Source organism: Phyllobates terribilis, unplaced genomic scaffold, assembly GCF_046119375.1.
Source record: "Phyllobates terribilis strain yellow unplaced genomic scaffold, ASM4611937v1 Scaffold_70__1_contigs__length_7381418, whole genome shotgun sequence".
NCBI classification, from domain to species: domain Eukaryota; kingdom Metazoa; phylum Chordata; class Amphibia; order Anura; family Dendrobatidae; genus Phyllobates; species Phyllobates terribilis.
Genome location: NW_027362830.1, coordinates 5,835,808 through 5,979,986, shown reverse-complemented (window position 1 = coordinate 5,979,986; position 144,179 = coordinate 5,835,808). Strand labels below are relative to the sequence as shown.

The window sequence follows — 144,179 nt, the reverse complement described above, 5'->3', positions numbered from 1 at the left end:
CACCCAATAATCAGCCGTGTTGAGAATGTGGGCGATGCGGCGGTCGTTTCTCAGGCACTGCAGCATGAAATCAACCATGTGCTGCAGACTGCCAACTGGCCAAGAAACGCTGTCCCCTGCTTGAGGCTTGATCTCTGCCTGCTCTGCATCACCCCACCCTCGCTCTAGATACTGACTACTAGAGCATAGTGTACCTCCCTCCTCTGGACAGATGTCTTCCTCATCCATTGACTCCTCCTCATCCTCCTCACAAAGTGTCCCCTGCCTAGGCCTTTGTGAGGAACCACGTTGTGCAGACTGTAGAGAAGCAGATGGCATTTGTGACTCCTCATCCTCCACCTCTTCCAAAACCTTGTCCCTTAGTGCTTGCAGTGTTTTTTCAAGCAGGCAGATAAGGGGGATAGTTATGCTGACTAGTGCATCATCTGCACTCGCCATCCACGTGGAATAATTGAAGGCACGCAAAACGTGGCAAATGTCCTTCATAGAGGCCCACTCAGTGGTGGTGAAGTGATAACGGCGCGCACTGCGACTTGTTTGCTCCTGCTGCAGCTGGTACTCCATTACTGCTGCCTGCTGCGCACACAACCTCTCCAACATATGTAACGTTGAATTCCACCTGGTGGGTAGGTCACATATGATGCGATGTTCCGGAAGACGTAATCGGCGCTGCAGAGCTGCAATGCGTGATCTTGCGTTGCTGGAACACCGCAAGTGAGCGCACTCTATGCGGACCTTGTGAAGCAGTGCATCAAGATCCGGATAGTCCCTCAAAATACTCTGCACGACCAAGTTGAGCACATGTGCCAGACATGGGATGTGAGTGAGGTTGCCTAGGCCCAGAGCTGCCACCAGATTTCGGCCATTGTCACACACTACCATGCCTGGCTGGAGATTCGCTGGCACAAACCACACGTCGCTCTGCTGCTTGATGGCATTCCAGAGCTCCTGCGCTGTGTGGCTTCGATTCCCCAAAGAAATAAATTTTAATACGGCCTGTTTAAGTTTGGCCACGGCTGTGCTCATATTGGTCATCATAACAGGGAACCGTTCACGGGTCGATGTGGAGGTAGACCGTGACGGCTCCTGCAGCGCTGATTCAGAGGAACTGGAGTATGAGGAGGAGTCAATGTGTACAGACTGGATTCCTGCAATCCTTGGAGTTGGCAGAACACGTACAGCACCACTCTCAAGATCTGTACCCGGCTCCACAACATTTACCCAATGGGCAGTGAGGGAAAGGTATCGTCCCTGTCCATGCTTACTGGTCCACGCATCGGTGGTCAGGTGGACCTTGCTACTGACGGCGTTTTGTAGCGCATGTTTAATTTTTCCCTCCACATGATGTTGCAGGGCAGGGACGGCTTGCCTGCTGAAATAAAAGCGGCTGGGCACGTTGTATTGTGGGACTGCCAATGCATAAAGTTACGGAAGGTGTCAGTCTCCACCAGCCTGAATGATAGCATTTCAAGGGCCAGTAGTTTAGCAATGCCAGCATTCAGAGCCTGTACTCGGGGGTGGTTTGCCGAGTATGGGCGCCTTTTCTCCCATGCCTGTGCTAACGATGGCTGTAGACTGGCCTGGGAGTGTGAGGATGACTGGGAAAGTGGTGCTGTGGGTGGAATTACACTGTGTCTCTGTACAACAGTGCCAGAGATTCTTCCATGGCGATCCTGTGAGGAAGCCGAACCAGCTGTGTGTGAGCTGGAGGAAGAGGCTACAACACGAGCTGAAGAGGTGGTAGGTGGCGCTGTAGGTTGGCCTAGGTCTTCAGTGTGTTTTTGTAACTCCACCACGTGCTTGGTCCGCACATGTTTCCACATATTTGTGGTATTGAGGTTGCTGACACTTTTCCCTCTTTTCACCTTCTGATTACACAGCTTGCATTTGACAAAGCAAATGTCATCTGCAACGGTGTCAAAAAAGGACCAGGCACTGCAAGTCTTGGGAGCGCCCGCTTTGGATTTTGGAAGAGCCATGCTCCTAATGGGTGCCGAAGTGGAGGCTACAGGCAACCAAGTCTGCCCCCTCCCTCTCCCTCCTTTTTGGGCTGTTCGGGGCATCTCTTCCTCAGAGCTGCTCCCACCACCTTCCTGTCCCTCACGCCATGATGGGTCAAGGACCTCATCATCTACACCACCCTCTTCAAACAACTGCTTCTCCTGGGTAGTCTCGACAGCACAGTACGCACCAGAAAGTGGCACCTGAGTCTCATCATCAGATGCGTACTGAGGTGTGCTGCTGAGCATAGGCACTGGCCCACCCGCCTCTTCAGATTCAGAGAGACAAAACGGTTGCGCATCACTGCATACTACCTCTTCTTCAAATTCTCAAATTCTGCTTGGCTGGCCCCCTCTTTCCAAGCCAAGAGATTCAGAGAACAGAAGTAGAGATGGCTCCTGTCCAGGGCTCTCTGACTGCCTGGGCAATTTGGCAGGTGGTGAAGAGACAGATGGGTGCTCTTCAGTGCTCAGGACCTGAGAGGATCTTAAACTAATTGAAGTCGATGCGTTAGCTGCCATCCATCCGACAACGGCTTCAATTTGGTCCTCCCGCAGCAGTGGGGTATGGCTAGCTCCTACAAAGCTGCACATAAAGGACTGTTCCCTGGTAAAACTGGGGGATGCTGAGTCACTGGTGCCCGCAGCAGGCACAGAATCCCCACGTCCTCTCCCTGCAGGCACAGAATCCTCACGTCCTCTCCCTGCAGAAACTCCACGCCCACGACCACATGCCTTACTCCCTGCCTTCTTCATCTTGGTAGACTGATAAAGATAGGCAGAAAAGTACTAAGGGCTTAGTGTGCTTATTCCTGAACAGCTGCTAACAGGTATAAGAAACACTAATTTTATAAAGTGTGGACTAGACTTTAATATGAGCTAATGTGGCCTACACAACTGTAAAGTTGAGTGTTTGGTGAACTTTATTTAGGTTTTTTTTGTCACAAAAAGACACTGGATGTGCCCAAAGATGTAATACCGATAGTATCACAAACTTTTTGTAGCTATTACAATGTTGGAAGGTAACCTACAATGCAATAGATGAGGCTACAAAAAATAGGCTAATACTAATCTGGCTGGGGCTGCAGGGCACAATGCTGCAGAAAGGCTCCTTTAACTACTCCTATATAGTGTGTTTGGAACCACCACACTAATAGGAAAAATCAGGAAAAATTATGAATTGGCAAAAAAGGACAATGTATGAGGCAGTGACACACACTGAGTGCACTACAACCAGACGTGGCTGAAGCACACACTACAGGGTGAGCTGCACTCACACACAGAGACCTTGCAGACAGCGGTGAACAGTGCAGATGCAGAGCACTGTGCAGTAGCGCTGCAAGACAAAAAAAAATTCTCTTTCTACTCCTATATAGTGTGTTTGGAACCAATTTAGCTGAATACGGATGGAACCACCACACTAATAGGAGATATCAGGAAAAATTATGAATTGGCAAAAAAGGACAATGTATGAGGCAGTGACACACACTGAGTGCACTACAACCAGACGTGGCTGAAACACACACTACAGGGTGAGCTGCACTCACACACACAGACCTTGCAGACACCTGTGAACAGCACAGAGAACTGTGCACTAGCGCTGCAAGGCACAGCGATTTATAAAGTAGCTTGGGTAAAGCAGAATAGACCAAATAGGTAGCTAAAACTGTCCCTCAGAACAACAGCGTCCTATCCCTAACTGAATTCACAGCAGAGTGAGCTCAAAATGGCGGCGGCGGTATTTTATAGTGCATCATGACATCATTTCAGCAGCCAATCACAGCCATGCCATTAGTTAAGATGCCTACATGCCTAACAGGATGTGCCCACACTTCTTAGGATCCTCATTGGCTGAATAAAATGAAACTGGCTCATTGCATTATGGGAACTTCCGATTCCGGTATACAATATTGCAAAAGTATCGGAATTAAGTATCGGAATTCCGATACTGCGAATATCGGCCGATACCCGATATTTCAGTATCGGAATGCTCAACACTAATTATTATACAGGATTTTTATGATGTTACATCGGCTCATCTTCTTCTCATTCAGGTCTCTACAATACCGGATCCTCTCAGTGAAGATCGTCTATATAAGAAAATTTTCCTGATTTACCTATCAAAGATGGATATGGACAGGGACAAGATGGCGGAGAGGATATTACACCTCACCCTAGAGATCCTCTTCCGGCTTACTGGAGAGGTGAGAGATTCTGATGACGTCACATTACATCATTCTTATCTATGGGAATAACAAATGAACAGAACTGGAGAGGTGAGGACTCTGGAAATGTCTGTAGTGAGATTTATTAATGTGTCTCTCCATAACCAGAGATTAATCACGGAGCCTCCACCTCACCCCCTGATACATGAGGACATCAATGACCAGATCCTAGAACTCGCCTACAAGATAATTGAGCTGCTGACTGGAGAGGTGACACTGCTGGGACATTATACTGTAACGCTATAAAGGGATCGGGGAGATGACGGTATCATTGTATGTGTCAGGTTCCTTTAAGGTGTCAGGATGTCGCCATCTATTTCTCCATGGAGGAGTGGGAGTATTTAGAAGGACACAAAGATCTGTACAAGGACGTCATGGTGGAGGTTCCCCAGCCCCTCACATCACCAGGTAATAGACAGGACTAAATACACACGGCCTATAATTATCTGTATGTAAAGAATGAATTCAGTCCCTGTATGTGTTTCCTCCAGATCTATCCAGTAAGAGGACAACACCAGAGAGATGTCCCCGTCCTCTTCTTCCTCAGGACTGTAAACAAGAAGATCCCAATGTTCCTCAGGATCATCAGGTAGATGGAGAGAAGGTGTCATGAGATCTCCCCTATGATGTGTAGACGGCTATAAAAGTCATGTCTTCAGTCTTGTTTTATCCACCATTATTGTGTTTTATACTTGTGTAATGAGAACGGTGGAGATGGCAGGATTAGAGCCGATCATACATGTGACTTCTCCATCTGTCTTTGACTTTTATAATATTTGTTTCAGGGTGAAGATCTGACCCATATTAATACTACAGAGACATATGTGAGGGGTGATGAGCGGTGTAAAGAGGAGATTCCTACATATGACTACCCAGGTGAGTAGTAACCATGAAATGTTGAGAAGTCTCAGATTTTTCTCAGTAATAGTGCTGGAGAACGCAGCACTACTGGACCAGGGTGCACAAGTAGGGTCCAAACCACATATAATATAAGAGGAACGTCGGCACTCAGGTAATGAATTTTAGCAAAAGCAATTTTAAGTGCAGTCCACAGCAGAAAAAAAACAAAAACACGTTTCGGTCTATACGACCTTCATCAGTGTACCACTTGTTGGGAATGACAATAGGAAAGGAGGGTGAGGACGCAGTGTCTCAGGCACGTAATCCCTTAGGACCAGAAGATAGGGAGAATGGGCTAAGGGATCACGTGCCTGAGACACTGCATCCTCTAACCTGGTGAGTAGTGACCACTAAATTCTGAGAAGTCACAGATTCTTCTCAGTCACCGGCTGTGGCGGCTTTATCAGTCGTGTAGTCCGGCCGTATCACAATCTTGTGATCACCATTTTCCCTCTAGACCACAACATTCTCCTCCGTCCGAAAATATTCAATTTTCTTTGTGTAATTGTGAAATTCTATAGATCTTACAACCTGGAGGATCCACCTACCCCCTGGGATTAGTAGACGCTGACCGTTACCTGCCCAGATCTGTAAACTACAAAGCCAAATGACAGCTTACGTAGAAAGTGCTGGCAAGTGAGAAAATCACTTGAAGAAACATATTCTAATGGGCCTGTAAGAGAAAGCGGAGGGTAATGATGCTGTTGGCTTCCTCGATCTCTGATATCTTATTGGATGAATCTACCTTCTTTCCCTTCTGTGCTTCTGAATGTGCTCGTTTGGTGCCTACAAGACCAGGTCCAGTCTTTCGGGCCAAAGTTTGCTTTTTTGATCGATAACCTTCATTGTGCAGTGAGGGACAAGTGTGAATTTCTGTACAATAACAACAGAGTTTCCCTTTATACTTTTCAATTTCTTTTAAAACCAACGAACTTCAAACAGGATCTTGATAAACTACATAAAAACATTACACCTGTGCCATGATATGTCTCTAAGCTGTGCGTGGCTGATGGCTGTAATATACATCTATTCACGCCTGCAGGAGATGTGGTAGCATGGCTCGAGCCCTGGTTTCATGGATTCACTCCACGTCATAAATTCCATTATGTTTTCAATCCTAAAGAATTCAGATTCCTGCACAATCTCTCCTGAAATGGGGGCACTAATACTTTCTCTACTCTTCTGGTCAGGACTCATCATACCTCCAATGGTCCACCATAAATGAGTGCAACTCCGGTTTAGTGTTGGATTTCTCCCTTCATACATGCGTTGTTGTTGGGGATGTTACATGTTTATATATTCTTTCTTTTTTTTACAAGTTCATTCTGTATGATAGTCTGATTGTGGTGGGATCGGCCGGCCTCACTTATGTGAGTCTGCAACTCCCTGGTAGTCTTTCTAAAAGATCTCCATTGCCTCTTCCAAATGCCAGAGATCTAAATTTAAGACCCCTCAGCTCTGCAGTATTGTAAAAAACTTCACTTTAAATGTCTAATATTTCTTCTTGACACTCATCTGACAGAAAATATTGTCCCTTACGATAGTTTAGATGATGAAGAGCCCCCGAGCCCCAGACTCTAATTACTCCAGAGAGGTTTCACCACTAGTTAATCATTTTTCTCTGATGAAGACTGTTGAGTTTGATCATTTCAGTAGATGTTTTATTGTCTATAGTCACAGTTTTTTACTTCAGTAATCCTCTGATTTACCCCCTTCCCGCAGACAGTTTTTTGTTCCTAATCAGGCCCCATTTTTCATATTTGGAAACAAATGGACCTTACAAATTATTTTCCAATTTCTTTTGAATCTGACAATCCCCTTTATACGGTTGTACACTACTGTCTGGGCACATGGCAGGGTAAGAAGGGAAGGAGCGCCATTTAGCTATTAGGAATGCAGATTTTCCTGGAATAGTTCGCAGACACAATGTATTGGGGGCACTGTTCATGGTCACCTGGCAGCTCAAAAGATGGCCACCACAAACAGGCTAGTCACTATCTACCCTGTTTACAGATTTCACAAATTACTTTGCTCATCACCCTTTAACCCCTCTACATGGATCTGGACTTACACAGAGACCCCTAGACTTGGGCCACGGTGTTACCTGCTGTTCTGTGGAGTGAGATGGGAAGAAGAATAGTCAGGTAGCCGGGTCAGAACCAGGAGGGCAGAGAAAGTACAAAATCAGAAGAAACGAGTACTCAGTAAACGGGCCGGGGTCACAACAAGAACCAAATACACAAGCCGGGAGCTGAGCACAGAGGACTGAACCAGAGGAGAACAAGGCTGGATCTGGCAGCTTCCGGCAATATGCTTCCAGCTTTAGTAGGGTGCGGTGCTTTCCAAATGGCTGAAGCAGGGAGCAGATTACTGCAGCTGGACAGCACACACACCCATACTGCCAGACTGGATGGTACTACAGGTCCCAGGCTACCTAATCTTAGTGGCTGGACAGAGCCTGCGCCTTTTACTCCATATTTGGGAGGCAGAATGAACAAACAGTTGGACACCACGCTCCACTGGTTCATCCTATGAGGTTTTCTATTAGATGGTCATTGTCCTGGTGAATAAGTGAATTTTTTTATATCACTTGCCTTTATTTACAGACAGTTTAAGTAGAAATGTTCAAAAATATAAAATTCAAGGATTTTTTATTAAAAAATAATAACTGGTTTTATTCTTGGCAGATAACTGTACCCGGAGTTCAGAGGGACAGATGACATCTTCAATTTTCAAATCAGACGTTTTTCAGATCCCACAGGATACAATTGAAGTGAATGACATTACTCCAGATATACCATCATCCCTTCACAGCAAAGATCTGTCATCTGATCCTATGAAACAGGTCCTGTCTTCTGATTCATTACCGACTACTAAGGAAAATCATAGTCACAAAATAAGCATTAAAAAACGAACTGATACTAATGCAAAGAAGCCATTTTCACATTCAGAATATAGAAATAGTTTTCCTCTCAAAAAGTCTTTTCTTAAACATCAAAAAATTCACACAGCGAAGAATAGATTTTCTTGCTCCAAGTGTGGGAGATGTTTTAATCGGAAATCAAATCTTGTTAAGCATGAGATAACTCACACAGGAGAGAAGTCATTTTCCTGTTCAGAATGTGGGAAATGTTTTGTACAGAAATCACATCTTATCTCACATCAGAAAACCCACACAGTGGAGAAGCCATTTTCCTGTTCAGAATGTGGGAAATGTTTTGTACATAAATCAAACCTTATCGTACATCAGAGAACCCACACAGTGGAGAAGCCTTTTTCATGTTCAGATTGTGGGAAATGTTTTGTGCAGAAATCATATCTTATCAAACATCAGAGAACTCACACAGGGGAGAAGCCTTTTCCATGTTCAGAATGTGGGAAATGTTTTACAGAGAAATCAACTCTTATCAACCATCAGAGAACTCACACAGGGGAGAAGCCATTTTCATGTTCAGAATGTGGGAAATATTTTACACAGAACTCAACTCTTATCACACATCAGAGAACTCACACAGGGGAGAAGCCTTTTCCATGTTCAGAATGTGGGAAATGTTTTGTACAGAAATCAAATGTTATCGCACATCAGAGAACCCACACAGATGAGAAGCCTTTTTCATGTTCAGAATATGGAAAATGTTTTAACCAGAAATCTGATTTTGATAAGCACCAGAGAACCCACACAGGGGCGAAGCCTTTTTCATGTTCAGATTGTGGGAAATGTTTTAACCAGAAAGCGCGTCTTGATAACCACCGGAGAACCCACACAGGGGAGAATGCTGCAACTACACAAAACTAGTCTCTGTACAGACAAGAAAGGCCCTAGCTGCACAACTAAAAACGCCACCACAGACCTAACTCCCTAATAAGCCGTTGAGGAGTTTCTCATACCTCCTGAGGAACCAGAGGGGAGGCTGCAACACACTGTCAACAAGGGGAAAGTAAAGTATGAAGACCCATGACCTAGGACGCAAACCCAGCTTTCTGACACTAGGCACTAAATTGTGACCCAAAATCCTTTGCTAATCTTCAGATTTCATGATGTCTTGCACACAGTCACGGCACCTAGTGCCAGAGGCAGCAAAACAACCCCAAAACACCTTTGAACCTCCACCATATTTGACTGTATGGGTTGTAAATTTATTGATTATGCTGCGCACCTTGGACAAAGGAACATGCGGATCCCTAAAGATGGACTTAAAACCTTGAAATTGTTGATATTTTTCAACAATTTTGGTTCTCTAGTCCTCAGGCAGTTCTCTTCTCCTCTTTCTGTCTTCTCCATGCTTAGTGTGGCACACATATGCACACAAAGCAAAGATTGAATCAACTTCTCCCTTTTTTATCTAGTTTTAGTTGTGATTTTCATATTGCCCACACCTGTTACTTGCCACAATTGCGTTTGAACAAGCTTCACATGCTTGAAACAAAGTTGTTTACCCACAATTTTGGCAAGGTGCCAACAAATTTTTCCGGCCTATTTTGTGTGAAATTATGTTTAATTTGCCTTTTTTCCTCTGTTTTCTTGTGTTGTTCCAATACACGCAAAGGAAATAAATGTGTATAACAAAACATGTAATTGCAATAATTTTCTGGGAGAATTACTTCATTTTCTGGAACAATTTCAAGGGATCCAACACTTTTCACCAGGACTTGTTTTTGTTGCCTTTTTAACTTGTTGCAGCATTTCATCCTCTACGTGTTCAGCTATATTAGGAGGCTTGTAGCAAACTCCAGTTAGTAGCTTTCCATTATTGCCATGTCCATGTACATTTACCCAGACTGATTCTACATCAGGAATGTAAAACTCAAAACATGAAAACTTTGACAAAGTCGTGGGCCAACCAGTATACAGTATAATGGGCCCCACATCCTCCTCCATACATAAGAAACAAGAGGAAAAAACTTCAAGTCAGAGTCCCATATAATAGTGAAAAAATTACAAAATGTTATTAATTATAATTTATGCAGGAAAAAAATATGAATCGCAGAAACAGAGACAGTTAATAGTAAAACAATGGAGGAGCACTAATGAGGAGCATGAGACCAATTAACATGATTCTTTTCTGATGTAAGTACATAATTGGGCTGCCAAAAAATAAGAATATATTGTTAAAATGCAGTGAAGCATTCAATAAAAGTGCAGGTGCTTATGAGGTAGGTCAGAAGTAGTTGCTATATAAGAGGTTAGTCACACCGCTGTCTATATATAGGTACTAATATAGATAGCTCATACCGGGGACAGCAGATCATTATAAGTGGTATCAGTGCCCTGACCTCTTAGGCTACAGGGTAAAAGTATATCCTAATACATATTAAAGCCTAAGTAGGAAAAAAGATTAAAGAATGGCAGCAAAAAGAGTGTAGCATGAACCCTATAGAATACTTACAGCCACAGTGGATGTGAACACGCCCCTCAATTGTGCTCACCCTGATGCGCGTTTCGGCACGGTTGCCTTCATCAAGAGGTGGCGTCAATGAAGGTGGGTAGGGTTTAAAAAGGACTCTTGAGCCAATAGAAAAGGGGGTGTGTAGTCTCTCCGCCAATGGGTGTGGGGAGGGCGTGGCATGACACATGGCAATCACTGCTACACCACCGCATCCATGGCAAACGCGTCATATGATCCATCACGCCGTAAGCACGTGGGGAACCACGTGACCGCGCGTCATGGAGCATAGATTGATACGGCCAGCGAGGTCACCACAGAGAACAGTGAAGCATGAAGTATAACACGATTATATGAGATCATAGTATAAATGCATAATAAGATATAGGAAAATATCTCTCAAAATATCAATCTATAAATGCGAAATATATACAATAATAACTGGACGAAAAATGCGCGCACAGTAAAAAAGTTACAGATTTTGAGAGACAATACAGTGGCAGCAATTATGTCCATGTTATCCAATAACAGAATGGAAGTCCTCAACGTCATTGACAGAAATTATTAACTACTACCCAACCATACTACACTGCTCAAAAAAATAAAGGGAACACTTAACAGAATATAACTCCAAGTGAATCAAACTTCTGTGAAATCAAACTGTCCACTTAGGAAGCAACAATGATTGACAAAAAATTTCACATGCTGTTGTGCAAATGGAATAGACAATAGATGGAAGTTATTGGCAATTATCAAGACACACTCAATAAAGGAGTGGTTCTGCAGGTGGGGACCACAGACCACATCTCAGTACCAATGCTTTCTGGCTGATGTTTTGGTCACTTTTGAATGTTGGTTGTGCTTTCACACTCGTGGTAGCATGAGACGGACTCTACAACCCACAGAAGTTGCTCAGGTAGTGCAGCTCATCCAGGATGGCACATCAATGCAAGCTGTGGGAAGAAGGTTTTTTGTGTCTGTCAGCGTAGTGTCCAGAGGCTGGAGGCGCTACCAGGAGACAGGCCAGTGTGAAGGTTTCACCAATTTAAGATACACTAGGTAACTGCTCTCCTCCAAATTAAAGATGTCCGAGTGCATGCAGAGAAGCTAATTAACCAAATCTGCTAATCTGGTTGATTAAACTTCACTCAGAGACTGAACCACGCAAATGTCATCCTTTATTACATAGACATGGAGTTAAATAGCATTCTCCTTCTAGGTGAGATTAGTAAAATTTATTGCTCTTTTCTGATAACTCGGCATGCTGTAATTTGTTCATCTATGTATCTCTTGCACTCAGTAATGCCTTAGGTATTCCGATGAGAGGGGTGAGTTAGTCTCTCAGCTCCATCTTTGCCAACTCGACATGAATCTCTCTGTTATCAGCCGTGCACATGCATACATCATTCGCAGGAAATCATTTAGTTGTTTGTGTCTACAAATTAGAACAGAAGCTGTTAGTTATATATTCATTAACTATTAACAATTCCATGTGAAGATACACATTTGCATACATACATACACATAGATTATTCCATCATCTCTATATTGATTCACACTGATTAGGTAATCTATTAAAAGAAACAAATTGATTTTCTATAATATATATATTTTACTTTGACACCAGGAGATATGGGGGGGGGCGTAGGAGTGCAACAACCCAGCAGCAGGACCGCTACCTCCACCTTTGTGCAAGGAGGAACAGGAGCACTGCCAGAGCCCTACAAAATGACCTCCAGCAGGCCACAAATGTGCATTAGAAACCGACTCCATGAGGGTGGTATGAGGGAGCGACGTCCACAGATGGGGGTTGTGCTCACAGCCCAACACCCTGCAGGACGCTTGGCATTTGCCACAGAACACCAGGATTGTCAAAGTTGCCACTGGCGCCCTGTCCTCTTCACAGATGAAAGTAGGTTCACACTGAGCACATGTGACAGACGTGACAGAGTCTGGAGACGCCGTGGAGAGCGATCTGCGGCCTGCAACATCCTTCAGCATGACCGGTTTGGCAGTGGGTCAGTAATGGTGTGAGGTGGCATTTCTTTGGAGGGCCGCACAGCCCTCCATGTGCTCGCCAGAGGTAGCCTGACTGCCTTTAGATAACGAGATGAGATCCTCAGATCCCTTGTGAGACCATATGCTGGTGTGGTTGGCCCTGGGTTCCTCCTAATGCAGGACAATGCCAGACCTCATGTGGCTGGAGTGTGTCAGCAGTTCCTGCAAGATGAAGGCATTGAAGCTATGGACTGGCCCGCCCGTTCCCCAGACCTGAATCCCATTGAGCACATCTGGGACATCATGTCTCGCTCCATCCACCAATGTCACGTTGCAACACAGACTGTCCAGGAGTTGGCGGATGCTTTAGTCCAAGTCTGGGAGGAGATCCCACAGGAGACCATCCGCAACCTCATCAGGAGCATGCCCAGGCGTTGTAGGGAGGTCATACAGGCACGTGGAGGCCCCACACAATACTGAGACTCATTTTGACTTGTTTTAAGGACATTATATCAAAGTTGGATCAGCCTGTAGTGTGTTTTTCCACTTTAATTTTGGGGGTGGCTCAAAATCCAGGCCTCCATTGGTTAATAAATGTGATTTCCATTGATGATTTTGTGTGATTTTGTTGTCAGCACATTCAACTTTGTACAGAACAAAGTATTCAATGAGAAGATTTCATTCATTCAGATCTAGGATGTGTTATTTCAGTGTTCCCTTTGTTTTTCTGAGCAGTGTGTGTGTGTATATATATACAGTGAAGGAAATAAGTATTTGATCCCTTGCTGTTTTTGTAAGTTTTCCCACTGACAAAGACATGAACAGTCTATAATTTTAAGGGTAGATTAATTTTAACATTGAGAGAGAGAATATCCAAAAAAAATCAAGAAAATCACAGTGCCCCTGACGAAGCATCAGCAATACGGCGTTGGGGTGGTGTGAGGGGGCCGGGGTATGCTCTGAATACGTTTTCTCTTTTGATCCCTCTGGCTGTAGCCATTATGGGAAGGTGTCACAGCTTTTACTTGAGTTTTATATTTTTATATATGAAATTAATATTTGTTATCAATTTAACACATGTATATTTATATATATTTAAATAAATTATTTCCAAATCAGACAATCTGATTTTCAGGATTTGTTTTCTCATTTTGTCTCTGATAGTTGATCTCGACCTATGATGTCAATTACAGGCCTCGCTCATCTCTGTAAAGGGGAGAACTTGCACAATTGATGGCTGACTAAATACTTTTTTTCCCCACAGTATACATATAATATATATACATATATTATCCCACATGAATATTGCTCCACTCATGTAATTCCTCACGTGTTTGTGTATATGTGTGTGTGTATATATATATATATATATATATATATATATATATATATATATATATATATAATGTGTGCATATAAGACAGTGTGCTTTGCTGGAGGGGGAAGGACCCGTCTCTGAACAGAAGCTCAGTCTGGGCAAATCAGAAGCAGATTTACGATAGTTGTGTAAAGGTGGTGTATACAACTCGTAACACCAGTTCCCTTCTGTCTTATCAGCTGAGGTTACAAGGGTTCATCATAGCTCTAAGGCTGTGTTCACACATCGCGTATTTCCCTGCGTTATTTTACGCTGCGTATTTTCCTGCTTTTTTTACCTGCGTTTTTTTACGCAGGTAAAAAAAGCACCTCCATTCACACACTGCATAAAAAAGCGCAGCAAAAAACGCAGTGTGAAATGAAGGGTGACGTGTACTGTCTGTGTCTGTGTGTCGTGTGTGTACTGTCTGTGTCTGTGTGTCGTGTGTGTGTCCCTAGCAGTGTGTGTACAGACTATGGATACTCACCTACCTGATGGATGAGAGACGCGTCTGCTCCGTCCCGCGCTTGCAGCATCTGCCGTGAAGCGATCAGCAGACTGTCAGCTGACCGGCTTGTAATTAGCTGACCGGAAGCCGGTTACAAGCCGGTTAGCTAACAGCTGATCGGCTCACCGGCAGATGCTGGAAGCGCGGGATTGGAGCGGACCGGACCGGACGCCTCTCCCCTGACATCGGGTAGGTGAGTATCCATCCTGCGCCTCCGTAAAAAAGCGATGGAATTACGCAGTGTGTGAACACCGCTGCGTAATTCCATCGCTTATAATGGGCACAATAGAGAGAAAGCGCAGGACGCAGCTGCGTAAAGAATTGACATGCCAATTCTTTACGCAGCTGCTCTTTCCCGCTGCGTAAAATCACACAGTGTCTGAACGGCAAAGTGAATTTCCCATTCACTTTGCTGGCAGACACAAGGCACATTGCGTATTTTGAAAAAGCGCGCGCAAAAAAGCGCTCGAAAATACGCAATGTGTGAACGCAGCCAAAGTCAGTGATGGGAGATGAACTTTAGTCAGTGAGTGGGGGAAAATAGGGGAATACAATAGACTGGTGATATCAGTCCCCCACATCGGGGGCTGGAGATGCCCCTCTTGGACTGGATGTAAAATCACAAGACACATGTGCTGTCTCTCTCTTACTCCATGGACACAATGACTACCATATCTGGCTGAATATGTACTGATCCTCTGTGACCCCTTACTTACTAGGCCCTGCTTACCCAGTGCTCCTGCGTTAACCCCCTCTATTTATATATATACAGTACAAACCAAAAGTTTGGACACACCTCATTTAAAGATTTGTCTGTATTTTCTTAACTATGAAAATTGTACATTCACACTGAAGGCATCAAAACTATGAATTAACACATGTGGAATTATATACTTAACAAAAAAGTGTGAAACAACTGAAAATATGTCTTATCTTCTAGGTTCTTCAAAGTAGCCACCTTTTGCTTTGATGACTGCTTTGTACACTCTTGGCATTCTCTTGATGAGCTTAAAGAGGTAGTCACCGGAAATGGTCTTCCAACAATCTTGAAGGCGTTCCCAGAGATGCTTAGCACTTGTTGGCCCTTTTGCCTTTACTCTGCCGTCCAGCTCACCCCAAACCATCTCAATTGGGTTCAGGTCTGGTGACTGTGGAGGCCAGGTCATCTGGCATAGCAGACCCACTTCCTAATAATGGGAACATGTTTTCATGAGGCCCTCTACGTCTCTTCCAAGAGGCATTGGAGTTCCTCCAAATTTTTGGCAGCCGTTGCTCCACTGTATAGGCAAACAGTATGGAAGACCTTCTCTTTTCTAATGGGAATTTGTCGTTACTGTGGCCCTGCTCTATGTGTCTTTAAATTGTTAGTGGGGTTTTTACAAAATTTTGTCAGCTGCTGGACTTACTGCATACCCTATAACTGTATAGCAGACCCTCTCCTTTCTAATGGGAACATGCCGTACTCGTTACTGTGGCCCTCCTCTATGTGTCTTTAAATTGTTAGTGGGGTTTTTCCTAAATTTTATCAGCCGTTGGACTCACTGCATACCCTATAACTGTATAGCAGACCCTCTCCTTTCTAATGGGAACATGTCGTACCTTGTTACTGTGGCCCTGCTCTATGTGTCTTTAAATTGTTAGTGGGGTTTTTCCTAAATTTTGTGAGCCGTTGGACTCACTGCATACCCTATAACTGTATAGTAGACTCTCTCCTTTCTAATGGGAACATGTCGCACTCGTTACTGTGGCCCTGCTCTGTGTGTCTTTAAATTGTTAGTGGGGTTTTTCCCAAATTCTGGCAGCCCTTTCAGTCACAGCATGGGCATTACCACTATAGGAGACCCACTCCTTTATAATGAGAACATTTTTTTTACTGAGACCCTCCTCTATGTCTCTTCAAAGGGGTATTGGGTTTCGTCCGAATTTTTGGTAGCCCTTGCAGTCACTGCATACGCAACAACAATATAGGAGACTCACTCTTTAGTAATGGGAACAACAAAGCATAGCCGACTGATGGCTCTCTAACAATAGCGAGGGCCGACTGCTGGCCTTTTAAGAACAGTAAGGGCCGCCTGATGGCCCTATAAAAATAGGCTTTGTGACTTTCAGAGTCCCCCCTTCATAAATGAAACAGGATGTGTCTGATGATATGTCACACATCACATTGCCAGATAAGGTTGTAAAATGTTAAAATGACATTTCCCGGTGAATGCATTTGTCTTAAAAAATAACGTAAAAAAAACAGTAGGATCTTTCTTTAGTATAAAAAACAGAGTCGCCAATGTAACCTCAATGTAATCACATTGTTCAGCTCCTGCACCTCTTCTTCCATGAATATGCAGACACATAGGATATAGCCACATGTATTGGAGTTTCATCAGAGACCAGTTTGGTCAATATAAAACATCCAGATGATGAAGGAATGTGTGCTATATGGACAACGAATGGCAGACCATTCGGCTAAACATGCAACAACCAAGAGAAATTGCCGAATGTTATGTCCAAAGAAATATATCATATGACACCTAAGGTATAATAAAAAACCTTTATTCGACTATGGTTACAGTGGTAAGAAAAGCACAAGAATGTCCGCATTCATAAAAAAATATATATATATATATACATATAAGAAGCATCTCACCTACATAGGCATATATGCACACATCAGTCATATATAATAAATGGAAGCCTCAACAATTGATTTACATATATCTATAAGGCACTTAGGGTAGTATAAAATGTCCATGCATAATAATGGTTAAGAGCAAATATAGATCATTGCATAAATATAATATCTAAGGATAACTACCAAAATAAGCACCATCAATGTAATTCATGAACAAATACCCCGAAAAGGAGGGAAGGGAGAGGGAAAAGGGAAGAGGTAGTGAGAGCACAAGGATGTGACCACCTGTAATATAATAAATGTTGTAGCAGGGAAAGGTATGGAAATGCCGTATGTTACCTGATAAGGGTGATGAGGTAGAATGCGGAGCACACCCCGACGCGCGTTTCGGACGCTGAGGACCTTCGTCAGGGGGTACGGATACTTTGAACTGGAAGGTTTAAATAGGGGTGACTAGCCAGTCATAGTGAGCGGTATTAACCGTAAACACTGAGACACGGGAACCGGAAGTCCGGGATTGACGGGCCGGAAGGGGGTGGAGTCATTACTATGTGTAATTGCGTACCAATGCAGCGCGGTCAAAGAAAATACAGAGTCGCCAATGTAACCTCAATGTAATCACATTGTTCAGCTCCTGCACCTCTTCTTCCATCTTTGAAATGACCACATCAGTCACAAGCTGAAAGCACTGCAGCACTGCCTTGGCCAAGCGGCAACAGGCTGTGCTGAAGATAACATGCTTAATGCTTAGGTGACAAACCGCCCAGCGCTGTAGAGTTGTTGAAAGCTGTATCACAGCAGCCTTATCTGTGGCTCTCACTGCTGAACATACAGCCAAGCATGGTCGTGTGTGACAATGGGCGGAACCTGGTGACGGAGAAATGACAGCCGGAGTAGATACGGTTTCCCTCTATGCCAGTCCTTTCACCGAGCTAAAGAATATGGCTGTGGTGAAATACAACTCCAACTGCGAAGCTGTTTCAGATAGAAAAACATTGGGCCCACCAGAGGATTTGATTATGAGGGCTCACCTTTCTCCCCCGCTCAAGAGCCCCATAGCAGCTGCAAAGTTAGCGCTATCATGAACTCTCCTTATGTAGAAGCCAGGGCACACCAGAGGATTCTCCCTGCCGAGAAGTAGTCCTGGCTAAGAAAAGTGTGTGGGAAGGTTCCTGGACACTCTATGGCTGCTTTTTTACTGAGGTGGAAACCCATGCAAACACAGCGAAAACATACAAAATCCTTGCAGATGTTGTCCTTGATGGAATTTGAACCCAGGATCCCAGCGCGGCAAGGCTTCAGTGCTAACCACTGATCCAATGTGCTGCCATTCACCCTCTGATATCTAACAGGCTGGAGAAACTTGCACCTACTGCTACTCTATCTTCAGCTCCTTTGTGAGAAACTAATGTATTTGGGCAGCCACTCAGTCTACCAAATAAAATTCCTAAGAAGGAAACTGGGGATGGCTTGGCTACTGGTACTGGGGACAGTGCTAATACCATGGCGTCATTTCATAGTTTACTGGAAATATTCCAGGCTAGTAGGAGGCAAGCAGATTCCCACAGAAAAGTACCAGCAGTAATGTTCAGGGACCCGCCTTGTAGGAGGCGGAAACAATACCGGAAGAAATAGTGGCGGCTGGGGACCGAGTATGGACACCCGGCCTCCGCCATGAGGTTGTGGACAGCTTACACCTCCACGAGCCTAAAAGGCCATATTTCAAGTGCAAGCAGCTGCCCAGAAATCTGGCAGTTTAGTTTTGCGGCCTGTGGGTGGGTGGCTGGCTGCATACTTGCACTTGCATTCCAAGTAACAGAAAACTAAGCAGATGGTGGCTTCTATCATCATCATGGCCTCACCTCGGCACTATGAACTCTCCTGAAGGAGAAGCCAGGGCCCACCGGAGGAGTCTCCGGTTCTCTGGTGGGCCCGTCCAACCCTGCTGAGAAGCAGCCCTGGCTAAGAAAAGTGTGTGGGAAGGTTCCCGGACACTCTAAGGCTACATTTTTAATGTGGACTGGCTCTGTACCATCCCTGGCCACATTCACTTGTCCATGTGTTTGTGGTTAGGCGGTCCTTCCCAGTAAGTGCACTGGGGAGGGCACGGGTAATGTTGTGGGACCCGTGCTTGTGGAAAGCGGAGATGATACCGGGAGAAATAGTGGTGGCTGGGGACCAAGTATGGACACCCGGATGCCGCCGGCATGAGGTTGTGAAAAGCTTCTGCCTCCACAAGTCTAAAAGGCCACATTTCAAGTGAAAGCAGCTTTAGAGGACTTCCTGGGAGAAATGACAGCTGAAGTAGATATGGTTTACCAAGTCCTTTCACCAAGCTAAAGAATATGGCTGTGGTGAAATACTACTCTCAGCATAAAAAGCAGTGGACTGGCTCCATACTGTCCCTGGCCACATTCACTTTACGACGTGTTTCTGGTTAGGCGGTCCTTCCCAGTAAGTTCACTGGGGAGGGCACGGGTAATGTTGTAGGACCCGTGCTTGTGGAAGGTGGAGACGACACCGGGACAAATAGTGGCAGCTGGGGATCGTGTATGAATACCCGGTCGCCGCCGCCATAAGATTATGGACAGCTTCTGCCTCCACGAGTCTAAAAGGCCACATTTCAAGTGCACGCAGCTGTCAAAAATTTGGCAGTATAGTATTGCAGCCTGTTGGGTGGCTGGCTGCATACTTGCGCTTGCATTCCAAGGAATGGGGTAGGGACAACTGAACGCTGCACTGGGACAAGGACGTGGCTGGTGATTGTTGCAAGTCTACAACGACAGGTGCATGGCGGGAGGCATCTTCGCATGCGCCAAGGATCACTTATGATGGGCACACTTTTAGGCAGTGACCTGGGAGTCAGAGATGCTTCCAGAGGTCTTCCCCATACTGTTCCCATGTCTTTTCAGCACTGTATGCATGTGTCTGATGATGTGTCACACACCACATGGCCAGATAAGGTTGTAAAATGTTAAAATGACATTTCCCGGTGAATGCATTTGTCTTGGTTGAAAGCAATGCAAAAGTGCAAAAACGCATCAAAAACGCTACATGTGAACATAGCCCAAGGTGTGGAGGAGTCTTTTTGGTTTTGGTTATTTATTTTGCCTTATATACAAGTCATTACCCTGGAAAGGATGTTCCCTAACATGTTGCCCAGGAAAATCCATTTTGGTTTGGTTTTTGTATGTTTTATTGTGAGTCCGTAAAAGTGGCGTAATACTCTGACAGTATTGCTGACAGCAGTGACCTGGGGGTCAGAAATGCTTCCAGGGGTCTTCCCCATGCTGTTCTCATGTCATTTGAGCACTTTTCTCATTGATTTGGGTAATTTTTAGGCCCTCTGCAGACCACCGGGCGGAGCCGCCTGAAAAATGCTTGCATTTCCCATAGACTTACATTGGGCTCGTTGCTTAGGTCGAGCTCCCGAGTTTTCCAATGTGCTCGACCCAAGCATCGAGTACCCGAGCATTTTAGTGCTCACCTATCACTAGTGATGATCACTACTGAATAATCCAGAGACACATGCATTTCCCGTCTTGTCTCTATGTGTCTCCTAGTTGGGTTTTGGATGGTTTTTTATAGTCATTCCTATTTTTAAATTGCCTATTGTATATTTGTTTTTCACTTTTTGTATTTTTTGTATTTGCACTTTTTGTCTATGTGCCATTGTATAATTGTGTTGGCGTTTTCTTCTGGCAGCGATGTCGGTTCATACTTTGATAATATGAACTTATTATTTCACCGGTCTGCAATTTCTGAGAGTATTCAGGATGCGCCAACACACCATCACGAAATCCATGCTGATTATGGTCTGTGGACACGTGTGATTAAATCAGCACACCGGTCTGTAGTTATCAATGGAATTTAAGATGCACTGACACACTGTTCCAGAAGCTGTGACAAAGGACGACAGATCATTCGAAACGCGTAGCACTGTCCACCTACCCCCCCACCCTTTCTTCATGGATGTCATTTTTAACATGGACTAATTAAACGCATGTTTTTACTTGGAGCTGGATTACACGATTTCTTTGGCCATTCCTCATGTTTTGCTTAGAACGTTCTCCCGTTCTCCATTCATGAACCACACAGCTGATCGGCTTTACTTTTTTCTTAATTGTACATGTACGTCAGCACTACGTAATGACTTAATATTTGTACGGCCACACGCGCACTTTTCTGGTGTATTTTGTACATTAAAGGTTGTATTTATATTTATGGAGGCTTCTTGTGTTCTCCTTATTGGAATGTCAAGATATTGGCTAATAATGGTAAAGGTATCATTTGTGTTCATTTCTGGTTCCTCTTATAACAGTGAATGATATCACCCGACGCTGGCACAGCTGTCACGATACGTATACAAGGGAGTGTGGCAAAAATGGGTCTGCGGTGTCCAGAAAGCTCAATGTTCTGGCCCCCATTATAGACCTATGTCCATACGTTATGGCTTGTTTTATCATTGTTAATGATTAGAAACATATTAAGTTATCTAATTTTACCCAACATCACATCCTTTTTGTCACTTGCAGAACTGAATCCAACTTACAGGACAGGGAGATGGCCTCGGAGTCAGATGACGCCCTGTTAGATCCAGTGGCCGATTCTGCCGAAGTGCAGGACCAGCAGTAGGACAGTCATCGGATTCCGCAGCAACATCTGCGTCAGCACCATCAACAGCACAAGCACCAGCCTTGGAGGAAGTGGAAGGACGCCGGAGCAGCAGCCCAACCCCTCGACTTGACAACTCCCCTGTTGCTGCTCCCATCCCACGAAGACTTAGACGTAGGAGGGAGCTCCCCACCATCACCACTAGGCACAAGGTAGATAGTGGGGTATTAGATTATCTTGCCCGCACGGCAAATGATGATGGGGAGGAGGCATTTACGTGGAGCCTAGGCATGGTATCTGAGCGATATCGACACGCCTGTGCAGCTGACTGCCAGGAACGCCTTCCATATTATTTTGGATGCTTGCATGTGACCTAATAATCTTCATGAGGTGTTTGACTGTCTGTAAAACTGCCATCGGTCAGACAGAAACCGTCTGCACTCGGCAGATGAGGACTATGCGGGTTCATCACAAAACCCATCACGCCTCAGCTCCCTACGTCCCAACCAACATCCCCTGTGGATCGACAACCACCCATTCAGTCAGACCACATGAGTGGGCAAAGGAAAGAGGAGTGGGCTGGTCCAGGAGCTCCAATGGCTGGATCCTTTATTAGCGATAGGCCACTACAATGGTCCAGGCATGGGCCTACTGGAGGAGAATATTATTATGCTCATGGAGGGCAATACCTTCACCCCCAAGAGCCACACACACAGACGTCCTTTCCCTTCAGGGTCATATAGCCCTCAATTCATGGCCCAAACGATTTCCACAGCACCAGCATTTTGGTCTGGAAACGTTTCTGCCTCCCAACAGAAGGCCTTCACCTATCATAATTTGTAATGTTAGGATTACGATGTTAAAATTCTGAATGTTTTATTTCTTTATGGCAGACTGTTTACATTCTAAAAATAAAAAGGTGTACATATGACAAAATATGTATGCCCTTATTTGTATATATATTTTTTATTAAAGTTTTTGTTAACAAAAAAGCCATGTTTTTCATTTTTAGAAAATAAAAAATACATGTTGCTAGTAAAGGGAGCAAAAATCACATATGTTGGATGTTTGACACATTATTGCACAAGGAAAGTAAAAAACAAAAAAACATAAACACATTAATTCAAGGAACAATAACTGGGGGATTCTGCCATGGCGTCTCATCCTATGGAGTTAAGAAACAGGAGGCAAAAAGATCCCGAACCTTAATGACAGAAGACTGTCGTCATGTAGTTGGCACAAATGGATAAAGGAAGGGATTGGGCACATCCTGGACATCTTCAGGACCTGGACCATAACGACACTCATGCATGCGGGTAAAGTTGTGCAACAGCACACATGCCTTGATCCCGCCATTCACATTCTGTTCGCTAAGTTAGAGGACAGACTGGAGCACGCGCCATTCAGCACACAGGATGACAAAGGCACACTCAACCATTCTGCAAGCACAAGACAGCAAATAATTGACAACTTACCTCTGGTGACTGAGGCCTCGATGTGTGAACGACTGCATCACATCTCTTGTTAATTGGAAAGCCTCATCCGCAACGAAGACATATGGTGCTGCTTCAGACCTTGAACCTGGAAGAACACATGGAGGTGGGAGAGCAAGGTCATTATTTAGAAGCCATAGACCCATTACCGATGTTTTAAAGATGCGGGAATCACCTGTACTCCCATAGGCCCCAATATCAACAATTCTAAACATGTAATTACTGTCAACTACCGCCAATAGTACAACAGAAAATTACTGCTTAGAATTGAAATATTGGGACTGCTTATAATTGAGAGTTGGACGGCTTCTTGACCCTGATGTGTTTCCTATCCAAAGCCCGAGGCAGTTTGGAAATTGAGTTTTCAGCAAAAAGCCTCGTGATATCCGCTCCCAGGCAAGTTGTGCCGGCTCCGGCACCACCACAGAATGGAGTCTGTCCCATATCTGGGCACAATTGTTCCAGACAATTCCTGAAATTGTTGAGTTGCCCAGGAGGAATTCCAAATGAAGGGCCACAAATGATACACCAGTAGATAGAAACCTATTGGATAAATGTAACAATGCATAATGAGATGGTGTAGGAGGATATTTTAACATAATACCTAATAATAATGCTTAAAATATATCCATAATTAATAAATAGATAAAAAAACAACCTCTTATTAATACTATATTAGACATTCTTAAACATTGACAATAGTAAGGCAAACATTATATTTTTACAAAATAACACAAGCATACAATTAAGCTATAGTCGCTACACTTGGTAACACACACACAGACTTTTCCATCCACTATTGAAAAGCAAGGCCACATAGTGTCACGGGTGTATCAGATGCGACAGACAGTCGTCCTGCAGGTGGTTGCAGGAGATCCCTTCGTTTAGCATTAGAGACACCTTCTTAACTGTTTCACTCTAGGACCCAGCGGCCACCTCCTTCCTGCTAATTGACACCCTGGTCTGGGTGTTTAAATAGTTTCACTTTCAGCAGAAAGTTGCCTGTGATACTCACATGACTCCTTGTGAATGCTTGGAGCTCTCAGACTGCTATCGTGTTCTGTGGTGCTAGGAGGATGCTTGGAGTTATCTCTCTGAAGTCGACTAACGCTAACCTACTTTCCCCCGTGTTTGTCTACCTTGTTGTCTTTAGTCGCTAGTGGCGATTGACTAGTGCTCACCTCCACCCTTCCCTTTACAGGGTCAAGTGCTAGGGAAATACAGGGTTTAGGTTCGCGTGTGGCAATTGGTGAGGAAGGAGGTCTCCACTCCCTCTTTCCCTAGTGTCAGGGCTCCCTTTCCCTATCCCTTTATGTTACACTAGTCTTTCCCACACCTTGCGTGACACATAGATATTCAGACCTGTAATAATGTTAATAGTGAAACCAACGGACTAATTCGTTTTTAAACCTTAAAAAATTGGCAGTGAACATGTAATAGGCCTGGAGATCAAATTCTTATTTAAAAAAATTACAACAAAAATACCTTAGTGTCATAAGAATAAATACTTCTCCGCATGGAGGTATTCTGGTATGTTATTCCTGACCTCAGCACCTCCAAAAGATGGTCAAATGTAGATACGCTCATCCGACAATAGTCATAAAACTTTTGAGGATGCAAAGCGTAGCTCATAATACAGTCTACTAAACTTACCTTTTGCGGCCCTTTTTGTCAGAAGTGGATGGATCCAGTATGGACGCCGCCTCCTCGGATCAGATACTGTTGGGTAGGGCTCGCCATAGCGCCAAGATAAGACCCAGTGGAAAAGGATACGCTCTGTATCAGGTTGAATTATTATTATTATTTATTATTATAGCGCCATTTATTCCATGGCGCTTTACATGTGATAGGGATATACATAGCAAAAATATTTACATAATCTTAACAAAACGAGTCAGCGACTGGTACAGGAGGAGCGAGGACCCTGCCCGCGAGGGCTCACAGTCTACAAGGGATGGGTGAGGATACAGTAGGTGAGGGTAGAGCTGGTCGTGCAGCGGCATGGTGGAGCGGTGGTTACTGCAGGTTGTAGGCTTGTCGGAAGAGGTAGGTCTTCAGGTTTCTTTTGAAGGCTTCCATGGTAGGCGAGAGTCTGATGTGTTGGGGTAGAGAGTTCCAGAGTAGGGGGGAAGCACGGGAGAAATCTTGTATGCGATTGTGGGAAGAGGAGATAAGAGGGGAGTAGAGAAGGAGATCTTATGAGGATCGGAGGTTGCGTGCAGGTAAGTACCGGGAGACTAGATCACAGATGTATGGAGGAGACAGGTTGTGGATGGCTTTGTATGCCATGGTTAGGGTTTTGAACTGGAGTCTCTGGGCAATGGGGAGCCAGTGAAGGGATTGACAGAGGGGAGAGGCCGGGAAATAGCTGGGGGATGTTGTTGCCAAAAAATACTTCAAAACCAGGCTACAGCGTTATTATGGGGGAATATCCCAACATGATATATGTACTCACAGTGTGAGACATGGAAACGAGGCTTTTTATAGGGTTCTACACAAGGATTTCTTAGGCATCTTAGTGAAAATACATGATGAAAATTACAAGGCAGACGGATGCCATTCGCATCACATACGCTCATATGTGAAAAAGACCGCACAATCACACCACACTCGCAGAGCAATAGAAAGAAAAATAGCGTGACACTCATCCGACTCCTGCATTAAAATAAGACGCGAGTGTGACTGCGGCCTAAGAAGGGTTATGATAGGAATCGTTGGAGTCAGAGTCCTGGAAAGTATTGTCAGAGGAATCAATTCAGAGGAGCTGAAACATGGGATTTGGAGGCAGATTTGTGGTATGAATGGGGTATTAATATTGATTTGGGGGTGTGTAGTGTTCCACTCCATCTACCCCATTCATACACCTGGTTAAGTGTATAGTCATTTTTATCACGTTGGAATTTATTTTTCTTCATAGACATAATGCTGTCTTCCAATTTGGTGATCGTTTGTTGCGTTTTACTTATAAATGCTCCATGTTCTGTGTTAGATTTATATGGCTCCAATGTTAGTTTAATATCATTCATTTATGATTGAACAGCAATTCATTTTACTCCTCATTCTTAACAATAAGACACATGAGATTTAGAGAACATGTAGTAAGTAAATGGTTCCATTGCTCCACAAATTGCTGAGAATAAATGGTTGTCGGAAGTTTTTTGATCCGTAGTCCTCTAGGGACCATATCTTTATCAATATAATTCTGTAATGCTGTTTTTTCCCACCATGTTTTCATTTCATAAATCATGATTTTTTTTAAGTTTCCTTAAGTTGTCAAACATGGAATTAGGAGTCTGATCCGATTGTCTGCCATTATCAGCCATAACCGCCACACCATCCGCCCTTATGAACCATGGCCTACACCATGGCTGTCTCCTCTCTAGTTTTCCCTATGACCTAAATAATCCTCCTATACTATAAGGCCTCCACACTGTCCGCCTTAATGAGCTATACCCACCACATTGTCTGCCATTATCAGCTATAACCGCCACACCATCCACCCTTATCAACCATGGCCTATACCATGGCTGTCTCCTCTCTAGTTTTCCCTTACACTCTCTATATCTCCACACTGCCTCCCACCATGCTAACCTCTCTCCATATTGTGCCATTTCACACTGCCCTCTCTCAATATCCATTCTGTGTCTCTTTTCACACTATGCCCTCATACTGCTCTCTCCAAATTGTATCCCACAGTACACGTATCCTCGTACACGCGCGGCTCCGCTCCGTACACCTCGTACACGCTCGGCTCCGCTCCGTACACCTCGTACTCACAGGGCTCCGCTCCGTACACCTCGTACACACAGGGCTCTGCTCCGTACACCTCGTACACGCGCGGCTCCGCTCCGTACACCTCGTACATGCGCGGCTCCGCTCCGTACGCCTCGTACACGCGCGGCTCCGCTCCGTACACCTCGTACACACGCGGCTCCGCTCCGTACACCTCGTACACACGCGGCTCCGCTCCGTACACCTCGTACACACGCGGCTCCGCTCCGTACACCTCGTACACATGCGGCTTCGCACCGTACACACGCGGCTCCGCTCCGTACACCTCATACACGCGCGGCTCCGCTCCGTACACCTCGTACACATGCGGCTCCGCTCCATACGCCTCGTACACGCGCGGCTCCGCTCCGTACGCCTCGTACACGCGCGGCTCTGCTCCGTACGCCTCGTACACGTGCGGCTCCGCTCCGTTCGTCTCGTACACGCTCGGCTCCGCTCCGTTCGTCTCGTACACGCTCGCCTCTGCTCCGTACGCCTCGTACACGCGCGGCTCCGCTCCGTACGCCTCGTACACGCGCGGCTCCGCTCCTTACGCCTCGTACACGCGAGGCTCCGCTCCGTACGCCTCGTACACCTCGTACACGCGCGGCTCCTCTCCGTACACCTCGTACACGCGTGGCTCCTCTCCGTACACCTCGTACACACGTGTCTCCGCTCCGTACACCTCGTACACATGCGGCTCCGCTCCGTACACCTCGTACACGCGCGGCTCCTCTCCGTACACCTCGTACACACGCGGCTCCGCTCCGTACACACGCGGCTCCGCTCCGTACACCTCGTACACGCGCGGCTCCGCTCCGTACACCTCGTACACGCGCGGCTCTGCTCCGTACACCTCGTACACGCGCGGCTCCGCTCAGTACACCTCGTACACACGGCTCTGCTCCGTACACCTCGTACACGCGCGGCTCTGCTCCGTACACCTCGTACACACGCGGCTCTGCTCCGTACACCTCGTACACGCGCGGCTCTGCTCCGTACACCTCGTACACGCGCGCCTCCGCTCAGTACACCTCGTACACACGGCTCTGCTCCGTACACCTCGTACACGCGCGGCTCTGCTCCGTACACCTCGTACACGCGCGGCTCCGCTCCGTACGCCTCGTACACGCGCGGCTCCGCTCCGTACGCCTCGTACACGCGCGGCTCTGCTCCGTACACCTCGTACACACGCGGCTCCGCTCCGTACACCTCGTACACGCGCGGCTCCGCTCCGTACACCTCGTACACGCGCGGCTCCGCACACCTCGTACACGCGCGGCTCTGCTCCGTACACCTCGTACACGCGTGGCTCTGCTCCGTACGCCTCGTACACACGCGGCTCTGCTCCGTACGCCTCGTACACACGCGGCTCTGCTCCGTACGCCTCGTACACGCGCGGCTCCGCTCCGTACGCCTCGTACACGCGCCGCTCCGCTCCGTACGCCTCGTACACGCGCGGCTCTTCTCCGTACACCTCGTACACGCGCGGCTCCGCTCCATACAGCTCGTACACGCACGGCTCCGCTCCGTACACCTCGTACACACGCGGCTCTGCTACATCCACACTGTAAACCCCTCCTGACCCCACACATAAACTTCAGCTCATCCAGCACCATGACAACCAGCACAGCAGAGTCCTGCATCCACTGAGGCCCCTGATCATGTGACCCCTGACTCCTCCCCTCCTGTGACCTCATCACAGCTCGTGTGCGCACAGAGCAGCCATATATGTGGTGGCGGCTCTGCAGGTGGAGGTATGTGGAGACCCCATTACTGGGCGCAGGGGGCATTAACCCCTTCAGCACGGAGGCTCTTTTGGGGTCTTGTGTTGCCCCTTTATAAGAATCATAAGGTTTCTGTTCTGTTTCCTGTAATAGATACATACGACCCCACTATGGAGACAGGAAGGGAGGAAACGTATTGTTCTCAGAGTACGGGACCCCCACACAGTGTAATGCCCCCATTATGCCCCTTATGCAGGATGTTTGATGCCCCCACACAGTGTAATGCCCCCATTATACCCCTTATGCAGGATGTATGATGCCCCCATTATACCCCTTATGCAGGATGTATGATGCCCCCATTATACCCCTTATGCAGGATGTATGATGCCCCACACAGTGTAATGCCCCCATAGTACCGCCATCCCCCCACACAGTACAATCAGAGGCATAACTAGGGTCTGATGGGACCCGTTGCGAGATTTCGACCACCCCCCATCCTGATATATACAGTGAGTACGGAAAGTATTCAGACCCCTGTAAATTTTTCACTCTTTGTTTCATTGCAGCCATTTGGTAAATTCGAAAAAGTTCATTTTCTTCTCAGTAAAGTCCACTCTGCACCCCATCCTGACTGAAAAAAAACAGAAATGTAGAAATTTTTGCAAATTTATTAAAAAAGAAAAACTGAAATATCACATGGTCATAAGTATTCAGACCCTTTGCTCAGACACTCATATTTAAGTCACATGCAGTCCATTCCTTGTGATCCTCCTTGAGATGGTTCTACTCCTTCAGCTGTGTTTAATTAAACTGATAGGACTTGATTTGGAAAGGCACACACCTGTCTATATAAGACCTCACAGCTCACAGTGCAGGTCAGACCAAATGAGAATCATGTGCTCAAAGGAACTGCCCAAGGAGCTCAGAGACAGAATTGTGGCAAGGCACAGATCTGGCCAAGGTTACAAAACAATTTTTGAATTACTCAAGATTCCTAAGAGCACAGTGGCCTCCATAATAATAATAATAATTTTTATTTTTATAGCGCCAACATATTCCGCGGCACTTTACAAATTTTTAGGGGGGACTTATACAGACAATACAGAATAAGCACTATAAATCATTAAATGGAAGAAGTTTGGGACCACCTGAAGTTTTCCTAGTCCTGGCCGTCCAGCCAAACTGAGAAATCAAGGGAGAAGAGCCTTGGTGAGCGAGGTAAAGAAGAACCCCAAGATCACTGTGGCTGAGCTCCAGAGATGCAGTAGGCAGATGGGAGAAAGTTCCACAAAGTCAACTATCACTGCAGCCCTCCACCAGTTGGGCCTTTATGGTAGAGTGGCCCGATGGAAGCCTCTCCTCAGTGCAAGACATATGAAAGCCCGCATAGAGTTTGCTCAAAAATACATGATGGACTCCCAGACTATGAGAAATAAGATTCTCTGGTCTGATGAGACGAAGATAGAACTTTTTGGTGATAATTCTAAGCGGTATGTGTGGAGAAAACCAGACACTGCTCATCACCTGCCCAATACAATCCCAACAGTGAAACATGGTGGTGGCAGCATCATGCTATGGGGGTGTTTTTCAGCTGCAGGGACAGGACGGCTGGTTGCAATTGAAGGAAACATGAATGCGGCCAAGTACAGAGATATCCTGGATGAAAACCTCTTCCAGAGTGCTCTGGACCTCAGACTTGGCCGAAGGTTCACCTTCCAACTGTTATGCGCACACCCGGACTTACTGGCGTGTGCGTGTTGGGTGATCCCACTGGACCATGAACCGGATAGTGCCTGGAGGGGCGTAACTAAGTATCTGCCCGATCCGACCAAGGTCGCACGACGGCTAACGACGCCTGTGCACCAGGGAGGAACCTTGCAGAGGGACCAGGTGCTACTCCAGGTCAGACCCCGGACACTGCTGTTGGCCCACACCGGGGAATACAGGAACAGGCAGGTTCGGCTGGCACACTGACTGGTGGGTATAGGCAGGCACGACTGGTAGGCAGGCGGGTACTGGTAAGCACGACTGGTATGCTGGCAGGGGGTACAGGCTAACATGGCTGGAGTGCAGACAGGAAGGCACTAGCAGGTTGGAGCACAGATGGGATAAGGTCCAATACAGACTGGAACTCAGGAACAGAACCGCAGATGCGGTAGAAAAGCAGAGCAGAGCGAGGCCTGCCGGAGCAGTGAGCAAGAGCAAAGCAGGGTGAGACCGCCTGGAGCGGTGAGCAAGAGCAGAGCAGGGCGAGACCGCCTGGAGCGGTGAGCGAGAGCAGAGCATGACGAGACCGCCTGGAATGGTGAGCAAAGGCAGAGCAGAGCGAGACCGCCTGGAGCGGTGAGCAAAGGCAGAGCAAGGCCGCCTGCAGCGGTGAGCAAAGGCAGAGCAGAGCGAGGCCGCCTGGAGCGGTGAGCAAAGGCAGAGCAGAGCGAGGCCGCCTGGAGCGGTGAGCAAAGGCAGAGCAGAGCGAGGCCGCCTGGAGCGGTGAGCAAAGGCAGAGCAGGGCGAGACCGCCTGGAGCGGTGAGCAAGAGCGGAGCAGAGCGAAACTGCCTGAGCGGTGAGCAAGGCAGAGAGGAAACTGCAGGAGCGGTGAACAAAGCAGAGCAGAACTAAACCGCAGGAGGGGTGGACAAGGCATAACAGAGAGGAACCGCCGGAGCGGTGAGCAAGGCGGAGCAGGAAGGAACCGCCGGAGCGGTGAGCAGGGCAGAGCAGAGCGGAAACCGCAGGAGCGGTGAACAAAGCAGAGTACAACTAAACTGCAGGTGCGGTGGACAAGGCAGAGCAGAGAGAAACCGCCGGAGCGGTGGGCAAGTCAGAGCAGAGAGAAACCGCCGAAGCGGTGGACAAGTAAGAGCAGAGAGAAGCCGCCGGAGCGGTGGGCAAGTCAGAGCAGAGAGAAACCGCAAGTGCGGTGAACAAGGCAGAGAGGACAGGGCTTTGTTCACATGGAACAGACTGGAAAATACAGGAAGATACGGAGGAAGGGAAAAGGGACAAGCAGAACCAGATACACACAAGGTACTTGCTAAGAAGTAGCGAGTGGAAACAAAACTCAAACAGAAGTACAGAGACAACGAGTAGGAGTTAGGTGCGGGTTCAGACAATGCAGGAAAAGGGAAGGGACGGACATAGAGACAAAACAGGAAAAAGGCTAGGAGAGAATACTGACAGGAACAGGCACAACAGCAAGATACAGGAGCGGGTCTAGGAATGCAGCCCCTAGAAGGCGGAAGAACAGGCTAGGAGCGTGTTCAGACTGGCCTGGAAATACAGCCTCCAGGAAGGCGGACAGACAGGCAAGAAAACACAGATAACAGATCTAGGTATGCGGCCCCTAGAAGGCGGGACGAACAGGCTAGGAGCGTGTTCAGACTGGCCTGGAAATACAGCCTCCAGGAAGGCAGACAGACAACAGGCTAGGAGATAGTTCAGACAGGATCTGGCACAACAGAGGCAAGAAGCCCTCTAAAGGAACGAGATGCTCAGGCATCGGCTCCAGAGTGGAGCTGGTTTAAATATCCAATGACAGATAGCAATAGGCTGAGGACGCATTAGGGGTGTGCCCGCAGCAGCTACAAGAAGCAGGAAGTAATCGGGCCGCCGCCCTAAGCAGCCAGAACAGAGGCAAGCAGACCGCATGGAGGGAAGCCAGGCTAGCAGACTGGACTGGTGATAAAGTTTGCGATCTTGCATAGTGGGGGATGGAGCACTATGCAAGAACGCCACCAGGTATGTTACACCAACAAGATAATGAACCTAAGCACACAGCTAAAATAACAAAGGAGTGGCTTCAGAACAACTCTGTGACCATTCTTGACTGGCCCAACCAGAACCCTGACCTAAACCCAATTGAGCATCTGTGGAGAGACCTGAAAATGGCTGTCCACCAACGTTCACCATCCAACCTGGCGGAACTGGAGAGGATCTGCAAGGAAGAATGGCAGAGAATCCCCAAATCCAGGTGTGAAAAACTTGTTGCATCATTCCCAAGAAGACTCATGGCTGTACTAGCTCAAAAGGGGCTTCTACTCAACACTGAGCAAAGGGTCTGAATACTTATGACCATGTTATATTTCAGTTTTTCTTTTTTAATAAATTTGCAAAAATTTCTACATTTCTGGGTTTTTTCAGTCAAGATGGGGTGCAGAGTGTACTTTTAATGAGAAAAAAATTAACTTTTTAGAATTTACCAAATGGCTGCAATGAAACAAAGAGTGAAAAATTTACTGTTATGCTAATTAAATATGTTAATAGAGTTGTTATAGACCCAGTCTGCGTACGGGCACTCTGACCTCTCTATGTAACAGATTAGATGTATGTTATGTGTTTATGTTTTGAAAAATCAAATAAAAATGATGTTGGAAAAAAAAAAGAGTCAAAAATTTAAAGGGGTCTGAATACTTTCCGTACCCCCTGTATATGTATGTCCCTTATCCTGGGCCTCAACCTAATATATGTCACCTGTTCTGCCTCTGTTCTTTAGTGTATAGAATAAAATAAACTATTACATTCACCAGGGGCGAACATAGAAGAGATGGGGCCCCATAACCGAAGTATAATGCACAGCCCATAGTCATCCATACAGTATAATGCACAGCCCACAGTCCGTACATGAAGTATAATGCACAGCCCATAGTCCATACATGTAGTATAATGCACAGCGCACACTCTTACATGTAGTATAATGCACAGCCCATAGTCCATACATGTAGTATAATGCACAGCGCACACTCTTACATGTAGTATAATGCACAGCCCACAGTTCGTACATGTAGTATAATGCACAGCCCATAGTCCACACATATAGTATAATGCACAGCCCATACTCATACATGTAGTATAATGCACAGCCCATAGTCCATACATGTAGTATAATGCACAGCCCACACTCTTACATGTAGTATAATGCACAGCCCATAGTCATACATGTGGTATAATGCACAGCCCATAGTCCATACATGTAGTATAATGCACAGATCATAGTCATACATGTAGTATAATGCACAGCCCATAGTCCATACATGTAGTATAATGCACAGCCCATACTCATACATGTAGTATAATGCACAGCCCATAGTCCATCCATGTAGTATAATGCACAGCCCATAGTCCATCCATGTAGTATAATGCACAGCCCATAGTCCATCCATGTAGTATAATGCACAGCCCATAGTCCATCCATGTAGTATAATGCACAGCCCATACTCATACATGTAGTATAATGCACAGCCCATAGTCCATCCATGTAGTATAATGCACAGCCCATAGTCCATCCATGTAGTATAATGCACAGCCCATACTCATCCATGTAGTATAATGCACAGTCCATACTCATACATGTAGTATAATGCACAGCCAGGGCCGGCTCCAGGTTTTTCTGGGCCCCGGGCGAAAGAGTCTCAGTGGGCCCCTTTAACACATACCATGATGCAGAGATACGGCGGAGAAATATATATATATATAGTACAATGCAAAGATTTCACTTCTTACATTACATGAGTGATATCTATTGTAAATTCCACAATAGCTCAGAAACCGGTGAATCGCTCCACACAGAATAGTGGCCCCCATATAACGCCCATACGGAATACTGGCCCCCATATAACGCTTCATACGGAATACTGGCCCCCATATAAGGCCCCATACGGAATACTTGCCCCCATATAAGGCCCCATACGGAATACTGGCCCCCATATAAGACCCCATACGGAATACTGGCCCCCATATAAGGCCCCATAAGGAATACTGGCCCCCATATAAGGCCCCATACGGAATACTGGCCCCCATATAAGACCCCATACGGAATACTGGCCCCCATATAAGACCCCATACGGAATACTGGCCCCCATATAAGGCCCCATAAGGAATACTGGCCCCCATATAAGGCCCCATACGGAATACTGACCCCCATATAAGGCTCCATGCGGAATACTGACCCCCATATAAGGCTCCATGCGGAATACTGGCCCCCATATAAGGCTCCATACGGAATACTGGCCCCCATATAAGGCTCCATACGGAATACTGGCCCCCATATAAGGCTCCATACGGAATACTGGCCCCCATATAAGGCCCCATATGGAATACTGGCCCCTATATAAGGCTCCATATGGAATACTGGCCCCCATATAAGGCTCCATAAGGAATACTGGCCCCCATATAAGGCTCCATGCGGAATACTGGCCCCCATATAAGGCTCCATACGGAATACTGGCCCCTATATAAGGCTCCATATGGAATACTGGCCCCCATATAAGGCTCCATAAGGAATACTGGCCCCCATATAAGGCTCCATACGGAATACTGGCCCCCATATAAGGCTCCATACGGAATACTGGCCCCTATATAAGGCTCCATACGGAATACTGGCCCCCATATGGAATACTGGCCCCCATATAAGGCTCCATAATGAATACTGGCTTCCATATAAGGCTCCATATGGAATACTGGCCCCCATATAAGGCTCCATACAGAATACTGGCCCCCATATAACGCTCCATACAGGATACTGGTCCCCTTATAAAGCTCCATACAGGATACTGGTCCCCTTATAAAACTCCATACAGGATACTGGCCCCCATATAACGCTCCATACAGGATACCGGTCCCCTTATAACGCTCCATACAGGATACTGGCCCCCATATAATGCTGTATGCAGGCTGTTACCCCCCACATAATGCCCCATACAGGCTGCCCCTCCCCTTATAATGCTCCATGCAGGCTGTTACCCCCCACATAATGCCCCATACAGGCCCCCCCTTTTAATGCTCCATGCAGGCTGCCCCCCCCCCCACATAATGCCCCATACAGGCCCCCCCTTTTAATGCTCCATGCAGGCTGTAACCCCCCACATAATGCCCCATACAGGCTGCCCCCCCCCCCTTGTAATGCTCCATGCAGGCTGTTCCCCCCCACATAATGCCCCATACAGGCCCCCTCCTTTTAATGCTCCATGCAGGCTGTTACCCCCCACATAATGCCCCATACAGGCTGACCCCCCCTTTATAATGTCCCATGCAGGCTGTCACCCCTCCTCTTTATAATGCTCCATGCAGGATGCCCCCCCCCTCTTTATAATGCCCCATGCAGGCTGTCACCCCTCCTCTTTATAATGCCCCATACAGGATGTCCCCCCCTCTCTTTATAATGCCCCATGCAGGCTGTTCCCCACCTTATAATGCCCCATGCAGGCTGGTCCCCACCTTATAATGCCCCATGCAGGCTGTCACCCCTCCTCATTATAATGCCCCAAGCAGGAATCCCCCCCCCCCCTCTTTATAATGCCCCATGCAGGCTGTCCCCCCCTCTCTTTATAATGCCCCATGCAGGCTGGTCCCCACCTTATAATGCCCCATGCAGGCTGTCACCCCTCCTCATTATAATGCCCCAAGCAGGAATCCCCCCCCTCTTTATAATGCCCCATGCAGGCTGTCCCCCCCCCTCTTTATAATGCCCCATGCAGGCTGGTCCCCACCTTATAATGCCCCATGCAGGCTGTCACCCCTCCTCATTATAATGCCCCAAGCAGGAATCCCCCCCCCCCTCTTTATAATGCCCCATGCAGGCTGTTCCCCACCTTATAATGCCCCATGCAGGATGTCCCCCCCTCTCTTTATAATGCCCCATGCAGGATGTCCCCCCCTTCTCTTTATACTGCCCCATGCCTCCATACATTAAAAAAAAAAAATCAAATACTCACCTCCCTTCTCCTCACCTGCTGCCCGCTGCTCGGGTCCGAACTCCAGCGTTGTCGGTGTCTTCCCGCTCAGCGCTCCCTGTGACGGCTCAGGGGAGGGCGCGGTGTAAAGGCGTCACCGCGCCCTCTGACCTGAGACGTCACAGGGAGCGCAGAGCAGGAAGACAGCGGATCTGCAGAGGCACGGGGAGAGGTAAGTATCGGGCTGCCGGGGCCCTGAGCAAGCGGCGGAGAAGGGCGGGCGCTGACACCGCTCTCCTCCGCCCATAGCCCAGCGGGGTGCGCGACCGCCAGTGGGCCCCTCTGCCTGCTCAGGGCCCCGGCATTTGCCCGGGTGCTGACGCCGGCCCTGTGCACAGCGCATAGTCCACACATATAGTATAATGCACAGCCCATAGTCCATAAATGTAGTATAATGCACAGCCCATAGTCATCCAAGTAGTATAATGCACAGCCCATAGTCATCCAAGTAGTATAATGCACTGCCCATACTCATACATGTAGTATAATGCACAGCCCATAGTCCATACATGTAGTATAATGCACAGCCCATAGTCCATACATGTAGTATAATGCACAGCCCACAGTCATCCATGTAGTATAATGCACAGCCCATAGTCCATACATGTAGTATAATGCACAGCCCATACTCATACATGTAGTATAATGCACAGCCCATAGTCCATACATGTAGTATAATGCACAGCCCATAGTCCATACATGTAGTATAAAGCACAGCCCATAGTCCATACATGTAATATAATGCACCGCCCATACTCATACATGTAGTATAATGCACAGCCCATAGTCTGTACATGTAGTATAATGCACAGCCCACACTCCTACATGTAGTATAATACACAGCCCATAGTCATCCAAGTAGTATAATGCACAGCCCATAGTCATACATATAGTATAATACACAGCCTATAGTCATCCATGTAGTATAATACACAGCCTATAGTCATCCATGTAGTATAATACACAGCCTATAGTCATCCATGTAGTATAATACACAGCCTATAGTCATCCATGTAGTATAATGCACAGCCCATAGTCCATACATGTAGTATAATGCACAGCCCATAGTCATCCAAGTAGTATAATACACAGCCCATACTCATACATGTAGTATAATACACAGCCTATAGTCATCCATGTAGTATAATACACAGCCTATAGTCATCCATGTAGTATAATGCACAGCCCATAGTCATCCATGTAGTATAATGCACAGCCCATAGTCCATACATGTAGTATAATGCACAGCCCATAGTCCATACATGTAGTATAAAGCACAGCCCATAGTCCATACATGTAGTATAATGCACAGCCCATAGTCCATACATGTAGTATAAAGCACAGCCCATAGTCCATACATGTAATATAATGCACCGCCCATACTCATACATGTAGTATAATGCACAGCCCATAGTCTGTACATGTAGTATAATGCACAGCCCACACTCATACATGTAGTATAATACACAGCCCATAGTCATCCAAGTAGTATAATGCACAGCCCATAGTCATACATATAGTATAATACACAGCCTATAGTCATCCATGTAGTATAATACACAGCCTATAGTCATCCATGTAGTATAATACACAGCCTATAGTCATCCATGTAGTATAATACACAGCCTATAGTCATCCATGTAGTATAATGCACAGCCCATAGTCCATACATGTAGTATAATGCACAGCCCATAGTCATCCAAGTAGTATAATACACAGCCCATACTCATACATGTAGTATAATACACAGCCTATAGTCATCCATGTAGTATAATACACAGCCTATAGTCATCCATGTAGTATAATGCACAGCCCATAGTCATCCATGTAGTATAATGCACAGCCCATAGTCCATACATGTAGTATAATGCACAGCCCATAGGCATCCATGTAGTATAATGCACAGCCCATAGGCATCCATGTAGTATAATGCACAGCCCACACTCTTACATGTAGTATTATGGCCAAGGGCACCGTGTACTCACTGATTTAAAGAAAACAGAACATTATACTCGCCTTCTCTCTGCTCCCTCGCCGCTCGGTGTCTTTTTTCTGGAGCTGCCGCTGACTTCAGCTGCAAGCGACAGGAGAGCATGATGTTACTTCCATGCGCCCCCTAATGGCGTACATGCCGATGTCAGCTGCTGGCCTCTGATTGGTCAGCAGCGTGTATTGTGGCACTTCAGCTGAATGTCAGTCCGAGAACACATCCAGCTGAAGTAGGGGTCGGTCGCAGGAGCCACTGCGGTCATTAAGCCTCTCAATATAATGCTCTCATAGTACCTCTATTTCCCCACACCGTATAATGTTCTCACAGTACCGCCATCCCCCCACATACAGTATAATGTTCTCATAGTACCGCCATCCCCCCACATACAGTATAATGTTCTCACAGTACCGCCATCCCCCCCACATACAGTATAATGTTCTCACAGTACCGCCATCTTCCCACATACAGTATAATGTTCCCACAGTACCGCCATCTTCCCACATACAGTATAATGTTCTCACATTACCACCATCCCCCCACATACAGTATAATGTTCTCACAGTACCGCCATCCCCCCACATACAGTATAATGTTCCCATAGTACCGCCATCTTCCCACATACAGTATAATGTTCTCACAGTACCGCCATCTTCCCACATACAGTATAATGTTCCCACAGTACCGCCATCTTCCCACATACAGTATAATGTTCTCACATTACCACCATCCCCCCACATACAGTATAATGTTCTCACAGTACCGCCATCCCCCCCACATACAGTATAATGTTCTCACAGTACCGCCATCTTCCCACATACAGTATAATGTTCCCACAGTACCGCCATCTTCCCACATACAGTATAATGTTCTCACATTACCACCATCCCCCCACATACAGTATAATGTTCTCACAGTACCGCCATCCCCCCGCATACAGTATAATGTTCCCATAGTACCGCCATCTTCCCACATACAGTATAATGTTCTCACAGTACCGCCATCTTCCCACATACAGTATAATGTTCCCACAGTTCCGCAATCTTCCCACATACAGTATAATGTTCTCACATTACCACGATCCCCCCACATACAGTATAATGTTCTCACAGTACCGCCATCTCCCCACATACAGTATAATGTTCTCACATTACCACCATCCCCCCACATACAGTATAATGTTCCCACAGTGCCACCATCCCCCCACATACAGTATAATGTTCCCACAGTTGCGCAATCTTCCCACATCCAGTATAATGTTGTCACAGTCCCTCCATCCCCCCACATACAGTATAATATTCCCACATTACCACCATCCCCCCACATACAGTATAATGTTGTCACAGTCCCACCATCCACCCACATACAGTATAATATTACCAACATCCCCCCACATACAGTATAATGTTCCCACAGTGCCACCATCCCCCCACATACAGTATAATGTTCCCACATTACCACCACCCCCCCACATACAGTATAACACTTGCTTTTCTTTTTTTGGTGTTTTTCATGTAATATATGGAAGCCTACAGGAAAATGCTAAAAGAAACATAATATCCAGGAAAAAAACACTGTACATGGAGACATTAGCATCAAATAACTGTCTTGTTCTTACAAACACGCTCTTATAAATGAGATCTAACGTGATAAAAGATTACAACCTGGGGAAGACGGGAAACATTCACATAGACAGTCGGTGATGATGTCGTCAGTGACGGACTCTGGCCATATCTGTTTCCAGAGCCGTTTTAGAAGATGAAGATGTCGTCCTCATCATGAAGTTGTTATTTCTCATGCCATGTGTAATGTATATGACGAGAATTAGCGTTATGGAAGATGAGTCTATGAGAAACGTATTCAGCTGCCGACTCCGAGGAAGAAACTGCTTGTTGTCTGTGGCCTAAAATATATAGATTTTATTAGTATGTCAGGGACAAAAGCAGAATGTTGTAAAATAATAAAAATACCATTGCTGCTTGGGTTTCTGGGTGATTCTTACTGAAGCAGTGGCCAACTTAGCCAGTGATTGGAAGTATGGAGGAGATGTCTAAGTCAGCAATTCAACTTATGTTCCAGTCCATAAAAAACTAGAGAACACAACATCTACACATTCTATCTCCTGATATATTTCCCTTATTGTCTCCAGTAATTGTATTATTACACAGGATTCTTTATGATGTTACATCGGCTCATCTTCTTCTCATTCAGGTTTCTACAATATCAGATCCTCTCAGTGAAGATCTTCTATATAAGAGAATTTTTCTGAATCACCTATCAAGGATGGACATGGACAGAGACAAGATGGTGGAGAGGATATTACACCTCACCCTAGAGATCCTCTTCCGGCTTACTGGAGAGGTGAGAGATTCTGATGACGTCACATTACATCATTCTTATCTATGGGAATAACAGATGGACAGAACTGGAGAGGTGAGGACTCTGGAAATGTCTGCAGTGAGATTTATTAATGTGTCTCTCCATAACCAGGATTACACAGTAGTGAAGAAGACCTCTAGTGAGCGCTGTCAGGACCCTGTGTCTGAGGGATGGGGAAGACCCCTGAGCCCAATCACAGGGCCTCCATCTCACCCCCTGATACATGAGGACATCAATGACCAGAAGATCCTAGAACTCGCCTACAAGATGATTGAGCTGCTGACTGGAGAGGTGACACTGCTGGGAATGCTGGGACATTATACAGTAACTCTATGGAGGGATCGAGGGAATGATGGTATCATTGTATGTGTCAGGTTCCTATAAGGTGTCAGGATGTCGCTGTCTATTTCTCCATGGAGGAGTGGGAGTATTTAGAAGGACACAAAGATCTGTACAAGGACGTCATGATGGAGGTTCCCCAACCCCTCATATCACCAGGTAATAGACAGGACTAAATACACACGGCCTATAATTGTCTGTATGTAAAGAATGAATTCAGTCCCTGTATGTGTTTCTTCCAGATCTATCCAGTAAGAGGACAACACCAAAGAGATCTCCCCGTCCTCTTCTTCCACAGGACTGTAAACAAGAAGATCCCAATGTTCCTCAGGATCATCAGGTAGATGGAGAGAAGGTGTCATGAGATCACCCCTATGATGTGTAGACGGCTGTAAAAGTCATGTCTTCAGTCTTGTTTTATCCACCATTAATATGTTTTATACTTGTGTAATGAGAACTGTGGAGATGGCAGGATTAGAGCTGATCACAGATGTGACTTCTCCATCTGTCTGTGACTTTTACAATATTTGTTTCAGGGTGAAGATCTGACCCATATTAATACTACAGAGACATATGTGAGGGGTGATGAGCAGTGTAAGGAGGAGATTCCTACATATGACTACCCAGGTGAGTAGTGACCACTAAATGCAGAGAAGTCACAGATTCTTCTCAGTCACCGGCTGTGGCTGGTTTACCGGTCATGTAGTTTGGCCGTATCACAATCGTGTGATCACCATTTTCCCGCTAGACCACAACATTTTCCTCCATCCAAAACTGTTCACATTACTTTGTGTAATTGTAAAAGCCTTTTTCTGTAGAACTTACAACCTGGAGGATCCACCTACCCCCTGGGATTAGTAGACGCTGACCGTTAGCTGCCCAGATCTGTAAACTACAAAGACAAATGACAGCGTACGTAGAAAGTGCTGACAAGTGAGAAAATCACTTGAAGAAAAATATTCTGATGAGCCTGTAAGAAAAAGCGGAGGGTAATGATGCTGTTGGCTTCCTAGATCCCTGATATCTTATTGGATGAATCTACCTTCTCTCCCATCTGTGCGGCTGAATGTTCTCATATGGTCCCTACAAGACCAGGTCCAGTCTTTCTGGCCAAACTTCACTTTTATGATCGACAATATTAAATGTGCAGTGAGGGCCAAGTGTGAATTTCTGTACAATAACAACAGAGTTTCCCTTTATCCTGACTTTTCAAACTATCTTCAAACAGGATTGTGATAGACTACATAAATAACATTACACCTGTGCCATGATGTATCTCTAAGCTGTGCGTGGCTGATGGCTGTAATATACATTTATTCACACCTGCAGGAGATGTGGTAGCATGGCTCGAGCCCTGGTTTCATGGATTCACTCCACGTCATAAATTCCATTATGTTTTCAATCCAAAGGAATTCAGATTCCTGCACAATCTCTCTTGAAATGGGGGCACTAATACTTTCTCTACTCTTCTGGTCAGGACTCATCATACCTCCGATGGTCCACCATAAATGAGTGCAACTCCGGTTTAGTGTTGGAGCTCTCCCTTATATATACGTTGTTGTTGGGGATGTAACATATCTTTTATTCTGTCTTTTTTACAGGTTCATTCTCTATGGTAGTTTGATTGTGGTGGGATCGGCCTGACTCACTTATGTGACTCTGTAATTCCATGGTAGTCTTTAAAAGAAGGTCTCCATTACCTCTTCCCACTGCCGAGGTCTAGATTTAAGACCACTCATCTCTGCAGTATTATAAAAAGTTCTACTTCAATGTCTAATATTTCTTCTTGACACTCATCTGACAGGAAATATTGTCCCTTACGATAGTTTAGATGATGAAGAGCCACCGAGCCCCAGACTCTAATTACCCCAGAGAGGTTTCACCACTAGTTTCTCACTATTTACTGAGAAGACTGTTCAGGTCGATCATTTCAGTAGATGTGTTACTGTCTATACTCACAGTTTTTGACTTCAGTAATCCTCTGATTTAACCCCTTCCTGCAGACAGTTTTTTGTTCCTAATCAGGTTCCATTTTTCAAATCTGACGTGTGTCACTTTATGTGGTGATAACTTTTGGAATTCTTCACAAAGGATAATAGGAAACAAATGGACCTTACAAATTATTTCCAACTACTCTTGAACGCGACAATCCCCTATATACGGTTGTACACTACTGTCTGGGCACATGGCAGGGTAAGAAGGGAAGGAGCGCCATTTAGCTATTAGGAATGCAGATCTTGCAGATCCCAGAGGAGATGGGACACAACATTTGCAGAAACCTTAATATGACAAAATGTCAGAAAACCAGAGCAATAGAAATCCCCATAAAGTGACTGCATTTTGGAAATTATAACCCTCAGTGAATTAATCTATAGGAGTAGTGACTATAGTAATGCCAAATACATGGATGATAAATGTGGTTTGGACGCACTGCAAGGCTCGGACTTTGGGAGAGCGGATATTGCTGGATTGGTTTATGGATGAGTAGAAGTTTTTATTGGCATCATTTTCGCCTACATAACATTGTTTGGTGGCTTCTTATTCCATATTTTGGAGGCAGAATGAACAAACAGTTGAACACCACGATCCAATGGTTCATCCTATGAAGTTTTCTATTAGACTGTGAACTGTCATTCACTGTCATTCTGTCAATAAGTTGTCACTTCTACAGACATTTTAAGTAGAAATGTTCAAAAATATAAATTTCAAGGTTGTTTTATTCAAAATTAATAATTGTTTTTTTTCTTGGCAGATGACTGTACCAGGAGATCAGAGGGACAGGAGATTTTTAAATCTGATGATCTTGAGATCCCACAGGATACAATTGAAGTGAATGCCATTACTGCAGATATACCATCATCCCTTCACAGCAAAGATTTGTCATCTGATCCTATGAAACAGGTCCTGACTTCTGATTCATTACCGACTACTAAGGAAAGTCAAAATAAAAAAATAAGAATTGAAAAACGAACTGCTCCTAAATCAAAGAAGTCATTTTCACTTTCAGAAAATGGAAATAGTTTTACCCTCGAAAAGTCTATAAGTCAAAAAATACACACAGTGGACAATAGATTTTCTTGTTCCAAATGTGGGAGATGTTTTAACCGTAAATCAGTTTTGGTTATTCACCAGAGAACCCACACCGGGGAGAAGCCTTTTTCATGTTCAGAATGTGGGAAATGTTTTAACCTGAAATCAGATCTTGTTAGACACCAGAGAATTCACACAGGGGAGAAGCCTTTTTCCTGTTCAGAATGTGGGAAATGTTTTATCCAGAAATCAGATCTTGTAAGACACCAGAGAACTCACACAGGGGAGAAGCCATTTTCATGCTTAGAATGTGGGAAATGTTTTAGCCATAAACCAGCTTTGGTTGACCACCAGAGAACTCACACAGGGGAGAAGCCTTTTTCATGTTCAGAATGTGGGAAATGTTTTCACCGGAAATCAGCTTTAATTAAGCACTAGAGAACCCACACAGGGTAGAAGCCTTTTTCCTATTCTTTTCTTTTTTTAAATCCAATACATTTTTGAGTTTTTTTCATTAGTTTTTTTTTTTACAAAACAAGAAACCAGTACATACAATAATAAAATAACATACATGCATCTCTCCGATATATCCTTTCAGCTTGCCCATTACCGTCTGATAACTTACCATTACTATATCTTACAATTAACATTCCACATTCTTGAAATCTCTTATTAGCATAATATTGTAATAAACATTATAATCCTCTACACATATAGGTGTGCTATATTACCCAGACCACATGTTAAGGAATTCCAATACACAATGAAACATTAGACCTCGTCAATGCCTCCCTTCCTCCATAAGTCAAATTGTCTCTCCAGCAATAACCCCCTTGATGGCATTCCAGGTGTATCCAACCATAAGCCTCATATTTTCTCAAATTTATTCATTGAGTTTCATTTTTGATATACCCCTTTTTCTAATCTGATATTAGTTATCCTATTTTTGAGTTCACTAATTTCTGGGGGTGAGGGGTTAATCCATTTGGATGCAATATGTTTCCTAGTTTGAAGTAAAATACGTGAAATCCCTATTGAAATTGGGTCAAATTCCATATAATCTTCTAATATACCTAATAGGCATTTTTTGGGTCTGGTTGAATATCTATTTTATATTCCCTCTTTATAATAGACAGAACTCCTTTCCAGCATTTACCTGACTCCCGGCATTCCCATAGCGTATGTAATAGGCCCGCATCATCCATTTTACATCTTGGACATTCAGCATCAGTCCGGTATCCTATGTTACATAGGAATCTTAGTATTTCCCTTCTCTAACACCAACTTAACAAAAGTATTATGTTTTACCCAAAAGGGAGTCCATTTTGATGTAAATATTTATAGAATTGTTTGTCAACCCAAATTCCCCCTTTAATTGATCAAAGCACTTAATTATCCCTTCAGACAATAGGTTTTATATCGTATATACCGTATTTTTCGGACTATAAGATGCACTTTTTTCCTCCAAAATTTTGGAGGAAAGTAGGGGGTGCGTCTTACAGTCCGAATGTGGCATATATATATATATATATATATATATATATATATATATATATATATATATATATATATATATATATATATATATGGGAATTGGATGTTTCGCCCCCAGCAGTTCTCCCCCGGGTGCATTTGGCCCCCAGGATTTTTTGCCCCCGCATATTTCACCCCCGCACATATCGCCCCCGGATGTTTCGCAACCAGCAGTTCGCCCCTGGATGTTTGTATCCTGTTTTGCCCCCAGAATTTTGTGTTTGGATGTTTCGCCAGTTTGTCCTTGTCGTTCATAAATTCCCGTCCGTCATCAATCCTCATGTCACCACAGTACTGTACAGAGTGCTGCACTTTTGTGACATGTTAAATCAACTGTTTCCATCTGTAAACCTCACAACTGATTGCATTATAGTGTCAGAGCATTTTGCCCTAAATTTTAACAAGACATTTTCCAAAACGTTTCTAAAACGCTTTTGTGTTACAAAAACATAACAAGAAACAAATAAACGGATTTTAAAAATGTAGTGTGAATGAGGCCTGATTTATGTGGGGAATGTAAACCACTCTAAAATCTAAACATTTTGTGAACTTTTACCTGACCCAGCTGCTTTTTTGCAAGTTTTGTTGCAGATGTGACAATTTGTATGTCAGGTGTCCTGCAAGTTGCATTAGACAAGCTTTTATTCCATCTTTACATCAGAATATAGCAGTGTCTAAAATCTCTACAAAGAGAGAGGTGTACGAGCACAAAAAAATCAGTCAGCTTTCACAGCAATTCACTGTCTACAAGTATGAATTCAGTTCTATCCAAACGTGGGAAGAAGAAGTCGGTCTACGAGAATCACATTTACGTATTTTCCAAACGAAGTCTGACGACGTCCATTCCATCTGGGTGTGTGAAAAACGGTCGACTTGCAAGGGACGTGTTTGGAGCAATGAAGCATCTGGTGAAGTGGTGAAAGTAACCGATCCCCACAACCACGCAGCACAAGCAGCAAGACCCGAAGCAATCCGACTTGTCAATGAGGCGGTCACCAGGGCAAGGACAACACCAGAGACACCACAACAGATTCTCACAGAAGTCATTTCAGGAGCCCATTCTAATGTTGTAGCACTTCTCCCAAGGAAAGCATCACTGAAGAGAACAATACGATTATCAAGGCAACTTGGCAATATTCCAAGGTTGCCCCAAACCCTTGATAAACTTGTTATTCCCCAGGAGTTCCAGGAGATCAATATTGATGGTATCCAGCAGCAGTTCCTTCTGCACGACTCTGGTAAGCATTTAACATTTCCATTATGCAGAATTATTGCAAAGTTTATGTTGCATAAATGTGAAAAATTCTATATTACAAAGTGCTGATATAGAATACTATGTGATTTTTTTTGCCTTAAAGGGAAACTTTGAGGATAGTATAATGTAGGGTGAGGCCTACTGATTCCAACTATGCCTCACTGGTTTAGTTGCAGTCTGATTCTCTGCTCAGCTTCAAAGTAGAAGTCCTGCCTTTGAGATACAGTGGTCTGCCATATTCATAAGCAGAGTGGTAACCTTGTCCACCAACCATGATTTGCAGGTATCCAGCCATTGTCAATCACAGCCAGAGGACAAGGTTGTCGCATCAAACCCGCATCACTAGATACCAATTTTAGTGTAGAATTTTCTGCTATAAAATAGCTACAGATTGTCTGCTGCAACTACTTAGTGCAGGTGAATGTACCTTAAGGATTCATTAACATGTCTCCTAACCTCTGTGGATTATCCACAACTGTAGATATACAGCTATTCTGGTGTAGAGAATTCTACGCCAAAATCTCCATTTAGCTCTATGGATTTAGGTGCAGGTTTTAGTGCAGAATTTTAGCCCCTTGTCTGAATGGCTGGAATCTTCTTTTCATAATGGCAGCATACATTCACATGCAGGGTCATAAGTAGCTTGGCCCTAGCCCCATAGCAAAGTTTTGAAAGGGCCTGGGCCCCTCTTCCTCCGCGATACCCTGCGCCCTTTAGCCATGCCCCCTGCCAACAGCCTGAAATGAAGTTCCAATGCTGAATTAGTGCTGGGAAGTGGGTACACCATGCTCCGGTGGGTGCCTGTCACTTACCGGAGCATGGCAGGGGGTTAATTAATATTCACCACCTGCTGCCACACGCTTCGTTCCTCTGCTTTGATACAGGACCTGGAATGATGTATGCAATCATGTGATCGCTCACGTCTCAGGATCTGCATCAAAGCAGAGTGAGGAAAGCAGCGCAGCAGCAGGCGGTGAGTATTCATTTATCCTTGCCATGCTCCAGTAGGTGACAGGCACCTACCAGAGCATGGTAGATCCAGGGGGCCCGGTGTTCATGGGCGCATTACACCCCTTGGCGGCAGGCCCCCTGAGGGCCCGGGGGCAGTGGCGTCCCCTGCCTACATGGTTGGTACGCCACTTCTGCACTGCATGTCATTTTTTTTAACTGTGCATTTTTTCATCAGCATGTGGATGGGATTTAGACATTTATGCTGGATATGACCCCGACCTAATGAACCATTGAGTTAGTATGCTTTTTTTTCACAAATACTTCTTACATGTTTGCTCGTTTTTCCTGATGTAAACCTTTTATTATCATGGAATTCTGCATTTTGCTGGTTTCTGGTGCCGTTAATCCTTTCACAACTTTGAAAATGTGACATTTTTGAAGCTTGGAAGCATTTTTAAACAGGAATATATCATTTTCCACTGGGACAATACATGTCGTAGAAAAAACTATTGTTTAGCCCCTTCACACCAGATTTTGCTTCAGTTTTAAGTTTCTGTTATAAAATCTGAAAATCTGAAGCAAAATGTGAGTTTTTAATGTGAGATATGAACAACGGATGCTTCTGATAAGGAAAATTTTTTGTGAATTCATCCCGAAATTCTCTGTCTGCTACTTGTTACTTTTTATTTTGTCTGTCATTATTTCCTGTACTAATACTTTCACTTTTAATTAGGAAGTGGACACAGCCATATCTTGATATGTGGAACAAGAGACAATCTCCATCTACTGGCACAAAGTAAAGAGTGGTTTGCTGATGGCATGTTTTTCAGTACACCAGCCCTGTTCAAGCAACTTTATACAATCCATGTAGTCCACAGCGGCCTTGTTGTTCCTGTAGTGTACGCCTTGCTGACGGACAAGAGCCGTTCAACGTACCAGAGGTTGCTACAAGAGCTGAAGAACATGCAACCTGGACTGCAGCCACACAACCTGGACTGCAGCCACACAACCTGGACTGCAGCCACACAACAAGGACTGCAGCCACAGAACCTGGACTGCAGCCACACAACCTGGACTGCAGCCACACAACCTGGACTGCAGCCACACAACCTGATGTTGGATTTTGAACTAGCTGGAATTCAGGCATTTGAGAGTGAATTCCCCAACCTTGAGAAGACCGGTTGCTTCTTCCACCTATCACAGTCAGTTTGGCGTAAAGTTCAAAATGAAGGACTCAAGGTGCAATATCAAGGTGACCATGAATTTGCTCGTTGGATACGCATGATACCTGCCCTTGCCTTTCTACCACCACAGAATATTGTGCCTTCATTTGAAGAGTTAGTGGAAAATCCTGACTTTCCACAGGAAGCAATACCCATTGCCAACTATTTTGAAGATACCCATATTGGTCGAATTACTCACAGAGGACATCAGGCACCTTTGTTTCCAGTTCAACTTTGGAATATGTATGATCGAACAAGATGTGCAAGATTTAAACAATAGAGGCTTGATAGATTATCTGAGAGGCATTGCCTACAGCTTTGAATTTTAGTTCATGGTCACATATTTAGCTGTAAAATAATTCAAACATTAACACCTGCAATTTTTCTTTTCTTTCCTCTTTTTCTCTAACCCTTCCCCCTCTATACCCTTTATGTTTCTTGATTAACAGTTTTAATTTATACAGTTAAAGTTTAACTCTAAAAAAAAAAAAAAAAAAGTTTTGCTATGTTATAGTACCTGCGGCACTGATCTTCTTTTTCAATGGAGACCCCTTCCAGCAACTTCACTTCTGTGAGAAAAGTCCCATCCAAGTTCCAGCAGCAGGCTCCATGTGATGCAGGATTTCAGTGGCTACTAAGGAGGTCGTTTCGCCTTAGTAGCAGAACTTGTGGACGGACTCTAGGGGGCGTGACTACATGAGGCGTGCAACTGTCAGGCCTCTTTCAGACTAACAGTTTTGCCGGCGATTATCGCAGCAGTTTAAAAACCACGGCGGTAATTGCCGGCAAAACCACTAGATAGCACTTGATTTGCCGAAAGCAAGTCAATGGGCTCAAATCGCGGGAAAACTGTGCAGCAGAAAGCCGCACGGTTTTACATTTTAAAACATGTTCTATCTTCCTGGCGATTACCGCTGCGGCTTTAACTGTCGCGGTAATCGCCAGGAAAACAGCAAGTCTGAAAGAGGCATCAACGTGCTCCCTATGATGTATACAGGGCTGCTGGTTCACAGCCCCCTGCAAAGCTCCCCAACTCCCCATGTGCTCAGTCCTTTACTGGCTTTACACAGGGCGGAGGGAGCCCCCTCTTGTCCAGGCACATGAGGGGAGGGGGAAGGGGAACTTTCCAGAGGAAACGAGCAGCCCTGAATGTATGACAGGAAGCCTGAATCCATCCACAATTTCTGCTACCAAGGGGGCCCAACTTCCTTAGTAACCACTGAAATCCTGCAGCACATAGAGCCTGCTGCTGTAACTTGGATGGGACTTTTCACACAAAATGAAATAAAATTTAGAAAAAAATTATATTTTAAAAAAAAAAAGCTGCTGGAATGGGTCTCCATTGAAAAAGATCAGTGCCACAGGTACTATAACATATCAAAATTTTTTTTTGTTTGTTTTTGGAGTTACACTTTAAATATATTGTTCTGCAATGTTGGTTGGTTTGACCAATTGTTAACATTTTTCTGTCTGTAAAGTTACTTATCTAGAAAATTTAAAGTTTTGGAATTAAAAAAAAAACGTAACTTGACCACATTTATACATCTTAGACCCAAAATATGATTAGTGAGAAGTGAACCTGCTAAAGTTCAGTTCGGGCAGTTCCGTCCCAAACACAAGAAAATCCGGGTTTGGGTTCAGCACCCCCAAACTATCATCTCCATTGAACTCAATGGGTATGGAGACTCAGAGGAGTGGAGGATCTGTCCACCACATCCTCATCACTGACAAGATAGTAAAAAGAAAATATATATATTGCTACTTACCCCTTTGCTGAGGTACCGGCAGACGCGGAGGGTCCTCTTCCATGTACTTCCACATTGTGTGAATATGTCATCGTACCCGAGGGAATCCCTTTCAGGATTCCTAGCTAGGGATCCTCTTGATCAAGAAGACTCTCCACGCAGGTCGGGACCTCAGCGAAGGGGAGAGAAGCGATTTTTATTTTCTGATGAGCAAACTCCGAACATTGCCTGTTTGGGGTCGGTGTGGTTGAACCCGAGCAGACAATGTTTGATACGAACCCTGAACTTTCCAAATCGGGTTTGCTCATCACTAGATACAGTATGATATGTAATGGATGACAAAAAGAAGCCATTAAATCTAACACCAGATCTCATCGAGGCACTGTGCATGCGCAGCAATGTCTTGGTGAGAGGAGAGGCATCCTGCCCCCGGGATTGACTGATAAATGGGGCAGGAGTGACGTCATGTCAGTGAGCGGCCGGGAGACCTTCGGCCTCACTGCCGCGGCATTCATCATGCTTCATGGATCAGTGATCCAGGCAAGATGAAAAGACAGCCGGAAGCAGGAGAAGACTTCACGGGGAACCGCTAGACTGCACTCCGGGACCCAAGGAGCTACAGCTGCGACAGGTAAGTATGTCAGTTTTTTTGTGTTCTAGGGTGATAATACTCCTTTAAGGCCAGCCAGAAGAGACACTGGGTGAGCTGCTGAAAAGGCAGCCACAGGTTCCACTGGAGCACAATTCTACAGCCTGCCACTGCTACTCACCGGGCCCAGGTTTCAGAAAGTTTTTTACCCAGCAATTGTGGTCCGGTATATTTTACCCCTAGGTATGTTCATCCCTAGATGTTTTGTTCCATGCATGTTGACTCCAAAAGCTGAGGGTGAAACATCTGGAGTCAAAATGCTAGGGGCGAAACATCAGATGGCGACACATCCAGGGTCAAAATGCTGTAGGTGAAACATCCGGGGGCGAAACATCCGAAATGTGAGGGTGCGAAATGCTAGGGGGCAAAACATCCGGGGCGAAAAGTGCAGCGGGAAACGTGCGGGAGGGAAACATGCGGGGGCGAAATGTGCGGGGGACGAAATGTACCTGGGGCGAACTGCTGGGGGCAAATTGCTGGGGGCGAACTGCCAGGGGCGAAACTTCCAATAACCATCTCCTGCCCCTCTCTCATCTGCCTCCACAGAGATCGCTCCCTCTCCTACCTCTCCATCATGCAGGGCTGGATTCTCCTGTGTGATGCTGGCAGGCACAGGGCAAGATGGCGCAGAGGTTCCTGCTCCCGACGAGTCTCTCAGAAGAAAGGCCTCCAGGACCGTCACAGACGCTGCTGCAGCGGTGCTTGCGGGGGCTGTGGACTGGGCTCTTCGCGGACCCATCCCTCACAGGTAGTTGCCCGGTATAGCAATATTTTTGCCCATGTTTGATAAGGGCTCAGCGGGAGCTCTTCAGCCGCGCGTTCTCTCAGTCCGATATCCGGCTATGCCCCCCTAGCATCCTTGTTTTAAAGATTGCGTGAATAAAGCAGAAGAATTTTATCTCACACAGTGTGCCACCTGTTCATCTCTTTGTTGCATCATTCATGAGGACTATTGCTTTGGTGGTGCTGCACCTGTGACGTGAGGAAGCCATGCAGCTGACTCATAGTCCAAGACTCCTAAAAGAGGTAGGAGCTGTATGCATAGTGCTGGTTTCTGAACTTTACTTACAGTAGTAGGGCCCCTCCCCACTGAAAACAGTATCCTCAAAAATAAAATACATCACAGCAGTAATAAAATCCTTTAATTAGCCCCTACAGTAATAATGTCCACATCCTGCTCCCATATGTACTCCATTCTGGACCCCATATGTTCTCCACTCCTGGCCCCATGTGACTTCATCCTGCCTGCATGTCTCTAAATTCTACCCCCATGTGTCATCTCCCATTCTACCTCATGTCTCTTCTCCCATTCTGCCCCATGTCTCTTCTCCCATTCAGCCCCCATGTCTCTTCTCCCATTCTGCCCCATGTCTCTTCTCCCATTCTGCCCTTATGTCTCTTCTCCCATTCTGCCCTTATGTCTCTTCTCCCATTCTGCCCTTATGTCTCTTCTCCCATTCTGCCCTTATGTCTCTTCTCCCATTCTGCCCTTATGTCTCTTCTCCCATTCTGCCCTTATGTCTCTTCTCCCATTCTGCCCTTATGTCTCTTCTCCCATTCTGCCCCCTGGTCTCTTCTCACATTTCGCTCACATGTCTCTTCTCCCATTCTGCCCCCATGTCTCTTCTCCCATTTCGCTCCCATGTCTCTTCTCCCATTCCGCTCCCATGTCTCATCTCCCATCCTGCCCCCATAGCTCTTCTACAATTCTGCCTCCATGTCTCAAAAAAAAAAAAAAGTTCCTCCTCACCTTGCTGCTTCTCCAGCGGAGACGCTCCTTCGTTGATTTGAAGCACGGACGTTAGCCAGTTACAGGCTGGCAGTGACGTCATACACCAGCGACGTGCACATTGACGTCAGCTACCGGACTGTGATTGGCTGGCGACTTAACTTTTGCGGTGCAGCAAAACTCCCACACGGCAATAGATTTAAAGTGAACCTGCGTCTGAGGACGCAAGTTCAGTTCACTGGGGCCCGGTGATCAGACGTCTGGGCCCCTCTACTCACCGGGCCCCATACGCCAGTAAGGGCAGTAATGCCCTGAAGGCCACCTTGCTGACAATAAACTGGTCTAAATCCGCTCCTTTGGATTCCAGGAGTACTGCTATTTGGGAGAGTCTATCCAATATTCCAGTAGTTCATAAATTTACTTGAAATAAAATAAATCTCACTGCGCTGATAGGACAGTGTTGTACACTGTATTATTCCTTAGGTGTATACCTAGGAACGAGTACCTTAACAAAAATAAACAGAAAAGTGAATGGACAGTTAGTTTCTGAAATGTGTAAGGGAAAGCACGGTGTCTCCAGGCATCCGTACCTTGTGAAGATTGTGACGTCACACGCCATTTGCTTCCTCTCGCACCAACACGTGTCAGGTCAGTCATCGGCCGGGACCTCCTGAACACTGCAGTGGACTTTGTTTGCTAGACACATCTAGCGGGAGCTACCAGCAGGCATCACGCATTGGAGCCCTCGTCCATATCAGAATATACATCAGAACAGAGAGTTGTGGATGGACATTTGCTCCACAAATACCTATCACACTAATTTTTTTATCACTACAATTCAATTGAGTCCATTCACTTCCATTTTTGTTGAGGTACTCTCTCCTAGGTATCCCTAAGGGATTATACAATGTTCAACACTGTCCTATTAGCACGGTGAGATTTATTTTATTTCAGGTCAATTGAGTAGTGCACTTTGAGCAGGGGTGCTTTTTCCACTTGCAGCTTTTAGGATAGAAATCACAATTTAGGAGGGCGGATGTGTGTTTCAGTTCAGAAATTTAAGTATCTGGGGATTTACATTACTAATAAACCACAGGAGCTTATTCCCTTAAATCTAAGTCCACTGGTTATTAAAATGAGGAACAAAGTGTGTATATGGGAAAAACTACCTGAGTTAGCCTTGGGTAGAGTAAACCTCATTAACATGTGCTTAATGCCATGTATTCTATACGTTGTACATAACTCACCTCTCTGGATTCCTAAATACTGGTTTAGGCAAATGCACAACAGCTTTAGAGACTTTGTGGAAGAGAGGGACCCTTAGAATAAAACCGGAAAAATTGCAATTACCAAAAAATCAAGGGGGTAGCTTTATCTTATATACAGTGGGTACGGAAAGTATTCAGACCCCTTTAAATTTTACACTTTGTTTCATTGCAGCCATTTGGTAAATTCTAAAAAGTTCATTTTTTTTCTCATTAAAGTACACTCTGCGCCCCATCTTCACTGAAAAAAAACATAAATGTAGAAATTTTTGCAAATTTATTAAAAAAGTAAAACTGAAATATCACATGGCCATAAGTATTCACACCCTTTGGTCAGTACTGAGTAGAAACACCCTTTTGAGCTAGTACAGCCATGAGTCTCCTTGGGAATGAAGCAACAAGTTTTTCACACCTGGATTTGAGGATCCTCTGATATTTTCATTGAAGATCCTCTCCAGTTCCGTCAGGTTGGATGGTGAACGTTGGTGGACAGCCATTTTCAGGTCTCTCCAGCGATGCTCAATTGGGTTTAGGTCAGGGCTCTGGCTGGGCCAGTCAAGAATGGTCACAGAGTTGTTTTCAAGCCACTCCTTTGTTATTTTAGCTGTGTGCTTAGGGTCATTGTCTTGTTGGAAGGTGAACCTTTGGCCAAGTCTGAGGTCCAGAGCACTCTGGAAGAGGTTTTTATCCAGGATATGTCTGTACTTGGCAGCAGTCATGTTTCCTTCAATTGCAACCAGTCGTCCTGTCCCTGCAGCTGAAAAACACCTCCATAGCATGATGCTGCCACCACCATGTTTCACTGTTGGGATTGTATTGCGTAGGTGATGAGCAGTGCCTGGTTTTCTCCACACATTCCGCTTAGAATTATCACCAAAAAGTTCTATCTTCGTCTCATCAGACCAGAGAATCTTATTTCTCATAGTCTGGGAGTCCTTCATGTGTTTTTGAGCAAACTCTGTTCGGGCTTTCATATGTCTTACACTAAGGAGAAACGTCCGTCGGGCCACCCTGCCATAAAGGCCCCACTGGTGGAGGGCTGAAGTGATAGTTGACTTTGTGGAACATTCTCCCATCTCCCTACTGCATCTCTGGAGCTCAGCCACAGTGATCTTGGTGTTCTTCTTTACCTGTCTCACCAAGGCTCTTCTCCCAGTTTGGCTGGACAGCCAGGTCTAGGAAGACTTCTGGTGGTCCCAAACTTCTTTCATTTAAGGATTATGGAGGCCACTGTGCCCTTAGGAACCTTGAGTAATGCAGAAATTCTTTTGTAACCTTGGCCAGATCTGTGCCTTACCACAATTCTGTCTCTGAGCTCCTTGGGCAGTTCCTTTGAGCTCATGATTCTCATTTGGTCTCACATGCACTGTGAGCTGTGAGGTCTTATATAGACAGGTGTGTGCCTTTCCAAATCAAGTCCTATCAGTTTAATTAAACACATTTGGACTCCAATGAAGGAGTAGAACCATCTCAAGGAGGATTACAAGGAAATGGACAGCATGTGACTTAAATATGAGTGTCTGAGCAAAGGGTCTGAATACTTATGACCAGGTAATACTTCAGTTTTTCTTTTTTAATAAATTTGCAAACATTTCTACATTTCTGTTTTTTTTTCAGTCAAGATGGGGTGCAGAGTGGACTTTAGTGAGAAAAAAATGAACTTTTTAACATTTACCAAATGGCTGCAATGAAACAAAGAGTGAAAATTTAAAGGGGTCTGAATACTTTCCGTACTCACTGTATGGGGGTACTACTTAGCTTCCCAATTTCAGCATTTCTAAGGCTGGACACTGAAGGTGGCCCAGGAAGGTGGATCGATTATATTAAAATACTTGGGGAGGGGAGGAAGAATTTACTGGAGATACTGGAATCACACAAATTTGTAGGTAGCTGGAGTATATAACCTACCCAGTAACTGGTACATAAAATTTAGTGGACATGTAAAAGGCTGTTTGGAATGACATACCTGCTCAAAGTACATGCCTATGTGGTATAACTTTAATCTAGAGGAGTTGCGGAGATTGGAGGGATTCGGAGAATGGAAGAATCAGGGATTGGAATATGTGCATCAGCTATACTGGGATAACAATGTCAAGTAGTTCAAACAGCTGAAACGGGAGTTTAATTTGCGTGAATCTGAATTCCTTAAATACTTGGAATTAAGATACGCAATGCATGCTCAGGAAGCCATCTCTGATCTTTCTATATCCTCTAATGGGCTGTTAGACTTCGTAGTACAGGCAAAATTATTGAAGGGAATCATCTCTCGGGTATACAACTCATTGTTGCTAAAACTTTTGGGTGACCCCATGTCTCAGGTTCGGATTAAGTGGAAGGAGGATGTGGGTAGCATTTCTACAGAGGAACGGAACAAGGTGCTGGAATCTCCATAGTTGCTTTCAATAATCACGTCGCAAAGAAGGTCTCAACTGTTTCTAGTTCATAGAGTTTATAGGATTCTCAAGGTATTGTATAGAATGGGCCTAAAGATGTGTGGCTGTTGTCAGTGTTTCAGGGAAGAATATGCGGACCTGATGCAAATGTTTTGGACATGCCTGAGACTGGTGGGGACTTGGGAGGGGAGGGGGAGGAGGGGTGTTAGGTAGATTGTCATGGAGATATTGAGAAAATATTAACAATTTCTCCCAAACCCATCTTCCCTCTCACCCCTCCGTTATCCACCATTTTTAAAAGAGAAGAGCTGACACTTGGACCATCTGTCTGTATGCAAATTAACACACATGAGAAGTTCCTTGTTAACAAATGCTAGCTGCTAACCAAATTAAAATGAGAGGGAAGTTTCCTCTGACACAGACTTGTGATAAATGTACATCTAGCCAAGGAAGATTAGTTCCCGGGAATTCAACAGAGCTCTGCAGACTGCCAGAGCCGATATGAAGTATAGAGTATCTCCAGTTCTATACTTCTGATACTAATGGGACCCATATTTTGAGTGGCAGGGTCAGCTGGGGAACAATATGGATATTTTTTCATTACTGTAAGCCCCTCGGTGGGGCTGTGGTGCAAAAGTAACAAAATAGCAGACCGCAACTGTGTCATGTGTGGTCTCTACCGGAAGGTAAATTCATAACGGAAAAAATGTTATCACTTTCGGGCCTCTATGATCAACCAACGATAAACAGATATTTAAAAAAAATGTGCAGGCTAGAGCCCAGCACACGTGATGTCATCCCATGGGGTGTGTGGGCACGTCTCCCTTTAGGCATAAAAGAATCTACGGAGGATGGAGTAGTAGTCATTGCTGGAAGTATATATTTAGTCTAAGCAACGGATCCCGTTCGGTAACGGTCAAGTCATAGGAGAGCTCCCTTCCAGCTATATATTGAGTCGTCTCTGTGAACGTATAGTAAGTTTTTTTTAATCCCGTTTTATTTGTGTAATTGCATATGTATTGTATTGTCCCCTTTTGTAAAATCTTGTATATTTTTCATAAACATTGCTTCCCTTTTGGATTAAATATAAAATTTAATAGCTCTGTTTCTTTTGCTCTGTAATCGTTCCCTCAACCGAAGTCACATGCTACCAGAACGCAGGCATCCGGCCAGGCCTGTATTATATTTCAAACTCGGCCAGTGATGGCAGCGAATAATAATAATTGGGCTATCGCGAAGCTGGCAATAACCGTACAGGGGCGTATACACATATTCCATGTGTTGGAATCCGGAGGTGTGGCTCCATTCGCTTTCTGCACGCTTGCTGATATCTGCGTAGTGAGTAGTCTGGATCGTGTGCGCACAGATCACTGACGAAATCCTGACAGAATGACGACAGCGGTGAGATATTGTGTGATCTCCCCGGTGTTGTTCCTGTGGAACCCTGACATAGATTTATAGCAGAAGTGTTTAATATTCAAACCACTTTTAGTGCGAAAACCTGTGTGTTCGTATTAACGGGGGAGGTGGGAGGATCTCCCCAGGTACAGTTAGCTATTGTTAAAATACTCTGCCAGACTAGAAGATCCATCCATTGCCAAACACTAGCTGGCAACCAGACAACCCTATGTAGAAGAAGTGGTCCAAGCTCTCAACTCTACTATTTTAATGGAAAAAAAGGTTTATATCAAGAGGGGACGATTGGTACATTGGGTAAAGTATGGGGAGACTGGATTAGGTGCACAGCTGTGGTTTCGGAAGAGCTGGCTAGAGATGTCTTATTTAATTTACTGATCGTATAAATTATGATCATCACCGGTCTGGGTAGTAGGTTGATGTACTTGACTAACTGTCTAAGAGTAACACCTACTTGAGTGTAGGTATGGTTTTACTGTAATGTACACTGTCAGACGGTGGGGAGGGTGGATGTTATTTCTGGGTTGGGAACGGGAGAACTATATGGTCGTTATTTGAATGACATTGAATGAGCAATTGGTTTATATAGGTACAATTCCTGTACATTTACTGTATGACGACATGTAAAATAATTATTCTGCTGTAAACTATGTTATTTGGTGTTCAATAAAGTTTACTGATTAAAAAAAAAAATTCTCACATTCTGATCATGAAAAAGGCTTCTCCCCTGTGTGAATTCTCTGGTGATTAAGAAGAGATGATTTCTTCACATAACATTTCCCACATTCTGAACAGGAAAAAGGCTTTTCCCCTGTGTGGGTTATCTGGTGCTTAACAAAAGCTAATTGATGGCTAAAATATTTCCCACATTCTTAACATGAAAAAGGCTTCTTCCCTGTGTGGGTTCTCTGGTGGCTATGAAGATGCGATTTCTGGATAAAACATTTCCCACATGCTGAACATGAAAAAAATCAGCAATTTTGAAAATTTGAATTTTTATGCCCTTAAACCAGAGAGATACAGTACAGACACACCTTCTCATTTAAAGATTTTTCTGTATTTTCATGACTATGAAAATTGTACATTCACACTGAGGCATCAAAACTATGAAATAACACATGTGGAATTATATACTTAACAAAAAAGTGTGAAACAACTGAAAATATGTCTTATATTCTAGGTTCTTCACAGTAGCCACCTTTTGCTTTGATGACTGCTTTGCACACTCTTGGCATTCTCTTGATGATCTTCAAGAGGTAGTCACCGGAAATGGTTTTCACTTCACAGGTGTGCCCTGTCAAGTTTAATAAGTGGGATTTCTTGCCTTATAAATGGGGTTGGGACCATCAGTTGTGTTGTGCAGAAGTCTGGTGGATACACAGCTGATACTCCTACTGAATAGACTGTTAGAATTTGTATTATGGCAAGAAAAAAGCAGCTAAGTAAAGAAAAACGAGTGACCATCATTAATTTAAGAAATGAAAGTCAGTCAGTCCGAAAAATTGGGCAAACTTTGAAAGTGTCCCTAAGTGCAGTTGCAAAAACCATCAAGCGCTATCAAGAAACTGGCTCACATGAGGACCGCCCCAGGAAAGGAAGACCAAGAGTCACCTCTGCTTCTGAGGATAAGTTTATCTGAGTCACCAGCCTCAGAAATCGCAGGTTAACAGCAGCTCAGATTAGAGACCAGGTCAATGCCACACAGAGTTCTAGCAGCAGACACATCTCTTCAACAACTGTTAAGAGGAGACTTTGTGCAGCAGGCCTTCATGGTAAAATAGCTGCTAGGAAACCACTGCTAAGGACAGGCAACAAGCAGAAGAGACTTGTTTGGGCTAAAGAACACAAGGAATGGACATTAGACCAGTGAAAATCTGTGCTTTGGTCTGATGAGTTCAAATTTGAGATCTTTGGTTCCAACCACTTTGTCTTTGTGCAACGCAGAAAAGGTGAACGGATGGACTCTACATACCTGGTTCCCACCGTGAAGCATGGAGGAGGAGGTGTGATGGTGTGGGGGTGCTTTGCTGGCGACATTGTTGGGGATTTATTCAAAATTGAAGGCATACTGAACCAGCATGGCTACCACAGCATCTTGCAGCAGCATGCTATTCCATCCGGTTTGCGTTTAGTTGGACCATTATTTATTTTTCAACAGGACTATGACCCCAAACACACCTCCAGGCTGTGTAAGGGCTATTTGACCAAGAAGGAGAGTGATGGGGTGCTACGCCAGATGACCTGGCCTCCACAGTCACCAGACCTGAACCCAATCGAGATGGTTTGGGGTGAGCTTGACCGCAGAGTGAAGGCAAAAGGGCCAACAAGTGCTAAGCATCTCTGGGAACTCCTTCAAGATTGTTGGAAGACCATTTCCGGTGACTACCTCTTGAAGCTCATCAAGAGAATGCCAAGAGTGTGCAAAGCAGTCATCAAAGCAAAAGGTGGCTACTTTGAGGAACCTAGAATATAAGACATATTTTCAGTTGTTTCACACTTTTTTGTTAAGTATATAATTCCACATGTGTTAATTCATAGTTTTGATGCCTTCAGTGTGAATGTACAATTTCCATAGTCAAGAAAATACAGAAAAATCTTTAAATGAGAAGGTGTGTCCAAACTTTTGGTCTGTACTGTATATATTTTGAACCCAGAGGTGGGACACAGAATTTGATAACAGTAGGTCATCATATTGAATAAGTTGTCATTAGTCTTGAGCACAAGTGCTCGCTACTTGAGTTTGCATTTTTGTACACGGGTATGCACCATGTATCGCGGGTGCTCTAGTGACATGCTCGAGTCCCCGCCCGCATGTTTCATGGTTATTAGACACCCCAAAAAAAACATGCGGGGGATCGCTTGTGCATGGCAGGCAACTCCCGCAAGTTTTTTTTGGCTGTAAAACAGCTGCAAAACATATGGGGTGGAGACTCGAGCACCCGCAATACTCGGTGCATACCCAAGCTCCCGATGCAAACTGAAGTAGCGAGCACTTGCGCTCAACACTAGTCGCCATATTGTCGTCATTTTTTTCTTTACTGTTGAAAAAATCCCAACCCCAACACAATCCCAACCCTAGCACAACCCTAACCCAACCATAACCCTAGCCCAACCCCAACCATAACCCTAGCCCAACCCTGACCCTAGCCCAACCGTAACCCTAGCCTAACCCTAGCCCAACCCTAACCCTAGCCCAACCCTAAATCTAGCCCAACTCTAGAGTTTATTTTTTACGCCATTCCTCGTGTGGTATAATTGATTAGATGACTTTATTCTTCGGGTCGGTTCGATTACAGCGATACCAGAATCATATCAGTTTTTAATGACTGACAGCTGTCACACTAAAAGACGCTTTTTTTTTTTTGCAAAGACTAGTTTTTGCATCACCATATTTTGAGAGGTATAATTTTTCCACATTTTGGCTGACAGAGTCATGTGATGGCTTGTTTTTTGCAGGACAAGTTGACGTTGTTATTGGTACCATTTTCAGGCAAAGTGACATTTTTTGATCGCTTTCTATTCTGATTTTTGGGAGGCAGAATAAACAAAAACCAACAATTCAGGAATTGTTTTTTTTTTATGCCGTTCCGCGTGTGGTAAAATTGATAAGGCAGCATAATTCTTCGGGTCAGTACGTTTACAGTGGTTCCACATTTATATCTTTTTTATGTTTTGGCGCTTTTACACAATAAAAACTATTTTATACAAAAAATAATTTTTTTGCATCTCTTTATTCTGAGAGCTGTAACTATTTTATTTTTTGGCTGATGGAGCTGTATGGCAGCTTGTTTTTTGGGGAACAAGGTGACGTTTTCAGCGGTACCATTTCTATTTGCATTCGTCTTTTTGATCGCATTTTATTGCATTTTTTATTTGGCGGTATGATGATAAAGCATTGTTTTTTGCTTTGTGTTTTTTTTTTTTACCGTGTTCACTAAAGGGGTTAACTAGTGGGACAGTTTTATAGGTCAGGTCGTTCGACCCGGCGATACCACATATGTGTAATTTTATTGCTTTTTTTTTCACAATAATATTTATTTATGGGTACAGTATATATATATATATATATATATATATATATTTTGATTATTTATTTAAATATTTGTACAATTTTTTTTTTTCACTTTCTGAGACTTTTGGTACTTTTACACATTGTCCCACTATGGGACTTTCACTTTTCACATTCAGATCGCCTGTATAGCCTAGGAATGCAGCAGCATCTCTGTGCTATCCAGGCTGTCACAGCTGCAGAGGGAGAAGTTACTTTGGTCATGCACTGCGCATGACCAAAGTAACTTCCTGCTGTCTGGTGACCCGGATGTTGTCATGACGACATCGGGTCGTCATAACAACATCCGGGAGCCACCGCAGATAGCGTGGGACACCGGCAGAGGAGGTAAGTATCAACTCTTCCCTTTCCTTGACCTCGATCTCAGCATTTCGGGGGTTAATGTGCAGGGAGCTCCCTGCACATAGTACCGGGTGTCAGCTGTGACAATCAGCTGACACTCAGCGGCGATCGGCCCGCACCGCTTGTGTGCGGGCGTGATCACCACATGAAGTAATAGTACGTCATTGGCCCAATAGGCCCAAGGCACCATGACGTACTATTACCACAAATATCAGAAAGGGGTTAAAACATTTCCCACATTCTGAACATGAAAAAGGCTTTTCCCCTGAGTGAGTTATTTGGTGAATAACAAAAATCAATTTATGGTTAAACAATTCCCACTTTCTGAACAGGAAAAAGGCTCCTTCACTGTGTGACTTTTCTGATGTTTATTAACAGCTGATTTCCTCGTAAAATATATTCCACATTAAGAACATGAAAACGGCTTCTCCCCTGTGTGAAGTGTCTGGTGACTAACAAGATCTGATTTCTGGTTAAAACATTTTCCACATTCTGAACATGAAAAAGGTTTCTCTCCTGTGTGAGTTCTCTGGTGATTAACAAGAACTGATTTGTAGTTAAAACATTTCCCACATTCTGAACATGAAAAAGGCTTCTCCCCTGTGTGAGTTCTCTGGTGTAGGATAAGATGTGATTTCTCTACAAAACATTTCCCACATTCTGAACATGAAAACGGCTTCTCCCCTGTGTGAATTCTCTGGTGATTAACAAGCACTGATTTGTACTTAAAACATTTCTCACATTCTGAACATGAAAAAGGCTTCTCCCCTGTGTGAATTCGCTGATGTATATTAAGGAGTGATTTCTCTACAAAACATTTCCCACATTCTGAACATGAAAACGGCTTCTCCCCTGTGTGAGTTCTCTGGTGATTAACAAGAACTGATTTCCGGATAAAACATTTCCCACATTCTGAGCATGAAAAAGGCTTCTCTCCTGTGTGAGTTTTCTGATGTGAGATAAGCTGTGATTTCTGTACAAAACATTTCCCACATTCTGAACATGAAAACGGCTTCTCCCCTGTGTGAATTCTCTGATGTCTATTAAGGAGTGATTTCTTTACAAAACATTTCCCACATTCTGAGCATGAAAAAGGCTTCTCTCCTGTGTGAGTTCTCTGGTGATTAACAAGGATCCAATTCTGGTTAAAACATTTCCCACATTCTGAACAGGAAAATGGCTTCTTTGCTTTAGGAGCAGTTTGTTTTTTAATGCTTATTTTGTGACTTAGATTTTCCTTGGTAGTCAGTAATGAATCAGAAGACAGGACCTGTTTCAAAGGATCAGATGATTGATCTTTGCTGTGAAGGGATGATGGTATATCTGAAGAAATGGCATTCACTTCAATTGTATCCTGTGGGATCTCAAGATCATCTGATTTAAAAATTGAAGATGTCAGCTGTCCCTCTGATCTCCTGGTACAGTCATCTGCCAAGAATAAAACAAATTATTATTTTTGAATAAAATATTCTTGAAATTTATATTTTTTAACATTTCTACTTAAACTGTCCGTACAAATGGGAAGTTATGTAAAAATATTGAATTATTCACTAAGACAATGACAGTTCACAGTCTAATAGAAAACCTCATAGCATGAACCAGTGGAGCGTCGTGTTCAACTATTTGTTCATTCAGTCTCCCAAATATGGAATAAAAAGCCACCAAACAGTGTTATATAGGTGAAAATAATACCAATAAAAACTTCTACGCATCTCACAATAAACAAGTCCCCACTCAGGTCCATCATCTGTCAGTGGAAAAACAGAGATTTCCACATTATTAGTGGCTCAAAGGCTCTTGAAAAGCAACATGGCTTCCATAAACCAATCCAGCAATATCCGCTCTCCCACAGTCAGATCTCCCCCTCGCTTCTGAGCCTTGCAGTGCGCCCAAACCACATTTATCATCCATGTATTTGGCATTACTATAGTGAGAAGAACCCTCTTCATTTACGGTGTGTGTCTCCTGGAGCACAGTCTGGGCACTACGTGTAGACACAGGTGCGATTTTTATGGACTGCAACCTAAACTATGAGTTACAGGTCATCAGTATCCAGTCTCGGGAAAGAAGAATAACTCATTTAGCAGAAAAGGAGATACCGCCTATTTTGGAAGATTAATTCCCTTAAATCTAATCAGGAACGTGAACGAGTCCCTAGGGCGCTCTGAGTCTTCAAAGAGATGTTTCAATTTCCCAAAAATAAGAACTTTGTGATATCTTGGGAAAAAAAATACACTTAAACTACACAAAAAAATCTGATGGATTTAACCCTTAAGCAGAACGAAAAAGAATATAATGAAGTAGCCATAGAGCTGGAAAAAGTAAAAATAGAACTTCATCTTCTCACTAGAGACACAAATAATCAAGTTACAACGTTTTTCTCCAAATTAGAGAAGAAATTGGTCCCTATACAGACGGAAATAAAACAGAGAAAGAAAGATAGATACATTTTTACGAGACAAATCAGATTATAACGCTGGTCGGATTTTCCACTGGGGTCAACAAAAAATCAGACAGCGGAAATATCAGAAAAAAAGATCAACTGATTATTGGACTACAAATTCAGACTCCAGCACATCAGAAAGTTTCCAGCAGTCTGTCCAGAAACCGCCGCAAAAAATCTCAAAAACATTTACCACACCCGGTGCATTAAATATCCTTTTAGGAAATCGACCAGAGGAGACGACCCAAGAAAAACAGGAACAAAATAGAAGCAAGTTGCTTGGAGACACTGGACGGAAACTATACAAAAGATCTCACTATTAGTAACTTGGCTGACTTCATGATAGATGAGGCGAACACTTCACTGTTATTACAGGGCTTACATTTTTGTTTAATGAATGAATTTGACTTTGCAAATATTCAATTTGACTTTTTTTAAAGCAGTAAAAAAAATCCATCTGTTTAAAACATTCAGCACTGCCGCACCTTTAATTACATCCAGAAAACCAGGAGAGACTCCAGGTGTGATCGGGTATCAAGGACTCAGTGTTGTCTCCCTTCAAAGAGATGCGACTTTGCTATCTGCCTACAGAACAGAATTCACTCTCAGCATCTGAGAACCTGAAGTGAAGTTTTTTAGGCTAAGGCTGAGTTCACACGATGCGTATTTAATGCGTTTCCGCGGCGTTTTTGCAGTTGCGTAAACGCCGCGGAAACGCTTGAAAAACGCATGGTAGAAGGGAAGCAATGTTCCCCAATTGAAATCCGCATGTGCTGTGCCCATGATGCGGATTTTTCCGCAGCGTAAACGCTGCACTCAAAAATCCGCAGTATGTCAATTAATTTTGCGGAAACGCGGCGTTTTCGCCGCCATTGACTTGCATTAGAACGCGCCAATTCCGCAAGACTGCATCTGTACTTGCGTTATTGGCGCGTTCTAATGTGCGGATGGTACCCGGGTGTAGAGGAGAGGAGAGTCTCATCCACACCCAGGTACCATTAAAAAAGCTGTAACAAAAGAATAAAATAAAAAATAAATGTATCCTTACCTCCTGTCGGCCCGCGCAGCGCTCCTGCTTGGTTCCCGGCACTTGCAGTGAGTTGTAGGACCTGCGCTGACGTCAGAGTCATGTGACGGGTCACGTGACACTGACGTCGGCAGGTCTTTCAATTCAATGTTGCCGGCGAGGGAGAAAGGAGTGAGCAGGACACCGGGGGCCATCGGAGGTAAGTATATACACTCTCTCGGGTCACACTATATAAATCCATGCTGTTTGCATGGATTTATATAGTGTGACCTAGTTGTCAAGCACTTTCCAGGTGATGCTAAAATCGCCTGGAAAGCGCTTGTAAATCCACATGCGGAAACGCATGTGGAAAAGCATGTGAATCCGCATGTATTCCGCAGGAAAAACGCATGCACAATCTGCATGCGTTTTTTCTGCCAGGGAGATGCAGAAATGATGCAGAAATTTTCTGCTTCATTTCTGCATCGTGTGCACATACCCTAAGTACCCACGATGCTGAAATTCTCCAGATTTTTTCTGCATCTCCCTGGCAGGAAAAACGCATGCGGATTGTACATGCGGATTGTATATGCGTTTTTCCTGCAAGGTGGAAGCGTTTGTCAAGTGTTTTTGCATGCATTTCCGCATGCGAGTTGTCAAGCGCTTTTCCAAGCGATTTTAGCATCACTTGGAAAGTGCATGACAACTTGTTCACACTATATAAATCCATTCAACCGGCATGGATTTATAAAGTGTGACCAAGTTACGATGCTGCAAATGCAGCATCAATAGTAAAAAAAAGAATAAAATGGCGAAAAAAAAAAAAAAAATCATGCTCACCTTCCGATGGCCTTCGGTCTCCTTCTCCAGTGTCTTCAACGGCTCGCGGTGGTGTAAAAGGACCTTCCATGACGTCAGCGGTCGCGTGACCCGTCACATGACTAAATGACGTCATGGAAGGTCCTTTTACACCACCGCGAGCCGCCAAAGACACCGGACGCACCGTACAGGAGACTGGGTGTTTTTCTTTTCTTTTAATTCTTTTTTAACTACAGGTATTATGGTACCCGGGTCTGGAGGAGAGTCTCCTCTTCTCCAGACCCGGGTACCATCCGCACATTGAATCGCTTAATATCCGCATGTGCACGTGTAGTCATGCGGATATTATGCGATTCAATGCAAGTCAATGGCGGCAATTACGCTGCGTTTCCTCAAAATTAATGGACGTGCTGCGGATTTTTCCGCAATGAACTTTAAATTTAGAAATAAATTACAATCTTTATTGCGTAATTTTGTAGAGCTCGGCAAAATTCTAAAAGAAGGCTGAAAAACGTATTATGTACCCCCAAAAAATTGGTATTTTATTCCAAAATTCCACAAGTCTTTGACAGCCCCTATGGGCCACCCTAATTGTGGCGGGCAAAGGTTCACTAACAGAGCCACTGTCACAATACATAGATTGGCATCTGAGGCCTTGGCTGAAGAATATACCTTCTTAGGCCTCCTTCACATGTACTGGTGATTCCCATATAGGAAAAACTAGTACTGGTGAGATCCGTGGTCTGTGTCCAGGTGCCATCTGTATGTGACATCTCTGTGGCATACGGGTGACATCCGTGTATCTGTATGTCCGTGTAACACATCAGTGTGCAGTCCGTATGTCAGTGTGACACGTACCGGCGCCTGGGAAAAGCAGTACAGTTAGCACTGATACCAAGCGCTGGCTGCTGAAACCAACTCTCATCATTGTCCCTTGTCAATGATGGGAGTTGTATTCAGCCCCAGCTGAGTACATCCAGTGTAAATTAAGAATTAAAGGGAATCTGTCACCCCCTGGGAGTTATCAGACCTCTAATATGGGTATACAGTTTATAGAAATGTAAATCTATACTTACCTGTATGTCCCATATCAGAGGTCTGATAGCAGAGAAATATATTTTTATTAAATCCATTTTCCTGAGCATGGCATCAGGGGACGCCAAGAAATGCCTGCCCATATGCCTAATTTAAATATTCCCCTGCTCCCCTGCCCGCCCCTGTACGTCACATGGCCCTGTGACGTGCAGTCTAGAGCTAAACATCCCGCGCATGCGCAATGAGTATATAGCTGAAGGTGCTATTTGTTTTCTCCCTGCGCTATTATACTTATTTGCTCTAGTGCACAGGCGCCGGGAGTCACTGTGACTTCCGCTCCAGTGACCTCCGGCATGCGCAACAATGAGGTTTGGTCCCCCCCTTCCTCTCGGATAGCAGGATGCCGAGAGGAAGTGGGAACCAAACCTCATTGTTGCGCACGCCGGAGGTCACTGGAGCAGAAGTCACAGTGACTCCCGGCAACTGCGCACTAGAGCAGATCAGTATAATAGCGCAGGGAGAGAAAAAAAAGCACCTTCAGCTATATGCACATTGTGCATAAGAGGGATGTTCAGCTTTAGACTGCACGCTACAGGGCCCTGTGACGTGCAGGGGCAGGGGTAATATTTAAATTAAGCAGATAAGCGGACATTCCTTGGAAGGTGAGCCTTCGTCCAAGTCTGAGGTCCAGAGCACTCTGGAAGAGGTTTTCATCCAGGATATCTCTGTACTTGGCCGCATTCATGTTTCCTTCAATTGCAACCAGTCGTCCTGTCCCTGTACCTGAAAAACACCCACATAGCACGATGCTACCACCACCATGTTTCACTGTTGGGATTGTATTGGGCAGGTGATGAGCAGTGCCTGGTTTACTCTACACATACTGCTTAGAATTATCACCAAAAAGTTCTATCTTCATCTCATCAGACCAGAGAATCTTATTTCTCATAGTCTGGGAGTCCTTAATGTGTTTTTGAGCAAACTCTATGCGGGCTTTCATATGTCTTGCACTGAGGAGAGGTTTCCGTCGGGCCACTCTGCCATAAAGGCCCGACGGGTGGACGGCTGCAGTGATAGTTGACTTTGTGGAATTTTCTCCCATCTCCCTACTGCATCTCTAGAGCTCAGGCAAAGTAATATTTGGGTTCTTCTTTACCTCTCTCACCAAGGCTCTTCTCCCACGATTGTTTAGTTTAGCTGGAAGCCCATGTCTTGGAAGACTTCTTTTGTAACCTTGGCCAGATCTGTCCCTTGCCACAATTCTGTCTCTGAGCTCCTTGGGCAGTTCCTTTGAGCTCATGATTCTCATTTGGTCTGTGAAATTTTAGTTTTTCTTTTTTTAATAAATTTGCAAAAATGTCTACATTTCAGGGGGGTTTTCAGTCAAGATGGGGTGCAGAGTGTATTTTAATGAGAAAAAAAAAACTTTTTAGAATTTACCAAATGGCTGCAATAAAACAAAGAGTGAAAAATGTAAAGGGGTGTGAATACTTTCCGTACCCACTGTAAAGTGACACACGTCAGATTTGAAAAATGGTCCCTGATTAGGAACACAAAACTGTCTGCGGGAAGGGGTTAAATCAGAGTATTAGGGGGAAATAACTACTGTAGTCAAAAACTGAGTATAGACAGTAACACATCTACTGAAATGATCAAACTCAACAGTCTTCATCAGTGAAAAATGTAAAGGAGAAGAATATTTTCTATCAGATGCGATTCAAGAAGAAATATTAGACATTTAAAGAGAAATAGTTATAATAGTGCAGAGCTGAGGGGTCTTAAATTTAGATATCGGACATTTGGAAGAGACAATGGAGATCTTTTTTTATAGACTACCAGGGAGATACAGTCTCACATAAGTGAGGCCGGATGATCCCACCACAATCAGACTATCATACAGAATGAACCTGTAAAAAAAGACATAGAAGAAAAAAACATGTTACATCCTCAACAAGAACGTATGTATGAGGGGAGACCTCCAACACTAAATGGAATTGCACTCATTTATGGTGGACCATTGGAGGTATGATGAGTTCTGACCAGAAGAGTAGAGAAAGTATTAGTGCCCCCATTTCAGGAGACATTGTGCAGGAATCTGAATTCCTTAGGATGGAAAACATAATGTAATTTATGACATGGAGTGAATCCATGAAACCAGGGCTCGAGCCATGCCACCAGATCTCCTGCAGGCGTGAATAGATGTACAGTACAGACCAATAGTTTGGACACACCTTCTCATTTAAAGATTTTTCTGTATTTTCCTGACTATGAAAATTGTACATTCACACTGAAGGCATCAAAACTATGAATTAACACATATGGAATTATATACTTAACAAAAAAGTGTGAAACAACTGAAAATATGACATATTCTAGGTTCTTCAAAGTAGCCACCTTTTGCTTTGATGACTGCTTTGCACACTCTTGGCATTCTCTTGATGAGCTTCAAGAGGTAGTCACCGGAAATGGTCTTCCAACAATCTTGAAGGAGTTCCCAGAGATGCTTAGCACTTGTTGGCCCTTTTGCCTTCACTCTGCGGTCCACCTCACCCCAAACCATCTCGATTGGGTTCAGGTCTGGTGACTGTGGAGGCCAGGTCATCTGGCGTAGCCCCCCATCACTCTCCTACTTGGTCAAATAGCCCTTACACAGCCTGGAGGTGTGTTTGGGGTCATTGTCCTGTTGAAAAATAAATGATGGTCCAACTAAACGCAAACCGGATGGAATAGCATGCCGCTGCAAGATGCTGTGGTAGCCATGCTGGTTCAGTATGCCTTCAATTTTGAATAAATCCCCAACAGTGTCACCAGAAAAGCACCCCCACACCATCACACCTCCTCCTCCATGCTTCACGGTGGGAACCAGGCATGTAGAGTCCATCCGTTCACCTTTTCTGCATCGCACAAAGACACGGTGGTGGAACCAAAGATCTCAAATTTGGACTCATCAGACCAAAGCACAGATTTCCACTGGTCTAATGTCCTTTCCTTGTGTTCTTTAGCCCAAACAAGTCTCTTCTGCTTGTTGCCTGTCCTTAGCAGTGGTTTCCTAGCAGCTATTTTACCATGAAGGCCTGCTGCACAAAGTCTCCTCTTAACAGTTGTTGTAGAGATGTGTCTGCTGCTAGAACTCTGTGTGGCATTGACCTGGTCTCTAATCTGAGGTGCTGTTAACCTGCGATTTCTGAGGCTGGTGACGCGGATAAACTTATCCTCAGAAGCAGAGGTGACTCTTGGTCTTCCTTTCCTGGGGCGGTCCTCATGTGAGCCAGTTTCTTTATAGCGCTTGATGGTTTTTGCAACTGCACTTGGAGACACTTTCAAAGTTTGTCCAATTTTTCAGACTGACTGACCTTCATTTCTTAAAGTAATGATGGCCACTCGTTTTTCTTTACTTAGAATTTGTATTATGGCAAGAAAAAAGCAGCTAACAGTCTATTCAGTAGGACTATCAGCTGTGTATCCACCAGACTTCTGCACAACACAACTGATGGTCCCAACCCCATTTATAAGGCAAGAAATCCCACTTATTAAACCTGACAGGGCACACCTGTGAAGTGAAAACCATTTCCGGTGACTACCTCTTGAAGCTCATCAAGAGAATGCCAAGAGTGTGCAAAGCAGTCATGAAAGCAAAAGGTGGCTACTTTGAAGAACCTAGAATATAAGACATATTTTCAGTTGTTTCACACTTTTTTGTTAAGTATATAATTCCACATGTGTTAATTCATAGTTTTGATGCCTTCAGTGTGAATGCACAATTTTCATAGTCATGAAAATACAGAAAAATCTTTTAATGAGAAGGTGTGTCCAAACTTTTGGTCTGTACTGTATATTACAGCCATCAGCCACGCACAGCTTAGAGATGCAGTGGGAAAAATAAGTATTTGATCCCTTGCAGTTTTTGTAAATTTGCCCACTGACAAAGACATGTACAGTCTATAATTTTAAGGGTAGGTTAATTTTAACATTGAGAGATAGAATATCCCCAAAAAAATCACACTGTATAAATTAAATATTTTTTTTTTGCATTTTGCAGTGAGAAATAAGTATTTGATCCCCTACAAACCATTATGAGTTCTGGCTCCTACAGACCAGTTAGACGCTACTAATCAACTCATTACCTGCATTAAAGACAGCGGTCTTACATAGTCACCTGTATAAAAGACTCCTGCGCACAGACTTAATTAATCAGTCAGACTCTAACCTCTACAACATGGGCAAGACCAAAGAGCTTTCTAAGGATGTCAGGGACAAGATCATAGACCTGCACAAAGATGGAATGGACTACAAAACCATAAGTAATAAAAAAAAGTAAGACACTGGGTGAGAAGAAGACAGCTGTTGGTGCAATAGTAAGAAAATGGAAGAAATACAAAATGACTGTCAGTCGACATCGATCTGGGGCACCATGCAAAATCTTACCTCGTGGGGTATCCTTGATCATGAGGAAGGTAAGAGATCAGCCTAAAACTACACGGGGGGATCTTATTAATGATCTCAAGGCAGCTGGGACCAAAGTCACTAAGAAAACCATTGGTAACACATTATGCCTTATAGGTTTAAAATCCTGCAGTGCCCGCAAGGTCCCCCCTGCTCAAGAAGGCACATGTGCAGGCCCATCTGAAGTTTGACATTGCACACCTGTATGATTCTGAGTTATTGCGCGAAGGTGCTGTGGTCAGATGAGACAAAAATTGAGCATTAACTCAACTCGCTGTGTTTGGAGGAAGAGAAATGCTGCCTATGACCCAATGAACACCATCCCCACAGTCAAGCATGGAGGTGGAAATATTATGTTTTGGGAGTGTTTCTCTGCTAAGGGCACAGGACTACTTCCCCATATCAATGGCAGAATGGATGGAGCCATGTACCGTAAAATCCTGAGTGCCAATCTCCTTCCCTCCGCCAGGATATTAAAAATGGTTCGTGGCTGGGTCTTCCAGCAAGGCAATGACCCAAAACATGCAGCCAAAGCAACAAAAGGAGTGGCTCTTAAAGAAACACATTAAGGTCATGGAGTGGTCTGGCCAGTCTCCAGACCTTAATCCCATAGAAAACTTATGGAGGGAGTTGAAGCTCAGAGTTGCCAAGCGACAGCATCACAATCTGAATGATTTAGAGATGATCTGCAAAGAGGAGTGGACCAAAACTCCTCCTGACATGTGCACAACCCTCATCATCAACTACAAACGTCTGATTGCTGTGCTTGCAAACAAGGGTTTTGCCACCAAGCATTAAGTGTTGTTTGCCAGAGGGATCAAATACTTATTTAAATACTTATTTCTCACTGCAAAATGAAAAAAAAAAATATCTAATTTATACAATGTGATTTTCTTGATTTTTTTGGATATTTTCTCTCTCAATGTTAAAATTAACCTACCCTTAAAATTATAGACTGTTCATGTCTTTGTCAGTGGGCAAACTTACAAAAACAGCAAGGGATCAAATACTTATTTCCCCCACTGTATATCATGGCACAGGTGTAATGTTTTTTATGTAGTTTATCACAATCCTGTTAGAAGTTAGTCAATTTTAAAAGAAATTGAAAAGTATAAAGGGAAACTCTGTTGTTATTGTACAGAAATTCACACTTGGCCCTCACTGCACATTAAATGTTGTCGATCATAAAAGTGAAGTTTGGTCAGAAAGACTGGACCTGGTCTTGTAGGGACGATATGAGAACATTCAGCAGCACAGAAAGGGCTTCCATTGCCCAAAGTCATTTGAACAGTTTTTGGTGGAGGAGAATGTTGTGATCTAGAGGCAAAATGGTGATCACACGATTGTGATACGGCCGGACTACATGACCGATAAAGCAGCCACAGCCGGTGACTGAGAAGAATCTGTGACTTCTCTGCATTTAGTGGTCACTACTCACCTGGGTAGTCATATGTAGGAATCTCCTCCTTACACCGATCATCACCCCTCACATATGTCTCTGTAGTATTAATATGGGTCAGATCTTCACCCTGAAACAAATATTATAAAAGTCACAGACAGATGGAGAAGTCACATCTATGATCAGCTCTAATCCTGCCATCTCCACCGTTCTCATTTCACAAGTATAAAACATATAATACTGGTGGATAAAACAAGACTGAGCACAAGACCTTCACAGATGTCTACACATCATAGGGGAGATCTCATGACACCTTCTCTCCATCTACCTGATGATCCTGAGGAACATTGGGATCTTCTTGTTTACAGTCCTGTGGAAGAAGAGGATGGGGACATCTTTCTGGTGTTGTCCTCTTACTGCATAGATCTGGAGGAAACACAAACAGGGCTGAATTCATTCTTTACATAGAGATAATTATAGGCCGTGTGTACTTAGTCCTGTCTATTACCTGGTGATGTGAGGGGCTGGGGAACCTCCATTATGACGTCCTTGTATTCATCTTTGTATCCTTCTAAATACTCCCACTCCTCCATGGAGAAATAGACTGTGACATCCTGACATCTTATAGGAACCTGACACATACAATGATACCATCATCCCCCGATCCCTCCATAGCGTTACTGTATAATGTCCCACCATTCCCAGCAGTGTCACCTCTCCAGTCAGCAGCTCAATCATCTTGTAGGTGAGTTCTAGGATCTTCTGGTCATTAATGTCCTCATGTATCAGGGGGCGAGATGGAGGCCCTGTGATTGGGCTCAGGGATCTTCCCCATCCCTCAGACACAGGGTCCTGACAGCGCTCACTAGAGGTCTTCTTCACTACTGTGTAATCCTGGTTATGGAGAGACACATTAATAAATCTCACTACAGACATTTCCAGAGTCCTCACCTCTCCAGTTCTGTCCATCTGTTATTCCCATAGATAAGAATGATGTAATGTGACGTCATCAGAATCTCTCACCTCTCCAGTAAGCCAGAAGAGGATCTCTAGGGTGAGGTGTAATATCCTCTCCGCCATCTTGTCTCTGTCCATATCGATATTTGATGGGTCAATAAGGAAAATTCTCTTATATAGATGTTCATTGACAGGATCCAATATTGTACGGACCTGAATGAGAAGAAGATGAGCCGATGTAACATCATAAAGAATCCTGTGTAATAATACAATTACTGCAGATAATAAGGGAAACATATCAGATTTATTATATTACAGTATTTAGTTTTCTTCTTTACATCTACTAATAAAACCTTTATATTTTAGGCCCCAGACAACAAGCAGTTACTTCCTCAGAGTCGGCAGCTGAATACGTTTCTCACGAGATGGTTGTCTGATGGTTTTATGAGATGGTTGTTAGTTCTCGGCCCCGACCCTTTCACAACTCCTGTCTCCTGTTTAATCCCAAGAGAAGCCGATAACGAGAACCTGCCTCACACCTCTAGGTTTTCACCAATGCGGCATTGATGAATGTTCACCATGTAAATATGCCGAACACAAGAAATAGGTTTAATCACATTAAATAAAAACATTTCATTAAACAATCGATCGCCTGCAGCGGTGAATTTGTAGCATATGGTATTCAGTGTCTGGGATGTAATGTCAGATATGTCGGCTGCTGCTCCCGTAAATAAGGCAGAGAATTAATGAGCACATAGGAGACCCCATTAATCCCGCGCCCATTAACCCCTCCAACGATTCCACACATTTCCTAAGAGAACACAATGGGGACTGTAAGAACGTTCAGTTTTGTGGCATTGAAAGGGTAAATAGCTCAGGTCGAGGAGAGATGGCGGAGGAGCATTGCTGAACCTGAGGGTAAATCCATCGCACCGGAGGAATAAAGAGAATATGGGGGCGATTATCACCAGTATCTACATCACTGTGCGGGAACTAGGAGAGAAGGAACGGCCATTGTGTGAGGACGTCTCTGGGCTTCTGTCCTTCATCCTGCAGTCGTCTGAAGGGATCTAATGTGGACGGGAACCAGCGAAGCCGCATTCTGTCCACAGCTGTTACCTCACTGTTCACACCACACAGAGACCGCCAAAGAGCCTCCGTGCTGAAGGGGTTAATGCCCCTGCGCCCAGTAATGGGGTCTCCACATACCTCCACCTGCAGAGCCGCCACCACATATATGGCTGTTGTGTGCGCACAGGACCTGTGATGAGGTCACAGGAGGGGAGGAGTCAGGGGTCACATGATCAGGGGCCTCAGTGGATGCACAGTGTGAACTGCGCGGATCCTGTCCTGATATCCGGGGTGAAGACTCTACATGGAGACGTCTCCGCAGTCAGGGATATTTCCGCCATTATTTGCCCCTCACTTCTGGCACAATTTCCCCGCGCCGCCTTTTCTACGGTTTTATGTGAGGATGTAACGTGGGACGACACATGAGGTGATTATCACCAGTTACCGGACGTCTACTATATGGCGGCATATGATTGTGCTATCCACTTCATGCCAGGAGCTAAAAGGCCGAAATCTCGTATGTTTAACCCCTTCCATGGAGGGCGGCCTTGATAGACTATATTCAGAGTCCGGATAAGGGTCTGTTCACATCAGCAGATTATAAATCGCTCCGATGTTCATCCCGAAAAGTTGGACGATTGTCATGCGAGTGTGCGATCTTTTTCTCGCCTGCATCCGTTTACAATGCGTCATTAACATCGTCTTTTACTTACTATAATCCTCTATGTAACCTAAAGCTGATTACAAAACTAAGAAAACAATGTTATGTACAGATATCGATAGATGATAGAAAGAAGTTAGAGAGATGATAGATAATAGATAGATTTCCTACATATAATTTCACAACCCCCCTACATATATAAATTTTCACCCTTTACAGCCTTTCCAATGGCATTAATGGCCGATAAGCCTTGTTTAACCTAACAAATAAATAATTAAAAATAATGATGTGCCCACCCCTCCCTATTTTTGTAACCAGCAAAGGTAAAGCATACAGCAGAGAGCTGATATCAGATTGGGAAGGTCCCTGGTTATTGGGCCCTTCCCAGCTTAAATATACCAGAAGTCTATGAGATGCACCAATTATGGCATTTTGCCTTTGCTCTTCCCAATTGCCCTGATGCATTGACAATCAGTGTAAAGTGTCTTGGGATTGATGTCAGCTGTAATTTGTCAAAAATCACAGCTGGCATCAAGCCCTGATGTTAGTAATGAATAGGTGTCTATAAGACACTCCCATTACTGACCCAGCAATCAAAAATAAAAACACACAAAAAATACTTCATTTGAATAAACATTTCCCAACACTTTTCCTGGTTCACTAATTTATTAAAAAACACAAAAAAAACATGCAGGTCTGACGTAGTCCACTGAATCCAATGTAGTCCACAAATGGATAACCAAAAAAACATAAAAAGAGGGAAAAAGAAACAAGGCACTGTCTCTCATTCAACAATTTATTAGAAAATAACAGGTCCAATGTAATCCAGTGCTTCCCACAACGTTCCCCGAATCCGTCGATAAAAGCCTATGGAGATTTGTTCTGAGTCTCCATAGGTTTTTAGCAGCAATCACTCCTGGGTCCCGCTACGCTCTGTGGGACTTGGCATCTCTGAACAGCGGTGACGTTGGTAACTATACTGCTCATCAGAGTCGCCAGGTCTAACAGAGGACAGTGTGACCCGGCGACTCTGATGAGCAGTATAGTTACTGAAGTCACTGCTGTGCAGAGCCGCCGGGTCTCAGAGTGCAGCAGGAACCGGGAGTAGCGGCTGCTAAAAGCCTATGGAGACTCTCCATACACTTTTATCAACGGATTCAGGGAACGTCATGGGAAGCGCTGAACTATGCCGGACCTGCGGGGGATCCATATTTTCTAATAAATTGGTGAACAAGGGACAGTATCTTGTTTTTTAATTCTCTTTTTATGTTTTTAAGGTATCCATTTGTAGACTACGTTAGATTTCCAGGACTATTATAAAGTGCCTAAGGAGATCTTTCTTTGCCTTTGAGATTGAGGCTATGTGCGCACGATCAGGATTTGATGCAGAAATTTCCTGAGCGTTTCTGCATCTCCTTGGCAGGAAAAATGCTGCGGATAAAATGTGCGGTTTTGCCTTGATTTTTTATGCGTTTTTTGGAGCTAAATAAAGTTATTTGGTGGACATTGCTTAAACCCTTGGATTTCCGTCAGAACTGGGTTCGGTATATTGGTTAATTTAAATGATTAAAGAATGTGCCTGTTGTATTTCAAATAAAGTGTTTGCTTTATGTCTGTGTGTTTATTTAACTCTTTACTTTACTTATGTTTGGTCATAAAAAGGTCTGATTGACATCTTGACATCACCAAAGAAAAGAGCTCGGTGTCAGCTACTGCCATTCACCCAATCACTGATGTCACTGCTGTAAAAGACAGCAATGTACACTGACAAGGAGTGTAAAATCACTCCTGTCAGTATATATTGCTGTGCAGGAGTGAGGTCACTGGGGTTGATCAGCTTAAGATCAGTCCCGGTGAGCTTACCACTCAGAACTTGAGAGTATTCCCAGGGTGAGGTCACGTGATCATCAGCTGATCGGTCACGTGACCAATCAGCTGATCGCTCACGTCACCACAGGTCCTGGAAGCACAGTATACTGCTAGGAGCGAGCGCACTACCAGCAGTATAACGCCAGCCGCCGGGAGGAGAGCATTGCTGGGACCGAGGACACCGGGGGTCGCTGGACAGGTGAGCATAAGGTTTTTTTTTCTCTTTTTACTTTTTTTCTTTCTTTTTTTCACCGCGGACACGCCGGCTCTGTTGAAGAAAACTACTGCTCCCCTCAGCAGCGCCGCTCTCGCTGTTATCAGTGGGAGAGGCTTTTGGATGAGAGTAGTAGTCCTCCTCTCCCGACCCAACCGTCCATCTTTGACAGTTTACATGTTTGGAGAGATATTGACATGTTTTTTCTTGTTTTTTAGATCCAATGTTAATATCCTATTAACCCCCTTCTGGAACATCAAATTCTATTTCCGTTGGTCCTACTAATTTGGATCATCCCACTCTCCCTCTTCCGCCCCATTGCATTTCCCATATCCACCTTGTATCCATTTAAAACATAGTACTCAGCCTCGGAACGTGATATCTCTGATCCATAGTATTATCACTAGCTTGGAACACATACTTCCGCCCATCTGGAAAGCACCATAGGCATCACATGACCGGATAGTCATCTACCTAGCAACCGATAGCGTCACTTCCGCCGTGGTCACAATTTTCCTATTGGCCGCGGTCTCTGCACGCTCATTGCATGCCTGTATAAAACACTTCCGGGTGCTCTCTGATACAGGCGCTGCACGCTGACAAGCGGTGAATACCGCATCAGGACGCCAGACCTAGGAAATCCTGAACAAATCCTATGGTATGCCTGTATTCCTCTGACACTGGGGCTGTCTATGATGTGGTGGATACCTATCTTATCTGTCTTTCTTTACAGTCCTAGATCTCTCTGGTGAGACACGGTGTCACACATCTGTCCTCTCATTATATAAGCTACACAGGTATATTTTCTCTTTCCCCTATATCTCCTTAACTCCCTGCCCAATAGGGAATGATTTAATGGCCTCTCATATCTCTCGTTCAGTGAAAGCTTTGTCTAGTACCTCCTGCTCGGGGGTCTGTAAGGAAGGAACGGTAGTGTCCATAATATATTTGTCAATTTTTGTTTCAAGACTATTAGGCGACACGTCGTGGTATTGTCCATGAATATTATATAGAGAGCTATAACAGCAATGAAATGCTTCCTCTATGTCAGTGGGGTTATGAGTCTATAGCCGGGTGCCCCCTTTATTCTGGATACATATGTCCTTTGTATGTGTGGATGTAACCTCCTTGTCAATGAGCGAGCACATTTATCTGTGAATTCATACGAGTATCTTCACATGGATCTTGATATTTTGTATATGTTTGATCTATTATAGACCTTAGCATCTTTCTTTTTTTCAATCAGATAATTTTTAACAAAATAAATAATTACCAACATTTTGTTTTTCTTATACAAACTTTGTGACAAAAATAAAATAAAAATAAATAACCACTAACAATACGACAACCGGTTTACAATGATACAAATCCCAATATCGCTCTATAGTACAAGGTTTTGGAATAGTAATTTTACATTTGTACATAAATATCTGAAATATTCCTGACTGATTATTTTTTCCCCTATTGGGACATCAAAAGAAAAAGAATATAACTAAGAAGGGACAATTATATGGACTGAGACAATTATTATTCGCTGACACCTTGGGTATCAGGATATAAATTCCTGGGTTACTGTAAGGAAATGGACAAACGGTCCAGTATAGTATTTCTGAGAAGGTTTTCTGAAGCCATACCGGGGGTAATTAACCATTGTTCCATATGTGTATGGATTTCTTGACAGCGTTTCTTCATATATAAGCTCCCTTTCCAAGCATAGTGTCATTTATCCTGGATTTTAGTTCTGTTATCGTTGGGGGAGAATTTTCTATCCAATGTAGTGCCAACAACTATCTGGCTAGAATAATATTCTGGAGCTAGCTATTGCCATATGGGAGTCTGGTCTACGTCCTCTCCCAGGAGTCCTAGGATACAGATTTTAGGTTCCAACTGAAGTTGTATCCCAAATACAGATAGTACAAGAGCGATCACCACATTACAGCAGTCGCCAATATTCCCACATCATATGTATCAGGTTGGCAGCATTTTGACCACATCTAGGGCATGTGTCATCAGTTTGTATTAAAATTTTAAATAAAATACTTGGGGATCTATATACCCTATGAATGAGAAGAATTTGGGACAATCTTTGTGTCTTCGACAAGGAAAGGTTAGGTATCAAATTCAGTATTTCCCCCCATTGCTCCTCAGCTAAGGGACACACATCCTCTTCCCATTTTGTCTTAACTATTAAAGCATATCCAAAAGTAGGGCCAGTAATTGCCTATAAATAAGGGATATTAGACATTTTGTATCCACCGCTGTAGCAATGGTATCTATTGGGTAATGTCTATCAATCAGTATGGCGTTTATTCTAGTTGTGTGTTATATGTGACGCGCCCCCTGGGCCTCTGTTGTGCAGCGTTGCGCATGCGGGGAATACCCGGAGCCGGATCTGATAGGGGTAGTAGTCCTCGTGGCGGTGACCCGGTCCGTGCCCAGGGTGTCAAACCAAGTGGCAGAACTTAGAATAAGATGTTATATTGTTCGACTACGCCACCCGTTGAATGCGGTTATGAAGCCGCCGCTGCAGGGCAGACCGCTGAGGCCGGTGGTACAGTTGTGCAGCGTGGATAGTATAACCCCCAACGGGAGGGGTATGGCCTCAGGGCAGCGGACGTGGATGATGGGGATAGCAGAATTGCACGCAGGCACTAGGAACCACTCAGAGACGGTGCGGTGTAGTTCAGGGTCTTTACTGGTGGCAAAGGTAGACCCTCCCGGGAGTACTGGCTAGCGATCGGGGCCTGGTCAGTCTGTGAGCAGATAGGATCTCCCCTGGCCAGGCGGAGTTGTAGGCCTCCCCAACTATTGTACTCTTCCTGGCTACCTTGCTAGAAGCGGGTAGAAGTAGCCCACGTCCCTGAGTGTACCGTGTGGTGCTCACCCGTATGGCCGGTGACTCGGGGCCTTCTGGTAGCCTCCGCTCCACGCCGGCGGTGCTGGTCCCTTGCATGTGACCGTGCCTTCGGGTTTCTTGGCCAGAGGACCTGAAATCCCCTGCCGGTCGGTTTCTGCTGCTGGGTATGGATCAGTCCCCACAGCCTCGGACTCCGTGTCCGGTGAGATCTCTTCAGTCAGGACGAGCTCTACAGCTTCCAGTCTCTGACCCCTTTTATCACTGCTCCCACAGAGCTCCTGATCTTGCTCTCCCTGTATCTGCTCCACTCCAGACCAGACTGTGTCTCTGTCTGGGACTCCTCTTCTTCTCCTCTAACCCCGCCTCAGCCCCAGTTTATATAGGGGAAGTTCTTCCCCTCCCAGGACTGGGCAGGAAGTGTTGCATGCTTAGGGTTCCTGACCAGGAGACCTCCCACCTGCTCTCAGACGTAATATTGCTATTACTGTGGTAACCAGACCCCTGGGGTGCCACATATGCATGACGTATTTGCAGATATTGATAAAACATCCTATGTGAAAGTTAAAATCTGCCTTTATTTGTTCAAAGCTCTTGAATAATCACTTCCTCAAGAGTTTTGATACCAAACATTTACCCCTATCCTCCCACTCACTAACATCTTTTAGTTTCTGTAACTCTGGTAAGTTATAGTTGTGCCATAAAGGAGTATAGTTTGTGTACTTTCCAATTCCCAGAATATTTTTACCCCTATCCCAAACCTTATATATTAACTTTAGCTTAAGACATTTTAGGTCATTTTCTCGAGGACGCCCCATATTTAGTACCGAGAATGGAAGCTTCCGCTTGGTTCCTTCCATAAGTAACAATATTTGCGAGTAACCCATCCATGAAACGACCTTAGCTGCTTTCTAGCGTTAAGCAGGTCTGCGTATGTCTGGAGGGAAGCAGATCATTTATGTTGTTTGTCAAGAAGATCAATCCGCTCAAGCAAATGGGAGACTTTAGCTGCTTTCTCTTTTTAGCCGGCATCCATGTTTTATTAGTATCCCTCTGAGGACGCATTTGAGAGCTTCCCATTGAAATGGTAAGGCAGTTTCATCATGCTCATATTTGTGAAGGAGTCTATAGTCTCAAGAAGGTCTGAGACACAGAGTGAGTCTTTCAGCAGATTATCATTTAAGTTCCCACAGTTGAAGCCTTGGTGGAGTCAGGTATAGTCAGATAACAATATACAGGAGCATGATCTGACCATATAGCAGTCCCTATCAGAGATGTAGGTTGCCATGTAAGCAAGTGATGGAAATTTAATGAAAAGTCTCTACGGCTATGCATATTGAGTATAGGAGAATAATACGTATAATCCTTTACATCTGGATGTTGTATCTTCCATACATCGACCAGTTGGAAAGACCGGAGCACGTTTAGCAAAGCTTTTGGGTGATTTAGATTGGTGACTCCATCCCAGGAACCCTCTAAAGAAGGATCCAAGACAAAATGAAAGTCACCTTCAATGATGATAAGGTCCTACAGAAAATGTTTTAGTTTAAGTACTGACATCATGTCTTAATTAGGTCACAATTAGGGAGACAGAAGTTTGCCAAAGTCAAAATGTTGGAATAGATGGAGATCTTAAACACATACCTCCTCTCAGTGTCAGACAGTGTTTCTACAATGGTATGCGGCAGTGATCTGTGTCGGCCTATACTCCGCACCTTAGACTTCAAAACAGCATTTGTACTGTGACGCCAAGATGAATAATATCTGTTAGTAATCTGAGGTACAGTATATGATCGCCTCTAAAGTGGGTCTCCTGAAGAAGGAGAAAATGAACGTGTTGTTTATTCATATGATAAAACACTTGAGCTCCTTTCTCTCGAACATTAAGTCCTCTGACATTCAATAAACGAGTTTTGAGTTGTGTCATATTATATGAAAAAAAAGGAGGAGGAGAGAAAGATTAAGAGCAAAGAGGAGGTATAGATGGTAGATAGTAATGTCTACCTCTCAGTGGCCAAGAGGTATAGATTATGAATATATCAAACACTAGGAAATTACGAAACAAGCAGATCCCAATGCAAGTCCTTAACTGGGGGTTGTCTTTACAGGTGTAAGTCAAACCTTTAGTTCTAGGGTTCCTATTAGGGGGAACCATAGAATATATAGCGAGCAAAGTAATACAGCCTGATATTACAGTAATATAATGTGAACTCAAATTAAATGCCGTTATAAGATATTGTAAAGATCTGTGGTTGTGGGTTGTAAGTAATCACCTAGGCAGATTAACAATGCAACAATATTTTATTGATCACAGCCATGGTAATAAGCAATTCCAGGTAAATGGCCAAAAAACAGTTCTCTCAGTCCTCAAATTCCCAATCTGGGTTCAGTAGTTCCACTGGCTTTGTATAAGGCCATACTCACTGTCTCCATCCTCTTCCTCCAATCCTTTCACCCAACTCTCCTAAAACATGTCTGTCCTTTCTTCCACTGGGCTCAGTCCCCTCCCAGGTTAGAAGTGATCACACCCTCCCCCTTAAACATTCATTCTTCGCTAAACAATGAAGAATATTCTAGAAGCCTTCATCTGAGACTGCATGTAAGACCCCCTGTGGGGATGGCTCCACTGTGTCTACAATCTACACACACATAACGAGATTATTGGCTATTGGAACAATGGTTAGATACTCCTGAGATACAGATTAGTGGAATGCTGGACATTTTACAAGTGAATCTAGTGCTCATACTGACAAGTCAGCAGAACTATATAAAACATAACAAGTAAATCACTAATAAAACAAAATAATAATATTAACAAAAATGGTGGTCCGTTGCTGGAAAAGTATCATAGTCTTTAGAAAATGGGCAGCTCCTCACAGATATGAACTGAGACGTTCTGTATAGTGGAAGAGTGGCACCTAAAACTCTATTTAGATATATCTTATTATATTCTGAAAGAAATAAGTACGCATCTGCAAACTGTCTCTCTCATCAGGGAAAAGAAGATTCATTTCAGGAGCTCATATGATTGGCAGGTTCCTTTTCCGTCTGGGTGCATCACCATCAAATTCCTGATCCATTGAAAGCCTTCTGTGATGTGCCGAAACTCTGTGGCAATGGTGGAGAAGGTGGCCAATCAGATATATGGATTCTGGGAATGTCCAGGACATCACAGAATGGTCTCATGGCGCTTTGATCTTTCAAAGTATACAATGTTCCATTTTTTTCGGACTTGCAGCTGGAAAGGGTACCACAGGAGTACATCAGACCATTTACCTAGAGAGTATCAAGTAGTGGTGTCAATACCCTTCTTTGAGCAAGTGCCATTCAGGATAGATCTGTGAGCAATTGTATGCGCTTTCCATTGAAATCACCAGGACCCAAATCCCCTGCTTTCCTCACAACGGCCTCTTTTACATTGGAAAAATGTATGTGACCGATAATGTCCCTTGGACACTCAGGATCTGGGCCATGATTGCCTAATGTACGGTGCGCCCTGTCGATCTCCAGCTCCTTATCAATAGGGTCACCAAGGATATAATTGAACAATGTCCACAGTGTTGGCATAATAGCTTGTGCATTGATGATTTCAGGATATTATTGTGATTTTCTTGGTCATCAATGATATTAAACAGACTGTTTATTTGCTGGCTGTGAAGATCCAGTGTTTGTTTCTGAGCATTTTGATGGCCACAACTTGTACGACATCATCCTCTTATCTCTGTACCTTGTCAGTAAGCTGTGATAGGCTAGAAGTGAGGGGACGTATTTCAGTTTTGCACGTGGTCTTCAGCCTTTGTATATATTGCTCTATCTCTTGTTTAGTAGGGATAGACGCAATATGAAATACAAATCAATTATGGCTTTCCCCATATTAAAATCCCCTGTGGCTGGGGCAGTATATTTCCCTGTGCAGCAAGCACTGCTCAGTATGTGGGCTTTGGTGAGAATACAGGGAGATTTGTGGAGATGTTTTCTTGTGAGGCCTACATTAAGAGAGAAGTTGGTGCAGGACTTACAGGCTTGAGCGGTCTGGCATCATGAGGGTTAATACTGCTTCTTTTTCCAAGCTGAGATGAGGCAGTAATGGCTCCAGAGCAGGATGATAAGACTTTCGATAAGAAACACTGCATATCAGACATGCTGACGGAGGTGGAGGACCTCAGATTAACCTCAGATCTCTTGTCTTTCTTTCTAATATCGGACGTCATGTTTAAGGCCAGAAATTGCTTATAATTCCCCCAGGAACCCGGTCTGAAGAGAGTGCTCTCATTGCTATGTCCAGGCCATATCTTTCCTGTTGATTTTCAATACGTCCGAAGGCGACGTTGATTGGGAGCAGGACTGTGTGATGTAATAACCTTATGTGAGCCCCAGAAATGCAAGTTGTGACACCAATGGAACGGCGCCACAACGGGAGGTGCGTATGAGTGTTTTTATTTTAAAAAGGCCAAACATGAGGAATGAGAAGGCGTTGTACTAATAGAAGTGGAAAACCCCTTTAAGAAGATACAATTTTTCGGTTAGAATTGAAATGGGCTTCTCCCCTGTGTGACTTCTCTGAAGTTTATTAAGAGTTGATTTCTGTGTAAAACATTTCCCACATTAAGAACATGAAAATGGCTTCTCACCCGTGTGAGTACTTTGGTGACTAAGAAGTGAGGATTTCTTCACAAAACATTTTCCACATTCTGAACAGGAAAAAGGCTTCTCCCCTGTGTGGGTTCTCTGGTGTATAACAACATCTGATTTCTGGTTAAAACATTTCCCACATTCTGAACAGGAAAAAGGCTTCTCCCCTGTGTGAGTTCTCTGGTGCTTAACCAGATTTGATTTCTGGTTAAAACATTTTCCACATTCTGAACAGGAAAAAGGCTTCTCCACTGTGTGGGTTCTCTGGTGATTGACCAAATCTGATTTCTGGTTAAAACATTTTCCACAATCTGAACATGAAAAAGGCTTCTCCCCTGTGTGGGTTCTCTGGTGGCTATGAAGAATCTCTTTACGGTTAAAACATTTCCCACATTCTGAACAGGAAAAAGGTTTCTCCCCTGTGTGAGTTCTCCGGTGGCTATCAAGAATCTCTTTACGGTTAAAACATTTCCCACATTCTGAACAGGAAAAAGGTTTCTCCCCTGTGTGAGTTCTCTGGTGCTTAAGCAAACCTGATTTCTGGTTAAAACATTTTCCACATTCTAAACAGGAAAAAGGCTTCTCCCCTGTGTGAGTTCTCCGGTGGCTATCAAGAATCTCTTTACGGTTAAAACATTTCCCACATTCTGAACAGGAAAAAGGCTTCTCCCCTGTGTGAGTTCTCTGGTGCTTAAGCAAATCTGATTTCTGGTTAAAACATTTTCCACATTCTAAACAGGAAAAAGGCTTCTCCCCTGTGTGGGTTCTCTGGTGGCCATCAAGAATTGCTTTACGGTTAAAACATTTCCCACATTCTGAACAGGAAAAAGGCTTCTCCCCTGTGTGAGTTTTCTGGTGCTTAAGCAAATCTGATTTCTGGTTAAAACATTTCCCACATTCTGAACAGGAAAAAGGCCTCTCCCCTGTGTGAGTTCTCTGGTGATAGACCAAATTTGATTTCTGGTTAAAACATTTCCCACATTCTGAACAGGAAAAAGGTTTCACTCCTGTATGAGTTCTCTGATGTATATTAAGATATGATTTCTGTACAAAACATTTCCCACAATCTGAACATGAAAAAGGCTTCTCCACTGTGTGGGTTCTCTGGTGCTTAAGAAAACTAGATTTCTGGTTAAAACATTTTCCACATTCTGAACAAGAAAATGGCTTCTCTCCTGTGTGGGTTTTCTGGTGGTTATCAAGATGCGCTTTCTGGTTAAAACATTTCCCACATTCTGAGCATGAAAAAGGCTTCTCCCCTGTGTGAGTTCTCTGATGTCTGATAAACCTTGATTTCTCTGTAAAACATTTTCCACATTCTGAACAAGAAAATGGCTTCTCCCTTGTGTGAGTTCTCTGGTGATTAACAAGATTTGATTTATGATTAAAACATTTCCCAGACTTGAAACAAAAAAATCTTTTCTCCGCTGTGTGAATATTTTGATGTTTAAGAAAACTATTTCCATATTCTGAACGTGAAAATGGCTTCTTTGAATTAGGAGTAGTTTGTTTTTTAATGCTTATTTTGTGACTTTGATTTTCCTTAGTAGTCGGTAATGAATCAGAAGACAGGACCTGTTTCAAAGGATCAGGTGAAAGATCTTTCCTGTGAAGGGATGATGGTAGATCTGGAGTAATGGCATTCACTTCAATTGTATCCTCTGGGATCTCAAGATCGTCTGATTTAAAAATTGAAGATGTCAGCTGTCCCTCTGATCTCCTGGTACAGTCATCTGCCAAGAATAAAACCAATAATTATTTTCTTGAATTATATATTTTTTAACATTTCTACTTAAACTGTAAAATAGCAACTCATGTAAAAAAATATTGAATTATTCACCAAGAAAATTACAGTTCACAGTGTAATAGAAAACTTCATAGCAAGACCAAGTAGAGCGTGATGTTCAACTGTTTGTTCATTCAGTCTCCCAAATCTGGAATAAAAAGCCAAACAATGTTATATAGGTGTAACACCAGCTGTCTGCGGACTCCTCCCTTCTGGCGCTTTGCCTCCCGGTATAGTAGTCCATTTCTTACTACTAGAAACTCTAGCTGCAGAGTCAGCAGGACATACTCCTCTGTTCTTAATGCATACTTTTCGCGCCTCCAGCCCCTCTTAACCCACCATTGGACTACCCCCACCGACCGATCCTCCTGCTGCGCCTTTCTGACTTGATTACGAGTCAGTTGAGGGAGAGAGTCAGGGGTTACATTTGTCACTCGGCAGTACAACAACGGGAGCGCTTCACTGGATACTCCTAAGAATTTAGCACTGCACTGCATAGGGAGGGCATTAGTTTGATGTCTATGGCACAGAGTCTTCACCTCAGGGGCAGGGACCTCTATCCATCCTCCTTCTTCTTCCTCAGCGTGTCATGCAGCGTGTCCACTACAGCCCATTTCAAAGCCAGAAACTCCAGTTAGTGAGCTGAGTAGTTGCGTTCACTGGGAGTCAATCCTCTACTAATGTAGTAAACGGGAAGCAGACAGCCATCAAGGTCCTGATAGAGAATCCGTCCTAGTCCGTCGAGAGAAGCATCTACATACACATATGGTTTACTGGGGTCTGCATAGGCCAACACTGGAGTTTGGGTCAAACATGACTTCAGTTTCTCGAATGCAGGTGTCCATCTTTTCCCAAAAAGTTCATTAACTCGTAAATAGACTCTCTTTCCTGACCTTGAGGGGTGGGCTGTCCTCCCGGAAGGGGGATACCCCTTGGTAAGAGCAGTTAACGGCTTCGCAATCCGAGAGTACTGGGGTACAAATCTTCGGTAATATCCACAAAATCCTTAGGCCAGTTTACAATAGCCTCCACTTTGGTGGGGTCGGTGGAAATTCCTTCTCTGCTGACTATGTGCCCCACATATTTCACAGTCGTCTGGCAAATCCGGCACTTGTCAAGGGATAACTTCAACCCAGCCTCCTTCAACCGATCCAGCACCTTGAACAACCACTGGTTGTGTTCTTCCAGAGTCTTCCCAAAAACAATAAGATCATCTAGATAAACCAGGACCTCACGTAAGTGCATGTCCCACACTACTTTGTCCATACATCTCTGAAAAGTGGCTGGAGCACCTGTCAGTCCTTGAGGCAGTCTCTGAAACTCAAAGAACCCAATGGGGCAGATAAAAGCGGTCTTCTCTTGATCTTCTTTTGACAAGGGTATCTGATAGTAGCCACTCAGGAGATCTAACACAGAAAACCATTGGCTCCCTTGCAGGCAATCCAAAGCTTCATCGACTCGGGGCACAGTGTACTGGTCAGGGACCGTACGTTTCTTCAAGGTACGATAATCCACACACATCCTGACTAACACCAAATTTACATGCACACTAGGCCACCCATGATACTGACCTATCATACAATGGGACATACCACTGAGGTCCCCAGGCTGATACGCCCTAATTCAAATTGTTTGGCCTTATTTCCCGGTATCTCCCATGTGTCCAGGTGGTGGTTTGTGTGCATGTAAATTTGGTGTTAGTCAGGATGCCTTAACCCCCATTCATGTTTCAGGTGGTGAGTCCTCATGTCGTGATGGGACACTTTCAATGACTCACCAGGGGGATTATGTAACACCTGCAGAGGGAATTTTCAGGGCAGCTACCGGTATACTGGAGCTTACAGACACTAAGAAGAGCTTTGCAGCTGCGGTTAAACAGGGACCTACAGACATTAACCGTTTTTCCCCTGAGCTGGAGTGGACTAAAATTCCCAGGGACCCTTGTTTCAGTCAGATGACACAGCCTGGGAGGATAGAAGGAGAGAGAGTGGAATGGATGAGGAGGGACTTGGGGGAGGGAGCTGGGCAGGAAGTGAAAGTGAAAGTTCAGAGAAAAAAAAAGAGCATGGCAGCTTGCTGTGAGGGACGGAGCAGTGTGGATCTGCATTCCTCTACGCTGCCAAGTGTGGCGGCCCCCTCTGAGATACCCGCGCTGCTGGAGAGAGCGCGGTCTTGTCACCCTCTGAAGCAAGTTACATCAAGGACTCGGAGAGTTCTACCAGCACTCCCACCGTATAAAGTCCTGAATACTGTCGCCCCCAGCTGGTGTCCAGAGAACCATCCGACCGTTTGAGACACACAGTGAGTGCCCTTCTGAGACTTGTGGTTCTACCAGCACTATTTACAGTGAGTACACTGCAACCCAGACTATTGACATTAATATTCATCTAAGTGCACCAACGGTTCTCATTTGCACGCCAACATCCGCGGCAACTGGGCCCCAACATTTGGACTGAGTTAAAACAAAAAGGGAAAGCCTGCTACATTATATTTGCAGGGTCGGAGTAGAAGTAGATATATGACTTTTATAGAGCACTGTTACTTGTATTGTATTCCTTTAAACCCACCTCAATTCTGCTGTATAGCAATAAACCTGTTAAACGGTTTTACTCCTGTTCCCTGTCAGTGTGTACTGAGCAGTGGCAGGGGCTTCCCGAATCAGCCACTGGCAGAAGATAACAGTCTTTCGGCAGTCCCAGAGAGAGAGCTAGAATCAAGATTCTGGTGGAGGCACTGCGCCCTAGAGAGGTGAGACCCCCCATAACACCCAGTGTACCGTGGTAGCCCTAAAGGGGTGTTACATAGGCAAAAATAATACCAATAAAAACTTCTACTCATCTCACAAAAAACAAGTCCCCACTCAGGTCCATCATTTGTCAGTGGAAAAACAGAGATTTTCACATTATTAGTGGCTTAAAGGCTCTGGAAAAGCAACTTTGTTTCTAAAAACCAATCCAGCAATATTCGTTCTCTCAAAGTGAAATCTCCCCCTCTCTTCTGAGCCTTGCAGTGCGCCCAAACCACATTTATCATCCATGTATTTGGCATTACTATAATGAGAAGAACCCACTTCATTTACAGTGTGTGTGTCTCCTGGAGCACAATCTGGGCACTACGTGTTGGGCAATAAAATGGCATATTTGTAATTTTCACTTTGAAACATCTACTGTGTGCTAATTTTCGGAAAGTGACTGTGGAGTCAAAGTAGTGACAACTTCTAAAGATTAATTAATTGAGGGTCATAATTTCAAAATGGAGTCAATATATGGGAATTTCTACTGGTCTGATTTGCTGACATTTTGTATGGTGTGGTGTGTCCCATATCCTCTGGGACCTGCTCCTGCGACGTCTGCTTCAGTCACCAGGTGCTGTCCTATTTATTCTGCAGGCGGCGCTGGTTATTGAGAAGACGTCGGGACCAAAAGTTCTGGGCGGCGCAGGCTCTTTCCAGCCACTTAGATTAGTTTGCATGGAACCAGTAGTACCATCCAGTCTGGCAGTATGGGTGTGTGTGCTGTCCAGCTGCAGTAACCTGCTCCCTACTTCTGGCAATTGGAAAGCACCGCACCCTACTAAAGCTGGTAGCATATTGCCGGAAGCGGCCAGATCCAGCCGTGTTCTCCTCTGGTTCAGTCCTCTGTGCTCAGCTCCCGGCTTGTGTATTTGTTTTCCATTGTGACCCCGGCCAGTTTACTGACTATTTTTGTGTATTCTGATTTTGTACTTTCTCTGCCCTCCTGGTTATGGCTACCTGACTATTCTTCTTCCCATCTCACTTTACAGAACAACAAGTAACACTATGGCCCAAGCCTAGGAGTATCTGTGTAAGTCCAGATCCCTAAGGAAGAATAAAGGGTGATTGGCAAAACTGTGACTACAGATAATAACACTGACTGAAACGATCAAGCTGAACAGTCTTCTTCAGAAAAAAAAAACCTTCAGTCTGTAACTGTAACTACTAGGTAGTTAAAGACTCACATAGGTGAGGCAGGCCGATCCGACCCCAAATAAACTATCATACAGAATGAACATGTAAAAAAAAATACAACAATAAAAATATATGTTACATCCCCAACACCAATGTATGTATGAAGGGAGAAATCCAACACTAAACTGGAGTTGCTCTCATTTATGGTGGACCATTGGAGGTATGATGAGTCCTGACCAGAAGAGTAGAGAAAGTATTAGTGCCCCCCATTTCAGGAGAGATTGTGCAGGAATCTGAATTCTTTAGGATTGAAAAAATAATGTAATTTATGATGTGGAGTGAATCCATGAAACCAGGGCTCGAGCCATGCCACCACATCTCCTGCAGGCGTGAATAGATGTATATTACAGCCATCAGCCACGCACAGCTTAGAGACATATCATGGCACAGGTGTAATGTTATTTATGTAGTTTTATCCCATTCCTGCTTAAGTTAGTCAGTTTTAAAAGAAATTAAAAAGTCAGAATAAAGGGAAACTCCGTTGTTATTGTACAGAAATTCACACTTGGCCCTCACTGCACATTTAATATTGTCGATAATAAAAGTGAAGTTTGGCCAGAAAGACTGGACCTGGTCTTGTAGGGACCATATGAGAACATTCAGCAGCACAGAAGGGAGAGAAGGTAGATTCATCCAATAAGATATCAGGGATCTAGGAAGCCAACAGCATCATTACCCTCCGCTTTCTGTTACAGGTCCATCAGAATATTTTCCTTCAAGTGATTTTCTCACTTGTCAGCACATTCTACGTAAGCTGTCATTTGGCTTTGTAGTTTACAGATCTGGGCAGGTAACGGTCAGCGTCTACTAATCCCAGGAGGTAGGTGGATCCCCAGGTTGCAAGTTCTCTAGAAAAGGGTTTTCAATGCCCAAATTCATTTGAACAGTTTTGGGTGGAGAAGAATTTTGTGATCTAGAGGCAAAATGGTGATCACACGATTGTGATACAGCCGGACTACACCACCGATAAAGCAGCCACAGCCGGTGACTGAGAAGAATCTGTGACTTCTCTGTATTTAGTGGTTACTACTCACCAGGGTAGTCATATGTAGGAATCTCCTCCTTACACCGCTCATCACCCCTCACATATGTCTCTGTACTATGATTATGGGTCAGATTTTCACCCTGAAACAAATATTGTAAAAGTGACAGACAGAAGGAGAAGTCACATCTATGATCAGCTCTAATCCTGCCATCTCCACCGTTCTCATTACACAAGTATAAAACATAATAATGGTGAATAAAACAAGACTGAGCACAAGACCTTAACAGCCGTCTACACATCATAGGGGAGATCTCATGACACCTTCTCTCCATCTACCTGATGATCCTGAGGAACATTGGGATCTTCTTGTTTACAGTCCTGTGGAAGAAGAGGACGGGGACATCTCTCTGGTGTTGTCCTCTTACTGGATAGATCTGGGGGAAACACATACAGGGACTGAATTCATTCTTTACATACAGATAGTTATAGGCAGTGTGTATTTAATCCTGTCTATTACCTGGTGATGTGAGGGGCTGGGGAACCTCCATCATGATGTTCTTGTACAGATCTTTGTGTCCTTCTAAATACTCCCACTCCTCCATGGAGAAATAGACGGAGACATCCTGACACCTTATAGGAAACTGACACATACAATGATACCGTCATCCCCCCGATCCCTCCATAGCGTTACTGTATAATGTCCCAGCATTCCCAGCAGTGTCACCTCTCCAGTCAGAAGCTCAATCATCTTGTAGGTGAGTTCTAGGATCTTCTGGTCATTGATGTACTCATGTATCAGGGGGTGAGGTGGAGGCCCTGTGACTGGGCTCAGGGGTCTTCCCCATCCCTCAGACGCAGGGTCCTGACAGCGCTCACTAGAGGTCTTCTTCACTACTGTGTAATCCTGGTTATGGAGAGACACAGTAATAAATCTCACTCCAGACATTTCCAGAGTCCTCACCTCTCCAGTTCTGTCCATCTGTTATTCCCATAGATAAGAATGATGTAATGTGATGTCATCAGAATCTCTCACCTCTCCAGTAAGCCGGAAGAGGATCTCTAGGGTGAGGTGTAATATCCTCTCCACCATCTTGTCTCTGTCCATATCCATCTTTTATGGATCAATAAGGAAAATTCTATTATATAGAAGATCTTCACTGAGAGGATCTGATATTGTAGGGATCTGAATGAGAAGAAGATGAGCAGATGTAACATCATAAAAATCCTGTGTAATAATACAATTACTGGAGATAATAAGGGAAACATATGAGGAGATTTATTATTTTACAGTATTTAGTTTTCTTCTTTCTTCCTCGGAGTCGGAAGCTGAATACATTTCTCATAGACTCATCTTCCATGACGCTAAATCTCGTCTCCTTTACCAACAATCGGCATTAGCAATACTGCAGGAGATATTCATTACACGTGACATGAGAAATAACTACCGTATTTTCCGGAGTATAAGAAGACTGAGTGTATAAGGCGACCCCCAACTTTTCCAGTTAAAATATAGAGTTTGGGATATACTCGATGTATAAGACTACCCCTCTTCTAACGCACATACAATAAAAGTTAAAAAAAAAAATCAGATTTGATTTCAATATGGTAATTTTAAAGTGATGAACCTTACCGGCGATTGGCTGGTTGTTGTATACAAAGCCTGCTTGGATTGGTCAGCTCTTCCTGCCTGCCCAGCTCTCCCTGTCTCCAAGACTATCAGAGCGGCAGCACATCCCTCTGGCCCGCCTTTGTATCCTATTACCGGTACCTCCTTCTCTGCCTCTCTGATCTCGCTCCTGAGGACTGCAGTGACGAGGTGAGGGGGCGCCTCACCGGGAAGGTGTAAGTGAAGCAAGCTGCAGGCGTCTGGGACGCCCGGGGTATGGAAAGAAGAGAAAGAGCGGTGCTGTGCCCAGAAAAACAGGCCTCTTTCACTCGTCTGGCCCGCCCTTGTATTACCTCCTTCTCCGCCTCTCAGGAGGTACCAGTAATAGGATACAAGGGCAGGCCAGAGGGATGTGCTACCGCTCTGATAGTCTTGGAGACAGGGAAGGCTTATAAATTACCATAAATACCGTATTTTTCGGACTATAAGACGCACCGGACCATAAGACACACCTAGGTTTTAGAGTAGGAAAATAGAAAAAAAAATTTAAGCATAAAATGTGTTCACGATGCACTTTTAAGGGGGAGGGGGTCTTCTACTGACACTGGTATAGGGGTAATGTCCCCCAATTCTGACAATATCCCCCATCCTGGTATATATGCCCCCCTTCCTTTTATACGTGGCCCCCATTTCCATCCTGATATGCCTGTCATCGATCCATCCTGGTATGCATGGCACCCCTCATCCCTATCCTGGTATGCATGGCACCCCTCATCCCTATCCTGGTATGCATGGAACCCCTCCATCCTGGTATGCATGGCACCCCTCATCCCTATCCTGGTATGCATGGCACCCCTAATCCCTATCCTGGTATGCATGGCACCCCTCATCCCTGTCCTGGTATGCATGGCACCCTTCATCCCTGTCCTGGTATGCATGGCACCCCTCATCCCTATCCTGGTATGCATGGAACCCCTCCATCCTGGTATGCATGGCACCCCTCATACCTATCCTGGTATGCATGGCACCCCTAATCCCTATCCTGGTATGCATGGCACCCCTCATCCGTGTCCTGGTATGCATGGCACCCCTCATCCGTGTCCTGGTATGCATGGCACAGCAATCCCCATCCTGGTATGCATGGCACCCCTCATCCCTGTCCTGGTATGCATGGCACCCCTCATCCGTGTCCTGGTATGCATGGCACCCCTCATCCCTTCCCTGGTATGCATGGCACACCTCATCCCTATCCTGGTATGCATGGCACCCCTCATCCTTATCCTGGTATGTATGGCCCCTCATCCTTATCCTGGTATGTATGCCCCCCTCATCTTTATTCTGTTATGTATGCCCCCCCTCAGCCTTATCCTGGTATGCATGGTCCCCCTAATCCTCATCATGCTGCACATAAAAAAATAAACACTCCTACTCACCTTTCTTCTCTCCTCCAGCGCTGCGTCCTATCTGCCCGCACTGATCTTGCCTTGTGAGCCGCGCATGGCGTCACTACCATGCGAGGCTCACAAAGGGAGATCAGCTACTGGAAGTCACTGCTCCTCACGCTGGAACTGTGACTTCATGCTCCTTAATACCCGGCACACAGCGTAGCCGCAGAGCGGCTCCTGCTGCTGCAGGGCGATCACGTGTGCCTGCTATTAAAGGGCATGAATATTCACCCCCCCCCCCCACGGAGGGAGGTTGAATATTTATGCCCTTAAACAGCGGGCACAGGTGATTCCGGCAGCACCAGGCGCCGCGCTGCTGCTACACTGTGTGCCGCTATTAAGGAGCATGAATATTCAGTGCTCCCCACGCCTCATGGGGGGGGTTTGGTCGACTATATAAAGTATTTGGGGGCCTCCCGACAGATGATGTTAGGGCAGAGAAGGATCTGTCATCCTGAATTTCAGAGGCTAATCCGTTTGTTCTTCCTGTAGATAATCGTCCACTAGAGGAGTCTGGAGGCGACTTTCTCATACAGACCACAGGAAAGCTGGAATATTTGTGTGTATAGGGAGATGGAAGAGATAGCCGTCTGCCAAATGACTGTTCAGCCAACACTTATCTCATGTGTATGGAGCCGTTACGATTACACTAACAGGCAAGGATAATACACCGCACTACAGTAGTACAGTGCATCACCTGAGCAATCAGAGGATTGTATGTTGTATGATCGTGACGCGCCCCCTGTGGTCGTGGGGTACACGGTAGCCGGGCCGGTTCTGTATTGGGGTAGTCACGGTGGCAGTGACCCAGTCCGTGGCCCAGGGAGGTCAAATAAAGAACAGTGAAAGTCAATTTGGTGAAATAAAGATTTGGGGATAATGTTCGTGACGCCACCCGTGGTATGCGGCTATATGGGGCCCCCGCTGCGGTGCAGATCCACTGGGGCTGTTGGTGACGCAGCAGAGATGTTTGGCTCTCCACGGGTAGAGCTATGCCCCAGGGCAGTATAAAGGACTTGATGAGGTAGATGTTGTCAGCAGGGACAGTGTAGTGCAGGGCAGGGCAATTAAGTCAAGGACACAGCGGGGTGCAGTCTTCAGGTTTTACTCACAGTTGTTAAGTTCTCCAGGTTACAGTTACCGGTTTGCAACCACCCATGTCGTCCTGTGTCCTCCTGGGAAGTGATTCAGCCAACTCTCAAATATCCTAGGAGCACTTGAACGGGACCCTTTTCGGTGTACCTCTCCAGGCCGTCTCACTACGCTGGCTCTCGCCATCCTGCCCTGTGCCTCAGACACAGTGTCCCGAGCCAGTGGCCGCGGGCCTTGTCAGGCGACGTCTCGTCTGTCCCCTTGGTCCTATATGGCCACCTTTTCAGCGATTATGTGTGGACTGTGGCTACGGCACCTAAAGATATAGCAACCTCCGGTTTGCTAGCTGAGCTTTAAAGTACTCCACTAGTCTGGGGCCAGTCCCCTCCTGCGGCCTTGATCCCTCTATGGTCAGCGTGAATTCGGGCGCACGGGTGGCTTCCCGCACTCGCCGTGCCCCTAGGATCCCTTCTATTTCTGGAGCCTTTCCCACTGCTCCGGTCTTCTCCCCTCACTCTCCTACTGCTGGGCCCCTCTGACTGGGCCCACTCCTCACTCTCCACTGAACTCCTGCTCCAAGCACTGGAGCCAGGAAAATGGACCCTTCTAGATGTTTCTACCCTTGCTTTTACTCTTCCTGTCTGAGCTCCCCTGAACTATTTCCTCCACCCACCTCCTCCACTTAGTTCCACCCTCCTGACAGGGATCAGGCCTGTGCTCTCCCTTAGGAGCAATCTTGCCCTTCCCTTATGAAGTAGTGTAGTGTTGGATGTGAGTGGTTGGGTCCCGTGTAGTGCTCCCTCCTTACCTGAGAGTGGGGTACCACACCTCTGGCTGAGATGCAGCACTTCTGTGGCAACTGGACCCGCAGGGCACCACAATCGCACTAATGAGAGTTGTCACTATAGGGAAACCAGACTCACTGCACAATGTTCGTTAAGTCACGTCCATAAGAACTTTCTTATACTCTGTTATCCTATACACATTCTATACACAGTGACGTAGACAGAAATCACAGTGACGTAGCAATAGCTGAAATTGAGCCCGCCGAAGGGAAAAATATTATATATATAAATATATATATATATATATACACACACACACACACTAGATAGTGGCCCGATTCTAACGCATCGGGTATTCTAGAATATGTATGCGGCCGACCGGGCGCGACTAATCAGCGAAGCAGTGTTTAAATGGGTTGTGCACTACTTTAAATTAACCCACCAATGTATCCCCCCGGGGCCCCTAATGAATTTTGTAATTACGTCATGTTGTCAATACTGCTTGTGACAACATCGCTGACCACGCACAGCCAGCACATAATTCCCCCGGCCGCAGCCGGCTCTTGCTTCCGCTTACATCACGACTATTTGCGGCTGCAGCCAGGGGTCTCCTGTTCGCAGGCTGCGACCAATCAGCGAATCGTGTTAGTGAGGACCGAGGAGCGGCACTGCCGGTCATCTCCCGGCAGCATCGCCGCTGACCTCCATGCGGCTACCGTCGGGAGATCAGCGGCTAGGGCTGCTGATCTCCCGACGGCAAGTGTGAAGGGAGGACCGGGGAGCGAGGCCGCCGAACGGGGTACTTCTGCTGCAAGCAGCCGGGAGATGACCGGCTAGCACCGGTCATCTCCCGGCTGTGTCGCCGCTGATCTCTCGACGGTGGCCTGCGTGTTTCAAATCTGGCGCCACTTCGTGGCCGGGCTGTGCCAGTCGCTGAATGGTCGCGGCCGACTGGACGCGACCAATCAGAGAAGCGGTGTTTTAAATTTCGCGCCAATATCGCTGATTGGTCGCGGCCGGGCAGGTGCGACCAATCAGTGAAGCGTGTTTCAAATCCAGCGCCAATTCGCGGCCGGACTGCGCTCGTTGCTGATTGATGGCGCGACCAATCAGCGAACCGTGTTAGTGAGGACCAGGGAGCGGCCCTGCCTGTGCGGGTACTTCCGCTGCGAGCTAGCGCCGGTCATCTCCCGGCTGCATCGCCGCTGACCTCCATGCGGCTACCATCGGGAGCTCAGCGGCCAAGTGCGAAGGGAGGACAGGGCTCCATCCATTCTTCCATTGATGCGGTGAAGTAGTCCTGTGCCCTTAGCAGAGAAACACTCCAAAAACATAATGTTTCTACCTCTATGCTTGACAGTGGGGACGGTGTTCTTTGAGCCATTGGCAGCATTTCTCTTCCTCCAAACACGGCGAGTTGAGTTAATGCCAAAGAGCTCAATTTTTGTCTCATCTGACCACAGCACCTTCTCCAAATAACTCACAGAATCATCCAGGTGTTCATTGGCAAACTTCAGATGGGCCTGCACAAGTGTCTTCTTGAGCAGGGGGACCTTGCGGGCACTGCATGATTTTAAACCTTTAAAGGCGCAATGTGTTACCAATGGTTTTCTTGGTGACTGTGGTTCCTGTTGCCTTGAGATCATTAACAAGTTCCCCCGTGTAGTTTTAGGCTGATCTCTCACCTTCCTCATGATCAAGGATAACCCACAAGGTGAGATTTTAAATGGTGCCCAAGATAAATGTCGATTGACAGTCATTTTGTATTTCTTCCATTTTGTTACTATTGCACCAACAGTTGTCTCCTTCTCACCCAGCATCTTGCTTATGGTTTTGTAGCCCATTCCAGCTTAGTGCAGGTCTATGATCTTGTCCCTGAAATCCTTAGAAAGCTCTTTGGTCTTGCCCATATTGTAGAGGCTAGAGTTTGACTGATTAATTGAGTCTGTGGACAGGAGTCTTTTACACTGGTGACTATGTAAGACAGCCAGTGTCAGACTGGGGTGTCTGGGGCCCACAGGGGGAATTGATCCTCGGGGCCCACTCTACAGCTATATGCAAATACCTGTTATCTGTTATCCCTGTTATAGTGGAGCGTCAACTGTAAATAGCAGGCGGCTCCTGCATCTACTGTGCACCACTATAACTAGGATGTACAATTAAGGTAGTTTGTATTAAAGGGGTTGTTTGGTTAAAACAAGTTATCACCGATCCATGGGCTCTATAGGATAAGTGATAACTTATTGATCGTTTGGGTCCGAACATTGGAAAACGCACCTATCGGAAGAATGGGGAAGTTTTATCCCTGTCAGGACACTTATCCCCATTTTAAAATGCAGCAGCAGGTGGGATGTCTGACCACAGCCTCATTCATTCTCTTTGGGGCTTCCAGATAAAAACAAGAACAGCAACTGAGGGAATGAATGGATCAGTGGTCAAGTCGCACATGAGCTCCACTCTAATGGGAATAAAAAATCCACATTCTACCAATTGGTGCACGTCCCAGTATTCAGACCCCCACCAATCAATACTTTATCACTTATCCTGTGGAGAGGTGATTACTTGTTTTCCCCGGAGAACCCCTGTAAGTGCATCTTGTTCCAAATATTTAATCACTAATGGAAATAAAGAATCTTCTAATTAATATCAGAAAGAACAAATGACCGCCATACCCAACACAACCCACTATACCAACAGCAATAGTACCACATACAAGGGAGAAATACTGCCACACCATGACCAGACCACATATTACCACCACATATTACCACCACCATAGTGACCAAATAATACTATATACAAGGGAGAAATACAGTGACACCCGTGACCAGACCACATATTACCACCACATAGTGACTGAATAATACCACATACAAGGGAGAAATACCACCACACCGTGACCAGACCAGATATTAACAGCATATAGAGTCAAAATAATTCCCCATCATTGCTCTCCCCCACCTCCTCCATCATTGCTCTCCCCCCACCTCCTTCATCATTGCTCTCTCCCACCTTCTCCATCATTTTCATATTGCCATCATCATTGCCATATCTCCCCCCACCTCCTCCATCATTGCCATATCTCCCCCACCTCCTCCATCATCATTGCCATCCCCCCCACATCCTTCATCATTGCCATATCTCCCCCACCTCTTCCATCATCATTGCCATATCTCCCCCCACCTCCTCCATCATAATTGCCATGTCATATCTCGTACAGTTACTACCAGTTTCACGATAGCCCAATTATTATTATTCGCTGCCACCACCGACCAAATTTGAAATATAATACAAGCCTGGTCGGACGCCTGCGTTCTGGTAGTGTATGGCTTCGGGGAAGGGAATGATTACAGAGCAAAAGAAACAGGACTATTAAAAGTTATATTTAATCCAAAAGGGAGATTTTACACAAGGGGACAATACAATACATATGCAGTTACACAAAATAATAAGGATTAAAGAAGAAACTTACTATATGATCGCAGAGACGATTCAATATAGCTGGAGGGGAGACATCCCACTTGAGTCTCCAGAGACCACACACGGTATAGCTGCAGTCCATTTTTCTCCCCGGAGAGGCTCACAGCTCCGGGAAAATAAGCATATAGTTCCATGGCTGACCCTGTCACTAAAAATATGGGCCCCATTATCATAGGACGTATGGAACATTAGTTATTCCATCTTTTATTTCAGCTCCGAAAATCCTGCAGTTTGCAGCTGGGGAATTGTCTTAGTTAACGAGCTGCGTCCTCCTCAGCTAGATGTAAATTGTCGGAGGTCTGTGTCAGAGGAAAACACACTCACATGCTAATTGGGGTTGTAGCACCTTTTTTGTGCCAGCATCTGTCCAAGCCACTTCTGCTGTGGTGATAATTTGCATACAGACAGATGGTAGATTATCAGCTCTTCTCTCCTGACAAATAGTATAGGGGAGAGGTAGAAGAAGGAGGGTCTGGGGGGGGGAGGGAATTCTTAATATTTTTCTGACAGGATAAAATACTTATTTCTCACTGCAAAATGCAAATAAATTTATCTAATTTAAACATTGTGATTTTCTTGATTTGTTTGGATATTCTATCTCTCAATGTTAAAATTAATCTGCACTTAAAATTATAGATTGTTCATGTCTTTGTCAATGAGCAAACTTACAAAAACAGCAAGGGATCAAATACTTATTTCTTCACTGTATATTACATATACAGTACAGACCAAAAGTTTGGACACACCTACTCATTTTAAGATTTTTCTGTATTTTCATGACTATGAAAATTGTACATTCACACTGAAGGCATCAAAACTATGAATTAACACATGTGGAATTATATACTTAACAAAAAAGTGTGAAACAACTGAAAATATGTCTTATATTCTAGGTTCTTCAAAGTAGCCACCTTTTGCTTTGATGACTGCTTTGCACACTCTTGGCATTCTCTTGATGAGCTTCAAGAGGTAGTCACTGGAAATGGTTTTCACTTCACAGGTGTGCCCTGTCAGGTTTAATAAGTGGTATTTCTTGCCTTATAAATGGGGTTGGGACCATCAGTTGTGTTGTGCAGAAGTCTGGTGGATACACAGCTGATAGTCCTACTGAATAGACTGTTAGAACATGCATTATGGCAAGAAAAAAGCAGCTAAGTAAAGAAAAACGAGTGGCCATCATTACTTTAAGAAATGAAGGTCAGTCAGTCTGAAAAATTGGGCAAACTTTGAAAGTGTCCCCAAGTGCAGCTGCAAAAACCATCAAGCGCTACAAAGAAACTGGCTCACATGAGGACCGCCCCAGGAAAGGAAGACCAAGAGTCACCTCTGCTTCTGAGGATAAGTTTATCTTAGTCACCAGCCTCAGAAATCGCAGGTTAACAGCAGCTCAGATTAGAGACCAGGTCAATGCCACACAGAGTTCTAGCAGCAGACACATCTCTTCAACAACTGTTAAGAGGAGACTTTGTGCAGCAGGCCTTCATGGTAAAATAGCTGCTAGGAAACCACTGCTGAGGACAGGCAACAAGCAGAAGAGACTTGTTTGGGCTAAAGAACACAAGGAATGGACATTAAACCAGTGGTAATCTGTGCTTTGGTTTGATGAGTCCAAATTTGAGATCTTTGATTCCAACCACTGTGTCTTTGTGCGACGCAGAAAAGGTGAACGGATGGACTCTAAATGCCTGGTTCCCACCGTGAAGCATGGAGGAGGAGGTGTGATGGTGTGAGGGTGCTTTGCTGGTGACACTGTTGGGGATTTATTCAAAATTGAAGGCATACTGAACCAGCATGGCTACCACAGCATCTTGCAGCGGCATGCTATTCCATCCGGTTTGCGTTTGGTTGGACCATCATTTATTTTTCAACAGGACAATGACCCCAATCACACCTCCAGGCTGTGTAAGGGCTATTTGACCAAGAAGGAGAGTGATGGGGTGCTACGCCAGATGACCTGGCCTCCACAGTCACCAGACCTGAACCCAATCGAGATGGTTTGGGGTGAGCTGGACCGCAGAGTGAAGGCAAAAGGGCCAACAAGTGCTAAACATCTCTGATAACTCCTTCAAGATTGTCGGAAGACCATTTCCGGTGACTACCTCTTGAAGCTCATCAAGAGAATGCCAAGAGTGTGCAAAGCAGTCATCAAAGCAAAAGGTGGCTACTTTGAAGAACCTAGAATATAAGACATATTTTCAGTTGTTTCACATTTTTTTTGTTAAGTATATAATTCCACATGTGTTAATTCATAGCTTTGATGCCTTCAGTGTGAATGTACAATTTTCATAGTCATGAAAATACAGAAAAATATTTAAATGAGAAGGCGTGTCCAAACTTTTGGTCTGTACTGTATGTAGTGGATGGGTGGAGGAAGTAGTTAAGGGGAGCACATAGCGGGAAATATAAAAGAAAGTAGCCATCTTAGCGACAGTCAGAGGAGTAGTGAGGAGGAGACAGGGAGCGGAGGCTCTGTATGAGCTCTGCTCCACAGGCAGGCCTAGTCAGGAGGCCTGAGCCTGGGAGAAGGAGAGGGAGCAGGAAGGCTCCAGGAACAAAGAAGGGACCCTAGGGGTAAGGGCCATGCAGAAGGCCCCCCGTACGTCCGCTGCTACCAGGAGGTTGAGGGGTCAAGGCCAGAATAGGGAACCGGATCCCTCAACTAGTGGAGAAACATTCAAGGCTCAACTAGAAACCGGCGGTTACAGTGTCTAACATGCTGCAACCATAATCCACACCAGTGGCCCTAAGAAGGTGTCCACATAGGACCAGGGGACGGAACATACGTCGCCCGCTAAGGCCCGAGGGTACCGGATAGAAGCGGCGCTGGGTGTGAGGTACAAGGAAGAGGCCAGAGGAAGGTACACAGAACGGGGTCCTGATAAGTGCTCTGGAGATACCCGAGGGTGGACTGAGCCCCTCACTGAGTACGCACAGCACGACGTGGGAAGTTATGATCTGCAGTGTAACTTGGAGATTGACAACCGTGAGTAAAGACCCTGGGACTGCACCATCTTGTCTCCGTGTTTCTTACCGCGCCAGCACTAACTGCACTGGGACGCCCTGCACAACCACCATCATTCACACGCGCTGCCCTGACGCTACACTCTTCCTGTGGGGAGTCATATTACACTTGCTGCACATTCCACCAGCTTCAGCGGACTGCTCCGCAGCGGCGGTTAACAAATCCACAGGTGGCGCAGTCGGACATTAACACTTATCCATATAAATTACGCCCTGGATTGACCGCCCTGGGTCACGGACCGGGTCACCGCCACAGTGACTACAACCCCCAGCATTTACAAGGCCCGGCTCCGGGTACCCCACGGCCCAGGGGGCGCGTCATTACAAATTCCCTTCTTCGGTGGGAGAGCCACCATCCTCCCCCCTCTGAAGAAGGGAATACCAAAAGGCCAATACATCAGGCTGAGAAGGAATTGTTCGACTGATGGTGAATTTATACAGCAGGCTAAGGAAATGAGAGAGAGGTCTAAACGAAGGGGATACCCTGATTGGGTTTTGAGAAGGGCGCACCAGTTTGCTTTTAAACAAAATAGAGAAAATCTGCTCTCTCCAAGAACAAAAGACGATAATGAAAAAGGAAAAGAACTTATTAGGTTGATTGCGACATACGATAATGGTGCCCCACAAGCAAGGGTCATTCTAGAAAAATATTCGGGAATTCTACCATAGACGAGGATTTGAAAAAAGTTGTTGGTACAAAACCACAAATCACGTTTCACAGAAACAAAACGATTGGAGACAGGGTTGTCAAAAGTCATTTTGTGCAATCTAAAAAGGACAAGTCTTGGTTACCAGGGAGACCGAATGGCTGCTACAATTGCAGTGGATGCGTGGCCTGTCCGAATGATAAGACCACAAAAACCTTTATGAGTAACGTTACAGGACTGTCCTTTGATATTAGAAGTTTTATTAATTGTAGAACAACATTTGTGATATATAAAGCAACATGTATTTGCAAAAAGGAGTAAATAGGGAAGACCATACGAGAAATGAGAAGAAGAATAGGAGAGCATCTAAATGATATTGCAATCAATAATGACACGCCCATTGCTAAACATGTAAATTTAGTGCATGGGGGGATCCGAAAGTAATATCATTTACGGGAATTGGTTGCATGAAAATGAATAGTGGGGGGGGACATGGACAGAATCCTACAGCAAAAAGAAGCAAGATGGATTTTCCGGTTGAACACCATGACCCCTAAGTGGCTCAATGAGCAACTTGGCTATAGTTGTTTTATCTGAAAGGAGTATCTCCTGATCCCCACCTTACAAAATCCTCCCCCTCGCTTCCCCCCGTTTGATCATGCTTACGTGAAGCGTCCCATTACATGAGCCTGTCAAAATCAGATTTTTGAGCCTTTAAAATCTTGAGTGCCTTCAAAAGAAGGTGATATTTATATCCTTAAGGATTATATACCCTTAGGAAGAAGGGAAATTTATGGATAGATATATAATATATGACATTGTGGGCAACAGGCTGCTTAAAGAGTGCTTTCAGAATGAAATACGTATATTTAAATTATAAAAAAAAACAACCTGGAGGTCTGAACTGAGACATAAATTGATGTGCATGCAAAATGTAGATGCATGTTCACACAAGGCCATTGAACAGAGAGAAACCAAAGACAAGAAAAAATACCCAAATAACTGAAAGTAAATGTATAGATCGCACAGTGCAAAAATAATAATAAATAATAAAGGGTATTTAGTTAACATAATTTTGATCAAAATAATGTATAAGCTATCCCGAAACTTCACGGCAACCCTTATGGGACAGTCCTAACTCTAGTATTAAAAACCTTACCATTTGTCAAGTGACATACATATGGACATATACTAGGGATCAAGTCTCTCTGCCTATGTCCATATGTATGTCACTTGACAAATGGTAAGGTTTTTAATACTAGAGTTAGGACTGTCCCATAAGGGTTGCCGTGAAGTTTCGGGATAGCTTATACATTATTTTGATCAAAATTATGTTAACTAAATACCCTTTATTATTTATTATTATTTTTGCACTGTGCGATCTATACATTTACTTCCAGTTATTTGGGTATTCTTTGGTATATTTAAATTATGTCGCCTGATGAAGTTTGTATTTAAAGCTGCCAGCCTACCCCAAGTAGGAAGGAGCATCATGTGCGATTTGGATTGATGGTCACTATGGCAGTGGTAATCATTGAGAAATAATACGGTATATATGGGGACATGTGACCATATGTGGTCGGCCGTGTGACTGAGGCGTTTCGGGTGCCACGTGACCGGAAGCGTTGTGGAGTCCACGGCCACATGTTGTAACATATGGCTGAGTGTAGGCGGCTGTAAAAATGGGGCTGCATTGCGTGATCGCGGCATGCCGGGCGGCCAGAAATTATGTGATTGGGTATGTCACGTGATTGTGACCTGCCGGGCGTCCGGAAATGATGCGGTCGGCGGTGTCACGTCGTCACGGCTTGTCGGGCGGTGGAAATGATGCGATCGAGTGAGACCCAGCCGTGTCATGTGATTGTGAGACTCCGCGCTGCAGAAAATGACATGTTTTGAAAGAGTGGGAATACATATAAGGTGGTCAAAATGGAATGAGTCTGATGAGAGCACTATTATGGGATAATGTATTTGAAAAAGGAATGGGTTTGATAGAGATAAACCCTGGAATTATAGCAACCAAAATATAAGACACATATAAGCCCCGCCCAGGAAGTGACATAGGACTCCCTGGAAAGGAGGGAAAGTAAACCTATTTACATACAGGAAGTGAGTGTGTGGGATTATCTCCTCATACAGTTTTTGGAAAAATAGTGGAGGCAGCGCTCTGCACGACTGTAATGAACACTCACTATTGTGAGCCTCATTGAATTTTTTGTTTTACTCACTTTGACACTTTATTGGCACAGAGTCACCTTCTCTCTTTGCATTAATTGTGCCTTCCACAAAATGCTAAACATACTCCCCTGATGAATTCTCCGTAAGGAGAAAGAAACGTGTCGGGAGGGTTTTTGTGGGATATGTTAGAAGGTACACTTGGGTACTGCCCGTGTCGGGGCGGGAGCTAAACCCAGGGGCATGACAGGGGGGCATCAGTCCTCAGAAAAAGATCAACAGACAGACAGAAATTCCCGGATGGTGCCTAGATGCAAAATGGGTGAGAACCAAACATTTTCTTTCTATATTGCACAATAGCACTTTAGATTATGATTAATGTTATTTAACAGTCAGGACTGGATATATTCATCCGGAGACCGTATCCTGTAAATATCTGTAATGAGTCTTTTTGTGTCCTTAGGTTAATAGGGGTTATGTTGATTCAGTAATGGATATATAGGATATAAAGTTTTATAGGTATAAGTGAAGGTTATGTTATAAGAGAATCCTCTCTGCTGTGAGTTGTCCTTTTGTTTAGGAATTGAAGGACAGGTCCTAATAAAATGTCCCTTTTTCCCAGAAAAAAAAATACGCCTTTTTTCTTGCGAATCTCCGGGGAAATGTATGATGTAAAGGCACCCCCTAACTGCATGGGTTCTGCTACCTCCCCCAGTACTGGTTCACCTCCAGACCGCTCCCCCGGCAGAGGTCTGTCACATCTGACACACCCGTGACACCATCCCAGCCTTGTGCAGGTTTACAATTTTGTCCCTGGTGTCCTTACACAGCTCTTTGGACTTGCCCATGGTGGAGAGGTTAGAATGTGATTGATTGAGTGTGTGGACAGGTGTTTTTTATACATCTAACAAGGTGCAATTAATACAGGTAATGAGTGCAGAGTAGGAGGCTTCATAAAGAAAGACTAACAGGTTTGTGGGAGCCAGAATTCTTGCGGGTTGGTCGGTGATCAAATACTTATTTCATTCAATAAAATGTCACTTAATTGACGCTGAGAAGGCGTTTGACCCAGTCAATTGGTCGTTCATCTTCTCGCTGTTAAATAGGTTTGGGTTTGTGGGTCCTATTATTCACTCCATTAGATCCCTTTATTCAAGACCCTCGGTGAAGGCGTCTGTTAATGGCACCATGTCTGATGAACAGCCTGTTTGTTAGGCAAATCCCTGCATGTGTCACAGCAGCCCAACCGCCATGACACATGAGCCGCGGCGGCACCAACATAGATGCCGAGCACCGAGCGCGCTCACCGAAGGGTTAACAATCCACGCGCCCTCATCACTAATGAGAACAAGACGTTTCCTCCCTTCCTGTCTCCATAGTGGGGTCGTATGTATCTATTACAGGAAACAGAACAGAAACCTTATGATTCTTATAAAGGGGCAACACAAGACCCCCAAAGAGCCTCCGTGCTGAAGGGGTTAATGCCCCCTGCGCCCAGTAATGGGGTCTCCACATACCTCCACCTGCAGAGCCGCCACCACATATATGGCTGCTGTGTGCGCACAGGAGCTGTGATGAGGTCACAGGAGGGGAGGAGTCAGGGGTCACATGATCAGGGGCCTCAGTGGATGCAGGACTCTGCTGTGCTGGTTGTCATGGTGCTGGATGAGCTGAAGTTTATGTGTGGGGTCAGGAGGGGTTTACAGTGTGGATGTAGCAGAGCCGCGTGTGTACGAGGTGTACGGAGCAGAGCCGCGAGTGTACGAGGCGTACGGAGCGGAGCCGCGCGTGTACGAGGTGTACGGAGCGGAGCCGCGCGTGTACGAGGTGTACGGAGCGGAGCCGCGCGTGTACGAGGTGTACGGAGCGGAGCCGCGCGTGTACGAGGTGTACGGAGCGGAGCCGCGCGTGTACGAGGTGTACGGAGCGGAGCCGCGCGTGTATGAGGCGTACGGAGGGGAGCCGCGCGTGTACGAGGCGTACGGAGGGGAGCCGCGCGTGTACGAGGCGTACGGAGGGGAGCCGCGCGTGTACGAGGCGTACGGAGGGGAGCCGCGCGTGTACGAGGTGTACGGAGCGGAGCCGCGCGTGTACGAGGTGTACGTAGCGGAGCCGCGCGTGTACGAGGTGTACGGAGCGGAGCCGCGCGTGTACGAGGTGTACGGAGCGGAGCCGCGCGTGTACGAGGTGTACGGAGCAGAGCCGCGCGTGTACGAGGTGTACGGAGCAGAGCCTCGCGTGTACGAGGTGTACGGAGCGGAGCCGTGCGTGTACGAGGTGTACGGAGCGGAGCCGTGCGTGTACGAGGTGTACGAGGCGTACGGAGCGGAGCCGCGCGTGTACGAGGCGTACGGAGCGGAGCCGCGCGTGTACGAGGCGTACGGAGCGGAGCCGCGCGTGTACGAGGCGTACGGAGCAGAGCCGCGCGTGTACGAGGCGTACGGAGCAGAGCCGCGCGTGTACGAGGCGTACGGAGCAGAGCCGCGCGTGTACGAGGCGTACGGAGCAGAGCCGCGCGTGTACGAGGCGTACGGAGCAGAGCCGCGCGTGTACGGAGCAGAGCCGCGCGTGTACGAGGTGTACGGAGCGGAGCAACGCGTGTACGGAGCGGAGCCGCGCGTGTGCGAGGCGTACGGAGCGGAGCCGCGCGTGTACGAGGCGTACGGAGCAGAGCCACGTGTGTACGGAGCGGAGCCGCGCGTGTGCGAGGCGTACGGAGCGGAGCCGCGCGTGTGCGAGGCGTACGGAGCGGAGCCGCGCGTGTGGGAGGCGTACGGAGCGGAGCCGCGCGTGTGGGAGGCGTACGGAGCGGAGCCGCGCGTGAGCGAGGCGTACGGAGCGGAGCCGCGCGTGTACGAGGCTTACGGAGCGGAGCCGCGCGTGTACGAGGCTTACGGAGCGGAGCCGCGCGTGTACGAGGCTTACGGAGCGGAGCCGCGCGTGTACGAGGTGTACGGAGCGGAGCCGCGCGTGTACGAGGCTTACGGAGCGGAGCCGCGCGTGTACGAGGCTTACGGAGCGGAGCCGCGCGTGTACGAGGCTTACGGAGCGGAGCCGCGCGTGTACGAGGCTTACGGAGCGGAGCCGCGCGTGTACGAGGCTTACGGAGCGGAGCCGCGCGTGTACGAGGCTTACGGAGCGGAGCCGCGCGTGTACGAGGCTTACGGAGCGGAGCCGCGCGTGTACGAGGCGTACGGAGCAGAGCCGCGCGTGTACGAGGCGTACGGAGCAGAGCCGCGCGTGTACGAGGCGTACGGAGCAGAGCCGCGCGTGTACGAGGCGTACGGAGCAGAGCCGCGCGTGTACGAGGCGTACGGAGCAGAGTCGTGCGTGTACGAGGTGTACGGAGCGGAGTTGTGTGTATACGAGGTGTACGGAGCAGAGCCGCGCGTGTACGAGGTGTAAGGAGCGGAGTTGTGTGTATACGAGGTGGCCATGTAGTGGAGTAAACGAATACTGTTATAAAGACCACATAACATGTTCCAGTAAAGGTGTAGTGTATAGCCTCAAATGTCCATGCAACAAATTATACACAGGACAAACTATTCGCCAGATGAGCACGAGGATAGGCGAACATATATGGAATATTAAGAATAAATTTGATGGCCATCCGCTATCAAAGCACTTTATGGAAAAATATGGAGACTCCATCGAGAATATCCAAGTTCTGGGTATTCAAGTGGTACAGAAATACTGGCGAAAGGGTGACTTCATTAAACAGATTCCAGGGCAGAAGCCACTGGATATTTACACTGGACACTGAGACCAAAGGGCCTCAATAGTGAAATCAAACTATTTGCCTGCAACTAAATCTAACAAGGAAAGGGGATTATCATGCGACTGATTGATACATGACATTTGTATCCAATTTACCAGCACGGATATAAAAAGTCCACAAACCCTGAAGGCCAATCCCTGACGAAGGAAACCACTAGATTTCCGAAACGGGTAGAAACTGGTCCTCTGTGACCTCCGTATGGATCCTAACCACGTGTCTCGCAGGTTCTGAAGTGTCGAGCGCACCAACCTCCAGAGGCGACCCTCCCACTTAGTCACCGGCCGGGATTAAGTGTATCCAGTGTGCCGCCCGCCGGGCCTACTCCTAACCTCTGGAGAGATCCATCGCCCTCCACCTATCAGCGGTATAAAGGTCCTACCACCAAACAGTCTGCCAATGCCGGCATCTACGAGACACAAGCACCCAGCTGCGCTGCCATCGCAGAACTCCTGGTCTTCACATACTTCCTGTTCTAGATGGTTCAACCACATTGGCAAGCCTTTTACTAGCTATCACATACCAGTCACAGACTCCATAGACCAGATAAGGTCACCAGGTATTTTGCCAGATAGCTTATTTCATCAAGTCTATTACTTATTCTAGCTACTTACTCAATAGCACTTATCTAATCCCATCGTCTATTTTCAGAATCTAATAGAAAGAAAAATACCAAACCTCCACCATATCTATCCCTATCCGGCACGTCCAGATCTGCACCAAGGAACATCAGGTATTTCCCACCCAATTGTGCACCCAGTCAACAACACCCATACTAATTCTCTACCTCATCTCTAATCTATCTTCTTTGGATTCCCCCACCGGAGCCTCCAGCCTACTTATACGTTCTTGCAGACAAAGCCTCGCGGAAGTGAACAAGAAGCACCTACATGATCTCTTTTTTTAACGGATTTTAATTCTCTACCTTCGTTTAAATAAACCATATATTTTTAATATCCACTTGGCATCTTAGTCCATTTTCTATTTTATCTTACTCCTGTACTCACTCGATCCAGCGCAGAGATATATATCTTTTATTTATAATTAATTACCCTTCCCAGCTTGTGGGAACATATTCCGCAGCACTTTACTATTTTAGGGCTAAGGGTATTATTCGGCCATCCACCTCCATCTACCTCTCCAGTCACAGTGTGTGTGTGGGGGGTGTTGTTAAAAAAATATATATATATGGAGAGTTATGTCCGTACTTGGATTTTAGAGAGATTAATAAAAGCACGGTTCACAATACCTGTCCTTTAACCTGAGATGTTTAAACAATTATCTAGAGATGAATGATTTTCCAAGCTTGACTTGAAAGGGGCATATAACCTTATACACGTACGTCAGGGTGATGAAGGGACGACAGCGTTCAATTCGCCTGAGGGTCATTTTGAAAATTTGATGATGCCATTTGGGTTAACCAATGCTCCAGCAGTCTTTAAAAAATTTTCATAAATTACATTTTTGAATCTGCTTTTTTTAGTAGAGGTAGACGCTTCTGCTTTTGGGATGAGAGCTGTTCTTTCATGGAAAAAAAAGTGGGTATCTACATCCTTGATGTAGAGTCTTTGAGAAATGGAGACATTGGTTGGAGGGGGCAAGATATAAGGTCTTTACCGATCATAAGAACCTGTTGTATATTGATGCTACTAAGTGCTTAAACACCAGATAGGCTTGGTGGACCCTGTATTTTTTGCCAGTTTGGTTTTGTCGCCGACGGAAGGGTTACCTATTAACAAACTTTAGGTATCGCTCTCTTTATGCGTACATTTTATTAATAAAGTACATGATTCCGTTTTAGCTGGACATGCGGGTTCATTTGCCATTCAGAGATCTCCATCTAGGTCCTTTTGTTGGCAGAATGCTCTTAAGGATATTAAAGAGTATGTCTGTAAGGGCTCATACTCACTTGGGAGAAAAACGGACGGGAGCAATCCGATAAAAAAATCGGATTGCACTCGTACCAATGTTAATCTATGAGGTACATCTCATATGCAATTTTTTTCTCAGCTAAAATAGGACTGAGAAAAAAAACGTCAGCATGCTGCGATTTGCTGCGTATATCGGACGAGACTCGCCAATGCAAGTCAATGGGTCCTAGAAAAAAAACGGACGGCATATGGACCATGCGAGTGCCATTTCACGCACCCTTCTCTTTAGAAAAGCTGTTAATTCATAAGCCCCGTACAGTTGCAATACATTGATACCCGACAATTTAGAATAGAAAGAATAGAACAACACACATAGAATAGATACACACGTGGTCAAAATTGTTGGTACCCCTCGTTTAATGAAAGAAAAACCCACAATGGTCACAGAAATAACTTGAATCTGACAAAAATAATAATAAATTAAAAATCTATGAAAATGAACAAATGAAAGTCAGACATTGCTTTTCTGCTTCCACAGAATTAAAAAAAAATAAACTCATGAAATCGGCCTGGACAGAAATGATGGTTCTTCTTAACTTAATATTGTGTTGAACCTTTTGAGGCAATCAAACGATTGCTGTAACTGTCAATGAGACTTCTGCACCTCTCGACAGGTATTTTGGCCACTCCTCATGAGCAAACTGCTCCAGTTGTCTCGTGTTTGAAGGTTGCCTTTTCCAGATGGCATGTTTCAGCTCTTTCCAAAGATGCTCAATAGGATTTAGGTCAGGGTTCATAGAAGGCCACTTCAGAATAGTCCAATGTTTTCCTCTTAGCCATTCTTGGGTGTTTTTAGCTGTGTGTTTTGGGTCATTATCCTGTTGCAAGACCCATGACCTGCGACAGAGACCAAGCTTTCTGACACGGGGCAGCACATTTCTCTCTAGAATCCCTTGATAGTCTTGAGATTTCATTGTACCCTGCACAGATTCAAGACACCCTGTGCCAGATGCAGCAAAGCAGCCCCAGAACATAACAGAGCCTCCTCCATGTTTCACAGTAGGGACAGTGTTTTTTTCTTGATATGCTTAATTTTTCCATCTGTGAACATAGAGCTGATGTGCCTTGCCCAAAACTTCCATTTTTGACTCATCTGTTCATAGGACATTCTCCCAGAAGCTTTATGGCTTGTCAACATGTAGTTTGGCAAATTCCAGTCTGGCTTTTTTTATGATTTTTTTTCAACAATGGTGTTCTCCTTGGTCGTCTCCCATGAAGTCCACTTTGGATCAAACAACGATGGATGGTTCGATCTGACATTGATGTTCCTTGAGCTTGAAGCTCACCTTTAATTTCTTTAAAAGTTTTCCTGGGCTCTTTTGTTACCATTTGTATTATCCGTCTCTTTGATTTGTCATCAATTTTCCTCCTGCGGCCACGTCCAGGGAGGTTGGCTACTGTCCCATGGATCTTAAATTTCTGAATAATATGTGCAACTGTAGTTACAGGAACATCAAGCTGCTTGGAGATGGTCTTATAACCTTTACCTTTAACATGCTTGTCTATAATTTTCTTTCTAATCTCCTGAGACAACTCTTTCCTTTGCTTCCTCTGGCCCATGTTGAGTGTGGTACACACCATGTCACCAAACAGCACAGTGAGTATCTGTAGCCCTATATACAGGCCCACTGACTAACTACAAGATTGTAGACACCTTTAATGCTAATTAGTGGACACAACGTGATTTAACATGTCCCTTTTGTCACATTATTTTCAGGGGCACCATCATTTCTGTCCAGGCCTATTTCATGAGTTTATTTTTCTTTTAAATTCCGTGGAAGCAGAAAAGCAATGTCTGATTTTCATTTGTTAATTTTCATAGATTTTTAATTTATTATTACTTTTGTCAGATTCAAGTTATTTCTGTGACCATTGTGGGTTTTTCTTTCATTAAACGAGGGGTACCAACAATTTTGACCACGTGTGTAGATAGAAAAATGTCAGTCACATACATAAGTAGTACAGTGACCCTGCTGGTTACTGTACTTGTCATTTGTTAAAATAAAGAATTTATAAAAAAAAAAAAAATTGGCGTGGGGTTCCCCGTAATTTTATACTTTAGCAGAAGTTAAGCAGACAGCTGGGGCAGATGTTTGAAGCCTGGGAAGAGGGTAATATCCACGGAGCTTCCCAGGTTACTAATATCAGCCCCCAGCTGAATACTTTGCCTTTACTGGCTATTAAAATGGGGGACCCCTATTTTAACAGCTAGCAAAGACTATGCAGACAGCTGGGGGCTGATATTAATAGCCTAGGAAGGGGCCATGAATATTGGCCCCCTCCGAGCCTAGAAACAGGAGCCCTCAGCTGCCACAGAAATGGCACATCCATAGAATGCGCCAAATCTGGCACTTAGCCTCGATCTACACACTGCTCTTTAGCGGTGACAGTGGGGTTATACGGTTGGGGTTGATGTCAGCTAATGATGCCACCTGGCATAAAGCCCAGGTTAGTAATGGAGAGGCGTCTATAAGACACCCCCATTACTAACCCCACAGTGATAATGATATGTGAAAAAAAGACAACCACACCATAAAGAAAATAATTTATTTGAAATAAAGACAGACTCCTTTAATAATCTAAATTAAACTCTACTTACCATCACGCCCATTCCACCTGAAGCCAATGTCAGACTCTGTCACATGTGCTCAGTGCGAACCAGCTTTCATCTGTGAAGAGCGCAGGGCACCAGTGGCGACTTGGTCAATCCTGGTGTTCTGTGGCAAATGCCAAGCGTCCTGCACGGTGTTGGGCTGTGAGCACAACCCCCATCTGTGGACGTCGGGCCCTCATATCACCCTCATGGAGTGAGTCGGTTTCTAACCGTTTGTGCAGACACATGCACAATTGTGGCCTGCTGGAGGTCACTTGGCAGGGCTCTGGCAGTGCTCCTCCTGTTCCTCCTTGCACAAAGGCGGAGGTAGCGGTCCTGCTGCTGGGTTTTTGCCCTCCTACGGCCCCCTCCACGTCTCCTGGTGTACTGGCCTGTCTCTTGGTAGAGCGTCAAGCCTCTGGACACTACGCTGACAAGACATAGCAAACCTTCTTCCCACAGCTCATATTGATGTGCCATCCTGGATGAGCTGCATTGCCTGAGCAACTTTTGTGGGTTGTAGAGTCCGTCTCATGCTACCACGAGTGTAAAAGCACAACCAACATTCAAAAGGGGCCAAAACATCAGCCAGAAAGCATTGGTACTGAGATGTGGTCTGTGGTCCCCACCTGCAGAACCACTCCTTTATTGAGGGTGTCTTGATGATTGCCAATAATTTCCATCTATTGTCTATTCCATTTGCACAACAGCATGTGAAATTGATTGTCAATCAATGTTGCTTCCTAAGTGGACAGTTTGATTTCACAGAAGTTTGATTTACTTGGAGTTATATTCCGCTGTTTCAGTGTTCCCTTTATTTTTTGAGCAGTGTGTATATATACAGTGCAGACCAAAAGTTTGGACACACCTCATTTAAAGATTTTTCTGTATTTTCATGACTATGAAAATTGTACATTCACACTGAAGGCATCAAAACTATGAATTAACACATGTGGAATTATATACTTAACAAAAAAGTGTGAAACAACTGAAAATATGTCTTATATTCTAGGTTCTTCAAAGTAGCCACCTTTTGCTTTGATGACTGCTTTGCACACTCTTGGCATTCTCTTGATGAGATGAGATTTTTTGTTGTTCTCATTCATATTATATATATTCATATATACACACACACACATTATTCTCTCCACTCATGGTTATTGGTTGGGTGAAGCCATTTGTTGTCAAACTACTGTGTTTTCTCTTTTTAAATCATAATGACAACCAAAAACATCCGAATGACCCTGATCAAAGGTTCACATACCCTAGTTCTTAACACTGTGTATTGCCCCCTATAACATCAATGACAACTTGAAGTAATTTGTGTGAGAGAGATAGATATATAAAAATATCTATCTAGATATATTGAGAAAATCGCATAGCAATCGCATGACAAGAATACGGAACATTTTATTTCTCACCTATGGGTATGAACCCTAAATGCAAAGTCTTTGCCAGGGCAAAAAGCCTTTCTTCAAACTCAGCGGGTTATCTCTTTCGTAACAATGTTGTCCCAGCCCTTGACCCACTTGTCCATGGACTTTGCCACAGATTTGCTTAACTCTGGTGGTAACACTGTCGTGGTGGTGGACCGTTTTAGCAAAATGGTTCTTTTGGTCCCACTTCAAAAGTTGACAACTGCTAGCAGCTTAGCAACTTTGTTCATTTCTCATATCGTTAAAGTTCATTGTGTTCCCAAAAACATAATTTCTGGTTGAGGGGGTTCAATTTCTGGCTAGTTTGTGGTATAGATTTTGCTCCAGATTGGGTATCAAGCTGTCTTTTCTCTCAGGTTATCATCCTGAGACTGATAGTCAAACTGAAAGGATGAAACAGGAAATAGAGCAGTATTATGGATTGTCTCCTCTAAACAGAAAGACTGGGTGGAGTTTCCGTGCCTTATCAAGTTTCCTTTAAATAACCGATCCTCTAAGGCTACAGGGACCTTGCCTTTTTTTTTTTTTATTAGCTGTGGTAGTTTTCATCCAGTGTTTGGGAATTTTTCAGGATGACAGTCTTACATGCCAGAGGAGGAGATTTTGCCCCCAATTAATTAAGGTCTGGTGGGAGGTCAAAAGGGATCTTTTGGTAGTTAGTGACTGGGAAAAAAGAGGTGCTAACCGCAGCTGTAGGAAGGCTCCTATCTTTAAGGTGGGGGATTTTATGTGGTTGTCCTCAAAAAATCTGCACTTAAAAGGTCTACAAAGTTTGCACCTAAATATGAAGGTCATAATAAAATTATTATTTTAAATCATGGGACAGTTAACTTGCAACTTCCTATTGCCTGGAAAATCAATAATTCTTTCCATTCTTCTCTTTTAAAAAAAATGTGAGGGGACACCTGGTCCATAGTTAAGGTGGATTTGAAAGGGTATCAGGAGTCTGGGGTAGAGGGAGTTCTTGGTTCCAGGTGGGTCAGGCGCCGTCTCCAATATCTCGTTAAGTTTAAACATTATTGTCCTTAAGATAACTCCAAAGTTAATTTGGCGGATATTCATGCGATCAAATAGACAGATTATTGGGTGGGGCTGGGGAAAACAGCGGTCATGGTACACATTGTTACCAATAACAAAGTTAGAGGGAGGTGAAAGGTCTTTAAAAGTAATTACAGGGAATTAGGAGAGAAGCTGAAGTACTGGACCTCCAAGGTGGTGCTTTCAGAAATACTGCCGATTCCACTAGCATCACTAGAAAGTCAGCAGGAGCTTAAGGAGATAAATATGTTTCAGAAAGAAAGGGTCTGGGTTCATGGAGAACTGGGCCGACTTCTCTGTCAGCTACAGGCTCTACAGTAGGGACAGGCTGCACCTCAATGGGGAGGGTGCAGCTTTGATGAGGGAGTGAGGGAAAAAAAATGGTCAGATGGAGGGAGGAGCTTTTAAACTAGAATTTTGGGGGAGAGAGGGTAGTTTTGCAAATAAGGGGAGAGAGTACACACAGTGAGACAGTAAAGGTCAATGAGGATTTAAGGGGGCTGGGACATTCAACAAAAGGAGGCGAGTAAGAGTAATAAATGTTTTAATAGTATTATATGTCTGCTGGCAAATTCAAGAAGTCTTGCATACAAAATGAATGAATTAGAGACTCGTATGTCAGCCACAGATTACAATGTGGTGGGCATTACGGAAACCTGGCTGGATGAAAGCCATGACTGGGTGAAACTATAGAGGGTTACACTACATTCAGAAAGGATAGGAAAGAAAAAAAAGGTAGAGGGGTGTGTATTTTCGTTAAATCCAACTTAAGACTTGTGATCAATGACGACATTGGGCGAAGCTTCGACAATGTAGAGTTAGTATGGGTAACTGTACATGGAAATGGTAATAATGGAAAGCTGCTAATTGGAGTTTGCTACAAGCCTCCTAATATAGTTGAACAGGTAGAGGATGAAATGCTGAAAGTGTTGGTTCCCTTAAAATTGTTCCAAAAAATGAAGTAATTGAACATAATTTCACACAAAACCACCAAAAATGGGCAAGACAAAGTTGTTGGCACCTTGCTAAAGTTGTGGGTAAACAACATTGTTTCAAGCATGTGAAGCTTGTTCAAACTTAATTGTGGCAAGTAACAGGTGTGGGCAATATGAAAAGCACACCTGAAACCAGATAAAAAGGGAGAAGTTGATTCAATCTTTGCATTGTGTGCATGTGTGTGCCACACTAAGCATGAAGAACAGAAAGAGGTGAAGAGAACAGTCTGAGGACTTGAGAGCCCAAATTGTTGAAAAATATCAACAATTTCAAGGTTGCAAGTCCATCTCCAGATGTCTGGTGCGCAACCTAATCAATACATTTGCAACCCATGCCACTGTAGCTAATCTCCCTGGATGTGGAAGACAGACAAAAATTGATGAAAGGTTGCACCGCAGGATAGTCCATGTGACGACACAGCTTTCCTCCTTAATTATGCCAGACATACTTTCTGATGGCCAAGAGCAATATACCTTTATTTTTATGTTGACTCTTTTAACCTGTGTTCTTCTTTGGTTGCTCAACACAGACTATTGTTCGTATAAATCTGAATGCTGATCACTTGAGGAGATATTGGTAATTGACGAAGGCTGTTATCTACATCTTATATCCTCTCTTACAATGTATCATCTGCCATACAGGGACTCTGAACAATGAATGTTTCCTAAGATACAGGTGCATCTCACTAAATTAGAATATAATCAAAAAGTTAATTTGTTTGATTTTCAATACAAACAGTGAAACTCATTATGTTGGGTCATTACACACAGAGTGATCTATTTCAAGTATTTATTTCTGTTAATGTTGATGATTATGGCTTACAGCCAATGAAAACACAAAAGTCATTATCTCAGTAAATTAGAATACTTTATAACAACAGCTTGAAAAATGTTTTTAAAATCCGAAATGTCGGCCTACTGAAATGTATGTTCAGTAAATTCACTTAACACTTGGTCGTGGCTCCTTTTGCATCAATTACTGCATCAGTGCAGCGTGGCATGGAGGCGATCAGCCTGTGGCACTGCTGAGGTGTTATGGAAGCCCAGGTTGCTTTGATAGCAGCCTTCAGCTCGTCTGCATTGTTGGGTCTGGGGTCTCTCATCCTCCTCTTGACAATACCCCATAGATTCTCTATAATAGATTCTCTATGGGGTTAAGGTCAGGCGAGTTTGCGGCCAATCAAGCACAGTGATACTGTTGTGTGTAAACCAGGTATTGGTACTTTTGGCAGTGTGGACAGGGGCCAAGTCCTGCTGGAGAATGAAATTTCCATCTCCAAAAAGCTTGTTGGCAGAGGGAAGCATGAAGTGATCTAAAATGTTCTGGTAGACGGCTGTGCTGACTTGGTCTGAATAAAACACAGTGGACCTACACGAGCAGATGACATGGCTCCCCAAACCATCACTGATTGTGGAAACTTCACACTAGACCTCAAGCAGGTTGGATTGTGGCCTCTCCACTCTTCCTCCAGACTCTGACACACTCCACAAGGTCTCAGAGTTCCAATTTTCATTTGGAAATCAAGGTTCCAATGACTGCCTTCTGGACATCTGTCAAGTTAGAAGTCTTCCCCGTGATTGTGGAGCCTACTGAAACAGACTAAGGGACATTTTTAAGCTCTTAGGAAGCCTTTGCAGGTGTTTTTTGTTAATTATTTTAATTTGCTGAGATAATGACTTTTGTGTTTTCATTGGCTGTAAGCCATAATCATCAACATTAACAGAAATAAACACTTGGAATAGATCACTCACTCTGTTTGTAATGACTCTATATAATATATGAGTTTCACTTTTTGTATTGAAGAACTAAAATAAATTAACTTTTTGCTGATATTCTAATTTAGTGAGAAGCACCTGTATGTTAAATACCACTGTAGGGTGTTTTCCAGCCAACATTTGGGGGGGATGAGCTGTGGATATTTGAGCATTGTAAATTAATATCATCATCCCTAACCCTTCACTTGTGAATCATGGCTTGAAAGGACAAATTTGAACTATAAAAAGGGGGCCTCTGCATCTGTTCAAAGAGACACTACAGAATGAGAGCCTAAGGGACCACAGCCCTGGCTGGCAAGATACAGAACTGCTCCACTGACCATTGCTGAACTCTCAGAGATTATGTGAAGAACCAGGTTGGGACAATCGGGTCCCCTGGACACATATCTCACGGCTCTAATCCGGGCAGGTCAGTGGAAATGTGAGACTGTAATTTTACACCATCTCATGTATTTGCTGGGACTGTTTTATATGTTATTAATTGCTGGTGGTTCAATAAATGATTGCCACACTGTATACCTTCACCCTGTGTTGTCTGAGTAGTGTTCTGCCCATGGAAGACCCCGTGTCTTCACAGTCCAGATGTCAGATAAGCAGTCCCAGTCAAGTTCCAGAGAAATTCAAGTGCTTTTGCATGCTCAGGGTGCATCAGTGTCAGCGTGAACTATCCGTCAACATTTGAAATCCTGTGGCGGGAGACCCAGGAAGATCCCACTGCTGACACAGAGGCATAAAAAAGCTGGACTGCAGTTTCCCAAAATGTACATGAGTAAGCCAAAATCCTTCTGGGGAAGCATCTTTTGGACAGATGAGACCAAGATGATGGGCTTTACCAAAATTCTCTATTCTGTTTACCTTAAACAGAATGAAGCTTACAAAGAAAAGAACACAGAACCCACAGTGAAATATGATGGACATTCAAAGATGGTTTGGGGTTGTTTTGTTGCCTCTGGCACTGTGTGCCTTGACTGTGCGCAAGGCATCATGAAATCTGAAGATTACCAAAGGATTTTGGGTCACAATGTAGTGCCTATTGTCAAAAAGCTGGGTTTGCATCCTAGATCATGGGTCTTCCAGCATGACAATGGACCTCAAACATACTTCAAGAAGCACCAATAATTGGATGGAAACAAAGTGCTGGAGAGTTCTGAATTGGCCAGCAATGAGTATGGATCTAAATCCCATTGAACACCTGTGGAGAGATCTTAAAATTGCTGTTGGGAGAAAAATATTACAATTTGAAGTCCTCAGTGGTTGATACCATCTTTTCAGTTAGCCATCAAAAGGTAACAAATTGCAAGCTTTTGGGACTACTCAGGTCTCTTCATCAGGCACAGTATAACACAATCTGAAGAGTCACATATTTATACACAACAGGGCACAAGAATAATGCAATAGATAAGACAAGTGATGTGAAGCAGAACTATCAGTATTGGAGAGAGAGAAGCAGTTGTGGCCGTAAATATTGAAACAGTTCATATATAAGGAGTGTGAAAGTTTTATTGTCCTGTGATTGAGGTCTGGTCAATGATTGTGATGCTCCCAAACGGTCTGAGGAACACAATGCTTAGTGGATGTAGGAAGACATAAATCCATGCGATACAGCTGAGTGCTGCTGAGTGTGCCAAAGATTGTCATAAGCTTGAACTCCCAAATTTATTTTGTCTCTCTGAGATTTGAAATTACGTTTTAATACAAGTAATTTTATGTCCATGATGCTGTGATTAGGGATACAAAAATGTTTGCAGCAGGTATATCTATTTTTTCTATTATTGTGTGGCGATGAAAATTCACCCTTCTAAGTTTTTTGCCCTGTCTGCCCTACATACAGACCCCCAGTTGAACATTTGGTACATATAATTAAGTACACTACATTAGATGTAATGCAGCTGAATGTATATAGGATCTTGTGGTCCTGATGTGAGTTGGGAATCTTTATCTTGTTCGTGGTCATTATAAATGGACAGGTTTTACATTTTTCTGGCTGCAGGGAAAGGTTCCTGTAGCTGTTGGAGAGGACAGGGAGCTTCTGACAAGGATGCTTCGTAGATTTGGAGATGTGTAAATCACCGAAGTTGGGGATCTAGAAATATAGATTGTAATTGGGCATCTTTTTGTAATAATGGTTGTAATTTTGGTGCAGCTTCCCTTAGCACCTCCAGATTTGGATTGTAGGTGACTACGAGAGGCACCCGGTTGCTTTCTTGTTTAGTTTTCAAATGTAGGAGAGGATTCCTTGATATTCTGGTGGCTCTTGCAATCTGGTTTTCAGTTGTTGTTGGATGGTAGCCCTGGTTCTAAAAGGTTTTTCTGAGGCCACCAAGGTGTTGTCTCTGTCCATAGGGTTGGAACATATCCGATTGTATATGATGGCTTGGCTGTAGACAATAGAGATTATGTGTTGTGGATGGAAACTGACCCATTTAAGGGATGTTGGACAGTGAATTGGCTTCTGGCACAGGAATGGCTATATTTCATTGTTCTGTAATTTAATGATGGTGTCCAGAAAAATTAATTTTAGTACAGAAGTACTTGAGTGTTAAGTTTATGGTGGGATGAAATTGATTAAAGTGCTCATGGAACGGCTTTAGCTGTTGCTCAGACTTCGTCCAGATGATTAAAATATTGTCAATGAGGACAAGAAGTCACTTTCAATCTTGGCCATGAAAATTTGCATACTGTGAAGCCATATCCTGTAGATATATGTGGTTATCAAATTCAAAGTAATTGTGGGTCAGGATGATTTTTTTAAGTTTCACCACAAAGGTGAAACTATCCTCCTGGTCTTTTTGCTTCCCCCCCCCAGCACCTTTTCCTTCTATCACGCTTAGGTTTGTGGGAGGTTATACTTGTTCTTTTTGGTTCTCCTTAGCTTGCCTTCTTTGCCCTATACGAATGTGTTTTAGTTTCTCCCCAAGAGTTTTGTATCTTACTTCACACTTTCCTTTCCCCTAGTTGACAGTGTGTTGCGGCCTCCCCTAAGGTTCCTCAGGAGGTACGAGAAACCCCTCAATGGCCTATTACGGATTTAGATCCGAGGTGGTACTTTAAGTTGTGCAGCTAGTCTGTACAGAGACTAGTTGGGGGTACTTTGCGGCATTTTCCCCTGTGTGGTTTCTCCAGTTGCTATCAAGATGCGCTTTCTGATTAAAACATTTTCTACATTCTGAAAATGAAAAAGGCTTCTCCCCTGTGTGGGTTCTTTGGTGCCTAACAACATCTGATTCATGGTTAAAACATTTTCCACATTCTGAACATGAAAAAAGCTTCTACCCTGTGTGAGATCTCTGATGTTTAATAAGATTTGATTTCTTTGCAAAACATTTCCCACATTCTGAACATGGAAAAGGCTTCTCCCCTGTGTGAGTTATCAGATGTTTGATAAGATTTGATTTCTCTGCAAAATATTTCCCACATTCTGAACATGAAAATGGCTTCTCACCTGTGTGAGTTCTCTCATGTGCGATAAGATTTGATTTCTTTTCAAAACATTTCCCACATTCTGAACAGGTAAATGGCTTCTCCCCTGTGTGAGTTCTCTGATGTGTATCAAGATGTGATTTCTGTATAAAACATTTCCCACAATCTAAACATGAAAAAGGCTTCTCCCCTGTGTGTATTTTCTGATGCTTAACAAAGCTTGATTTCTGGTTAAAACATTTTCCGCATTCTGAACATGAAAAAGGCGTTTCCCCTATGTGAGTTATCTGATGTCTGAGGACATTTGCTTTCTTTGTAAACCATTTCCCACATTCTGAACATGAAAATGGCTTCTCCCCTGTGTGAGTTTTCTGATGTTTCATAAGATTTGATTTCTTTGCAAAACATTTCCCACATTCTGAACATGAAAATGGTTTCTCCCCTGTGTGAATTCTCTGATGATTAAGAAGAGACACATTCTTCACAAAACATTACCCACATTCTGAACATGAAAAAGGCTTCTTCCCTGTGTGAGTTCTTTGATGTTTGGTAAGACTTGATTTCTTTGCGAAACATTTTCCACATTGTGAACATGAAAATGGCATCTCCCCTGTGTGAGTTCTTTGGTGACTAACAAGATCTGATTTCTGGTTAAAACATCTATCACACTTGGAACAGGAAATTTGATTCTCTGCTGTGTACATTTTTTGATGTTTAAGAAAAGACTTTTTGAGAGGAAAACTATTTCTATATTCTGAAGGTGAAAATGGCTTTTTTGCTTTAGGAGCAGTTTGTTTTTTAATGCCTCTTTTGTGACTATGATTTTCCTTAGTAGTCGGTAATGAATCAGAAGACAGGACTTGTTTTAAAGAATCAGATGATTGATCTTCGCTGTGAAGGGATGATGGTATATCTGGAGTAATGGCATTCACTTCAATTGTATCCTGTGGGATCTCAAGATCATTGGATTTAAAAATTGAAGATGTCAGCTGTCCCTCTGATCTCCTGGTACAGTCATCTGCCAAGAATAAAACAAATTATTTTTTTTTAGTAAAATATACTTGAATTTTATATTTTTGAACATTTTTAATTAAACTATCTGTAGAAATGGCAAGTTATGTAAAAACATTGAATTATTCACCAAGACACTGACAGTCCCCAGTCTAATAGAAAACTTCATAGGATGAACCAGTAGAGCGTGGTGTTCAACGGTTTGTTCATTCTGCATCCAAAATATGGAATAAAAAGCCACCAAACAATGTTATGTAGATGAATATAACACCAATAAAAACTTCCACTCATCTCACAAAAAACAATTCCCCACTCAGGTCCATCATCTGTCAGTGGGAAAACAAAAGTTTCCAAATTATTAAGGTCTCAAAAGGCTCTTGAAAAGCAACATGGCTTCCATATACTAATCCAGCAATATCCGCTCTCCCAATGTGAAATCTCCCCCTCGTTTCCGAGCCTTGCAGTGCGCCCAAACCACATTTATCATCCATGTATTTGGCATTACTATAGTGAGAAAAAAACACTTAATTTACGTTGTGTCTCTCCTGCAGCACAATCTGGACACTATGTGTTGGGCAATAAAATAATATATTTGTAATTTTCACTCTCCAACATCTAATGTGATAATGTCCAGGAAGTGTCTGTGGAGTCAAAGTAGTCACTACTTCTATAGACTAATTCACTGAGGGTAAAAACTTCCAAAATGGAGTCACTTTCTGGGGATTTCTACCGCTCTGGTTTTTTGCCATTTTGTCATATTAGGGCTCCTGCAAATGGTGTGCCCCATCTCCTGTGTAATCTGCTCCTGCGACATCTGCTCCTGTCACCATACGTGGCCTCATTCATTCTGCAGAGAATCTAACTTTGTGATATATGTAATCAAATGCCCATGTGGTCTACTATACGTATGGAAAACTATTCAACACATTAGGGACTGCATTGCCAGCCACAAATCCACTATCCGTTGCTGCAAACCCTGGTGTGGTAAAGTGATTTGCTCGGCTCTCACAGAGGCAGAAACACTTATTGGGTTAACTTACAGTTGGTTTATTAATTAATGGCATAAACCATGGCAGGGTTCCGCAAAATAAACAAGGCCTATCCGGGATAACGGGAAACAAAAAGATAAAGTATAGTACAGTTCATAGGTGAGCGGGGTTTCGCCCGCTCCAGGTAACACAAAGTTCCACCACAAAGTCCTTCTGTGGAGCTCTCTGGCTTCCACACACATGGTCTGGAGACTTCCTTCACCAGACAGAAAAAAAAAACAGTGGCTGAGCATTTCACTTCTGCAGCCACATCCTTCAGGTGGAGATATGGTGAGTAGGCGGCCCGCACATCTCAAACCTACTCACAAAGGTGGTGTCACCTGCCTGTGACTCAAGCTCCGGGGGAACAGGTCCAAGCACACACACTTCCGGTCTGGCAGTAATCGGGGAAACATACATAAACCCTCCAGCCACAACTAGAGACAGATGCACGAGACGTAGGCGCGGGAGCGCCTGTTCACAGCTCCATTAAAGGTAGCTACCCAGCACACGTTGTGCAGACAGGCAAGCCACCTGGCATGATCATATAACATGCTTCTATACTGATCTGTTACTTAATAAGCTTTATTACTTATCTATATTGCTCATATGTCTCTGTCCTATACCTAACATGCCTTTATACTCAACTATTTGGGGACCTATATTCCTTATGTCTCTGCCCTGATACCTAACTTTTTAACCATCTAAGGTCTGTCATTCTACTCCTTGGCCCCGGCTCCTTTGCTCCTCCACTTAATCATTAATCGTTTTGCTTCCATTAACCTATCTTTTTACCGATGACTTACTATGAAGCCAGAATATCAGCAATACTTACCTGCAGGACGGATGTCCTATAAGCCGCTGAAGATTGTACTTGTAACTGCCGCACATTCAGGACGAGCATATGAAAGGCTTAGGTATTAGAGATGAGCGTTGTTCGACTCGAACTGTTCGCGAATCTCAAATTCGAGCTGTTTTGGGCGGTGTTTGAGCCGTTCGGCGAACACGAACGATTTGAGAAAAATTCGGCTGTTCGAGGTTATGTTCGATAACTGTTCGTGCACCAAAATCATAACTGGATTTTTTCTCAGTAATGATGAAAATTAATGTTAATACGCAGTTTGAGTGTACAGCGGGGTGGGGGGAGGGGCAGGGGATGGATCTCTGCAGGAATAATGAAGATCTCCATTTTTTTTTCTCTTTCCCGCATTTACAGTGGGGAGGTGCAATCTGTCAGCCTATCAGCAGCGCACACACGGAGCGAAGTGCTTTTTTTCACACAAGCAAGGGCATGTGTCATTGGCAGTGTATGTCACATGTCCTTGCCCTATAAGACCAAGCCATTTTCCCCGTCGCCACCATTTTCTCACTGCTGCAGCTGCGTGTTAGACGGCACCGCTGTTGCTGTGTGCGCTATACCTTGTTAATTTCAAGCCAATTTTCGCACAAATCTACAGATAGCTTGGGAGTAGGGAATAGTTGTGATTGCAGTCCTTTTAAGGACTAGGTTACAGCATTTCCTACGACTTTTATCAGGCAGGTCTGTGCTCTTAAATAGATAGATTGTGGGAGTAAAGACTAATTGTAATTGCAGTCCTTTTCAGGACTAGGTTACATCAGTTCCTATCAGTTTTTGCCAGGCAGGTCTGTGCCAGTGCTTTGCAAGTTTTTTTCACAGCATTTGGCTGAATCTAGCAAAGCTAATCCTTTTTGGCCTATTGCAGAGTGTGTTAGTCAGTGGAGTAGCCTATCTGTGTTGCAAGATATACCACCTGTGTATAGAATACCAATTTTTTTACTGCACCTAGTGAAGTAAAATCTTTTGGACATAGCATCATTCTATTAGTCCATCTATACGGACCTCCATCAGGTTGCAAATTGAATATAATTTTTTTCTGCATCTAGCTCTGAAAAAATATTTGGGCTTCTAGCAGTGTGTGGGACTTGTTCTATTAGTCCATCTATACTGACCTCCATCAGGTTGCAAACTGAATATAATTTTTTCTGCATCTACCTCTGAAAAAATATTTGGCCTTCTAGCAGTGTGTGGGACTTGTTCTATTAGTCCATCTATACTGACCTCCATCAGGTTGCAAATTAAAAATAATTTTTATCTGCATCTACCTCTGAAAAAATATTTGGGCTTCTAGCTGTGTGTGGGACTTGTTCTATTAGTCCATCTATACTGACCTCCATCACGCTGCAAATTCAAAATAATTTTTTGTCTACATCTAGCTCTGAAAAAATATTTGGCCTTCTAGCAGTGTGTGGGACTTTCTCTATTAGTCCATCTATACTGACCTCCATCAGGTTGCAAATTAAAAATAATTTTTATCTGCATCTACCTCTGAAAAAATATTTGGCCTTCTAGCAGTGTGTGGGACTTTCTCTATTAGTCCATCTATACTGACCTCCATCAGGTTGCAAATTAAAAATAATTTTTTGTCTGCATCTAGCTCTGAAAAAATATTAGGCCTTCTAGCAGTGTGTGGGACTTTCTCTATTAGTCCATCTATACTGACCTCCATCAGGTTGCAAATTCAAAATAATTTTTTGTCTGCATCTAGCTCTGAAAAAATATTTGGCCTTCTAGCAGTGTGTGGGACTTTCTCTATTAGTCCATCTATACTGACCTCCATCAGGCTGCAAATTAAAAATAATTTTTATCTGCATCTAGCTCTGAAAAAAGATTTGGCCTTCTAGCTGTGTGTGGGACTTGTTCTATTAGTCCATCTATACTGACCTCCATCAGGTTGCAAATGAAAAATAATTTTTTGTCTGCATCTAGCTCTGAAAAAATATTTGGCCTTCTAGCAGTGTGTGGGACTTTCTCTATTAGTCCATCTATACTGACCTCCATCAGGTTGCAAACTGAATATATTTTTTTTCTGCATCTACCTCTGAAAAAATATTTGGGCTTCTAGCTGTGTGTGGGACTTGTTCTATTAGTCCATCTATACTGACCTCCATCAGGTTGCAAACTGAATATAATTTTTTTCTGCATCTACCTCTGAAAAAATATTTGGGCTTCTAGCTGTGTGTAGGACTTGTTCTATTAGTCCATCTATACTGACCTCCATCAGGTTGCAAACTGAATACAATTTTTTTCTGCATCTACCTCTGAAAAAATATTTGGGCTTCTAGCTGTGTGTGGGACTTGTTCTATTAGTCCATCTATACTGACCTCCATCAGGTTGCAAATTGAATATAATTTTTTTCTGCATCTAACCCAGCCAATAGTTTTGGCCTAATACCACAGTTTGGCCACTCAGCTCTGCTCGGTTCCCATCCATTGTTTTTTTGTGCCTGCTGCTGGTGGAAAGGGGAATAGGCGTGTTGGGAAGGGGAAAAAAGGTTGTGTTCGTGGGGTAGGTGTTAAAGCAACAGTAACATCTGCAGAAGAAAGACCATCTTCCAGCCAAACTAAAATGTCTACTTCTTTTAGCGGACAATGTGATAAGATCCCTTTCTTACGGCCACGCCAATCGCTACAAATTCCAGATGAGGCACAAAAACAGCAGGTGCTTCAACGGATATCAAGTGCTCCTTTAAGTGGGCTCTCCTCCACATCAACTTCAACATCACAAATACTCCAGTCCTCAAAGGTGTCACCCCAATCGCACTTGCTTCCTCACAGCTCCCAAATCTCCAGCTGCCCGTCTGAGTATGAGGTAGAACAGATGGTTGAGTCTGCAGAGCTGTTTACTCATACTATAGCCTGGGAATCAGAGGTCGACTCCAGCGCTTCTGTGAATCCAGACGAGGAAATGATCTGCACTGATGCCCAGAATCTTTATGAGTCGGATCCAGGACCAGACGCAGAAGGTTCTGACCATAATGTAGACCCTCATTCCCAAACTGTAACTCCTGTTGGTGGAGACAATGAGGAAGACGATGATAAGACTCAAATACCTGATTGGAGCGACAACTTTAGTTTTTTGTCAGGGCAGGAACAGGTTGGCTCTGAGGACGACGGGTGTGATAACGCACAGGGTGATGATGATGAGGTCGGAGATCCCACTTACTGTCAACCCACAGTCAGCCAAGAGATGAGGTCAGCAGAGGAGGTGGAGGAAGATGCTAGTGACGACGAGGTCAGGTTGCGCCTTCCTGGACAGAGACGTAGTACTGGAAGCACGTCAACAACTGCATCCTCAAACACAACTCTGCCTCTCACCACAAGTCGTGGTGGCTCTTCAGGTCGCATGAGTTCTAAGCCTTGCATAGCCTGGGCATTTTTTCAGATCGATAAAGATGACCCAACTCGTGTTATCTGTAACATTTGTCAGCAAAAGCTAAGTAGAGGCCAAAAAATACATAGTTTGAGTACTTCATGCATGAACCGGCACATGGACATGAAGCATAAGTTGCAGTGGGATGCTCAGTGTGCTACAATGCGGCCTAGCCGGCCGGGCCAACCACCGTCTGCCATATCTTGTGCATCCGCGGCCTCTTCATCCTCTGTGACTGGGGGGACAGCAGTCACACCTGTTTTGGGGCGCAGACCTGCCACCTCTTTACCCGCAACAGCCAGCGTGATTGGCAGGTCATCATTTTCTTTGGAGGTGGTAACACCAGCTGGTGTTGAGCGCTGTCCGACATCGATAGCACCACCTTTGGATCAAGGCAACCTAACATGTCCGCCTGCATCTTCCTCACAGACCGGCAGTTTGCCGGGGACACCCTTATCAACCCCGTCTAAGCACAATAGCCAGCCCTCGGTCCCTTAGATGTGGAGAAGTAAAAGACCATTTCCTCCTAGCCATGAGAAAGCTAAGAGGTTGAATTTCACCATCTGCAAGCTCTTGGCTACAGAAATGCTGCCTTTCCGCCTGGTGGACACAGAGGATTTTCGAGACCTTATGTCCATCGCAGTGCCACAGTACCAGATGCCCAGTCGGCACTACTTCTCAAAGAAAGGTGTGCCTGCGCTCAACCAGCATGTCGCACACAACATCACCGCTTCTTTGAGAAACTCTGTGTGTGACAGGGTGCATTTCACCACAGACACTTGGACGAGTAGGCATGGACAGGGGCGTTACATGTCGCTGACTGGGCACTGGGTAACTATGGTGACAGCAGGACAAGGGGCTGCTGTCCAAGTCTTGCCGTCCCCACGAGTTGGGCGTCAATCCTCTTTATGTCAAAGTTCCTCCACTGCTTCTGCCTCCTCGACCTCCTCTCGGTCTTCCACCTGCACCCAAAGCCTGTCTGGTCATGCCACAAGCTTTCTAACTGCGCAGAAGGGATCCTGCACACCTCCTTACTATGCTGGCAGTAGGGCTCAACGTCATCAGGCGGTTTTTACATTGAAATGTCTGGGAAATGTGAGTCACACAGCTGAGGAGTTGTGGTCAGCTCTGGAGAACCAATTTCATGAATGGTTGTCTCCACTGGATCTGAAACCAGGGAAGGCCGTGTGCGACAATGCTGCAAACCTGGGTGCGGCCCTTCGCCGGGGCAATGTCACACACGTGCCTTGTATGGCTCACGTGTTGAACCTGGTTGTCCAGCAATTTTTAGCCCACTATCCCAGACTAGATGGCCTTCTGCAGAGGGCACGGTCGCTGTGTGCTCACTTCCGCCGTTCGCATCCCGCAGCTCAGCGACTTACATCTCTACAGAAGTCGTTGGGCCTGCCACTTCACCGGCTAAAATGCGATGTGCCTACCCGGTGGAATTCAACTCTGCACATGTTGCAGCGACTGTGGCAGCACCGACAAGCCCTGGTGCAATACGTTCTGACGTATAGCCTGGGCCAACGAGATTCAGAGGTGGGGCAAATCACGCTGGAGGAGTGGTCTCAGATCAGGGACCTATGCACCCTTCTGCACAGTTTTGAAATGGCGACGAAGATGTTTAGTGCTGACGATGCCATTATCAGCATGACTATTCCGGTGGTTTACATGCTGGAGCACATGTTAAACAGAATTCAGAGTCAGGTGGTGGCACAAGAGGAGGTGGAGGAAGTAGAGGAGGAGGAGTTGTATGCGGAAGGGCTAACATCTGCAAGGTCCAGACGGTCGGCAGCACCAAGGCGGCAGGCATGTGAGGGTGGGGGAGATGGTTTTACCAGGGCGCATGGTAGCAGCCAAACTAGTGAGGAAGGTGCAGGAGCCCAGGAAGGAGTGGAGGACGAACTGATGGAAGACTCATCAGATGAGGGAGACCTTGATCACATTTCTGTTGTGCGAGGTTGGGGGGAGAGGACAGAGGAAGGAAGCATGATTGTTACCTCGCCACCAACACAACAGGGACTTGGTGCTCCTGGATGCGCAACACACATGAGTGCCTTCTTGCTGCACTACCTGCAACATGACCCTCGAATTGTGAGAATTAGAAATAATCCTGACTACTGGGTTGCCACACTGTTAGATCCCCGGTACAAAAGTAAATTTGCAGAAATTATTCCTGCCATAGAAAGGGATGCACGCATGCAGGAGTATCAGCAGGGACTGTTGCAGAATCTTACATGTGCTTTTCCACAAAATACCAGTGGTGCACGTAGTGAATCTCACAGTTCCAACTTGCCAACCGTGGGACCGTCAAGTGTTCAGCACTCAAACCGTAACAGAACCACAGTATCTGCTGGTAACATCAATTTTGCGGAATCATTTCACCACTTTTTTAGCCCATCCTTTGCAAGGCCACAGGAGACAAGAAGTCTGACACATAGTCAACGCCTAGAGACGATGGTACAGGAGTATCTCCAAGTAAACATTGAAGCCACGACTGTGTCACTGGACCCTTGCTCTTTTTGGGCTTCCAATCTGGATAAATGGCCGGAGCTAGCCACTTACGCCTTGGAGATCTTGTCATGCCCCGCAGCCAGCGTTCTGTCTGAACGTGTGTTCAGCGCTGCTGGTGGTGTGCTGACAGAAAAGCGCACGCGGCTCTCCACTGATAATGTAGACAGACTCACGTTCATAAAGATGAACAAATCATGGATTCGAAACGACTTTTCTAACCCTGTGTCATCCTGGGGAGAGTAAAAGCTTGATGATTGGTTAAAATCACCCTACCAACCGTTTTAAGCTTTCAAATTACTAATCATGTTTATCTGTATCTTGACTGGAAAATAATTTGGGCTTTGTAGCAGTGTGCAGCACTGATCCTATTAGGCCATCTATACTAAAGCTTCACCAGATTTAAAATTAAAAATAATTTTTAGCTGCATCTAGCCCGGAAAATAATTTTGGGGCTCCGAGATGCGCAAGACACATAAGTGCCTTCTTGCTGCACTACCTGCAGCATGACCCTCATATTGTCAGAATTCGAAGTAATCATGACTACTGGGTTGCCACACTCTTAGATCCCCCAAACTTTTCGATCAACCTTTTCATTTTAATAAAGACCAAAAAAATGGTCATTTTTGAAATTATAAGCATTAGCAGGTTGTTAGAAACTGAAATCAAACAGTTTTCAACTCAAAACTTTATTCTAGGTGATGTTACATTTTCACATAGGACCCCTTGTTCGAAAGGAGCTTCTGAACTCTCTCGTCCATTGAATTTGTCAGGTTTTGGATGGTTTCTGCTTCAATTGTTTTGCATGAGGACAGAATACCCTCCCAGAGCTGTTGCTTAGATGTGAACTGCCTCCCGCCATCATAGACACTCCTTTTAATGATGCTCCAAAGGTTCTGAATGGGGTAGAGGTCAGGGGAGCATGGGGGTCACACCATAAGTTTGTCCCCTTTTATGCCCATATCAGCCAGAGATGCAGATGTTTTATGTGCAGCATGAGATGGTGCATTATCATGCAGAAAAATGATCTTGCTGTGAAATACACGGTTCTTCTTCTTGAACCATGGCAGGAAGTGCTGTTTGAGAAAATCCACATACATTATGGAGTTCATCTTTAGCGCCTTCAGGGATCCTAAAGGGGCCGACAATCTCTCTCCCCATGATTCCAGCCCAAAACATTACTCCACCTCCTCCTTGTTGGCGCTGTAGCCGTGTTTGCGTGGGGTGTCCATCAACCAGCCATCCTCCACTCCATCCATCTGGACCATCGAGCGCTGCACGGCACTCATCCGTGAACAAAACTGTTTTGAAATCAGTCTTCATGTAATGTTTGGCCCACTGGAGCCGTTTCTGCTTGTGTGAAGTGGATAGAGGAGGTCGACAGGATGGCGTATGCACAGCTGCAAACCTCTGAAGGACCCTGCATCTTGTTGTTCGGGGGACGTTGGAGGCACAAGCAGCTTCAAAAACTTGTCTGCTGCTATGACAAGGCTTTTTTGCCGCTGCTCTTTCAACCTGACGTAATTGCCTGTAGGAAAGAGTCCTCAATTTGCCCTTATCAGCACGCACACGTGTGTACTGTGAATCAGCTACATACTTCTTGATTGCCAAGACACTTCATCCTGATCATCGCACAATGTTGATTGTAGTCATGCCTTGACCTAAACACTCCACAATTTGTTGCTTCTCAGCAGCCGACACATCCTTTTTCTTTCCCATTTTGGCAGAAAATGTAGGCTGCTTAATAATGTGAGAGAGCCTTCTTAAGTAGTCTTGCCTTTCATTGGACACACCTGCCAAACTAATTAGCACAGGTGTCTGCAATTGCTTACAGTGATATAAAGAGCCCTGACACACATCACCATCAATGAGTTTAACTGACAAACAAACAAATTCTTCCCTTATCACTCCTAAACACTTTTTGCATAATAATTTGGAACGCAGTGTACATGTGCTTTTCCACAAAACACCAGCGGTTCACGTAGTGAATCTTACAGTTCTAACTTGCCAACCGTGGTCTGTATGGAGTTGTTCAATAAAGGGCCCAAAATTAAGATAACATAGATGGGAGAGGTCTCTATGAATAGGAATTCCTAAGTATTTGATACCCTGTGAGGGACAGGCAAAGGGAAAGTTGGACTGGATGGAATCCTATATGGATTTGGGGAGGGAGACATCGAGGGCCTCAGACTTCGCTGCATTGATTTTAAAATTTGACCATGTAACAAAGTGATCTATTTCAGCCATAACAGCAGGGATGGATATATGTGATTGAGTGATATATACTAGGACATCATCAGCAAATAGAGAGCACTTGTACTCGGTGCCTCCCACCTCAATCCACCTAATATTGGGGTTATGGCGAATTGATGAGAGCAGGTGCTCCGTCACTAGGATGTATAAGAGAGGGGACAGAGGACATCCCTGCCTTGTCCCATTGGTGATTGTGAAAGGTGATGAAAATGTTCTGACGCACCCCCTGGGCCTTGGGACACCCGGAGCCGGACCCTTTTTGGTGGATGCTGGTGGTTGTAGTCTTCGTGGCGGCGACCCGGTTCCGTGGCTCAGGGCGGTCAAACCAGTGGCGGAACTATTTATGTGGTTTTGATGTTTAAATGTCCGACTACGCCACCCGTGGATTGCGGTCAGAGTGAACCGCTGCAGGGCAGACCGCTGAGGCTGGTGTTGTGGGTGCAGCAGAGCGTAGCATAACTCCCCACGGGAGGGGTATAGCCTCAGGGCAGTGTATGCGGAGGATGGGGGTGATGGTGCAGGGCAGCAGCAGTAACGACACGGAGTCAGTGATGCAGTCCAGGGCCTTTACTCACAGTTCTTATTATCCAGACCACGTCTGCAGGTAACGGCTGCCCACGTCGTACTGTGCTCACCAGGTGAGGGGCTCAGACAACTCCCAGATAACTTTGGAGCACTTCACAGGACCCCCTTTGTGTGTCCTTTGTCTGGCCTTTCTTACCAACACTTCTGTCCGGCTGCCTCGGGCCTCCTCTTGGTAAACTTGGCGCCAGTTTCCCTGACCCTATGTGGTGCCTTCCTAGCGGGTGGAGCAAGGGGCTGCGCCACATAAAATGTCAGAGCCTCCGGTTTCTAGCTGCGGGTCGTTTCCTGCCTCCACTAGTTCGGGGACCGGTCTCCCCCTTTGGCCTGACCCCTCCACGCAGGTGGATTCGGGCGTGCGGTGGCGACTCGCCCGTCCGCACCCCTGGGATCCCTTCATTCCTTGTTCCTGGAGCCTTCTCCGCTCCTCTTCCTTCCTTCTCCCTCTTCCAGGCCTGGGCCTCTGTTACTAGGCCCGCCTCCGGAGCAGAGCTCATGCAGAGCCCCTGCTCCCTGCCACTTCTGCTCAGACTTCTCTGCACTGAACTAAGATGGTGCCCACCTTTTATACTCCCTTCTCAATGCACCCAGGAACTGCTTCCTCCCTGCTCCTGCACTACAGGGTTCCCCTTCCTCAGTGTTCCCTCCCCCCACTCCAGCCAGGGACAGGGACTGTCGTGCCCATCTCAGGGGCATATTGGTCGCCCTGCCCCACGGCAATGTGGTGTAATGCATGCAGGTGTCGGGTCCTGATCCACACTCCATCCTTACCTGAGAGTGAGATATCACACCTCTGGGTGAGGTGCAATACGTCTGTAGCAACCGAGCCCTCAGGGTGCTACAGTTCCATTTATCTTCAGCCTAGGTGACGTATTGCGATACAGGGCCGTGATTTTGGCTATAAAAGGGTCCCCTAGACCCCTACCCCAAGCTTTTTAAGAGAATCATATATGGCGTGCCAGGAGACTCTATGGAATGCTTTCTCAGCATCCAACGAGAGTATCTAATTACAAATTTTTAACTGCATCTAGCCCAGGAAATACTTTGTGCCTAGTAGCAGTGTCTGCTAGTCAGCGGATTATCCCGGCTGTTAAGCAAGCTACACCACCTGTAGTTTAGACACTTAATTTTTTCAAAGGAAATGATTCGGGACCATGGGATACTTAGTGAAGAGCATCAGGAGGCACCCCAAGGCATAGGGGCTGGGACTGGCAGTAGGATGCCTTGCGGTGGACAGCCGAGCTCGATCCTTATAAAAGCTTTTTAACTGCAGCAGCTTTAGTGGACGCTACTGGAGCTGGAATTACGCGGCTGCTGGCATGAGACTTGCCCTCCAATAGATCCTTGTAAATGGATTTAAAGTGTATTCATTCAAATTAGAGAGACAATTTAAATTAAAAAGCTTAGAGCTGCCTCCACCACAGGGGGGCTCGCTCGACCCACCAGCGGACAGGCACCAGTATTGGGAGAGGGGGGCTGGCCGTCAGGGTTCACCGCGGCTCTGGCACAAACCCGGCGACACGGAGGTGGCACGGGCAGGAGCGGACTGGCCGTGTCGGCTTCTCACTTTTTGGATTTTAGAAGGGCATGACATGCCTATATCTGTGTCTCCCCCTCCTTTTACTCCTCCACCTCTTTAATTTTCGCATGACTATATGTACTTGTCACTTTTCCATGTGTTAGTTATGTCTTCTGAGCAGTTTGTCAGCTTTTGGACACCTTTGAAGGTGTTTTCTATGTGTTTCTATGTGTTTTTGTTTGCCTGCCATTGGTTTTAACGGTGTTCGAAGGTGTTCGACGAACAGTTCGACGAACAGTTCGGCGAACACACGGGTGTTCGACGAACTGAACCGAACTCGAACACTACGGGGGTGGCTCAACACTATTATAGACGCCTCTCCATTACTATCCTGGCATCATAAGCTGACATCAACCCCAACCGTATAACCCCATTGCCATTGCTACAGAACAGTGTGTAGATCGAGGCTAAGTGCCAGATTTGGCGCATTCTATGGATGTGCCATTTCTGGGGCAGCTGAGGGCTCCTGTTTCTAGCCTCAGAGGGGGCCAATATTCATGGACCCTTCGTAGGCTATTAATATCAGCCCCCAGCTGTCTGCATAGTCTTTGCTAGCTGTTAAAATAGGGGTCCCCCATTTTAATAGCCAGTAAAGGCAAAGTATTCAGCTGGGGGCTGATATTAGTAGCCTGGGAAGCTCCGTGGGTGTTACCCCCTTCCCAGGCTTCAAACATCTGCCCCAGCTGTCTGCTTAACTTCTGCTAAAGTATAAAATTAGGGGGGACCCCACGCCATTTTTTTTTTTTTTTTTTATAAATTCTTTATTTTAACAAATGACAAGTACAGTAACCAGCAGGGTCACTGTACTACTTTGTATGTGACTGACATTTTTCTATCTACACACGTGGTCAAAATTGTTGGTACCCCTCATTTAATGAAAGAAAAACCCACAATGGTCACAGAAATAACTTGAATCTGACAAAAGTAATAATAAATTAAAAATCTATGAAAATTAACAAATGAAAGTCAGACATTGCTTTTCTGCTTCCACAGAATTTAAAAGAAAAATAAACTCATGAAATAGGCCTGGACAGAAATGATGATACCCCTGAAAATAATGTGACAAAAGGGACATGTTAAATCACGTTGTGTCCACTAATTAGCATCACAGGTGTCTACAATCTTGTAGTTAGTCAGTGGGCCTGTATATAGGGCTACAGATACTCACAGTGCTGTTTGGTGACATGGTGTGTACCACACTCAACATGGGCCAGAGGAAGCAAAGGAAAGAGTTGTCTCAGGAGATTAGAAAGAAAATTATAGACAAGCATGTTAAAGGTTATCAGACCATCTCCAAGCAGCTTGATGTTCCTGTGACTACAGTTGCACATATTATTCAGAAATTTAAGATCCATGGGACAGTAGCCAACCTCCCTGGACGTGGCCGCAGGAGGAAAATTGATGACAAATCAAAGAGACGGATAATACAAATGGTAACAAAAGAGCCCAGGAAAACTTTTAAAGAAATTAAAGGTGAGCTTCAAGCTCAAGGAACATCAATGTCAGATCCAACCATCCATCGTTGTTTGATCCAAAGTGGACTTCATGGGAGACGACCAAGGAGAACACCATTGTTGAAAAAAAATCATAAAAAGAGCTAGACTGGAATTTGCCAAACTACATGTTGACAAGCCATAAAGCTTCTGGGAGAAAGTCCTATGAACAGATGAGTCAAAAATGGAAGTTTTTGGCAAGGCACATCAGCTCTATGTTCACAGATGGAAAATTTAAGCATATCAAGAAAAAAACACTGCCCCTACTGTGAAACATGGAGGAGGCTCTGTTATGTTCTGGGGCTGCTTTGCTGCATCTGGCACAGGGTGTCTTGAATCTGTGCAGGGTACAATGAAATCTCAAGACTATCAAGGGATTCTAGAGAGAAATGTGCTGCCCAGTGTCAGAAAGCTTGGTCTCAGTCGCAGGTCATGGGTCTTGCAACAGGATAATGACCCAAGAATGGCTAAGAGGAAAACATTGGACTTTTCTGAAGTGGCTTCTACGAGCCCTGACCTAAATCCTATTGAGCAGTTTTGGAAAGAGCTGAAACATGCCATCTGGAAAAGGCAACCTTCAACCACGAGACAACTGGAGCAGTTTGCTCATGAGGAGTCGGCCAAAATACCTGTCGAGAGGCGCAGAAGTCTCATTGACAGTTACAGGAATCGTTTGATTGCAGTGATTGCCTCAAAAGGTTCAACACAATATTAAGTTAAGAAGAAGAACCATCATTTCTGTCCAGGCTGATTTCATGAGTTTTTTTTTTTTAATTCTGTGGAAGCAGAAAAGCAATGTCTGACTTTCATTTGTTCATTTTCATAGATTTTTAATTTATTATTACTTTTGTCAGATTCAAGTTATTTCTGTGACCATTATGGGTTTTTCTTTCATTAAATGAGGGGTACCAATGATTTTGACCACGTGTGTATCTATTCTATGTGTGTTATTCTATTCTTTCTATTCTAAATTGTCGGGTATCAATGTATTGCAACTGTACGGGGCTGATGAATTAACAGCTTTTTTTAAGAGAAGGGTGCGTGAAAATCGGATGGCACTCGCATGGTCCGTATGACGTCCATTTTTTTTCTAGGACCCATTGACTTGCATTGGCGAGTCTCGTCCGATATACGCAGCAAATCGCAGCATGCTGACGTTTTTTTTCTCAGTCCTATTTTAGCTGAGAAAAAAATTGCATATGAGATGTACCTCATAGATTAACATTGGTCCGAGTGCAATCCGATTTTTTTATCGGATTGCTCCCGTTCGTTTTTCTTCCAAGTGAGTATGAGCCCTTACAGACATACTCTTTAATATCCTTAAGAGCATTCTGCCAACAAAATGACCTAGATGGAGATCTCCGAATGGCAAACGAACCCGCATGCCCAGCTAAAACGGAATCATGTACTTTATTAATAAAATGTACGCATAAAGAGAGAGATACCTAAAGTTTGTTAATAGGTAACCCTTCCGTCGGCGACAAAACCAAACTAGCAAAAAATACAGGGTCCACCAAGCCTATCTGGTGTTTAAGCACTTAGTAGCATCAATATACAACAGGTTCTTATGATCGGTAAGGACCTTATATCTTGCCCCCTCCAACCAATGTCTCCATTCCTCAAAGACTCTACATCAAGGATGTAGATACCCACTTTTTTTTCTATGAAAGAACAGCTCTCATCCCAAAAGCAGAGGCGTCTACCTCTACTAAAAAAAGCAGATTGAAAAATGTAATTTATGAAATTTTTTTAAAGACTGCTGGAGCATTGGTTAACCCAAATGGCATCATCAAAATTTCAAAATGACCCTCAGGCGAATTGAACGCTGTCTTCCCTTCATCACCCTGACGTACGTGTATAAGGTTATATGCCCCTTTCAAGTCAAGTTTGGAAAATCATTTATCTCCAGATAATTGTTTAAACATCTCAGGTTAAAGGACAGGTATTGTGAACCGTGATTTTATTAATCTCTCTAAAATCCAAGTACGGACATAACTCTTCATATATATATATTTTTTAACAACCCCCCCCCCCCCACTGTGACTGGAGAGGTAGATGGAGGTGGATGGCCGAATAATACCCTTAGCCCTAAAATTGTAAAGTGCTGCGGAATATGTTCCCACAAGCTGGGAAGGGTAATTAATTATAAGTAAAAGATATATATCTCTGCGCTGGATCGAGTGAGTACAGGAGTAAGATAAAATAGAAAATGGACTAAGATGCCAAGTGGATATTAAAAATATATGGTTTATTTAAACGAAGGTAGAGAATTAAAATCCGTTAAAAAAAGAGATCATGTAGGTGCTTCTTGTTCACTTCCGCGAGGCTTTGTCTGCAAGAATGTATAAGTAGGCAGGAGGCTCCGGTGGGGGAATCCAAAGAAGATGGATTAGAGATGAGGTAGAGAATTAGTATGGGTGTTGTTGACTGGGCCTCCACAGTCACCAGACCTGAACCCAATCGAGATGGTTTGGGGTGAGCTGGACCGCAGAGTGAAGGCAAAAGGGCCAACAAGTGCTAAGCATCTCTGGGAACTCCTTCAAGATTGTTGGAAGATCATTCCGGTGACTACCTCTTGAAGCTCATCAAGAGAATGCCAAGAGTGTGCAAAGCAGTCATCAAAGCCGAAGGTGGCTACTTTGAAGAACCTAGAATATAAGACATATTTTCAGCTGTTTCACACTTTTTTGTTAAGTATATAATTCCACATGTGTTAATTCATAGTTTTGATGCCTTCAGTGTGAATGTACAATTTTCATAGTCATGAAAATACAGAAAAATCTTTAAATGAGAAGGTGTGTCCAAACTTTTGGTCTGTACTGTATGTGATAGCTAGTAAAAGGCTTGCCAATGTGGTTGAACCATCTTGAAGAGGAAGTATGTGAAGACCAGGAGTTCTGCGATGGCAGCGCAGCTGGGTGCTTGTGTCCCGTAGATGCCAGCATTGGTGGACTGTTTGATGGTAGGACCTTTATACCGCTGATAGGTGGAGGGCGATGGATCTCTCCAGAGGTTAGGAGTAGGCACGGTGGGCGGCACACTGGATACACTTAATCCCGGCCGGTGACTAAGTGGGAGGGTCGCCTCTGGAGGTTGGCGCGCTCGACGCTTCAGAGCCTGCGAGACACGTGGACACGTGGTTAGGATCCATACGGAGGCCACAGAGGACCAGTTTCTACCCGTTTCGGAAATCTAGTGGTTTCCTTCGTCAGGGATGGGCCTTCAGGGTTTGTGGACTTTTTATATCCGTGCTGGTAAGTTGGATACAAATGTTATGTATCAATCAGTCGCATGATAATCCCCTTTCCTTGTTAGATTTAGTTGCAGGCAAATAGTTTGATTTCACTATTGAGGCCCTTTGGTCTCATTGTCCAGTGTAAATATCAAGTGGCTTTCTACTCTGGACATCTGTTTAATGAAGTCGCCCTTTCGCCAGTATTTCTGTACCACTTGAATACCCATAACTTGGATATTCTCGGTGGAGTCTCCATATTTTTCAATATAGCGGATGGCCATCAAATTTATTCTTAATATTCCTTAAATGTTCGCCTATCCTCGTGCTCATCTGGCGAATAGTTTGTCCTGTGTATAACTTGTTGCATGGACATTTGAGGCTATACACTACAGCTTTACTGGAACATGTTATGTGGTCTTTTATACTGTATTCGTTTACTCCACTCCATGGCCACCTCGTACACACGGCTCCGCTCCGTACACCTCGTACACGCACGGCTCTGCTCCGTACACCTCGTAAACACACAACTCCGCTCTATACACCTCGTACACGCACAGCTCCGCTCCGTACACCTCATACACACGGCTCCGCTCCGTACACCTCGTACACGCACGGCTCCGCTCCGCACACCTCGTAAACACACAACTCCGCTCTGTACACCTCGTACACGCACGGCTCCGCTCCGTACACTTCGTACACACGGCTCCGCTCCGTACACCTCGTACACGCACGGCTCCGCTCCGCACACCTCGTAAACACACAACTCCGCTCCGTACGCCTCGTACACGCGCGGCTCTGCTCCGTACGCCTCGTACACGCGCGGCTCCGCTCCGTACGCCTCGTACACGCGCGGCTCCGCTCCGTACGCCTCGTACACGCGCGGCTCCGCTCCGCACACCTCGTAAACACACAACTCCGCTCTATACACCTCGTACATGCACGGCTCCGCTCCGTACACTTCGTACACACGGCTCTGCTCCGTACACCTCGTACACGCACGGCTCCGCTCCGCACATCTCGTAAACACACAACTCCGCTCCATACACCTCGTACACGCGCGGCTCCGCTCCGTACACCTCGTACACGCGCGGCTCCGCTCCGTACACCTCGTACACACGCGGCTCCGCTCTGTACACCTCATACAAACGGCTCCGCTCCGTACGCCTCGTACACGCGCGGCTCCGCTCCGCACGCCTCGTACACGCGCGGCTCCGCTCCGTACGCCTCGTACACGCGCGGCTCCGCTCCGTACGCCTCGTACACGCGCGGCTCCGCTCCGTACGCCTCGTACACGCGCGGCTCCGCTCCGTACGCCTCGTACACGCGCGGCTCCGCTCCGTAAGCCTCGTACACGCGCGGCTCCGCTCCGTACGCCTCGTACACGCGCGGCTCCGCTCCGTACGCCTCGTACACGCGCGGCTCCGCTCCGTACGCCTCGTACACGCGCGGCTCCGCTCCGTACACCTCGTACACGCGCGGCTCTGCTCCGTACACCTCGTACACGCGCGGCTCTGCTCCGTACACCTCGTACACGCGCGGCTCTGCTCCGTACGCCTCGTACACGCGCGGCTCTGCTCCGTACACCTCGTACACGCGCGGCTCCGCTCCGTATACCTCGTACACACACGGCTCTGCTACATCCACACTGTAAACCCCTCCTGACCCCACACATAAACTTCAGCTCATCCAGCACCATGACAACCAGCACAGCAGAGTCCTGCATCCACTGAGGCCCCTGATCATGTGACCCCTGACTCCTCCCCTCCTGTGACCTCATCACAGCTCCTGTGCGCACACAACAGCCATATATGTGGTGGTGGCTCTGCAGGTGGAGGTATGTGGAGACCCCATTACTGGGCGCAGGGGGCATTAACCCCTTCAGCACGGAGGCTCTCTGGGGGTCTTGTGTTGCCCCTTTATAAGAATCATAAGGTTTCTGTTCTGTTTCCTGTAATAGATACATACGACCCCACTATGGAGACAGGAAGGGAGGAAACGTCTTGTTCTCATTAGTGATGAGGGCGCGTGGATTGTTAACCCTTCGGTGAGCGCGCTCGGTGCTCGGCATCTATGTTGGTGCCGCCGCGGCTCATGTGTCATGGCGGTTGGGCTGCTGTGACACATGCAGGGATTTGCCTAACAAACAGGCTGTTCATCAGACATGGTGCCATTAACAGACGCCTTCACCGAGGGTATTGAATAAAGGGCTCTAATGGAGTGAATAATAGGACCCCCAAA

The 144,179-nt window shown here is 44.8% G+C and overlaps 2 protein-coding genes and 1 pseudogene across 2 annotated transcripts in view; 1 reads left to right on the top strand and 2 right to left on the bottom strand.

Annotated features, from left to right (window-relative positions):
- Positions 1 to 9,626, top strand: part of LOC141194409 (uncharacterized) — a 21,300-nt gene extending 11,674 nt beyond the window's left edge. Inside the window, exons 2-7 of the mRNA XM_073662323.1 lie at positions 4,055 to 4,204; positions 4,334 to 4,435; positions 4,510 to 4,633; positions 4,717 to 4,814; positions 5,011 to 5,101; positions 7,813 to 9,626. Of these exons, the coding sequence (XP_073518424.1) occupies positions 4,127 to 4,204; positions 4,334 to 4,435; positions 4,510 to 4,633; positions 4,717 to 4,814; positions 5,011 to 5,101; positions 7,813 to 8,921 (1,602 nt within the window). The 5' untranslated portion in view covers positions 4,055 to 4,126 and the 3' untranslated portion in view covers positions 8,922 to 9,626. The remainder of the gene's footprint in view (positions 1 to 4,054; positions 4,205 to 4,333; positions 4,436 to 4,509; positions 4,634 to 4,716; positions 4,815 to 5,010; positions 5,102 to 7,812) is intronic.
- A 53,336-nt stretch (positions 9,627 to 62,962) lies between these two features.
- Positions 62,963 to 76,041, bottom strand: LOC141194410 (oocyte zinc finger protein XlCOF7.1-like). The gene is made up of 7 exons (XM_073662325.1): positions 75,949 to 76,041; positions 74,806 to 74,952; positions 74,497 to 74,676; positions 74,291 to 74,414; positions 74,111 to 74,208; positions 73,822 to 73,912; positions 62,963 to 64,065 (listed from the first exon to the last, which is right to left on the bottom strand). Exons 2-7 carry the CDS (start codon positions 74,875 to 74,877, stop codon positions 63,044 to 63,046), a joined length of 1,587 nt encoding a protein of 528 aa, XP_073518426.1. The 5' UTR covers positions 74,878 to 74,952; positions 75,949 to 76,041; the 3' UTR covers positions 62,963 to 63,043.
- Positions 76,042 to 83,538: 7,497 nt separating this feature from the next.
- Positions 83,539 to 142,222, bottom strand: LOC141194382 (uncharacterized; annotated as a pseudogene).
- Between the last annotated feature and the right edge of the window lie 1,957 nt (positions 142,223 to 144,179).

Bases quoted from the DNA above. Each gene is read 5' to 3' on its own strand.
- LOC141194410 (XM_073662325.1), bottom strand. From the start codon at position 74,877: ATGGACAGAGACAAGATGGCGGAGAGGATATTACACCTCACCCTAGAG. The intron at 74,677-74,805 runs GTGAGAGATTCT...CTCCATAACCAG, and splicing joins TCTTCTGGCTTACTGGAGAG to GATTACACAGTAGTGAAGAA. The intron at 64,066-73,821 runs GTGAGTAGTGAC...TATTCTTGGCAG, and splicing joins TCCTACATATGACTACCCAG to ATGACTGTACCAGGAGATCA.